The following is a 144,179-nucleotide window of genomic DNA, read 5'->3' on the forward strand; positions in this document are numbered from 1 at the left end:
CAAGTTGTTGTGACCGGCGTTTGTTCGTTCTAATTTGGAATACGCTGCTTTTATATGGAGGCCAAGTCACAAAATCACGTTAACAGGATTGGACGGGTCCAAAAAGATTTTCTCAAATATGCTTTACATTCTTTGAATTTTGATGAACCAATTCCATCTTATGAATCTCGCCTGCTTTTGATAAATTTAAAAACTTTGGAAGCCAGACGAACGGTTCTCTCGCTTTCTTTTGTTCATAATATTATCAGTGGCGTTATTGACTGCTCTTTTCTTTTGGAGAAAATTAATTTTAACATACCTCAGCCTAATCTTCTAGCTTTCTACCTTTTTATGGCGTTAATTGTAGAACTGATTATTCGCGTAATGCTCCTCTTGTGCGAGCCCTAATTGAATTTAATTTCATCTCGAGTTCTATCCAATTTGATTTTTCACTTTCGAAAACTATTTTTTCTAAGATTCTAAATACTATGTTCTAGGCTTTTAGTCTTAGTTTTTATTTTTCATTGTTAATTGTTATTAGTCTGTAAGAAACTTTTGTTCATAGACTAACTAAATAAACAAATAAATAAATAAATATATACCACCGAACTTTATGATTTTTTCAGACAACAATACATGCTATATACGTAAGCATTCGTTGAAATTTGAAGCCTCTAGCTCGTAAATTAGGGCAGTAATTACGAAAAGCTTCTTATCTGAACAATCAGTTGTGGGGATACTATATATACGACCGATCTCATTAACTTTCTCAGACAACAATATGTTCAATATACGAGAGTATATGGTGAAGTTTGAAGCTTCAATCTGATAAACTGAGGAAGATATGAAAAAAATCCTCTTTTTCTGAAAAATCGGTTGTATGGAGGATACATGCTACAGTGGCCCGATCCGGCCGGTTAGGACAAATGTCTAATCGGAACCCAAATACACCCGCTCACCAAATTTTATCAAGATATCTCAAAAAATTGAGGAACTAGTTTGCATACAAACAGACAGACGGACAGACGAATATGGCTAAATCAACTCAGCTCTTCATCCTGATTATTTCGGTATTCTTAATGGTGGGTCTATCTATTTTCTTTTAAGGGCTTACAATTTTGAGATTTGTGAATGTCCCCTATTTCCCCCCGTAGATCCGCGCCTGCCTGGATCTCTATGATTTTTTCACACAACAATATATACTATATACGTAAGCAATTATTGAAATTTGAAGCTTATAGCTGTTAAAATGGGGTAGAAATTGCGAAATGTTTCTTGTCTGAACAATCGGTTGTATTAGATATGTACTATATATACCACAGGTCTCTATGATTTTTTCAGACAACAACATATGCTATACACGTAAGCATTTGGTGAAATTTGAACATATCTAACCGATTTTTAAGATAAATATAAAATAAACAAGTAAGGAAGGCTAAGTTCGGGTATAACCGAACATTACATACTCAGTTGAGAGCTATGGAGACAAAATAAGGGAAAATCACCTCGTAGTAAAATGGACCTAGGGTAACCCTGGAATGTGTTTGTATGACATGTGTATCAAATGGAAAGTATTAAAGACTATTTTAAGAGGGAGTGGGCCATAGTTCTATAGATGGACGCCATTTAGGGATATCGCCATATCGGTGGACCAGGGCTGACTCTAGAATTTGTTTGTTCGATATGGGTATCAAATGAAAGTGTAAATGAGTATTTTGAAAGGGAGTGGGCCTAAGTTCTATAGGTGGACGCGGTTTCGAGATATCGCCATGAAGGTGGACCAGGGGTGACTCTAGAATTTGTTTGTACGATATGGGTATCAAATGAAAGGTGTTAATGAGTATTTTAAAAGGGAGTGGGCCTTAGTTCTATAGGTGGATGCCTTTTCGCAATATCGTTATAAAGGTAGGCCAGGGTTGACTCTAGAATGCTTTTGTACAATATGGGTGTCAAACGAAAGATGTTAATAAGTATTTTAAAAGGGAATGGGCTTTAGTTCTATTTGTGGACGCCTTTTCGGGATATCGCCATAAACGTGGACCAGGGGTGACTCTAGAATGCGTTTGTACGATATGGATATCAAATGAAAGGTGTTAATGAGTATTTTAAAATGGAGGGGCCTTAGTTCTATGGGTGGACGCCTTTTCGAGATATCGCCATAAAGGTGGACCAGTGTTGACTCTAGAATGCGTTTGTACCATATGGGTATCAAACGAAAGGTGTTAATGAATATTTTAAAAGGGAGTGGGCCTCGCAATATCGTTATAAAGGTGGACTAGGGTTGACTCTAGAATGCTTTTGAACAATATGGGTATCAAACGAAAGGTGTTAATAAGTATTTTTAAAGGGAATGGGCCTTAGTTCTATGTGTGGACGCCTTTTCGGGATATCGCCATAAAGGTCGACCAGGGCTGACTCTAGAATTTGTTTGTATGATATGGGTATCAAATGAAAGGTGTTAATAAGTATTTTAAAAGGGAGTTGGCCTCAGTTCTATAGGTGGACGCCTTTTCGACATATCGCCATAAAGGTGGACCAGGGATGACTCTAGAATTTGTTTGTACTATATGGGTATCAAACGAAAGGCGATAATGAGTATTTTAAAAGGGAGTGGGCCTTAGTTCTATAGGGGGACGCCTTTTCGAGATATCGCCATAAAGGTGGACCAGGGGTGACTCTGTAATGTGTTTGTACGATATGGGTATCAAATAAAAGGTATTAATGAGGGTTTTAAAAGGGAGTGGTGGTAGTTGTATATGTGAAGGCGTTTTCGAGATATCGACCACAATGTGGACCAGGGTGACCCAGAACATCATCCGTCGGGTACCGCTAATTTATTTATATATGTAATACCACGAACAGTTATCCTTCCAAGATTCCAAGTGCTTTTGATTTCGCCCTGCAAAACTTTTTCAATTTCTTCTATTTAATATGGTAGGTGTCAAACCCATTTTACAAAGTTTTTTTTCTAAAGTTATATTTCGCGTCAATAGACCAAACCAATAACCATGTTTCATCCCTTTTTTCGTATTTGGTATATTATTATGGCATTTTTTTCATTTTTAGTAATTTTCGATATCGAAAAAGTGGGCGTGGTCATAGTCCGATTTCTGCCATTTTTTTACACCAATATAAAGTGAGCTCAGATAAGTACGAGAACTGTGTTTAGTAGAGATATATCGATTTTTGCTCAAGTTATCGTGTTAAAGGCCGCGCGGAAGGACAGACGGTAGACTGTGTATAAAAACTGGGCGTGGCTTCAACCGCCCTTTTTCACAGAAACAGTTATCGTCCTAGAATCTAAGCCTCTACCAAATTTCACAAGGATTGGTAATGTTTTGTTCGACATATGGCATTAAAAGTATCCTAGACAAATTAAATGAAAAAGGGCGGAGCCACACCCATTTTTATAATTTCTTTTATTTTTGTATTTTGTTGTACCATGTCATTACTGGAGTTGAATGTTGACATAATTTACTTATATACTGTAAAGATATTAACTTTTCTTTTGAAATTTGACTTTAAAAATTTTTTGTTTTTAAAGTGGGCGTGGTCGTTCTCCGATTTTGCTAATTTTTATTAAGCATACATATAGTAATAAGAGTAACGTTCCTGCAAATTTCATCATGATATCTTCAACGACTGCCAAATTACAGCTTGCAAAACTTCTAAGTTACCTTCTTTTAAAATTGGGCGGTGCCACGTCCGTTGTCCAAAATTTTACTAGTTTTCTATTCTGCGTCATAAGTTCAACTCACCTACCAAGCTGCATCGCTTTATCCGTATTTGGTAATGAATTATCGCACTTTTTCGATTTTTCGAAATTTTCGATATCGAAAAAGTGGGCGTGGTTATAGTCCGATATCGTTCATTTTAAATAGCGATCTGAGATGAGTACCCAGAAACCTACATACCAAATTTCATCAAGATACCTCAAAATTTACTCAAGTTATCGTGTTAACGGGCGGACGGACGGACGGACGGACATGGCTCAATCGAATTTTTTTTTCGATACTGATGATTTTGATGTATGGAAGTCTATATCTATCTCGATTCCTTTATACCTGTACAACCAACCGTTATCCAATGAAAGTTAATATACTCTGTGAGCTCTGCTCAACTGAGTATAAAAATAGGTAGATACTTTGTGTGAGGATGCAAAGCTTCACGTTTTTTGTGGTCTGCATGTAAAAACTTTGACTACGAATCACGCACTTCAACAACATATGACGTAAACGTACCTATTTGATGAAATATGATGAATTTTGAAGCTTCTAGCCGTAAAAAAGGGGCAAAAATGACAGTTTATTTGGGGTATATGATATATATACAACCGATCTCTATGATTTTTTCAGACAACAATATGTTCTATATACGTAAGCATTTGGTGAAATTTGAAGCTTTTAGCTGTTAAAATGGGGCAGAAATTGCGCAAAGTTTCTTATCTGAACAATCGGTTGTATGAGATATATACTATATATACCACCGATCTGTATGATTTTTGCAGACAACAATATATGCTATAAACGTAAGCATTTGGTGAAATTTGAAGCTTCTAGCTGTTAAAATGGGGCTGAAATTGAAAAATATATATATATATTGTAACAAATTTGCTGCAAATCCTCTTATTTGCCCTTTTGCTCTGTTCGAATCACTAAACTGTTGAATAAATAACTCCAATATTGAAGAATGGAAAAATGGCCTTTATTAAAGTACTTCACAATCACACGTATACTTTGCTACTCGCTGGCTTAATAACCAAACTGATTGATAACTCGAATGAAACTCTACTATTGGCCGCCAAATCGCGTGCTTAATCAAACTGATTGATAGCTCAACTCAAACTGAATTACTTCTTACTCGCTTGGGCCACTTTTATAGTTTACGCTGCATACATCTAGGCTCTTCTATTTCCAGAAGTTACTAGTTAGTTTCGGCTACAAAATCGCCAGCCACAACTACGTGCACAAATTATTGCTCTCTCTTGTGACAACTCAGATAAGATATATGCATGTGTTTGTGCACTGCCGCTCCGATGCTCGTATACGTACATATGTGTAGACGCAATTATTTATTCGTTTATGTAGATACATAATGATTGAATTATTGATGTGAATGTTTGTAGTTTACAGTCTCTCGCGCATACATAGGCGTATAAGTAAATGCATCTGTGTGTGACTTATTTCGGCTGCCTTATATATGTGTATACATGATTTGATTATTGACGTAAATACTGCTTATCGTGGCCTTAGCATCGCCTTAGTGATGGGATAACTTAGCGATGCTAATATCCGTGACACTGCCCTCCACCTAAGTCTGATCGTCCCGGTCAGACAAATCTCTCGATCTAAACGTTGCCAGCCTTTCCAAATGGACCACTTTCATTTTGGTTCGTGGTTTACCGATGGTTTGTATGCGGTACACTACATCGTTGATCCGTTTTACAACTTTGTATGGGCCTTCCCAATTACACTGCAATTTCGGGGACAAACCTTTTTTACGTTGTGTGTTGTATAACAGCACCAAATCTCCTTCCTGAAAACCTTCTGAATTAATTTCTTTATCATATCTGGCTTTCATCTTGTCACTCATAATCTTTGTTCGTTGCCTTATCAGATCATGTATTTCTCTTAGCTCTTCTTCCAAATCACTAGTGGATTTCCTGACATTTCTCTCCGCATTGGCATCTATCCCAAACTTCAAATCAGCTGGCAGTCTAAGGTCATTGCCAAAAATTGCTTTTGCAGGGGTTTGGCCCGTTGTCTCATGCACTGCTGATCGGTAAGCCATCAAGAATAATGGAATGCGGGTATCCCATTCTTTATGGTACTTGTCTACTACTTTCCTTAAGTGCTCCTCCAATGTTCTATTGAATCGTTCTACCATACCATCGGATTAAGGATGCAATGCAGTTGTCCGTGTTTTTCGGATGCCCAATGACTTACACATTTCCTGGAACACAGCTGATTCGAAATTCCTGCCTTGGTCAGAATGTAACTCCATTGGTACACCATACCTTGCAACCCATTCGTTTTTAACCACTTCTGCTACTGTTTCTGCTTCTTGGTTTGGGATTGTGTATACCTCTGGCCATTTACTGAAATAATCTATAACCACCAGTACGTATTTGTTTCCGCGATTGCTAGTAGGAAATGGACCTGCGACATCCATGGCGATCCTTTCAAGTGGCGCACCTGAGTTATATTGCTTCATCTGGCCATGACTTCGTGTTCTGGGCCCTTTCGCTCTGCTGCAAACCTCGCAGTTCGCAATCCACTCAGTGACCGACTGACGGCAACCAACCCAATAGAATCTCTGTTTAATCTTCTCGAGCGTCTTCGTGATTCCAAGATGACCTCCGCTTGGACCATTATGCAGCTCGCTGAGGACGTCAGGAATCCTCTTTCTGGGAACAACTATCAGTTTATTCTTGTATTTACCATCCTCACTCTCCCTTACTCGATGAAGGCAACCGGATATCAATTCTAAACTGTTCCACTGTGCCCAATATAACTTCGCAATGGGACTCTCTGCTGACATCTCTTTTCTGTTTGGTCTTTCATTTCGTTCGAGCCCATGCATAACACGTGACAGTTCTGCATCTTCTAGCTGGCACTTTCTTAGCTGTTCCTTGTCCCATTCATCTGTACATGTTATATTCATTAGCCGGATATCTATAATGTCTTCTTTAGCCTCGGCTTTTGAACAGTGCTTGCATTCCAAACTACATGGTCTTCGTGACATTACATCAGCATTTCCATGGGTACTACCTTTTCGATGCTCAATGGAAAAGTCGTAGCTTTGTAGTCGCTCGATCCACCGTGCCAGTTGTCCTTCCGGCTTACGGAACTGCAGAAGCCATTTCAACGCTGCGTGATCTGTCCTGGCACGGAATCGTTGGCCGTAGAGGTATTTGTGAAAATGTTTAATGCACTCTACCAATGCCAACAGCTCTCTCCGTGTAACGCAATAGTTCCTCTCTGGTTTCCAATTGAACGGCTGTAATATGCAACTACCTTCTCTTGTCCATCGACCAGTTGTGATAAAACGCCTCCTATAGCATATCCGCTCGCATCTGTATCTAGAATAAACGTTGCTCCTGGAATCGGGTATGCCAACATTGAGGCAGTGCATAACCGCTCTTTCAATGTTTGGAAAGCTACTTCTTGCTCCTTCTTCCATTCAAAAGCTTTATTTTTCCTTGTTAGCTCGTGGAGACTATGGGCTAAGCTGGCAAAATTTGGTACAAATCGGCGGTAATATGTGCACAGCCCAAGGAAACTTCTCAATTCATGCAGATTCTGTGGTCTTGGCCAATCCTTTACTGCCTCTATCTTTTCATTTGCTGTACAGACACCTTCTGTCGTTACCTTGTGGCCCAAATAATTTACTTCCTTTTTAAACAGCGTACACTTTTTGGGACTTAACTTCAGACCAGCGCCAGCTATTCTCTGGAAAACTTCCTCCAAGTTTTTAAGATGTTCATCAAAACTCTTGCCCAATACGATGATGTCGTCCAGGTACACCAAGCATGTTTTCCAATGTAGTCCTTTCAGTACGTGGTCCATGAGTCTCTCAAAAGTAGCTGGTGAATTACAAAGTCCAAAAGGCATCACTGTAAATTGCCAAAGACCATCACCGACACTGAAGGCTGTTTTCTCTTTATCTTCATCCTTCACCTCAATTTGCCAGTAGCCGCTTTTCAAATCCAGTGTGGAAAACCATTTCGTACCAGATAGCGAGTCCAGAGTGTCGTCAATTCTTGGCAACGGGAAGCTATCCTTTTTCGTAACGTCATTCAACTTTCGGTAGTCCACGCAAAACCTCATTTTTCCATCCTTCTTCTTTACAAGTACTACCGGTGAGCTCCATGGACTAGCTGATGGTTCGATGACGCCGCTGTCACTCATTTCTTGTATGATTTGACTCACAACTTCCCGCTTTGCCAGTGGAACACTACGTGGAGCTTGACGGATCGGCCTCGCATCTCCAGTGTCAATTTGATGTTTCACAGCATTGGTGCGGCCTGGTTTGGAACCATCCTGGTCAAATATGTTCGCGTATTTTATGATCAGTTGTTTTGCCTTACTCTGATAGGCTTCCTCTAGCCCATGCGTCCATGCCGTGATATCATTTGAAAGATCAGTATTACTAGATGAAACGTGTTCCTGGAGCTGTTCACAGTTAATAACAACTTCGGCCTCTTGGCATCTTCCCAAAATAGCTCCTTTGGTCAAATTGAATGGTGACTTGAACTCGTTGAGTACTCTTACCGGAATGCGTCCATCTTGTTTTTTCATAGCCAGGGTTTTTCCTACAAGTATGTTCAGTGCTGATTTATTTGCTGCTTCGACAACCCACAATTTGTGTGTCCCACAATCTCCATCAACCTTTGCTCAGATGACTGCTTCTGCTTTTGGTGGTGTTTGCTGACTCTCTTCCACCAGCACTCGTTTACTGCTGTAGTCTCTCTCGTAGCCGAAATTGAGTGGCACATCCATGTTCTTATATCGCATTGTCTTGCTTTGCATATCGATTTTGATGCCTTGGTTGATTAAGAAGTCCACTCCAATTATGATTTCATCAGCAATACCTGCCACTATAAAATTGTGTAGTACCGTGACGTTCCCAAATGCTACTTCACATTCTACTTCTCCAATTACCTGGGTGTCTTCTCCAGTGGCTGTACGCAATATTGCTCCATGCAATGGTCTTATCTTCTTGTTGACTAAATCCGCTCGAATGATGGAATGAGATGCACCCGTATCTACAGTCAGTAAACGTTCCTTTCCATCCACATGGCCTCCGACAGTAATATTGCTCGACCTTCTTCCAATTTGTGAGATAGAGATTATGGGGCATTCAATTGAGCGAGTCAGCTGTCGCCCCTTGCTGCTGACTCGCTTTAGTTTAACGATTGATTTGTCTTGGAGATTTGCTCATCTCCTTCTGCTCTGCGTTTACGACCACCCACATTGTTGGAACTGTTAGGGTTGGTGTTGCAATAACGCGCAATATGTCCTGGCTTTCCACACTTAAAGCATTTGACTGCATCATTATTCTTCTGCTGCGTACCCTTCAATGCTTCCAAAATTGCGTCTACCCAGTTTGGCTTTTCCACTTCCACGCGATGAGCTTTGTACGCTGGCTTACTCAAAAGTGAGGTTGTTTCCTGAGTCAGTGCATGCGATACAGTTTCAGCAAACGTTAGCTTTGGATTCGCATATGTAGCCCGCTTCGTTTCCACATCTCGTATGCCATTTATGAAGCTCTGGATTTTTACCCTATCAGTGTATTCCACGGGTGCGTCCGCATTTGCAAGATGAGCCAATCTTTCAATATCTGAAGCAAACTCCTGCAATGTCTCATTTGCTTTTTGGTAGCAGTTTTTCAACTCAATTTGGAATATCTGTTTCCTATGCTCGCTTTCGTAACGTCTCTCTAAAGCGCTCATCAATGTTTCGTATTGGTTCCGCTCGTACTCTGGGATGGTCTGTAAAATTTCCGCGGCAGGCCCTTTCAGTGCCACGAACAGAGCTGCAACTTTATCTTCAACATTCCATTGGTTCACTGCTGAGGTCTCCTTAAACTGTAGCTTTATGACCTGGAAAGGAACAGAACCGCCAAAGGATGGTGTTTTTACATTTGGATTACTAGTTGAAACTGCTGGGCGATTTAGTTGCAACTGCTCGATACGTCCTCTCAAAGCATCCACCTCGGCCTCGATTTTTTCTTCAAACTGTAAAATTTTTGTATCTTGCGCCTCCAACTTCGAGGAAATACGTCCTTCTTGCTCTTCCAGTTGAGCAGAGATCTGCGATGATATCTGTGCTGAAATTTGAGCCGACATTTCGGATATCCGTGCCTCTTGTGCTTCCATCTTCAATGTAATCTGTGTCGACATTTCTGACAAACGCGTTTCTTGTGACTCCATCTGTGATGACATATACGTTTTCTGTTCTTCCAGTTGAGTTTCCATCTTGGATGTTATACGGGTTTCCTGCGATTCCAGTTGTGAAGAAATTTGTGTCGACATTTCTGAAATACGTGTTTCTTGTGCTTAAATTTTCGATGTTACTGTCGACATTTGTGCAGATATTGCTGCCAATATCACGTTCAAGTTTGTGCTGGTAACCGTTTGCGATGTTTCGTTTTTCTCTTAAATTTTTGTTGTCTCCTCGCCATCAAGATGAAAGACATACTCTTCCACATCAATTCCTTCTGCTTCCATTGCCTCTCGTAGCCGTGCCTGAAGTTCAAGTTTAACGCCGCTTGTATTCAATCCACGGGTCTCCAACTCCTCCTTTAGTTGCTGGATCTTCAATTCACTGAACTTTGCCATGTCCTTGTTGTCCTTTGGAATTTATTCAACAATTCCTCTTCTGACACCAATTGTAACGAATTTGCTGCAAATCCTCTTATTTGCCCTTTTGCTCTGTTCGAATCACTAAACTGTTGAATAAATAACTCCAATATTTAAGAATGGAAAAATGGCCTTTATTAAAGTACTTCACAATCACACGTACTTTGCTACTCGCTGGCTTAATAACCAAACTGATTGATAACTCAAATGAAACTCTACTATTGGCCGCCAGATCGCGTGCTGAATCAAACTGATTGATAGCTCAACTTAAACTGAATTACTTCTTACTCGCTTGCGCCACTTTTACAGTTTACGCTGCATACAGCTAGGCTCTTCTATTTCCAGAAGTTACTAGTTAGTTTCGGCCACAAAATCGCCAGCCACAACTACGTGCACAAATTATTGCTCTCTCTTGTGACAACTCAGATAAGATATATGCATGTGTTTGTGCATTGCCGCTCCGATGCTCGTATACGTACATATGTGTAGACGCAATTATTTATTCGTTTATGTAGATACATAATGATTGAATTATTGATGTGAGTGTTTGTAGTTTACAGTCTCTCGCGCATACATACGCGTATAAGTAAATGCATCTGTGTGTGACTTATTTCGGCTGCCTTATATATGTGTATACATGATTTGATTATTGACGTAAATACTGCTTATCGTGGCCTTAGCATCGCCTTAGTGATGGGATAACTTAGTGATGCTAATATCTGTGACAATATATACTATATATATATACTATATATACCATCATATATGTATTATATATATCACCGAACTCTATGATTTTTTGACACAACAATATATACTATAAACGTAAGCAATCGGTGAAATTTGGAGCTTATAGCTGTTAAAATGGGGTAGAAATTGCGAAAAGTTTCTTATCTGAACAATCTGTTGTGTTAGATATATAATATATATACCACCGGTCTCTATCATTTTTTCAGACAACAAAATATGTTATATACGTAAGCGTTTGGTGAAATTTGAACATATCTAAACGATTTTTAAGATAAATATAAAATAAACAAGTAAGGAAAGCTAAGCTCGTGTGGAACCGAACATTACATACTCAGCTGAGAGCTTTGGAGACAAAATAAGGGAAAATCACCATTTAGCAAAATGGACCTAGGGTAACCCTGTATGACATGTGTATCAAATGAAAGGTGTTAATGATTATAGTGGGCCTTAGTTCTATAAGTGGACGCCTTTTCGAGATATCGCAATTAGGGTGGACCAGGGTTGACTCTAGAATGTGTTTGTACGATATGGGTATCAAATTAAAAGTATTAATTATGGTTTTAAAGGGGAGTAGCCCTTAGTTGTATATGTGAAGGCGTTTTCGAGATATCGACCAAAATGTGGACCAGGGTGACCCAGAACATCTTCTGTCGTGTACCGCTAATTTATTTATATATATATATCATACCACGAACAGTATTCCTGCCAAGATTCCAAGGGCTTTTGATTTCGCCCCGCAGAACTTTTTCATTTTCTTCTACTTAATATGGTAGGTGTCACACCCATTTAACAAAGTTTTTTCTAAAGTTATATTTTGCGTCAATAAACCAATCCAATTACCATGTTTCATCTCTTGTTTCATATTTAATACAGAATTATGGCATTTTTTTCATTTTTCGAAATTTTCGATACCGGAAAAGTAGGTGTGGTCATAGTCGGATTTCGGCCATATTTTATACCAAGATAAAGTGATTTCAGATAAGTGCGTGAACTAAGTTTAGTTAAGATATATCGTTTTTTGCGCAATTTTCTATTTTGCGTCACAAGGTCAACGCACCTACCAACTTTCATAGCTTTATCTGACTTTGGTAATGGATTATCGCACTTTTTCGGTTTTTCGATATTTTCGATATCGAAAAAGTGGGCATGGTTGTAGTCCGATTTCGTTCATTTTAAATAGCGGTCTGAGATGAGCGTCCGTGCATCTGCATATCAAATTTCATCAAGATACCTCAAAATTTACTCAAGTTATCGTGTTTACAGGCGGATGGACAGACGGACGGACGGACATGGCTAAATGAATTTCTTTTTTCACCCAGATCATTTTGATATATAGAATTCTATATCTATCTCGATTAGTTTATGCCGTTACGGATTACCGTTATGCGAACAAAGTTAATATACTCTGTGAGCTCTGCTCAGCTGAGTATAAAAATAGGTAGGTACTTTGCGTGAGGATTCAATGCTTAACGTTTTTTGTGGTCTGCGTGTAAAAAATATGAGTACGTATCACGTATTTCAACAATATATGACGTAAACGTACCTATTTGATGAAATCTGATGAACTTTGAAGCTTCTAGCCGTAAAAAATGGGCAAAAATGACAGTTTATATGGGGTATATGATATATATACCACCGATCTCTATGATTTTTTCAGACAACAATATATGCTATACACTTAAGCATTTCGTTAAATTTGAAGCTTCTAGCTGTTAAAATGGGGCTGAAATTGCAAAAAAAATTTATATATATACTATATATACCATCATATATATACTATATATATCACCGATCTCTATGATTTTGTAACACAACAATATATACTAAATACGTAAGCAATCGGTGAAATTTGAAGCATATAACTGTTAAAATGGGGTAGAAATTGCGAAAAGTTTCTTATCTGAACAATCAGTTGTATGAGATATATACTATATATACCACCGATCTCTATGATTTTTTCAGACAACAATATATGCTATACACGTAAGCATTCGGTGAAATTTTAAGCTTCTAGCTGTTGAAATGCGGCTAAAATTGCGAAAAAAAAAAATATATATATATATACTATATTTACCACCGATCTTTATGATTTTTTCAGACAACAATATATGCTATATGCGTAAGCCTTCGTTGAAATTTGAAGCCTCCAGCTCTTTAAATAGGGCAGTAATTACGAAAAGTTTCTTATCTGAACAATCGGTTGTGGGGATATATACTATATATTCGACCGATCTCATCAATTTTTTCAGACGACAATATGTGCAATATACGAAAGTATATGGTGAAGTTTGAAGCTTCAATCTGATAAATTTAGGAAGATATGACAAAAATTCTCTTTTTCTGAAAAATCGGTTGTATGGAGGATATATGCTATAGTGGTCCGATCCAGCCGATCCGGGCTTTCCATCGCTTCAGCTTAGCATTGTAGTTGCGATTGCTGAGGGAGAAAGTTAGTGGTTGGTGGTCGGTGAATATACGTATTTTCTTGGCACCATACAAGTAATTTCGCAGATTGTCTAACTCCCAAACGATGGGGAGCATCTCTTTTTCGTTTGTAGCGTACCCTTCCTCTGTGGTTGTTAAGCTTCTTGATATAAACGCAATTGGCTTGTTTTTACCATCATAGTCCTGCGAAAATACCGCGCCAATAGCGTAGTCTGAGGCATCTGTTGTTAAGTTAAAGGTTTTTTCGAAGTTGGGAAGTGTTAAGACTTCTGAGGTTGTCAACATTTCCTTGAGGTCATCGAATGCCTTAAGGGCGTCCCTATTTAGTGATATTGGCACTTTTTTGGACTGCGTAGCCTTAACTTATGCGTGTTCGCCCCTTGTGAGGTTAGTGAGCGGTTTCGCAATTTTGGCGTAGTCCCGAATAAATTTCCTATAGTAAGAAGGTAAACCTAAAAAACTGTTGAGCTCTTTTAGATTTGAGGGTGGCAACAGATTTCTTATCGAATTTATTTTCTTAGGATCTGGCAGGATTCCTTCGGAGGTTATAATATAACCCAGAAATTCAACGCTTCTTTTTAAAAACTGTGTTTTTTTGAGGTTAACTTTGAGTCCCGCGTCTAGTAGTCTAAAAAGAGTTGTTTCGATGTCCTCCAAATGGGTGGCCTAGTCCTTGCTGAAGATAATTATATCGCCGATATATACAAAACTAATTCGACCTATAAATTCTTTGAGGACATCGTCTATCATTCTTTGGAAGATAGAGGGCGCATTCTTTTGCTCGAAAGGAAGTCGCAGGAATTCTGGCAGAGTCAGACGGAAAAAGCTTGTTAAAATGTATGCAGATAGGCCAAATTTAGGGCAAGACAATGCCTTCCGGGTCTTCCAGTAAATTATATAAAATTTTTGGTAAAAATGTTCAGGCACAGGCCTAATGTGATAATTGACACAGTGGGTCTAATGTGAGAACTCCTCCCCCTCCTAAGTTCGGAACGTCCCTGATCCGACGGCTTCTTTTAATTATATTAGTTCAATTTTTCTTAGCCTATTAAATGTATGCTATAATTTTAGTTTTCAAATCTTAATATATAATTTCATTTTTAGTTCATTTGTACGTTTTTTTTTTTAATTTAGAAATTCGCATAGTAATATTTTTTTAACAAACAGTTTTGTTTAAAAATGCTTTCTTGTTTTTAAATATATACGTTTACGATGAAGATTCTATCTCGTTTTATAAATTTATACAAAATATAGTATTTTAAACAAAATTTTAGGGCGTTCACATTCTTGAAATAGTATGCTTTTCCAAACAAATTAAAAAAAAATGTATACTTCAAGATTATTTATTTTGGTTTTAAGTTATAAAAATATAGTGCATTTCTTTGCATTGTTTGTATATTTGTTGATGTTCATCAAAAATAGTGTATGTTGTTGTTGTTGTTGTTGTTGTAGCGATAAGGTTGCTCCCCGAAGGCTTTGGGGAGTGTTATCGATGTGATGGTCCTTTGCCGGATACAGATCCGGCACGCTCCGGTACCACAGCACCATTAAGGTGCTAGCCCGACCATCTCGAGAACGATTTATGTGGCCACATTAAACCTTCAGGCCAACCCCTCCCTCCACACCCCCAAGTTCCATGAGGAGCTTGCGCTCGCCGGAGCCTCGTCTGTTAGTGAAACAGGATTCGCCGCGGATAGGTGAGGTTGACAATGGGGTTTGGAGAAGCTATATATTGCGTTGGCAACCTGGAGGGTTGTGCTACACAGCCCCTTGAATCCGGTATTTTAGTCGCCTCTTACGACAGACATACCTTACGTCAGACATACCGCGGGTATATTCTGACCCCCTAACCCGCCGGGAAAAAATAGTGTATCGTATTGATTTATGAAGAATTTTTTATATATCAACTTTGTAGTATAATCTTAGTAAGATTTTTGGATTACAAATGATATAGATATTGAATAAGATATAACATCATTTTTTACAAAAAATTAAGTTCTTCTAAAAAAATTTTTTAAAGTTGATTAAACATTACATTCTAATTTAGATGATTCAAAATCAATCAATTTAACGATAACTCTTTCTTCTTTGTAATGTTGTATTTTTTGTTTTACATGGCATTGTATTTGTAATTTTCTGTAGTAGTTATATTTATCGTTATGAAGTATTTATTTTAAAAATGTTAAAGTCGTTGGTAGGAGTAGCTCGAATGCTTCAGAGAAAAAAAATTAAATATACTTTCCTGGAAGACATTTTAAACGTTAACAAGTAAGGAAGGCTATGTTCGGGTGTAACCGAACATTACATACTCAGCTGAGAGCTTTGCAGACAAAATAAGGGAAAATCACCATTTAGCAAAATTAACCTAGGGTTACTCTGGAATGTGTTTGTATGACATGGGTTTCAAATGGAAGGTATTAAAGAGTATTTTGAAAGGGAGTGGGCCATAGTTCTACAGGTGGATGCCATTTCAGGATATCGCCATAAAGGTGGACCAGGGGTGACTCTAGAATGTGTGTTGTACGATATGGGTATCAAATGAAAGGTGTTAAGGAATATTTAAAACGTAGTCGGCCTTAGTTCTATAGGTGGACGCCTTTTTGAGACATCGCCATAAAGGTGGACCAGGGGTGACTTCAGAATGTGTGTTGTACGATATGGGTATCAAGTGAAAGTTGTTAATCAGTATTTTAAAAGGGAGTGGGCCTAAGTGCTATAGGTGTGCGCCCTTTCGAGATACCGCCATAAAGGTGGACCAGGGCATATCCGAGATATCCATCAAAATGTGGACCATGGTGACCCAGAACATCATCTGTCGGGTACCGCTAATTTATTTATATAGGTATGTAATACCACGAACAGTAGGTATTCCTGCCAAGATTCCAAGGGCGTTTGTGATCGCCCTGCAGAACTTTTTCATTTTCTTCTACTTAATATGGTAGGTGTCACACCCATTTTACAAAGTTTTTTCTAAAGTTATATTTTGCGTCAATAAACCAATCCAATTACCATGTTTCATCCCTTTTTTCATATTTGATATAGAATTATGGCATTTTTTTCATTTTTCGTAATTTTCGATATCGAAAAAGTGGGCGAGGTTATAGTAAGATTTCGGCCATTTTTTATACCGAGATAAAGTGAGTTCAGGTAAGTACGTGAACTAAGTTTAGTAAAGATATATCGATTTTTGCTCAAGTTATCATGTTAACGGCCGAGCGGAAGGACAGACCGACGACTGTGTATAAAAACTGACCGTGGCTTCAACTGATTTCGCCCATTTTCACAAAAACAGCCAACGTCATAAAATCTATGCCCTTACCAAATTTCACAAGGATTGGTAACTTTTTGTTCGACTTATGGCATTAAAAGTATTCTAGACGAATTAAATGAAAAAGGACCCATTTTGAAATTTTCTTTTATTTTTGTGTTTTGTTGCACCATATCATTACTGGAGTTCAATGTGGACATAATTTACTTATATACTGTAAAGGTATTAAATTTTTTGTTAAAATTTTACTTTTAAAAAAAAATTAGGTTAAAAGTGGGCGTGTTCATAATCCGAGTTTGCTAATTTTTATTTAGCATACTAATTTTCTATTCTACCATGTTTCATCCCTTTATCCGTCTTTGGTAATCAATTATCGCACTTTTTCGGGTTTTCGAAATTTACGATATCGAAAAAGTGGGCGTGGTTATTGTCCGATTATGTTCATTTTAAATAGCGATCTGAGATGAGTGCCCAGGAATCTACATACCAAATTTTATCAAGATACCTCAAAATTTACTTAAGTTTTCGTATTTACGGACGGATGGACGGACGGACATGCCTTAATGAATTTCTTTTTTCGCCCAGATCATTTTGATATATAGAAGTCTATATCTATCTCGATTAGTTTATGCCGTTATTTTATTTAATTTATTTCCTAAACGCTTATTTCCACGAACATATACCTTTTCTCCTTCCTTAAATGTTCTTTGCTTGGTTTTTGATTTTTTTAAAATATTTTCTTGTGCAGAAATCAGTGTTTTTTTAATATCGTTTAGATGATCTTTTGGAAAATTATTCAGAATATCTATTGGTTTAGCATTCACCGTCGAATGTTTTGAGTTATTATATTTATGTGTCGCAAGTAAGATTAATTCTTTAATATCAGTTAGGCTTTTTATGCTCCGTGCGATTTCAGTCAGCGTTATTGTACTCTCTCTATTTGACCGTTACTATGTAACGCTGGTATGAAGAATTGGTCTATTTGAAAATGATTTTTTAGTAAACTAGATATTGCATTCGATTGGAAAGATTTTTCGTCATTTAAATAATTATCTTGGTTTTTCTGAATTTATTAAGTAACATTAGTAGTGCACTTTTAACATGAATTGTTGATCTTGGTTCGATCGGAATTGTCATTGTGAGGTTAGGTTATGTTGAACTGGCCGGTCCATGAGGACCTCACATAGACTGATTGAGTCCGTAGTGTTACCAGAAGTTTGTTTTAACGACCAAACTGAAAAACCCTATCAAAAACCGGGACCTATGTCATAAAATAACTCCGCCCTCTTGGCAAATACTAGAAGCTTCCTAGGACTTAAGCCACTTGCTGCTTCTAGATCTGACAGCTGTATCACTCCTAATAGCTGGAGTCTTAACCAGGCAAGTGTAGGGCACGAGCACAGAACGTGCTCGATCGTTTCCTCCTCCAACCCGCACTTCCTACATCTGCTATCACTGACCAAACCTAATTTAAAGGCATGTGACGCCAGAAGGCAGTGTCCAGTCAGAATATCCATCATGAGTCTACAGTCCTCTCTTTTTAATGATAGAAGCAACTATTTTAGTCTAAGGTTGTAAGACCTACACATAATATTCGACACTTTACAGCCCCGCGCTTGAACCCACGCCTTTCCCGCTTGGTCGATCATGTGCACCTCTCGCCTTCGCTTAATCTCGCCCAATCAATTGGGACGTCTACGGAGCAAGCTTCAAGGGATGCGCCCTGCGCTAGTTCGTCCGCTTTATCATTCCCATCTATTCCCATATGCCCTGGGACCCAATATAGATGTATGCTTTTCCCTGTTCCGATTATCTCCAGAGACTGTTTACACTCTAACACGCATTTAGATGCTGTGCTATGCGAGATTATTGCTGCTTGACTGTCAATATAAAAGTTAACACGGTTGCAGCTTAAGCTATTCTCTTCCAGGGTTTCTACTGCTTTTGTTCAAGGGAGCAGGAGACCTTGGGCTCGTCCGCCGAAATAAATGAAGATTGAAAAAAATTGAGAATTAGATTCACGTTATAAAAATATTTTATTTAATTAATTAAATATACAAAAATTTGATTAACTACAATATGAAATTGTAATGTGTATGTGTATATGTACATGTATATATGTGTATATTAATAATTTTATTTTCAACTTACGGAAATCGTGGTGGCTGCAGACTGCTGTTCCTTGGATGATCGCAAAAGAAGTGAAAGAGCCTTCTTTTGCATAAAATCCTCTAACTCGCGAAACGGTAAAATCGAACGATTATTGTAGTTAACTGTTTGACAAAAGTAGTCAAACAGTTGCTGTTAACATAAGGTTAACAGACTGCATACTAAGGCTGGCGAAAACATTTATGTTCCTAGAGCTGCCGCAAATATTTATGTTTTGGCTCGTAGGCATAAACATGCCGGCCCCCTTGCGATAAGCAATTTCCTAGCAGGACAACAGCCAGCCACCAAGATCCAAGTTTACGAGTTTTCCAATGGTATACTGTTGGAAAGAAATTCAAAAAGGAAAGAAAATGTATGGACGTGTATTAAAAATTTCAGATGCACTGGTTTATTACGAAATTCAATTGGTTAGCGTATAAAATGTATAAAATTTGATGTAGTATAAATTCAACACTTAATATGTATATAAATTCAAAAGTTGAATGTTTGAAAAATGAAAGAAAAAAAAAAGAATGTCGACGTATATGTTTTTAGCAGGCGCCAGATAGCACGAACCCAAAGACGGTGTCTTGGGCTAGTAGCGGACCAAGAGTGCCTGCTGGGATGGTGCCCCTGTATATTTTAAGGAACACGTCTGCTTCTAGTACTAGGCATACCGGGGCAGGACTATGAAACCGCGCATCGGCAAGCTTTAGGTTAGGCGGTGAGCGCTTGGAAAAGTTCCGCAGAACTATAGCATGCGTTGTTACCGTACTCGCATGCCCGTAGTTCCCTCGTAATTTGATAAAGCAACCTTTTTGCTTATTTGTCGCTGTCGTAGGTAGGTTTAAATCTTTTACAAGGCCGTCCGCGATAATTGAGGTACTGGCGCTTGGATCAATCAGCGCACGAACTAAATGTAATCGCCCTCCGGATTCGACCTTGACGACTGCAGTCGGTGTAATCGCCTTGGTGTACTGTATGCTCATTAACGCAGCAGGTTCCTGAACACCAGATCGAAAATTGTTGCGAACCAGAGGCTGGAAAGCGTAAGGTTCCACTCTCCTCCGGGGTTTGTTTTGCTTTTGGCGATGTGCTTGGGCATTTTGTTGTCGACGGTACGGCTTAATCGCTCGTGACGCATCTTGTTGCCTTTTTTCGTGATGCAACAACGGTCTAAATCGGCGGTCGGTCATACCGCTGCTTCGTGCGGTTGGGAGTGCATCTAACTCCCTTTCCTCGTTGGTGTCTCTGCGGGAAGCACTAGTTCCCTCCAACTCTACAGGCGCATTATTTTCAGCTTCGACCACTGATGCTTCTAACGAAATGATATCGTCATCGTCGTCGTCTTCCTGGCGTGAATACCTTGATGGTTTGTGCGTTGTTCTTCGCGAGTCGGCAGAGGTGTCAATATGGAGAAGAGTGTGGTGGTCGTCGTTGCATCGACGACATCTTCCCTCATTTGAGAAACTTTCTGTTCGATTAGTGCCTGCCAGGCAATTTGTGCAATAGCGGTGTATGAGCACCGCACGTAGACGATCTTCCGGTTTTTTGGCCCGAAAGATTGGACAAAGCCGAATCGGATGATATCGGCCGCAGAATTTGCACTTGAGGCTGTATTGTCCTCCGAACTCAATGCGTTTGCGCATAGCAGAATAACGGATCATGTTGTGCTGTAATGACATTTTTCCCCGTTGAGGTAACAATGGTATAATGGAAAATGTCATGTATATATGCTGGCGAGCAATAATTCTACCGATTACCTCGATTAGAAACTGAGGTGGTTTAAGCCGCTTTAATAATAGCGGCTGCGACTTGTGGCTAAAGTGATTATTCTGGGTGGCAAGTATGTATTTTTACCCAGAAACCAAAATTTTATAGCTCATTATACTCGAGCATATACATATGTATGTTGCTTTATTGAATATGCGATCCAAAAAGAAAAGTAAAAGATTTCGTACGACCATTACGACAATTAAATCTTCAGCATTAACACTTGACATATTTTGGAGCGATTTTTGTTAATCTGAAGCATTTAGTATCCTCCCCTCTTTAATTTTTCATTAAATTTGCCTTTATACGGACTAAAATAGTAAATTTTACAACGTTTTCATACATTTCATATCGATTCCGGTATCTTGCAGTCAGCCCACACAACTAGTTGCAGGTTGTGAACGCTGCATTATCACACCTGTCGATAACTTTGGTGCACTTATCGAATTGAAAAAAATGCATTCACCACGCACCACTACTTTCATGATGTCCGGGAATAAAAGAAGAACAAAATCAAAACAAAGTGCCGGTAAGTGGTAGATTTGTATGCAAGAAAAACAGGGTGCTGGAAAATGTACCCAAGTGCAATGGCCCAAGTTCAGAAATGCGATAATTTCTGAGTTTTAATGTTATTTTAATAATAGGCCGCGTGTTATGCTTATTTAAATATTGGCAAAATCAGAATGAGCATTATAGTGGGTCGGTGCCTTTGAACAAAAAATTCCTAGAAAAAAAAATTTTGAAGGAACGTGAAAATATTTTTCACAGATGGGTTTTTATTTTGGATGTGCGCTAAACAAGGTGTATAATCCGCCGAAAGCTGCTATGGGTTGGAGTGTGTTGTGCCAAAAAAAAAAAAAAAAAATCATTTTTTTCTTTTTTGAATCTTTCGATTAAATTTCAATGAATGCACAAATTACATAAATCAAAAGATACGCAAACGGGGAAAGGTTATATGGAAAAAAAAATTAATTTTATGGGCAACTCCAATACCATTGTTAATTTGGATTACAGCATTATAATAAAACAAAATGTTTGTATTTTTCGGGTAAAATGAACGAGATGCGATGAGAAAAAAAATGTTTTGAACAACGCAAATGCGAACGAATGTCGAGGTGATAGTGTTAAGTAAAAGGAAAGAATTTTTTTTTTTGTTAAAATTTGCCTAACAGCTACTTTGCTGATTAGGTTTCCTAGATCTAGTTTCCCTTGAAGTAGATTCCTCATTTTCAATGGTATCTGTTGGTAGTAGTACCAACTTCACTAACGGTCGTGTAACCTGACCATATTCTGTAATAAGGTCTACGACGCGAACTCGGTTATCGGAACCGGGATATAAATTGATCACTCTGCCCATTCTCCATTCGTTAGGTGGCAAATTATCCTCTTTGATGCCCACAAGATCTCCGACCTTTATGTTAGTTTGAGGTTGCTTCCACTTATTCCGTTTGTGTAGTTCAGCTAAATACTCGGATTTCCATCTTCGGCAAAATTTATGGTGTATAGTTTTCAGTTTCTGCCATCGATTAACAATCGAAGCAGGATTCTCGTTCGTATCTAATTCTGGTGGGGATAATAGATGTCCTCCTACTAAAAAATGACCCGGGGTAAGAGGTTCTAAGTCAGAAGATTGGTTAGAAGCAGGGCTCAAAGGTCGCGAATTGAGACACGACTCTATTCGACATAGAAGCGTGTTAAACTCCTCAAATGTATATTTCCCCACTAATGCAATCTTTTTGAAGTGTGACTTAAAGCTTCTAACGCCCGCTTCCCAGAGGCCGCCCATATGCGGCGCAGATGGCGGTATGAAATGCCATTCAAGTAATTGATGTGCATACTTTGATAAAGTTCTATCACGCGCATCAGCGATAAAGACCTTAAGTTCTTTTTTAAGAGCCCTTGAGGCTCCGACAAAATTCGTTCCGTTGTCTGAATAGATATTTTTTGGACATCCTCGTCTAGCAATGAACCTCTCAAAGGCTGCTAAAAAGGATGCGGTACTTAAGTCATTTGTGGCTTCTAAATGAATAGCTTTGGTAGCAAAGCAAACAAATAGACAAACGTAACCTTTCGAAATGCAGCAACCACGGCCGCGATAACTTTTAATATCAAATGGTCCTGTAAAGTCAACCCCTGTATTGGTAAACGCTCGCGAGAAGGTAGTTCGCTCCTTCGGCAATGCACCCATAAGTTGGTTTTGCGATCGTTTCCGATAGATCGTGCAGATCTTACAATTATGAATGACAGACCTAATCATTGTTTTCACTCTAGGGATCCAATATTGCGTTCTGATAAGTCGCAACATTAGTTGGTTTTCACCATGAAGTGATATGTCATGGATAAATTGAACTATCAGACGTGAAAACCTACAATTATACGGGAGAATAATTGGAAAACGTTCGTTGAAAGGTAAATCTTCAGATGCCTCATTACGCCCTTTATCCGCAAAATATTATCTTCGTGAATAAATGGATTGAGAGAAAGTATTTCACTCTTTGAATCTATTACTTCCCTGCTTCGAGTTTATTGATTTCCGAACTAAAGTGTTGCCTCTGTGCAATGATTATTAATCGAGTAATCGTTAATTTAATTTCGCCTGCTGCAACTGAGCAAGACGTTGGTTTAAATGAGGCTTTTGTTTTTGGATTTGTTCTCTGAGAAAACCTAAAAATATATGAAATCGCTCTCAAAGCTCTGGGTAGGCTAGAAAATCTTTCAAGAATATCACTAACATTGCCTGTGGTTGTAGTATGTACTTTGAACCTTTTTTCCTCGCTATTAGTAGTATAGTCTGTATTTTTTGGCGGCCATTTTTCTTTACCTTCTTGAAGCCAAGAAGGACCCTGCCACCACAAGGAATTGTTAAGCAACTCGTGTGCTAATACACCCCTACTAGCTAAGTCTGCTGGGTTAGTTGCGGAATCTACATGAGACCAACTTGAATTTCCTACTTTATCTAGGATTTTTGTAATGCGATGGGCCACAAAGGTAGACCATGAGCATGGGGGTTTGCGTATCCATGCGAGAACTATCGTAGAATCGGTCCAAAGATGCAATTTCAAGTTACCGAAATTAAGATTATTGATAACCGATTCAATAATTTCTGCGAGTAGAACGGCCCCACAAAGCTCCAAGCGTGGCAGAGAAATAGTTTTAACTGGAGCAACTCTGGTTTTCGCTAAAAGTAAGTTGACGTGTATCCCGTCTTCCCTTTCCACGCGTAGATATACAGCAGCAGCATATGCTTTCTCCGATGCATCGCAAAATCCATGAATCTCGACTTTGTCCTTTGGTGAAAATAGCACCCATCGTGGAATCCTCATTTGCTCGATTGCAATGTGATTTTGCGCGAAAATGTTTCATTGATCCTGTGTGGCTGGTGAAACTGGTTCATCCCAATTAGTACCCTCTAACCAGATGTTTTGCATCAAAATTTTAGCAACTATAATAATTGGTGCCAGCCACCCTAATGGATCGAAAAGCTTGGCAATAGCCGAAAGTATTTCTCTCTTACTTAGAATTTGGTTAGTTTCAATAGATTTGACTTTAAAATAGAAATGATCCGCATGAGCATTCCATCAAATACCAAGTGCTTTGGCACTGCTCGTATCTTCGAATTCGAGAAAATCTTCATGCAAAAGGCGCTTTTGGAATTCCGCCTAAAATTTCACTGAAATTCGAAGTCCATTTTCGTAATGGAAAACCAGCTGATTTCAAAACCGTATTAACTTGATCTCGCGCTTTAATTGTCGATTCTATGGAATGACCTCCAGCACGTCATCGACGTACATATAATTTCTCAAAATATTCGATGCGATTGGGTATACGGGTTCCGAGTCATCAGCTAGCTGTAATAAAGTTCTAATTGCTAAGTAAGGAGCACAATTAACTCCGAAAGTCACAGTCTTCAATTCATAAAGACTGATAGGTTCATTCGGACTAGAACGAAAAACTATTCTCTGATATTTGGTATGGTCGCTATTGACCAGAATCTGGCGATACATCTTCTCAATATCGCTGTTGAAGACATATTTAAAAAGTCGCCAACGTAATAACAGCATAGTTAAATCAGACTGAAGCACCGGCCCTGGAAGGAGAACGTCGTTAAGGCTTTTGCCATTTGCTGTTGCAGACGAGGCATTAAAAACCACCCTAACCTTTGTTGTTGTACTTTCCTCTTTGATTACCGCATGATGAGGCAAGTAATAATTGTCAGTAGCATTAGCTGATTGCATTCCAGGTAATTTGGACATGTGGCCCATGGATTCATATTCCATGACCACCCTATTATATTCCTGTCGTAACTCGGGCCTTTTTGCTAGTCGTGATTCGTTTGAATAAAATTGTGAACAGGCTTTTCCTAAAGAAGGGCCTAAATTAATGTTATTTGGGAAATCTGATCGGAAAGGAAGTGAAACGATATATCTTCCCTGATCATGATTATTTGTGGGTAAACGTCTCCTCCCAAAACAAGATCAACTTGCTCGTTGATGAAGAACCGCTTATCCGCCAAGATGAGGTCTGGAAAAGCTTGTTGTGTCAACGCCGAAATTTGGCATGTTGGCAAGTTCCCAGTTACTTGTGGCAAAACAAGAACCATAGCCTCGATAGCAATCAGTGGGTCGACAGGTGACCGCAGTTGGATCATGCACGCTCCCTTTACCTGCGCAGAAACCGTATTATTGATGCCCGAAACTTGAGCATGCATTTTACATGTTGGCAGGTTTATTCTGCGTCTGAGCCTCTCCGTAATGAAGGAACACTCTGATCCTGAATCTATAAGTGCTCTGGCAGAAAAGTTTGTACCATTGTACGCTTGTATTAGCATGATGGGATTTTACATTGCTAGCAGATGGTTTGTTACTGCTAGTGGAGTCGCGCGTTTGTTGGGCTTGTGTAGAAGTGGACTGTATATTATCCGAAGGTTTCTGTTCTGCTAGACGGTTTCGACCGTTGATTCTGTAAATGCAATAAAGAATTATGTCGACAGTGGCAAGTGCCGCAATTGTACGGGCTAGTACATCTCGACACCGAATGTCCCGAAGAGAGGCAGCAGCCATTGGATTTAATAAAACTAATCCTTTTGCTAACCTCTAACCTTTTGAAATTGGGACATCTATGAAGTTTGTGCTCTTTTGATTTGCACAACTTGCACGCATTATTGGCAACACTAGATTGATGTGCGCCAAGCTTCTTTTGTGAAGGTTCGGGGGAGGATTTATGTGTACTATTCGATTTCTGAACCTTTGGTTTGGCTCCTCGGAGACCTGAAACGCTTTCCAAAGTCTGAAATCTATTAGTGAGGAACTTGTCCATGTCCTCCCACTTAGATATGTCCGTCTTATTTTCGACCGACTGCTCCCAAAGCGATAGTGTTAGTTCAGGTAATTTTGTTGAACATAAGTAGGTGATAATTGCATCCCAGTTAGTAATGTCAATTTTGTGACATTTAAGGGCGGATATACAATTGTTGATATCCCTCTGCAATTTTTTAATATACTCTGACTCTATTGAATCTAAATTGAAAAGAATTTTCAATTGGGAGTTAATAAGAATTCTCTTATTCTCATACCTATCGCTAAGGTTTTTCCAAGCAGTGTCAAAACCTTCATTGGTCAACGGACATTTTTCAACAATTTCCCTTGCTTCACCTTGTGTCTTTTGCGTAAGGTAATATAGTTTTTGAACTCCGTCAAGTGATTCATTGCTTTTATAAATGGCCGTGAACATATCACGAAAAGTTGGCCATGAAATATAATCGCCCTTGAAAGTTATGGTATCGCAAGGAGGCAGACGGAGATTATGATGCTTGTGAACGATATTCTCTTTCCCCTTGTTTTTCGTTTCCTCTTCAAGCGATTCGCATAAACTATGTATTTTTGACATAGTTCTAATATAAGTTGCATAGCACATTTTATGCTTTTTGCGAATTGATGAAACCGCTTTTTGGTCAATGGTTTAATCTGCCAACAATCCGTCAAATGCTTCTTTCACTTTTTCATACATTGCCTTAAAATCGGCTTGCTGAATTTTCAGCGCATGGATTGTATGATTTTTTGCAAGAAGTTCATTAAAATCTTCGTCGAAATCTACTACTGAATCAGTAAGTCTGGTAAAGTTTTCCATTTTGTTACAAAAAAACGAATGAAAAGCTTATAATGAGATGAAATTAAGCAAAGGTTATGAAAAACGTATATATTTGACGGGTTTACTAATTGCCACCACAGATGTAACACGCAAAAAAAATATTTCCAGCCAGAAAAATATTTTATTGTTACTTAAAAAAACAAGAAAAAAAACAACGGTATTTATTTTGAAATTTGGTAAAGTTGTCCTTTCAAGATTAGTTGCGGACCAGTCGAGGGGTGGTTTTGTGATAGTTTATACTGCTGTGCTAGGAATTTGTTGGTTCTAGAACCCAGATTTTATTTTGCCTGTACAGCCCTAAGCTGTGTCGGATATTCCTTACCAGGGTAGGGGGAAATAACCGATAGCAAAGAGCTTTTATGTTCGAGGTCGCTATTTGTATATATATATATATATATATGTAAATGAAAAATTTCCTTGTACAGCCCTAAGCTGTGTCGAATATTTCTAACCAGAGTATGGGAAAATAAACGATAGCAAAAAGCTTTTTTGTACAAGATAGGTTTTAATAGCACAAATTTTTACAATAACTACCACAACCAGAAACAGTGTAATACTAACAAACCAAAAAGAACCGTATTTAACGAAAATTTTGTAAAGTGGGTCTTTCGAGACCAGTTGCGCATCAGTTGGAGTAGTTTAGTGAAAGCTTTGTATTGTTGTGCAAAAATTTCGTGGTTATAGAAACCAGTTTCTTTGTTGCCTGTACAACCCTAAGCTGTGTCGGATATTCCTTACCAGGGTAGGGGGAAATAACCGATAGCAAAGAGCTTTGATGTACGAGGTCTATATATATATAAGTGAAATTTTCCTTGTACAACCCTAGGCTGTGTCGAATATTTCTTACCAGAGTATGGGGAAATAATCGATAGCAAAAGGCTTTTTGTACAAGATAGATTTTAAACGCACAGAATTTCACAATAGCTAACACAACCGGACACCCTGTAATGATGCCCAACGTATGTTTGTATAAATATATGACCGCCCGTACTAATAGCACATATATATGTATATACAATGTAATCAGCTATGTAAAATGCTCGCCAGCCAAATAATTGAAATAATTTAAATACAAGTATAGTGATTTTGCAAAAAAATAAAACTTTATAAAAGGGAGAAATCAAACAGAAAGTGAACAATTATAAAATGAAAAATTTCACTATATGCGCGGGCCAAGTGTTAAAAAGTTAGGTTAAGTGAAAATGGTGCAATGGAAAAAATGAAAAATTCTTTACACCTTTGAAAATTTTACTTTTAAACACTTTACTTTGAAAACTTATCAAAAAAATGTTCAAGGATCACTGGAAATGAAACTTTTAACACTTATTTTGGCATTCCCGCGCACTTTTTAGAAAAAATGTAAAATTAAGCAAAACGTATATATGTACATACATATGTAGATATGTATATACGTGTATCACAAACAAAAATCAACCCTTATCACTTTAATTAATTTACGCAATCAGTATCACTCCTTTAATGAAATTTAAATTGAATTAACTTTTATTATTTTTTTTAAAAAGGTAACCAATAATTTTGAAGTGCACTGAAATTTTTTTTTTTTTACACGTACCTTTTCAATAAAAACTGTAGATTTATATTGTAAATCGCTGGATGGCTGCTTGCAATATTATTTGCTGAATTTTTCCAATAAATTATTTTGGTACGCTGGACCGCCAATAATTTTTGATATTCTGCTGGATCACGAAATTTAATGCTGGACCACCGATTAAAGTTGGATGAAATTATATCCCTACAAAGTTGAAAATGTTTGGTCACTGGAAAATAAATTTATTTCTCATTTAACGGCTCCGAAGGACCATGTTCGAGGGAGCAGGAGACCTTGGGCTCGTCCGCCGAAATAAATGAAGATTGAAAAAAATTGAGAATTAGATTCACGTTATAAAAATATTTTATTTAATTAATTAAATATACAAAAATTTGATTAACTACAATATGAAATTGTAATGTGTATGTGTATATGTACATGTATATATGTGTATATTAATAATTTTATTTTCAACTTACGGAAATCGTGGTGGCTGCAGACTGCTGTTCCTTGGATGATCGCAAAAGAAGTGAAAGAGCCTTCTTTTGCATAAAATCCTCTAACTCGCGAAACGGTAAAATCGAACGATTATTGTAGTTAACTGTTTGAAAAAAGTAGTCAAACAGTTGCTGTTAACATAAGGTTAACAGAATGCATACTAAGGCTGGCGAAAACATTTATGTTCCTAGAGCTGCCGCAAATATTTATGTTTTGGCTCGTAGGCATAAACAGCTTTGGTTATGGCTAATATTTCCGCTTGGAAAATGCTACAGTAATTTGGCAGCCTGTAGGATCTGCTTATTTCCGGATCAGCGCAGTATACCGCAGACCCTACTCCTTCCACTATTTTGGAAACATCGGTGTACACATGTCTCGCCTAGTCCGCCATTTGCGCACCATTGCGCCAACCGTCCACCTCTAGTGTGGCCTTAAGATCTCCCTCTAAGCGCAGATAGGAAATCAGGTAGCCTGTTCGTCTTGTGATTGATGACGCTATACTATTATGGACATATGGTCGGCGCTCAAGCTGCTCCGAAGCACCGAGCCTGGTTGCGGTCGTTAATGCTTTGTTTTTTGCTACCAGATCTACAGGTGGAATGTGCAGAATGGCATACAGTGCAGCCGTCGGGGTTGTTTTCAGGGCTCCCGTAATGCTAAGCATCGATAGTCTGCATAACCCCTCTAATTTTTTGAGGTATGTTTTTTGTGTGGCTTTCCACCAAACAAGAACTCCATAGTATCGAATAGGGCTTATAATCGCTGTAAAAACCCAATGAGAAAGAGAGGGCGATAGGCCCCACGTACACCCCAGCATTCTTTTACATACATAGAGTGCCGTTGAGGGCCTCTTGACCCTCCCCTCCTAACCTAGGCCTGGTCCAATTTGGGACCTTGTACATCTTTGGGAGGGGTAATACAGCACTCACCTGTTGTCCCGAGATTTCTGCTGCGGCAATGAGGTGGTGGCAGATTCTGCTCCGATTTTATGCGGGAGGTTAGGATATGTCCAAGCAGCTCCGTTTTCACTGCATTAACATTGAAACTTAAGACGTTTCCGGGTGTGCGTCAACAGCCAAACGCCTTTACTTACGCCAAACTGGGCTTGCCGCTTACGTACTGATATCGGGTGAATGGTTCCTAATGCCTTTCGAGCGTCTGAGAAAAAATAGCAATGTGGTTTCATATGGGTGGTAAAATAGAGTGTATTTAGCTTACAGCTTCACTATTCACAAGTTTCGATTATTTATGTAGCGATAATGGTTTATAAAATCAACGGGAGCTGTGTATCGTAAAATATTATGTTTAGCACGATTTACAAACCGCGGATAATACAATATCGATAATGGCAAGAATATAATAGAATTTTATGAATTTATATCACCAAAAAGCAAGATATTAGGTTTTGATTTTCCATAGAAAGATAATAACTTTGTGGAAACTTTGATGTAAAGCAAAAGCTGATAATTTTCACACAAAAAATTAAGAACATTTAATCTCTTTGCATAAGATGACAACAACGATAATAAAATTTCAATACCCAAAAGGTGGTGGTTTTTTGACTATGTAGTTGCGGCGAATTCCATCTGGTGGATTTGCGCGGTGGAGGCTGCCACACGTCCATGAAGAGACCCAATAGGGAATTTAAAGGTAAATACAATGCATTGATTCTAGGGGATAACTCGATACAATACAATTCTATAATTGAATACAGTACAAGGTACGGGGTATATATAAATTCATAGATATTCGATACAATACAATTCAATAATAGAATATAATACAAGATACGGGGTATATATATAAATTCATGGATATACGTATGTGCAAGGGGGATGAAAAAACCTCTTGGGCTTCGAAATCTCTGTGGTAAGTTCCCAAGGGGTTTTTTGCGCTCGCTGAAAAAAGAAGTGAAAGAGTGTCTTTCTTATAAAACGCGTTCACCCCTCAATTCCGTCGAAAAGCGGTTTTGAGGGGTGATTGAACGAAAGTAAGTTAAATTGGAAAGTCGCGCACCAACACATACACATACGCCTGCACGGATATATATAGCCGTTGGTGTTAGTGCGCGAAAGTAGATAGAAGCAAACACAGATAGTTTACATTAGGCTGGGTCACTATTGGCCGTGCTCATTCTTGGGTTTTGCTTGATGGCTTAAACATGCCGGCCCCTTGCTAGAAGCAACATTGGTAGATTCCTGCGGCCATCTTCCCTGATCAACTTAATACTAACTAATATATAAATGAACAAAGTTCAAGAATGTCCCAATAAGGGCAGCAGCATGGCGGTCTTTTGCTTGACACAGTAATTAGTATTTCGGTTCCATCCGTAAATCGTGAATCTGTAGTAAAGAAAAAATAAACGTTAGGAAATAGTACGGGGTTGAGTTAAATTTTTTGCACCTCTTCTCACACGAATGGCACGTGAAGCTAGTTCGAATGTTGAGGAAGATTTAGGAGCGGCATGCCCCAGGCAAGAGCCAGCCAAAAATACTGCTCTGCGCTAAAAAAGGGCCAAACGTAAAGGGCAATGTGCCCGGCAGTATCAGCTCCGGTTATATATCGGCTCCCAACACGAGTCGAACCGGACTTGACACAAAAAATGTTGGATCGGCGAGCTGCGTATGGGTATACGGTGTCGCGACCGAGGGGTCGACATTCGCGCTTGGACTCACACGGGCGTAGTTGGGAACGATCCTAGCGTGAATCGTGAGCCTACGGTTCTGCCCATGTTTACCCTTATTCGCAAGAGGCACCCTTGTTGCGATCCGTAGTTTTCCTCGTCGAGGTGTAACTTTCGAGCCAGGTCGCGTGAAATTATCGAAGTTGTGGCGCACGCGTCGATGAGTGCGCGGATCAGGTGCAACCGCGCCTCGATTTTGATCACGGCAGTTGGCGATATTGATGGAAAGGGCCGAAGTGCTACGATCTCCCGCGTGATTTTCCCCGTTCTGAAGGCAGCTGGCAGTCGTCGAGAGTGTCGTTCAAGCTGGCCCTGCGAACCTATTCTCTCCAACTCGTATCCTTGAGGGGGGCGGAAAGTCCGGGATTCCGCTCCTCGTGCGTGTTGACGCCAGTTCGGGCTGCGGAAAGTTCGTGATTCCGCTATTCCCTTGTGACGATCTGAGCCGCGCTTCCTCGCTCTTTGATGACGTTGGTGTGTAGTTGATGGGCGGAGAGCCCGTGATTCCGCTCCATCTTTGTGGCGTTCGCGTGCGAGTGGGGGCCGAAACTTCCTTGGTTCCACCTTCCTACTGGTGGCCGGACGGAAAGGCCGTGATTCCGCTCCGGCTTTGTCCAACTCTCCTTCTTCTAGCTCGCGTGGCCCGCTGTCAGTTCCTATTTCTGATGCTTGAAGAGACAGAATGTGATCGTCTTCGCTATCCATCTGAACGCTCCATGGCCTGGTATCAACTTCCTGGGGCTCCGGATTGTCGAGGCTCTGGTGCAACGTGGTGTGATGGTCCCCTTGGCACTGGTGACAACGTCCTTTGCTCGTGCAGTCGGCGGTGCGGTGTACTACTGATAGGCAGTTGCCGCAGTACCGTCCGAATGCGGCTTCCCTTTGCCTTTCCTCGGGCGATTTGGCTCGGTAGACCGGGCATAACCGGATCGGGTGTCGTTTGTCGCACAGGTGGCATGGTTTCGGGTACCGCTGTGCCATGCGTTCCGCCCTCCTGCGTAGAGTCGTATACTGGGTCATGCTGGACCTGAAAAGGGGTAATTTTCATTGGTCAGGGTTTAGAATTTGAGGGGATTTCATCATGCTTGAGGAGAGTTGGGTGTCGAGAAGATATTCACAAAAGGTTGGCAACAAGCTACAATTACTTAGGAAGTTAGCTGCACAAGAGCCTTGAATTTGGGCTTTTTTTTTTTTTAACACAAATTCTATATACATCGTGGTTTTTATGTAAATTATCTTTATGTCCACGTGATTTGTTTAAAATGGCAATTACTTCTCTATGACGGTGCGCTTCATGTGCGATCTGACAGATTTGGCTTTAAGTGTAGCCACGCGGTAAGCTTTTGGCCGGTTGTCAGTATTTTGCCGACAGATGGCGCATGGGGATGACTTTTGTGGAACGTATTTGGTTGTGTGGCTAGGTTAGGTTAGGTTAGAATGGCTGCCTCCGCTGTCCGAGCGGAGACTCACGTAGGCCGTTGTGGCCCGTTGTGCTACCACGCGGGGGGCCCCTATTTCCTATTTCCCTACTTTCGAAGAAGAGGAGAGTTTAGACCCCAGTGAGGCTAAACCAGCGCGTTTTCCTAATGAAATGCAAGATATCGTTTGGGTTTGTAGATTCAAGCTCCGCAAGGCACCCAAAAGAGTGTCTGTAGAGGCATTGGTACCTGGTTTTTGACAGTGCGGGACAGTGGCACAGATAGTGCTCAACGCTTTCTATCTCCTCCTCGTCCCTACAGCTGCGGCAGAAGTCATTTGTCTGCAGGCCCATATAGGCACCGTGAGTACCCATGAGACAGTGACCTGTAAGAAGGCCCACTAGTGGGCTTATAGAGATACGGTTTAACAATATAACCGATCGCGATATCTTTTCATTCAGCTTAGGCCAGATTTGCTTGGATATACTACTTGTAGGTTCCCTCGCCTATCTGGCGTTTGCCTGATCCGTGAAAAGAGATCGCAGGTGGTATTTGCAAGTGTTTAGAGGAGGGCTGGCCCAATCAGCGGAGGTTGTTGTTTGCAAGTTGGTGCCTTCCCTAGCTAGCTCATCCGCAGCGCAGTTTCCTGAGATGTCACAGTGGCGAGGAACCCATATTATGCTTAGGTTGCAATTTTCAGCTAGTTTGTTGAGGGTTTCTCTGCACTTCAATGCCACTAGTGACGAGGTGTTACTGCATTGCAGGGATGTTATGGCAGCTTGGCTGTCAGAGAAAATTGAAATAGAATTAGTTACCTGCAGGTTAGCAAGATAGCGGGCTGCTTCCCAGATAGCTATGAGTTCAGCCTGAAAAACACTGCAGTGATCAGGTAGGCGAAAGCTCTCGCTTATCTTGAGCTTCTCCGAGAATATCCCGCTGCCGACTCTGTTGTTTAGTTTAGAGCCATCTGTAAAAACGGAGATTTCGTGTGATCCCTGCTCCACGCCGTTTGCCCACTCGTTCCTCTTTGGGATTCTTGTGGAAAATTTGTTGTCCCAGCAAGGGGGCGAAGTTGTATGGTCCAATTTCAAGAAGGTTTCAGGGACTTGCTTCAGGATCCGGGTGTGACCAAACCTGCAATCCCTCCATGGTTCGATAGCGTTGAGCCTCGCCGCGTTGCAGGAGGCACAGTATCTACCATATAGATCAGTTGGGAGAAGGAATAATATGGTTTCAAGAGCTTTGGTGGGAGTGGAGGGAAGGGCACCGCTGGTGAGCATTGCCGTCATCCTCTGCACTCTCGTACTTTACTCTTGTTAGATTCGATATCGAGTACCGCCCACCATACGGTGACGGCGTAGAAGAGTATGGGTTTCACCACTGCCGTATAGATCCAATGGACTATGCGTGGCTGGAGACCCCACCTTTTTCCAATTGCCGACTTACAAGCGTAGAGAGCCATTGTGGCTTTCCTGGATCGTTCCTCCACATTTCGCTTCCAGTCAAGCTTCCTGTCTAGAATAACTCCGAGATATTTAACCTCGGTAGAGAGTTTGATTTCCTTCCCGTTTAGGGATGGGAGGGTAAATTCCGGTATACTGCGTTTGCGGGTAAAAAGCACCATCTCAGTTTTGTCACTGCTGATGCTGAGTCCGCATGCCATAGACCATGTGTTTGTTAGATTAAGAGCATTTTGCAGGAGTTCACCAAGCACCGGAAGGTGTTTGCCGGTAACGGTCAAGGCTATGTCGTCGGCATATGCAATGACTTGGCATCCGGTGGGCTGTAGTATAGATAACAGAGCGTTCACCGTCAGGTTCCATAGTAGAGGAGAAAGAACGCCCCCCTGGGGGGTTCCTCTGTTGGTATACCTTATTAACGATGAGCTGCCCAGCTCAGAGATAATGATTCTCTTGTTTAGAAGGAGCTCGACGAATTTCACAAGAGACTCTTCCACCACTAAAGGACGTAGAGATTTTGTGACCGCTGCTGGGAGAACGTTGTTGAAGGCTCTTTCTATGTCGAGAAAGATACCCAGCGTAAATTCTTTAAAGGCAAGACCCTTCTCTACCTTAGTAGTGATAGCATGTAGAGCTGTCTCTACGGATTTGCCCTTTGAGTAGGCGTGTTTGTTGTTGGAGATTAGTGCCTTATTTCCCGATCGTCTAATGTAGGCGTCCAGCAATCGTTCTAGAACTTTTAGGAGGAAGGAGGTCAGACTTATTGGTCTCAAATCCTTTGGACTGTTGCCCGATATCCTGCCTCCTTTGGGTATGAATACTACCTTTGCCTTGGTCCATTCCGTGGGGATACAAACCAGGTTGAGGCAAGCCTTGTAGATTTTAGCTAGCAGCGGGCTTATAAGATCGCTTGCAGCTTGCAATTCAGCGGGAAATATTCCATCCGTTCCCGGAGATTTGAAGGGTTTATAGGACTTGATTGCCCAGATTACTCCTTTTTCACTTACAATGTGGTCCAGGGGTTGAAATGGCCCTGGGTTAAATTGCGTGTTTAAGATGTATGGTTGAGATCTGCAGCCCGGAAAGTGAGTTCTGATCAGGGTTTCGAGAATTTCCGTACTAGAAGTGACCCATTCTCCGCTCGTTGTGCGAATGCAGCTTGTAGGTATGGGGTTTTTGGAGAGGACCTTTCGTAGGCGATTGGCCTCTGAGACTTCTTCGATGTCATTAGTGAAGTTCTTCCAGGAGTCCCCTTTGGCCTACTGGATTAACTTCTTAAAAGATTTCAAGGCGTCCCTATAATGGGACCAGATTCCTTTGCGCTTAGCCTTGTTAAAGAGTTTTCTGCTGTTTTTCCTCTGCTCGGAGATTTCTTGGTTCCACCAATAGGGTTTCTTTTTACCCCTCACCTTAATCTCCGGGCAGGCTACTGTGAAGGCAGCGTTACAAGATTTGGTGATAAGATCTACTGCTTCTTCTATTTTTGACGATGAGTCTAGCTCACCGAGAGAAGCAAATGTTGTGTCTAAAGGAGGCGCTTCATCAGTTGTTAGCGGCAGGCTCGGCCTACCGTGAGAAGCGTTCTTTAGGAGAGTAGAGGATAGGACTTTTTTATAAAGGTTCCAGTCCGTACGTCTCCTATTCCTGTAAGCCACCCTAGGCGGTGTACGCAAGAGCAGAGTGAAAATGATATACATATGATCAGAGTAGGAGTTTTCGTTGGAAACTCTCCAATTTTTGACAAGGTCAGAGAATGCCCCAGAAACTAGAGTAACATCTAGAACCTCCTTCCTGTTTGAGGTGATGAAAGTTGGTTTGTCTCCAGAGTTGCATATACTTAGATTGTTACTTATAATAGAATCAAAAAGAGACTCACCCTTACTGTGAATGTCGGTAGAGTCCCAAGCAGTGTGATGTGCATTGGCATCGGCCCCAATTATTATCGGGAACCCTTTACTGTGGGCCTCCCGTACCGCTTTGCAGAGCCGGTCCTGCACAGAAGTTGGGCGATCGTGCGATAGATATGCGGACATCAGCCAGATTGTTTGCCCCTGTAGCTCGAGGCTAATACAGGTAAAGTCCTAAAAAGAGATAGTAAAATAAATACTAGATTTTTCTTTACTAGAATCCAAGATCTGATTCTACCTGTCACGGGCGGTGTCACCAGCCGGTAGTCCTTAGAAAGGAGTCCACAGACTTTGCTGCCAACGACCCTAAGCTCCTGGACTAGAACGACGTCCTCATACGTAGTGCTGAGGCGTAATATTAGGGCAGCCGAGGCTGCCTTAGAATGGTGCAGGTTTAGCTGTAGTACCAGCGTGCCCGTTACGGTTCGTTTGCGGCATCGACGTCCATCCTCTGCTGATCCGCATCGTCGGATGGCTAATTATCATCGGGCATCGGTTGAGGCGTTCCGCCCATATACGGCTACATCTAACTACTAATTTCCGCCCCTAAGTTTACATTTGTATAGTGTAATCAACAAAAAAATTTGTAAAGTGTGATAAATAAATTGTACATTAACCCCACTATAAGAAATCAGGTGTATTTGATCTGGGTGGTAATAGGATATTTTGGAAAAGATCATTTCTTTCAGGTTATAAATTCCCCTTTTTCGCCATCACCTTTTGGGAACATTTTAATAAAATTTGTTCAAATCCGTAAAACACGGCCCAAAAAAGAAGAAGGAAAGGGAAAAAAAATGTGATTGCGTTTTTCCCGATTTTGCGCCGCCTTAGCATCTGGCAACACCATTCGGCAAGTACGTGTGGATTTTTTTGTAAGTGTGAATTGTGTTATTGTAAAAGTGGATTGTGTTACCCTTCAATGAATTTCCTGTAATTGATGAAAAAAACGAGGTACGCATCAATTGTATTTTTTACACATTTTACTAATTTTCATTTTCCTTCTTTTCCTTTCAGGTTGCATATTTGGAAAAAAGGTAAAAACAGCAATCCTTCATCATTTACTTCAAATGGCAAGGTGCAATCAGCAATCAAATTTTATTATCAACTGGGTGCAATTGTGTTAAACAGCAGCATTATTAAATATTTATATACATGTGTGCCATGAGCATGAGGGACAACGTTCAGTAATTGTTTTGTTTAATTTTATTTACTCATTCTATAATTTTTGGCTTTATTTTACTAGAGATATCAAAATCGTCTACCTTTAATCAATAAAAACGTCACTATGCAAAGCCCAACTCAGAGTAAATCTGGTGCATTGTCCTCCACCTCCACCACCAACGGCCACATCTTCCACACGCAATCAAATGCGTCCAGTGAAGTATGATTATGCAGATTCATTTGCTTGCACTTATGTGGTATCCGTTGTAGCTGCTTCAATTGCGGAACTAGCTACCTATCCACTAGATCTGACTAAAACACGGTTACAAATTTAGGGGGAAGCAGCAGTTGATACAAATACAAGCATTACGCCTAAGTATCGTGGTATGATAGCGACAGCGTATGGAATTGTCAGGGAGCAGAGCACTATGAAGCTGTGGCAAGGTGTCTCACCAGCACTTTACCGTCATGTAGTCTATAGTGGCATACGTATATGTAGCTATGATTTCCTACGTCGTAAATTGGGGAGCGATGAGAATGGCCATATTACATTACCATTGTGGGGGTCTGCTCTTTGTGGTGTGTCTGCAGGAGCAGTCTCACAATGGCTAGCTTCACCAGCTGATCTTGTTAAGGTACAAATTCAAATGAAGGGCAAACGCCGGCTAATGGGCGAACCTGCACGTGTTCATGGTGCTGAACATGCCTTTAAAGAAATTATACGTCCTGGTGGTATAGCTGGTTTATGGAAAGGTAGCGTAGCGAATGTACAACGCTCAGCACTTGTTAATCTTGCTGATCTCACAACATATGATACTATAAAGCATATGATAATGGTCAAATTGAGTATGCCTGATTGTCATACGGTACATGTACTTTCATCTATTTGTGCTGGATTTGTGGCTGCGATTATGGGAACACCAGCTGATGTGGTAAAAATAAGAATTATGAATCAACCGACTGGCGATAAGGGCAGGTGAGTGTTTACATGACGCTGTTTATATTTAAGATATGTAAAAATCTTTGCTCAGAATGTAAGCGTAAGTGTAAGTGTAGTGTCATGTGGGAACAATGTACATGGTCATGATCATTTATAGGACTTGGTTGACTCGAGTCAAATGTTGTTGAGTGGCATAGGGATATGATAAGTAGTATGCCGGGTAGTAAAGTAGCACCGATTTGATTACCAATCACAACATGCGGTATTGGGGCTTGTAACTGGATAGCCTCTCGTGCCAGTTGACTGAGCAGCTCTTTACAAAATAATACATTTTGTGCGAATTCCAAAATTTTTTCCAAACACCAGCCTACAATAAAATTAAAAATTATGTCGAGTAGTTACATGTTAAAAAATGCAAACTGAGAATGTAAAATCCTTATTTTTGAAAGGCTCTACACCCTGAACGGCATTAGATAAACGAAAGTAATTTTACTGAGAAAAGAAAAGCTTTTTACTTTTGCTAAAGCATTTTTTTTTTAAGAATTCTTGCTGGGACCTCAGCTATAATGTCGCATACTGCCACGGCGGCCAATTTCGTTTTATAAAATGTTAAGTTCAATTTTAGTAATATTTTTTCAGCCTGATAAAGAGAAAGCAGTTTGAACGCTGTTTTTTTTTTTTGGGGGGGAGAGAGCCTAAGTGCATGTTGTTCTTGTTGGTGTAGCGATAAGGTTGTTCCCAGAAGGCTTTTGAGAGTGTTATCGATGTGGTGGCCCTTTACCAGATACAGATCCGTTACGTTCCGGTACCACAGCACCATTAAGGTGCTAGCCCGACCATCTCGGGAACGATTTATGTGGCCACATTAAACTTTCAGGCCATCCCTCCTCTCCACCCCAAGTTTCATTAGGAGCTTGGGGTCACCAGAGCTTCGTGTTAGTGAAACAGTATTCGCCGCGTATGGGTGAGGTTGACAATGGGGTTTGGAGAAGCTATATGTTGCGCTGGCAACCCGAAGGGTTGCGCTAGACAGCCCCTTGAATCTGGTATTTTAGTAGCCTCTTACGACAGGCATAACCCCCTAACCCGCTGGGGGTCGTAGGTTGTACGTTCGGTTACGGCTCTCTAGATTCCTGATCCTCTTCGCTGGGTGGGAGTAGCACGAGTTTAGTTAGGGGTCTTGTGACCTTTCCTTTTGCCGTCATGAGATCCACTACTCTTACTCGTCCATCGGATCCCGGATGGAGGTTGATAACCCTCTCGAGCCTCCACTCATTGGGTTGCAGGTTGTCTTCTTTTATAACAACAAGATCGTCAAGCTTCATGTTTGCTTTACGTTGGCGCCATTTATTCCTTTTTTGAAGTTCGACGAGGTATTCCGTCTTCCATCGTCGACAAAAGGTGTGGTGTAGGGCCTTTAGTCGCTGCCATCGATGGATAATCGATGCCGGGTTTTCGTCCGCGTCTGGCTCCGGGGGTGCTAATAGGTGTCCCCCTATTAAAAAGTGCCCCGGGGTTAATAGTTCTAGGTCGGCCGGTTGGTTTGAGGAGGGCGTTAAGGGGCGGGAGTTGAGGCAGGATTCTATCCTGCAAAGCAGGGTAAAGAATTCCTCGAAGGTGTATTTAAGGCTGGATGCTACCCTTTTGAAGTGAAATTTAAAACTTTTCACTCCTGCCTCCCACAATCCCCCCATGCGAGGAGCAGAAGCAGTAATAAAATGCCAGTTCAGATTTTGGTATGTAAAGGTTGTTACTACCTCGGCGCGTGAGTCAGCCATGAAGGTTTTGAACTCCGCCCTGAGGGCTCTTGATGCCCCGACAATATTTGTTCCGTTTTCGGGATACATATTCTTCGGGCAGCCTCATCGCGCAACGAATCTGGCAAAAGCCGCCAAGGGGCCGGCAAAATCTACCCCGATGTTAGCGAATGCCCGGGTATAGGTGGTTCGCTCGGTTGGTAGAATGCCCATCAATTGTGTTTGCGCCTGTTTCCTATGCACTGCGCATACCATGCACATGTGAATTTCTGATCTTATCATATTTTTCAAGCGATGTATCCAGTACTGTGTTCGAATAAGGCGCAGCATAAGCTGATTGCCCCCCTGTAACGAGATTTTATGGACAAATCGTGTTATGAGACGAGACAGTCCACTATGATAGGGCAGAATTATGGGGTGGCGTTCGTTATACGAGAGGTCCTTGGACGCCGCGAGCCGCACCGCGACTCTGATTGTCTCGTCCTCATCGAGAAATGGGTGCAAGGATTGTAAATCGCTCTTTGGCTTCATTGACCCTTTTTCTTTGAGTGTTCTGTACTCCTCCGCATAATGGTTTCGTTGAGCATTGACGATCAGTCGACACATCGTCGCTTTGATCTCAATGGGTGAAATCGTCAGTGATGTTTCATTGAAGGAGGTTTTGAGATGAGTCCTTTTGTAAACCGTAGAACGTAGGACGTAACTCTTAAAGCCCGGGAAAAGTCGGAAAACCTGTCTACAATATCTTCGTCTTTACGGTTAACCGAGGTTGTGTGCACTTGTAACATTTTTTCTTCCATGGTTGTGGTTAGCTTATTTCCTGGTTTGGCCATTCTTTGCCATCTTGCTGCAGCCAAGATGGGAATTCCCACCACAAGGAATTGTTCACTATCTCTTGCGCTAATAGCCCTCTACTGGCTAAGTCTGCAGGGTTTGACGCTGAGTCCACGTGACGCCAGTCCGTGTTCCCAACTTTGTCTATTATCTTTGTCACACGGTGGGCCACGAAAGTTGGCCATGAACACGAAGGTTTCCGTAACCAAGCTAAGACAATAGTTGAGTCAGTCCATAATAAGGTTTTATGTTTGCCTAAATTAAGGTTCTTGTTGACAGATTCTAGGGTTTCTGCAAGGAGAACTGCTCCACAAAATTCTAGGCTTGGTAAGGAGATAGTTTTTACGGGCGCGACTCTTTATTTGGCTAATAGCAGGCTTACAAATATTTGCTCATTAATATTGACACGCAAGTAAACGGTGGCTGCGTATGCTTTTTCTGACACGTCACAGAATCCGTGGATCTCCACTGTGGCTGTTGGTGAAAAGTGTACCCAGCGTGGGATCTTAATTTTTTCTATGTGCTGGTAACTTTCAATGAAACTTTGCCACCGATCCAGCGCGACTGGCGACACAGTTTCATCCCATCCTGTTCCCTCTAACCAGATGCCTTGCATCAACATTTTGGCGGTAATCACGAATGGCGCCAGTCACCCTAAGGGGTCAAATAATTTTGCTATCGCCGACAGAATTTTCCGTTTTGTAATGCTAGACTGCTCCTCTATGGGTTTCGTTTTGAAGTAAAAGATATCTGAGTGGGCGTTCCACCTAATGCCAAGCGCTGTAACCATACTATATCCTCGAAGTCTAGGAAATCTTCGTTTAGGAGGTGAGCCTTTGGTAGGCCTTTAAGTGGTTTGTTCGAGTTGGCGGTCCATTTCCTCAGCGAGAATCCTGCTGTCCCCAGGGCTGTAGTTATTTGATCCCTTGCTTAAAAGGTGTCGGTAATAGTGTGGCCTCCTGCTAGCACGTCGTCAACGTACATTGCATTTCGTAGTATATCTGATGCCATAGGGTGGCTGTGCTCCACGTCGTCCGCTACCTGTAGCAGTGTTCGTATTGCAAGGTACGGGGCACAGTTAACTCCGAATGTGACGGTTTTCAACTCATATAGTTGTATGGGCTGCGTACTTTCTATTCGGAATACAATACGTTGATACTTAGTGTGATCAGCGTGCAACAGAATCTGTCTGTACATTTTTTCTATGTCGCTGTTAAAGACATATTTGAAGAAACGCCACCTTAATATGAGAATGGTTAAATCATTCTGTAGAACTGGCCCCGGATGGAGGATGTCGTTGAGGCTGACTCCGTTTGCAGTTGATGATGGCGCACCTTACTTTGGTTGTTGTGCTTTCTTCCTTTTTGACGGCAAGATGTGGTAGAAAATAGGTATAACAGTCTTCAGCGGGGATGTGTGTTGGTACCCGGGACATGTGCCCCAAGGTTTCATACTCTGCTAAGACCCTATTGTATTCTGACTGTAATGGTGGGTCTTTAGCTAAACGCGTTTCCATTCGGAAAAATTGTGAACACGCAATTTTTAATGCGGGACCTAGTTGTTCATATTTTGGAAATTCCTGTTTAAAAGGCAAGGATACAATATATATTCACCCTCATCATTTCGAATCGTTGTGTTCTTATACAATTCTTCACAAAACCTGTCATCATGATTGTACACCTTGTCCTTGGGGGCTTCCTCTGTTTCCCAAAATGATCGTAGCTCTCTGTCTAATTGTACTTCACTGACAAAGTACACATATTTCTCGCTGGGTGAGATTGTTTCGGTTTGGCCGGTCAATATCCAGCCGAACACCGTCTCTTGGGCTAGCAGTGTTCCTAACACGTCTTTCTTTATTCCTCCTAACATCACCTGTGCATAAATGTCGCCTCCTAATATCAGGTCGACTTGCTCATTGACAAAAAAACTTGTATCAGCTAATACTAAGTTCGGGAAGACCTGTATGACCATGGCATCCACCTTGCATGTTGGTAGATTGCCATTTAGTTGCGGCAGCACAAGCGCGGTGGTGGCGATTTTTATTGTCGGATCAATTGGAGACCGTAGTTGTATATGACACGCCTCCTTTACTTGTGCTTGATTGGTGATACCTGACACGTGTGCAGACATCTGCTGAAATGGCAAGTGTATGCGACACTTAAGTCTCTCAGTTATGAAAGTACATTCTGACCCCGAATCTATAAGTGCCCGCGCGAAGAAATTGGTGTTGTTGTAGAATATATTGATGCGGACCGTACCTAGTAAAACCCCTTTACTTGTGTTTGTAAAGCAGGCCTTGAAGTGGTTAGTTCCATTGCTTTGGCTATTTCCAGTGCTTTGGTTATTGGAATAGATGCGTCTATGTTGCGCTTGGGCTGATGGACCAGGGTGGTTATTATTGTTGTTTGCGTTTTGGTTGGTGTTCGTTGCCTGAACATGTAGGAGCGTATTGTGTCTTTGCTGGCAGGTGGTGCAATTGTAGGAGCTTGAACACCTAGACACAGTATGTCCTGAGGATAGGCAGTTAATACACTCTTTTTTGTTTTTAATGAAGGTGATTCTATCGGAAACCGCCAATGTGCGGAACCGTTGGCAATGTTTTAGTTTGTGCTCAGTGGATTTACTCATCTTGCACGCACCTTTCGTTACACACGTTTGAAAAGTACCTAGCTTTCTGTGTGAGTTTTCAGTAGATTGTTTACCATTATGGGTTTTCTGGTTCTTGGGTTCCAAGCTATCCTCAGTTATGCCAGAGACTGCCCCAAGTGTCTGGAAACGGTTCTGTAGGAATTTATCCATTTCTTCCCACTTGGATATTTCGGTTTTATTTTGCACCGTTTGCTCCCATAAGGCTAGTGTGCTTTTTGGTAATTTCCTTGAACACAAATAAGTTATAATCGCATCCCAATTTGACACATCGATTTAATGTTTCTTTAAGGATGCGATACAGTTGTTGATGTGTCGCTGCAACTTTTTAATTGAAGTGCCGCATTCCTTTTCAACCGCCTCTAAGCTGAACAGCGTTTTCAGCTGAGTGTTCACTAGTATGCGTTTGTTTTCGTATCTGTCTACCAGATTTTGCCACGCTATACCGAACCCTTCGTTTGTGAGCGGGCACTTTTGCACTATCTCTTTAGCCTCACCCTGGGTCTTTTGTATCAAGTGGTACAATCTTTCTACAGGGGTGAGTCGCTCATTTAAAATATATATGGCTGAAAAGAGGTCTCTGAAAGTAGGGCAGGATAAGTAACCTCCCTTGAACACATCAGTGTCACACGGGGGTAGGCGGATATTTGTATCCTTTCGTGCTGTTCTTCGGGCTTAGGGTCGGGTTTGTTGAATGTGGCCTGTCGCGTTGATATGTTTGACATGCAACGCAAGTAGACTGCGTAAGCAATTTTGTGCTTTATTTTAACAGCTGATATATTTTTTCCTTCTAGAGTGTCCTCTGCTAATATTTCATCATGGGCTGTTTTTGCTTTCTTCCACTTTGCCTTTAACTCATCTTGCTCGATAGCCAGAGTATACTTGATATGCTCGGAGTCGGGTGTGTTGTTGAAGTCAGCTTTAAACTCTGTGATTTCATCAGCCATCCTGATGTAATTTTCCATCGCTTTCGACATGATATCAGTACTGGGATTAAGGGCAAAGTGGATCTAACTTGTTAATAGGGTAGCTCACGAAGGCATGTTCAGCTTAAGATAGGACGATGTAGCTAGTGGGTATATGCTTAATATAATGGATTACCGCCAAGAAGTAAACACGCAAATTTTTCTCTGTGTATATTGCCTTTAATTTTCTCAGCTAATTGTGCTTTTATGCGAACACTCTTATCACCTAACTCACCGCAGTTTTAGTGTTGTGTATATAAGAAAATAAGGGTAAGTGACTTTGGTTTAATGGTAGTAACGCTGATTTATATCAGAACCTAAAGAATTGGTTCAATGGATTACACTTAAATGTTCAATGGTTATAAAATATTGGCAGTGACTTGCGATAAAGTGCGTTAAAGTTTTGTTGCAAAGAAATTGCCACACTACAGTGAAAAGTGGGGTTATGTTGAATTTGTGCAGCTGGCTGCGATTTTCCTCGAAAATATGCGTTACAGCAAACAAACTACTAAATCAAAAGACTTTATATAAATCTGTGTAACCTAGTTGCCACACAAACGTATAATTGTTTGGTTTTTAATAATAAAATCGCCATATTGGTACGCCGGGAAGTTAAAGTAATTGTAATTTCCCTAATTGTGCAAAAAACAAAAAAATATAACTCAAACCACGTACCTTTGTGCCTTTGTTTGACCGCTCGTGTTTGTTTGCTGGTGTAGTGCTTGACGCTTTTGAAACGCTTAGGTGCTGCTAACGGCTAGCTTTTGAAACGCTTTTGTGCGGTGCTGCTAACGGCTGGCTTTTGAAACGCTTTTTGTGGTGCTGCTAACAGCTGGCTTTTGAAGCGCTTTTGAATGGTTATATTAATGGTTGCTTTTGCTGCTAACGGCTAGCTTTTGAAACGCTTTTGTGTGGTTATGTTAATGGTTGCTTTTGCTGCTAACGGCTAGCTTTTGAAACGCTTTTGTGTAGTTATATTGATTTGCTGTGGTTATCCAGTTGGTCGCTGGTAATTCAATCGTTTCTACAATTATTCCGGCGTAGTAGGACCATGAAAAAACCTCTTGGGGCTTCAATAGCTCTGTGGTAAGTTCCCAAGGGGTTTTTTGCGCTAGTTGGAAAAAAAGAGAAAAAAACGGAAAAGAACACAGCAGATTAAATTCAAGAATTTAACAATTTAATAATTTTCATTTCAAAGCAACACACAATATGTAATTCAAAAGCTAATTCACAATTTAATTAATTATGTACAGGTTAAGTTATGCAAACGAAAAGAAAATCTTACCTATAACAGGCCTGATGCCTGCAGTTGTCACGGATGTTTCCAAAAAAGAAGTGAAAGAGTTTATTTCTTATAAAACGCGTTCACCCCTCAATTCCGTCGAAAAGCGGTTTTGAGGGGTGATTGAACGAAAGTAAGTTAAATTGGAAAGTCGCGCACCAACACATACGCCTGCACGGATATATATAGCCGTTGGTGTTAGTGCGCGAAAGTAGATAGAAGCAAACACAGATAGTAGGCTAGATAGATAGGCTGGGTCACTATTGGCCGTGCTCATTCTTGGGTTTAGCTTGATGGCCTAAACAGGGAGATGGGACGGGTGGCAGCCTACGCCGCGTAAACATCATGGCCCGCCTAGGCGTACTAAGCGCCTAACGTGTGCTGCAGTTCGGCCAGAGCTCGAACTGCTTCTCTGATTAGGATTTTGCCCATTTTGCCTTTGTACGTGGCGGTGCAACGGATGGTGCGATCTGACACGGTCGGTGGGCGCTGGTTACGCCCGGAACGGGGTGTGGGCGCTCCTGCTGCCGGTTGTTGTTGATGAGTGCTGCGTTTTGGTGGTTGGCGGCGGCGCGACTGACGAGGATGGCGCTTCGGCTGCGAGGGTTAGCGACTCCCGGAGTCGCGGTGGAGTAGTGTGTGGTGATGGAGCCCACAGACGTGGGAGCGCTCGCGGGACGTACACACGCTCGTGTGATGGGACAATGCCAGGCAATTGGTACAGTTTTTGTGCGCCCTGGCAATCAAGGCGCGTTGTTGGGGTTCCATGGCCGTAAACAGTGGGCAAGTCGAGAGCTCGTGGTGCTGCATACACAAACGGCATCGTCGATAGTCGGCGACGGCATCGGCATTTCGTGGTGGGATCGTTGGCCTTGTCACTTGCGATGCCAAGGAGCGGCGCGGTGTGGGAACCAGGGGCGCTGGCGATCCATCTGAGGAAGATAGGATAAAATACGTCTTAGTCACTCATGATGTTGGGAGGAGAGTGTTGGTAGGGGTGACGATTATTGGTGTGAATTTTGGGATAGCACAGGCGGTTTGACTGTATAACGTTCTGGGGATGCTACCGAGCCTTGAGGGCCTGATTCATGGTCAGAGGTCGGTAGAAAACACAATTTGGTGATGGGCCTGGTGAGTACGCCATTCTGGGTGCGTATGTCGACTACTCGGATATGGCCGTCTCTTCCTAGATGGGTGTCTTCCACGCGTCCTAGGTGCCATTCGGTAGGGGGTAGGTTGTCTTCCTTGATGACGACTAGATCGCCGATTTTAGGGGGAGGTTGAGCGGTTTGCCATCGATAACGCTTGTGTAACTCCATGAGATAGTCAATCTTCCAGCGCTTGCTGAATTGTTGATGTAAAACTTTCAACCGTTCCCAACGGTTGATCAAATTGAGGTGTTCATAGTTCGGTTCGGGGATGGCGAGAAGGGGTGCGCCTCGGAGAAAGTGGCCAGGTGTGATGGCGGTGAGATCCGATGGGTCCTGGGAAAGCGGGGAGATAGGACGAGAATTGAGTACGGCCTCTATGGGAATTAATAATGTTGAGAATTCTTCAAAGGTGAAGCTGTGTGTTCCGGCGACCTTTTTAGAATGAGTTTTAAAGCTTTTGACAGCAGATTCCCATAATCCGCCAATGTGGGGTGCGCCGGGGGGTATAAATTTCCGTTCGATGCCTTGTGGCCCGTACTTTTGGACAATATCTGTCGAGACTTCGTTGAGGAAGGTGACGAACTCTACTTTGGTAGCTCGCTTAGCACCAATGAATGTTGTGCCATTGTAGCTCATTATTTGTTTCGGGTACCCTCGACGCCCTACAAACCGATCAAAGCAACGATGTGTCGACTGATCGTCAATGCTCAACGAAACCATTATGCGGAGGAGTACAGAACACTCAAAGAAAAAGGGTCAATCAAGCCAAAGAGCGATTTACAATCCTTGCACCCATTTCTCGATGAGGACGAGACAATCAGAGTCGGGGCCCGGCTCGAGGCGTCCAAGGAACTCTCGTATAACGAACGCCACCCCATAATTCTGCCCTATCATAGTGGACTGTCTCGTCTCATCACACGATTTGTCCATAAAATCTCGTTACATGGGGGGAATCAGCTTATGCTGCGCCTGATCCGAACATAGTACTGGATACCTCGCTTAAAAAATATGATACGATCAGAAATTCACAAGTGCAAGGTATGCGCAGTGCATAGGAAACAGGCGCAAACACAATTGATGGGCATGCTACCGACCGAGCGAACCACCTATACCCGGGCATTCACTAACACCGGGGTAGATTTTGCCGGCCCCTTTGAGATAAAGAACTATCAAGGGCGAGGCTGTCGCGTGTCCAAAGGATATGTCTGCCTCTTTGTGTGTTTCTCCACTAAGGCCATCCACTTGGAAGCGACTACCGATCTGATCACCCGGTCATTCTTGGCGGCTTTTGCCAGATTCGTCGCGCGACGAGGCTGCCCGAAGAATGTGTATTCCGACAACGGAACCAATTTTGTCGGGGCATCCAGAGCCCTCAGGGCGGAGTTCAAAACCTTCATGGCTGACTCACGCACCGAGGTAGTAACAACCTATACATACCAACATCTGAACGGGCATTTTATCCCTGCGTCTGCTCCTCACATGGGGGGATTGTGGGAAGCGGGAGTGAAAAGTTTTAAATTTCACTTCAAAAGGGTAGCATCCAACCTTAAATACACCTTTGAGGAATTCTGTACCCTGCTTTGCAGGATAGAATCCTGCCTCAACTCCCGCCCTCTAACGCCCTCTTCAAATCAACCGTCCGACCTAGAACCATTAACCCCGGGGCACTTTTTAATAGGGGGACACCTATTAGCACCCCCGGAGCCAGACGCGGACGAAAACCCCGCATCGATTATCAATCGATGGCAGCGACTAAAGGCGCTACACCACACCTTTTGTCGACGATGGAAGACGGAATACCTCGTCGAACTTCAAAAAAGGAATAAATGGCGCCAACCTAAAGCAAACATGAAGCTTGACGATCTAGTTGTCATAAAAGAAGACAACCTGCAACCCAATGAGTGGAGGCTCGGGAGGGGGTTAACCTCCATCCGGGATCGGATGGACGAGTACGAGTAGTGGATCTCATGACGGCAAAGGGATAGGTCACAAGACCCCTCACTAAACTAGTGCTACTCCCATCCAGCGAAGAGGATCAGGGATCTAGAGAGCCGTAACCGAACCCACGACCCAGGCCCGAAACATACAACCTACGATCAAACACCCCCCCCCCCCCCCCCCCCCCCTTCCTTGTCAAAGATATACCAACCTGTTGTGGTGCATACAACTCTGTACAAAAAAAAAATGTTAATTTGTCTTACAAAATTTTTAATAAGACATACCGAAACTTTAATTGATCACCACATTTCGCGTTATGTGTTACCTTTTATCGAACATTTTATTACTAACCTCCTATATATGACACTACCTTGAGAAGACATGACGGAAACTCTTTCCAATCTACACATGTTTTCTGTGTCTTTCTAAATATCCCACTAAATATCCCACAATTATAATCGGCGAGGTGAATCTTTTTGTGTTTGTGATATTTATGCTTTTGAAACACCAAAGGTCAACGCTTGGTTAAATGGTGTTCAGTGCGTATACAAGCATAGTATACCGCTATCCAAAACTTATGATACTGAGGATAAGGTGTTACACATCATCTCCCCCAGCGCTAAGAGTCCCTAAAGTTTGCCTTGCCCTCACTATGACGTGTACTTATCGGTAACTCCATTCACTAGCAAACGCCGTCTCATTCAAACAGCAAAAATGCAGAAATAGGAAGCGCAGATAAAAACATCGTCAATAACAATAAAAAATAGCAAAAATTAACGTAGACAAATTTATTTCTTTATACTCCCACATGGTTATCAAAGATATAGTCAAGGGATCTAACAAGGGTATATAAATTGAGGTCGCAATGTTAAATATACATTTATTTTTCTCACTCCTACATAAGTGACTTAAACTACTATTGTTGTAGTTACTTACTTGGCTTTGGTAAACTTGTCTTGGTCCTCCTCCGATTGACTGTGATCCTGCATGCAATTGTCGTTGTTGTTGAGGCTGTGAAGCGTTTCACGCTTAAGACCTGAAAAACATGTAAAGTTTAAGGTAAATGTCGTTATATATTTAATTATTAACACAACTTCAGAATACTACGCCGGTGTTTGGAACTTAAGATCTGAAGCAGTGGGCAGAACACCAGCGCTATTCTGACAAATTAACTTTGTTTTACCTACAGAGGTGGTTACAGGAACAGCTGGAATATTGTTTGTTGTATCCTCAAAAATTTCAAATTAGGCTGCCAATTTTATTCTCTTTGTTGCCAATTTCTTGGTAAAGGCGATTCAAGTTTTCTGTTAATTGACGTACAACTGAGCTTAGCTGCTGTCGCGTTGGCGTTGAGGAGGCTAAGTTATTATTGCCACCCAATACTACCATCTTGCCAAACTACCGTAGCAGTACTATATACCAGTAGCGCCTCAGTGACTAATTCATCACCATCTCTCGGCACAAAATCGGGCAACGTTAATGTAGGCGAACGTTTAACAGGCGCCTTACTTTTTCGCTTTAGCAGTCGACGTTTACTATGTTTTGGACTGTGATGTGGCGATGAGCTTGAACAAGTTGTGGTGCTGACACCATCCTCATGCAGCTCATCATTGAAGCAATCATCAACTTCATCATCATCTTCATCATCTGTGACCTATTCTGGTTCTGCGGTTGATTTAAACATTTTTCGATTTAGCAAATTTGATGCACTGTGTTCGGTTAGCGGTTCATGTGATGTCGTGGTTTTATCTTCGCTATTAGAGCTACTTAGTTTATCTGGTTTTAGTGTGGACCTCTTGGGTTTTATTGTTTTTGAATCGGCATCAATGAAGCTGAATTTCTTTTTAGTTTTTCCCGTGTCTGTTTATTTATTTTTTGCTGTAGATATTTCCAAATAAAACAAGTAACAACTTCGATTACATTGGCAATTATTAGAATTTTCATTACAAATCAAATTTTGTACGAATCATGATCAAAATCAAAAAACTAAAAAGTTAATTTTTACATATTATTACAATTGAAATGCACTGATTAAATAAATTTTTTGAACAACTTTCCATTTAAAATGCTGTAGCATATTCTCACGTCTTAGTTCGAAAAAATATCATTGCAAATTTCCTAAATTGCACCTTTATGCGGTTGTCAAATTTGATTCATGAAATGAATGAGAACACTTTAATATACATTATGCAACTATAATTAGATGATTAACAATTTTTTCGATTATTATTTTCTACGCAGCCCCTCCCCCACCCTTTTGTACATAGTCCAGTGTTTCATTTCGCATTTCACTTTGATAAAAAAAAAAAACAAAAAAAAATTAAAACTAGTTATATTGATAAATCACTGTATTGATGTTGGGCTTATTTTACTGCTTCCTGGCTCACGTGTACGTAGCAATCTTTTGAGCCAACTCGTTCGAGACTCATTAGCCATATTTTCATGATTTTGAAGTTGAAAGTTGGATAAAGTGAAAATATGTTGCATTTCAAGTGCTCTTTTAAATGAGTACTGTTTTGTTGCTAGATACATTTTTTGTAAAAATTCAGGCATTTGTTTTTGTGTTACCCATGATTTAATATTTTGAGGTATTGGCAAACCTGGATCATCGTAATATGTTAGTATATAGTGTACCCCCGGTTCCCTAAATGTCTCATAAGGTTTAATTACCATCAAACTCCAATAATCGTTAACTCTCACTTTATTCGAGTACATTGGATATTTAGGATGTTTGATTCCACGACTACAAACCATCATTAAATTACGTTTCTCATCAGTCATATAACGACTATAATAAACATAATCACGATTATAGAAAAGCCTTGGCCATTGCATTTCCCAATAAATGAGATGAGAGTTCGCTCCTACTGCACTTAACATAATACCTCTTATTGGTGGTTCAAATTGTTTATGATATGAGCGTAGTATTCGTTGCAACCCATTTGAACCGTAAACACGGTGATAAAAGGTGAATAATTGTTGTATTCTACGTGAACGTTGCGCTACTATCGATTCAAAGTGGTATGACCAAGAGCGTAGAGGCACATTTGACCTTAGCTTAATGTTTAATAAAATACGCCTAAACATTTTTATGTTTGTTTTTTTCGTCAACCTGATATTTTGTTCACGTTTGCTGCCAGCATGTAAGGATTCAAATGGGTTTTATTCCTCTTTTTCTTGGTATTTTTCAATTTAATACTACTCCATGCACTTTCCCGCCCTCGCCGTTAATGTATTGCTCGACGTCATTTCAGCTATACCACATTTCCCCTAAATGCCAGTCGTCAAATGAAATATTTTGAAAACAAACTTGATGTATTGCACCATACAGGCTTACACAATATTTACCAAACCATTTCTAAATATACAATTCTTGCATGCGGTTATTGCTTTGTATATTTACGTCCAGTTAAAAAAAATGTAATGTTAAATAAAAACACACATTAAAAAAGAACGCAAAATTGAAAAATCAGCTGTTATGAAAGTTCCTTTTGAATCATAAACGCGTATAACACGATCTGATGTGTTTATTAAAAATGCATCGCCCCTTCGAGCAAACTCTATACTTTTAACTGCCGTTGCGCTAGAAGATCCCACAATAATACGAAAGTTCGCCACAATTTCCAACGTTTCAGCATTTAAAACCAAAATTTTTCCTTTCGCATTGCCAGTATTATGTTTACCACGACGATCAAAGGACGCTACAATATTAAGATCACCATCCGACTCTCTCACTAACGCATAGCATCAGCATAACGCATTGGACTGGTGATGAAAAGCGATATTTGTGTTCACAGTCTCCCGTAAGCACATCCCAAATACAAAAATTATTATCTGTTGAAGCGGATGGGAGTTTATGTCCATTGCGTGTCCAACTCAAACTGTACACAGGATGCACATGAGCTGAAATTATTTTCACTATGCCTCGCGTTAAAAAGTCCCAAACTACTATGCGTCCATCATTGCAACCGACTGCCAATAGTGTGCTATATTCATTGAACGCACAAGTTACAGCTAGCGATATGCAATCTAAAGAGCCATCAAACTCCTCCGGATAGTTCTGACCCAAGAATTCCAATAATTCTAAATTCATTTTATAAATTTAAAGCGTATGTGAGTATTTGGTATTGCTGTGGACCTCGTTTTTTCTTTCTCAATGACAGGAAATTCATTGAAGGGTAATACAATACACTTACAATAACACAATGTACACTACAAAATCCATATGGTGTTGCCAGATGCTAAGGCGGCGCAAAATCGGGAAAAACGCAATCACATTTTTTCCCCCTTTCCTTCTTCCCTTTTGGGCCGTGTTTTACGGATTTTAACAAAGGTTATTAAAATGCTCCCACTCGGGGGGATGATGACTTAACCCCTTTTGAGGCGATAAAAGGGAAATTTATAACCTGAAAGAAATGATCTTCTCCAAAATATCCTACTACCACCCAGATCAAATACACCTGATTTCTTATAGTGGGTTAATGTACAATGTATTTATCACACTTTACAATAGTTTTTTGCTGATTACACTATACAAATATAAACTTAGGGGCGGAAATGTATAGTCAGATGTAGGGGTGTATATGGGCGGAACGCCTCAACCGACCAAGCGCCTCCCGAATGCCCCCCAATATCTTTCGCACCACCTGGGTGCAATCAGTCATCGCCTGAAAGAACTCAAAGGCCACGGGACAACGCGATAGATCCAGTGGAGTTGGATCCCGAAGAAAAATCCCCCAATCCGAGAAAGCCGGCACCAGAACCTTGCCTGGGCACGTGCGCTGACTCCGACCGTCAGGTGTCCCTGCCCCTCGTGCAGGCTCCGTAACTCCCTTCCTCCGTCCAACTCGCGGTACTGGCTTCACAATCTAGAGTAAACAAATGAAAAATAAGAGAATTTCAATCAATGGTTATCTTAGATTAAGGAATAAATAAAACTTACCTCTGTTTTCTTTGGCACGTTCGGCATCCTCGATTGCTGCTTTAAAATGATTAATTAGCCACACAACCAAATACGTTCCACAAAAGTCATCCCCGTGCGCCCTCTGTCGGCAAGATACTGACAGCCGGCCAAAGGCTTATCGCGTGGCTACACTTAAAGCCAAATCTGTCAGATCGCACACGAAGCGCACCGTCATGGAGAAGTAATTGCCCTTTTAAACCAATCGCGTGGACATAAGGATAATTTACATAAAAACCACTTTGTATATCGAATTTGTGTTTAAAAAAAAAAAACACAAAATCAAGGCTCTTATGCAGCTAACTGCCTAAGTAATTGTAGCTTGTTGCCTACCTCTTGTGAATATCTTCTCAACACCCAACTCCCCTGAAGCATGATGAAATCCCTCAACTTCTAAACCCTGACCAATGACAATTACCTCTTTTCAGGTCCAGTATGACCCGGTATACGACTCTACGCAGGAGGGCGGAACGCATGGCCCAGCGGTACCCGAAACCATGCCACCTGTGCGACAAGCGACACCCGATCCGGTTATGCCCGGTCAAATCGCCCGAGGAAAGGCAAAGGGAAGCCGCATTAGGACGATACTGCGGCAACTGCCTATCAGTAGCACACCGCACCGCCGACTGCACGAGCAAAGGACGTTGTCACCAGTGCCAAGGGGACCATCACACCACGTTGCACCAGGGCTTCGACAATCCGGAGCCCAAGGAAGTTGATACCAGGCCATGGAGCGTTCAGATGGATAGCGAAGACGAGCACATTCTGTCTCTTCAAGCATCAGAAATAGGAACTGACAGCGGGCCACGCGAGCTAGAAGAAGGAGAGTTGGACGAAGCCGGATCGGAATCACGGCCTTTCCGCCCGGCCACCAGTAGGAAGGTGGAACCAAGGAAGTTTCGGCCCCCACACGAACGCCGCAAAGATGGAGCGGAATCACGGACTTTCCGCCCATCAATTACACACTAACGTCATCAAAGAGCGAGGAAGCGGGGCTCAGATCGTCACAAGGGAGTAGCGGAATCACGGACTTTCCGCAACGCTAAGATTAGTATTAGTGCTCGAACCAAAAACAATAGCAGACTTCATTAAAGCATTAGTAGTTCTGCTATGCCGAGTAGATTGAGCATGCGAGAAATCGTCGGCAGCGGCGGCGGTGACTGGGGAATATGTGAGAGAAGACATATTTCCGTTGTTGTTTTCTCTGGCATCAGCAGCACGCTGAGAACTATGGTTATCGTCATCTGTGTTTTGATTTTGATTTTCATTTATGCAAACAATTTCCGCATCAACATCTATTGTGAGAGCCGATTTTTTTGAGCCGGGCTCCCTTCTAAATGTTTTTGTGTTTGATGTCAGATTATTAGGCAACGGTCGATTTCCACTAGAGGAAGAGTTATCATTGTTGTTGTTGGTGAATAATGGTGAGTGAGAGCTGGGACTGCAGGCAGGTGCATCGATTTTAGTTTTGAACGGCTCATTATGTCGTTAGGTTGAGAAAATTTGTTGTTTTTCGAGCTATTGTTATTTGCTTTGCTATTGCTTGTCGAGTTGTTGTTGGTAGTAGATGAAGACTCGACACACGGCAAATATATATTTGAAATTGTTTGAACGAATTCGCGTATACTATTTAAGTTTGTAATGGTCTCATTTAACTTGGCATGAGTAAAAGGCGATAGCCGATTTATGCACATTTAAAGAAGACATTCATATTACTATTTAATAGATTCGCACAACTAGTATTTATCTTAGCACATTTAAGATGTAGATATAGAAACACACACACCGCAGCTGATTTTGTCATCAGTCAAACACTTCGTCTAGCATTTAAGGCAGAAAGACATAGCAGCAGTGCTAATACATTATTAATACATTAAAAGAAATTAGGGGGACTCATTTATCTTTATAAATGCCTTATAAAGTGGGTAAACGTATAAGTTTATCTAGTGCGTAAACCTGCTGTCAAATTTTGTATGAAAAATCATTTACACAATTTGTATAAATTTACGCGCACATTCCATGAGGTAAACGCGGTAGTTTCAAAGGAATACCACCTTGCAGATATTACAGCAGGCATTTTCATCAGAAATCTCCAACATCAGCAAGTCATTTACAAGAATATCTTAGTAGAGACGTTTTAGTTTTGATTTTTCACTTAATCTTGGCATTTTTTAATTTGTATAACAATCAAACAATTTGTTTGCCAATAATACAGCTGATCGAAAATTAAGTTTATCAAGAGTATTACTAGGTGCGTTCATATAACAGCGCTTGTAAATGGATATAATTTTACACCTTATAAGTTTATATGCTTTAATGAGTCCCCCTATTATCTTCACAGCGCGAGGAGAAAACACGTGTGCACCCGACGACTGTTAACAGCATTTATAAAATACAGCACTACACTTCATGTCATTTGCAAAGCAGCTCTGAATGTACAAAAAAATTAAAATTTTTTGAAGAAAATATATAGTTGTTCTGTTGCCGAGCACAATTTGCCATTTGCAATTATGGATCATTTAAATATGCTTATGAAAAATAGCATAACCGATTCTAAAATTGTGAACAAATTTTGCTTCAATAGAATTAAAGCACAGAAAATAATAACTCAAATAACAGGGCCAGAAAATTATAAATCCATAATTGCGTTTTGTCAGAAGAATTATTACTCTCTAATAATAGATGAAACGACTGATATATGTATATCAAAATATAGAAATGCAGTCTGAAGATATTCGCATAGATTTAATTATTACCAAATTTAAAATTTTATAAAAGAATCTTATTTAGACTCCAGCCCTAGTTGGATGTTAAATATTGATTCAGACGAAAATCACTTAACCCCAGGTGAAGTTTGCTGCGGTGTTAATGTGGATATTATTCTACGAAACACCCTTTTCGAAAAAGATGACGTACACATATTTAAGAGCTGTGCTAAATAATTTTGTAGCACTTTATTAAAGAAATTTAAATGATAAAACTTTGTTGTAGGCTGCAAAGCTTTCACCAGAAAATAGAGGTGACAAAATAGTATTGTGCCTTTAGCTATGGACTTGTTTCCGAAATCTGAATTTGATAAGGCATATTGTCGATTCCACATTCATCCACAAAGGTAGAAAGGATGCTTTCTATACACAATTTAATTAAAACTAAGTATAGAAATAGGCTTCATATAAACACAGTTTCGGATTTAATAAAAACTAAAGACTTGATGAAATCAGCTAACAGTAGTTGTTATAATATAGATACGAAAAAAAGCTTTTTGTCAGCTGAGGTATTTAAAGAACTCAAAGAAGGATAACTGTTAATATAGTGATTGAAACATGAATTATTATTATAGATGTAGGCGACAATTTGTAAAATTTTATACCTGAATCTAAATCTTTTGTACCTAAAATGTTTTTATGAAATCTGTGGCAATTTGAAAAAACAACCCAATTCGAGTTAGGATAATGGCGATACATAGACTTTTAACTGAAAAGCTAGCCACAATTCACGATTGTAACTTTCTATATGTTTTAGCAGCCATTCGGCGCTAGGGCTATAAGTAAGTAACACAGGGTGATCTGTAACGGATTTCTGTTATGAAGCCAGTATATCACTTTTATCCTAACTCGAATTAGGTTGTTTTTTTCAAATTGCCCCAGAAATGTTTTTGCATTCAATGCAGCTGTTAGTTTTTTAAGCTATTGCATAGATTTTATCGCGGGCTTGGCGACTAAATCAAAAAAAAACGTAACGGATATTTGTCAAAAAAGGTTCGAAAAGGTTCGAAAAAGGTTCGGTGTTAGCAACAGGCCAAATACATAAAATTGGATCTCTATCATAAAGTTAAAGTTAAAGTTAAAATTAAAGTTAAGGTTAAAGTTAAAGTTAAATTTAAAGTTAAACTTAAAGTTAAAGTTAAAATTAAAGTTAAAGTTAAAGTTACAGTTAAAGTTAAAGTTAAAGTTAAAGTTAAAGTTAAAGTTAAAGTTAAAGTTAAAGATAAAGTTTAAGTTATAGTTAAAGTTAAAGTTAAAGTTAAAGTTAAAGTTAAAGTTAAAGTTAAAGTTAAAGTTAAAGTTAATGTTAAAGTTAAAGTTTAAGTTTAAGTTAAAGTTAAAGTAAAAGTTATAGTTGAAGTTGAAGTTAAAGTTAATGTTAAAGTTAAAGTTAAAGTGAATGTTAAAGTTAAAGTGAAAGTTAAATTTGATAATATGCAATAGCTTTACCGCGGCAGTCCCCGAATGACACACGTCTTTTTTTAAATATTAATTTTATGTTCCTTACTGGTACTCAATGAAGAAATGTTTTTATATATGTACATAATTGTACGCTTGAATCGATAAACTTCTTTTATTATTTTTACTGGAAAAGTAAATACTTCTTCATAAATAATATTTCCCTGTTATACTACCTTTATTTTGTGTTAGAAAGTTTACTGACTAAAAACAGTTTTTGGATAAAGAAGTGGAATATAACTCTGGTTTGGTTCAAATTCGCATCCGAAAACTTTTGGTACATTTTTGGATGATTTGGTACATTTTTTTTCCTCGTTTGGTACAAAATGATAAAAATGCATTTATCATCCCTGATTCAAAGTCCTCCAGCGCGGAGTAATATGGTTCATCATTCATGGCGTTGACCCGTTGTACCTTGTTCACTGGTGCTTGCGTGGACGTATTGGCACCTTGTCTTTTAGGGGCACTGTATTGTCACTGCTGCTGAGCAGGACTATATATTGGCTTGCCGCTGAAATGAATTTGAAGGGATGGAACTATTTCCCTGTTGAAGTCTTTGCTGTTGAGGGCCACGGCTTGATTGGCCAGAGGTATTCTTTTGGAAAGTAGAGGTTCTTCTAAAGCAAGTGCTTCCAGGATCCACATCCATTGGAGTGAGGCTTTGGTTCCGAAAATTGTTCTTCCTTTAAGTCGTATTCTTAAACTGGGAAAGGGGCTCTGATTGGTGTTTTTGTGGCAATCTACCCGTTGCATAAGTCTGTGCAAACTCATAACTTTGTCGGTTATATTGCAGCTCTTGTGCTACTGCGAGTGCGCTGGGTAAGTCTGGTGGACTAGCTGCAAATGTGTCGCATAATGGGCGTCTTAAGCCAGAAATAAATACTCTCAATGCATTTTCCCTAGCTTTTTCGGTAAACGCACTAGTGAGCTCCTTGTTGTTACTATGGGTAATTTTGTTTACTATTAGGGTAAGCTGCCTATCAACTCCATCGTAATACTCATTAATAGACATTTGACCCTGTCTCAAAGTATTGAGCTGGCTTCCTAAAATATGTAGCGGCCTTTTATCTGCGTACAGCTGATCTACCCTAGCAATTATAGCCTTGAAATTTAAAGGGGTATTAAAAGCGCTCAGATTTTCTTTTGCCGAACACGTTATTTTATTTCTTAAAATCCCCATCGCGATATAATACGGCTCTAAACCTTCACTATAATAGCTCAATGCAAATTTAGCTGCTTCTCTCCGAGCCGGATATTCCGACATTTTACCCTTAAATTCTGGAAGGGACTTGATTAAATTAATATCAGTATGAGTATTTTGTACTCCTTCTAAAATTGTTACGGGCCTATGAGTTTAAATTTTTTGAGGAAGAATGCTTTGAATTGTTTGAGTTAACTCAGCAATTTGCCTTTAAAAGTTTCTTTAACTACTCCTACCGCGGAATCTACTATATGCTTTACAGTTCCTTCATCCATTTTTAATAACTTGGATTCAAATTAATACAGTCTTTTAAATCGAAACTATGTATAAGTGGGTGAAAAAATTTCAGTTTATTATCTAAAGCTTAAATTCCTAGGTGATATTTTAAACTTCAATAACTAACTCCTTTTCTTGTCGTATTCTTGTCCTAGATGGCTCAGATGACAAGACTTACTGCTGCTCTAGATTCCACATGTGATGATCCTTGTCGAGTGATGATTTTTTTACTTCGTTGTAATTTACAAAAACGTAATTTTTATTTTTTTAATACGCAATTCAGTATTATTTTTATTATTATCATAATTACTTCAACCATGACTTTAAATATTTAACGAATGCTGTTTCTTCTTTTAAAATTTTTGCAATTTTTATTACGAAAGTTATTTAATTTTCGCGATTTTTCTATGTATCGAAATTTTTTATATATGTATGTATATGTTCACAAATAATGATGATTTTTTAAATATTTTTTTCTTTAATGTCACTTAATTGTTATCCTTTTTACAAGGATATTTTCCAAAAAATTTTAGTTTCACAGCAATTTTTTATAAGGATATATATGTATTTAGCACTGTCCTATTCGTATCTTTATTACAAGGTTTGCACGATCTGCATCCTCTTTACAAGGGTGAATCAAAAGAGTTTTTGTATTATCACTTTAATCCTGTTTATAAGGACTCATTTTGCACTGCACTATCGTCGTTTTTATTTTTTATTTTTTTTTATAACTGGCACTTTAATCCTTTTTATAAGGATATTATTTCGCACTGCACTATCCTTTTTAAAAGGATCTCTTTATTTTTATCCTTTTTATAAGGACACGCTTCAATTTTAGGTTCATGAACATTAGTTTGGCGCCAGTTAAGCAGGTCCTTGCGCAATATTTAAAATAAAACACAACACTTTAAATTACGGCTTTACTTCATACGCTTGATTGCGTCTTCGAATTAAAACTAACTACTTGACTTAATCCTACTGCCTTAAATACCTTTCTTCACGCTAGAAAGCCCATGGGAAAGGGGTTGCGGTTGTAGGTGCATATTATTCTTACCGCTAGCCTGTGCCTGTGCCATATTTCTTAACAACATACGTTTACCCTAATTTGTTGCTACGCTTTGCTCTAATGCAGAGCCGGCCACACAAATAAAAAAACAATTGCATAAGTGTGTGTAAAAATTGAGTGACAACTCCCCACAGTGTGCTAAAAGAAAATATGGACTGTGAAGTTCGAAATTAAAAATGACCTTGGTTATTTCATTTCAAGCTAATCCTAACAATACTTACTTATATTCATATAACTAAGAACGCGGAGGTCGAGCTAGCCAGATAAAACTTTTTTATAAAATAAGGTATGGTGTTTCTTCAATGCAAAATTTACTTAAAAAATCACTTTTTCATCAAGAATAAACTATAAAACAAAGTAAATATAAAGATAGAAATACATATTTTCAAAACATAAACTTATTCAATAAAAAAAATGTATAAAAAATTAATAAAACTAAGTAGAACGTATAAAAAGTTACTTATATTAAATTGTCATTATTTATTAATAATTAATTAATTATTATTAATTATTAATATTGAAATTGTCAATATTAATATGTATGTTCAAAGGAACTTAATAATACTAACTAAAACGTATTAAAAGTCGCTTTAATCTTGCAGCATATTGTTTTTATTATGTGCCCAAAAAGTAGCATGGACTTTTCCTTTTGCATTCACTGTTGATTTTAGTGAGTGACCAGCGAAAGCAAACGATCGTGACCGCACATCGTTAGTGTCTGTGTGAAAATACGAACTCAAATTGCACAATGTGCAACTTTTGGCCGGCTCTGCTCTAATGCTTTGGTGATGGTTATGAGCTTAACTCCTGTTACGTTCCATCACGCAGCATTAGCAGTTGTTGGGAGTACCGTGCTGCTGGCGCAAGACATGGTAGTGGTTGCTAGGGGGTGATCAACCCACGCTTACAACGAGTTTTGCAGCTACGCTATTGCTAGGTCAGAAGTAACACGCAAGTTAATGTTGCTTGGCCAAACTTGTGCAAGCAAACAGGTTATGCGCTGTCGCTGTTGATATGTGGGTGGTGCTAAGGAAAGCGTTTGTTGTCATCTCTTAGCTGTGAAGGTAGCAATCATGCCATACTTAGCGCCTGTTACATTCCTCGCATGATAAGCGCAAACAATTTTTTAGTTATTGATAAGATAACTAAAGCGAAGCAAGAAATTGGTGTTGCTTAGATGTGACCAGGAGCCAAGCTTACTCCTGTTATATGTAATTATAAAATAAATTATATAAAATTGTCGGTAAATATGTTCAGGCAGAGTGGGCCTAATGTGATAACTGACACAGTGGGTCTAATATGATAACTTATATACATACAGTCTACGTCTCGTAACTTGAGGCTTCTTCTATTTGAAATAACTCACTACAAACTTTTACCTACACATAATTTATTCCCACGACTCGTTTACGCTTAAACTGCATTTTCCATATTCTATTCCGCTTTTTCTTACTATGCATTTCCCACAACTAATGCTATTTGCGCTGAGCTTTCGCTTCTCACCGAGCTGAATATATGTATCTACGCAGTTCATATTTTGTACACTTAGTATGTAAGTATGTACTAATGTAAATATGTAGTTTAGGTAGCTCATAAGAATTAATTAGAATGATCTATATATATAAAAATGAATTTGTGTGCGTTAGGTCGCTCAAAACTGAAAAACGGCTACACCTATTTCAATAATTTTTTTTCTATTACTTTCGATCTGATTCAGATATCATTTACGACAAAAAAATTGATTTAAAAAACTTCAATAAAAAATGTTTTAGCTATTACTCAAAAACGGTTTGACCGATTTAAAAAATTGTTTCTTCCCTTTAATTCGATCGAACTGACTGTTTATTTACAGCAAGAAAAAATTTGGAAAATCTTCAATTTATCAATATTTTAGCTAATAGTATGAGTTTGGTTGTTATTATTCATGCGGCTTTGGTTGTTTTACACACCAGTATATGAGTGAGAGTGGATGGAAATAATTTTGTCAGATGTCGCCCTAAATAAATTTCTTTTATATAACCCTTTCGTATATGCAACATAAATTAAAATTTTTCCAATGCCAAATTTTGAGATTTCCCCAAGACTTTTGTAGTCTATATATATAAAAATTAATTTGTGTGCGTTAGGTCGTTCAAAACTGAAGAACGGCTACACCGATTTCAATAATTTTTTTTTATCTTCTTCAAATTGGAAAATCTTCAATTTATCAATATTTTAGCTAATAGTACGAGGTTGGTTGTTATTATTCATGCGTCTTTGGTTGTTTTACGCACCAGTATATGAATCAGGGTGGATGGAAATAATTTTGTCAGATTTCGCCCTAAATAAATTTCTTTTATATAACTCTTTCGTATATGCAACATAAATTAAAATTGTTCCAATGCCAAACTTTGAGAATTCTATAAGACTTTTGTAATCTACATATATAAAAATGAATTTGTGTGCGCCAGGTCGTTCAAAACTGAAAAACGGCTACACCGATTTCAATAATTATACTCAGTTGAGCAGAGCTTACAGAGTATATTAAGTTTGATTAGATAACGGTTGGTTGTACATATATAAAGGAATCGAGATAGATATAGACTTCCATATATCAAAATAAACAGGATCGAAAAAAAATTGATTGAGCCATGTCCGTCCGTCCGTCCGTTAACACGATAACTTGAGTAAATTTTGAGGTATCTTGATGAAATTTGGTATGTAGGTTCCTGAGCGCTCATCTCAGATCGCTATTTAAAATGAACGATATCGGACTATAACCGCGCCCACTTTTTTGATATCGAAAATTTCGAAAAACCGAAAAAGTGCGATAATTCATTACAAAAGACAGAAAAAGCGACGAAACTTGGTAGGTGAGTTGAAATTATGACGCAGAATAGAAAATTAGTAAAATTTTGGACAATGGGCGTGGCACCGCCCACTTTTAAAAAAAGGTAATTTAAAATTTTGCAAGCTGTAATTTGGCAGTCGTTGAAGATATTATGATGAAATTTGGCAGGGACGTTACTCCTATTACTATATTTATGCTTACTAAAAATTAGCAAAATCGGAGAAGGTCCACGCCCACTTTAAAAAAAAAAAATTTTTTAAAGTAAAATTTTAACAAAAAATTTAATATCTTTACAGAATATAAGTAAATTATGTCAACATTCAACTCCAATAATGATATGGTGCAACAAAGTACAAAAAAAAAAGAAAATTTCAAAATGGGCGTGGCTCCGCCCTTTTTCATTTAATTTGTCTAGGATACTTTTAACGCAATAAGTCGAACAAAAATTAACCAATCCTTTTGAAATTTGGTAGGGGCATAGATTTTATGACGTTAACTGTTTTCTGTGAACATGGGTGAAATCGGTTGATGCCACGCCCAGTTTTTATACACAGTCGTCCGCGTGTCCTTCCGCATGGCCGTTAACACGATAACTTGAGCAAAAATCAACATATCTTTAATGAAGTTAGTTCACGTGCTTACTTGAACTCACTTTATCTTGGTATGAAAAACGCCCATTTTTTCGATATCGAAAATTACGAAAAATGAACAAAATACCATAATTCTATACCAAATACGAAAAAAGGGATGAAACATGGTAAGGTAATTGGATTGTTTTATTGACGCGAAATATAACTTTAGAAAAAACTTTATAAAATGGTTGTGACACCTACCATATTAAGTAGAAGAAAACAGATGATGTTCTGGGTCACCCCGGTCCACATTTTGGTCGATACCTGGAAAACGCCTTCACATATACAACTACCACCACTCCCTTTTAAAACTCTCATTAATACCTTTAATTTGATACCCATATCATACAAACTCATTCTAGAGTCACCCCTGGTCCACCTTTATGGCGATATCTCGAAAAGGCGTCCACATATAGAACTAAGCCCCACGCCCTTTTAAAATACTCATTAACACCTTTCTTTTGATACCCATATTGTACAAACAAATTCTAGGGTCACCCCTGTTCCACCATTATGGCGATATCTCGAAACGGCGTCCACCTATGGAACTAAGGATTACTCCCTTTTAAAATACTCATTAACACCTTTCTTTTGATACTCATATTGTACAAACAAATTCTAGGGTCACCCCTGGTCCACCTTTATGGCGATATCTCGAAAATGCGACCACCTATACAACAACCACCACTCCCTTTTAAAACCCTCATTAATACCTTTAATTTGATACCCATATCGTACAAACACATTCTAGAGTCACCCCTGGTCCACCTTTATGGCGATATTTCGAAACGGCGTCCACCTATAGAACTAAGGCCCACTCCCTTTTAAAATACTCATTAACACCATTCGTTTGATGCCCATATTGTACAAACAAATTCTAGGGTCACCTCTGGTTCACCTTTATGGCGATATCTCGAAACTGAGTATGTAATGTTCGGTTACACCCGAACTTAACCTTCCTTACTTGTTTTTTTTTTCTATTATTTTCGATCTGATTCAGGGATCAATTACGACAAAAAATTAATTATAAAACTTCAATTAAAAAATATTTTAGCTATTATTCAAAAACGGGTTGACCGATCTCAATAATTTTTTTTCCTTTATTTCGATTGGACTGCCTATTCATTTACAGCAAAAAAAATTGGAAAATCTTCAATTTGTCAATATTTTAGCTAATAGTGAGAGTGGATGGAAATAATTTTGTCAGTTATCGCCCTAAATAAATTTCTTGTATATAACCCTTTCGTATATGCAACATAAATTAAAATTTTTCCAATGCCAAATTTTGAGATTTCCCCAAGACTTTTGTAGTCTATATATATAAAATTAATTTGTGTGCGTTAGGTCGTTCAAAACTGAAAAACGGCTACACCGATTTCAATATTTTTTTTTTCTATTATTTTCGATCTGATTCAGGGATCATTTACGACAAAAAAATGTATTTAAAAAATTTCAATTAAAAAATATTGAATATGAATCAGAGTGGATGGAAATAATTTTGTCAGATGTCGCCCTAAATAAATTTCTTGTCGTACCAAAACGCTTTTGAGAGTACCAAAACAATTGTTTCGCAGTTGTTGTAAACTATATATATAAATATAAATTTGTGTGCGTTAGGTCGATCAAAACTGAAAAATGGCTACACCGATTTCAATAATTTTTTTCTTCCCCTTATTTCGATCGGGGGGGTTAAGATACTTGGCTTGGATATCATACGTGGTTCCAGGCTCTGGATCAGGGACTGGTATCAGTCTTAGACCGGCCATAGTGACGAATTGTCACACGTGATTGGTTGTCACGTCCTGCACGAGGTGCCCCTGCTTCTACTGATAATGGCGGATCTAGAGAGGACAACTCGATAAAACCCGCACCCCTGAGTCATTGTGCCGAGCTCAGGGGAGGGAGGACCTTGTTAAGGGTCAAGATCGGTACTCAACGGTGACGAACCGGATTGTTAGGGACTTGATTTTGACTATGGATAGGAATTGATGACTTTGGGCTGGTAGGTGCAGTATTCTGCCACCTTAGTAGGTCGGGGTGAAACCCTATCGAAATGGCTGGTAGGCTAATGCTGCACCTGCCCACGTCCCGTTAAAACCGTGGCGGGCCTCAAGGTACGTTCCGGCTCCGTCGCCGTTAAGTTGGTGGTGTAGGTGCGGTTGAAGATTTTCCCGCTTTGCGTCCGGTCTGGCTCTGAACGCATTACTCATAAGGTAATGCGTCAACCCTCGCGTGGCCTCCCTGCGCAGCATAGATAACCACGGGACCGTTGAAGGGCGACTACACAATCGGCTCCGGATAGCGGCCTTGAGGGGGGACTTCTTAGAATGGACACGAAGACGAATAAAAAGGAGGGTAGGAGTGACGGCGAAAGTCGTCATGGTGCGGGGGACGCGACAGGTGCGGAGAGTGCTCCGAAGCAGGTCGCCGCCAGCCGGGAAAGCTCCCGGCGGGTCAAAAGGGCTGATCAGATGGATCAGCGCAGGGGTTTGGTTTCAAACCCCGTAGGTACGGGTAGTTCGGGTAGTGGAGGGGTGTCGAAACCGACACCCAATGTAGGCCCATATGGGGCTGTGACAGGGAAAGGCAGAGGTCCGACGAATGCGACGGAGTAGCCCAGTACTAGTAAGGAAGCCCTGTCGTGAGGAGCTTTCCCAACGGGAGCCCTGGGGTCGAAGCCTGCCGGGAAAGGTAGGCGATCGACGCCGCGTAGGAAAGCTCTGGGTGATCGGCGCTTAGCTGAGAAGATTTTGGAGCGCTACGGCGGAAGGGATGCAGCTCAGATGTCTGAGAAGCATTCCCGGACGCTGGAGTGGGCCAGGAGCGTCGTAGCTTGCGACGACCACACACCGGTGTCGAACGATGCGGGTGAGCAGCAGGGTTTGGGGGCTATGAAGCGGCAAAGGTCGGATGAGCGGAATGCCTCAACGACAAAAAGGGCCCGAGGAGGTGGGGACGCAATTTCGTTTAGCGAAATCGCTAAACGTGCAGGCTCCATCACCCTCGGGGTCCTGGATAGGAGTAGGGAGGATGGTGCCATCTCCCGAGAGGAGTGGCCGTGGGTCGCCAGCGCCATATCAGCGGCCTATATGACCGCTGTTATGGAGAGCCCAGGTACGCGGCCATGCTTCGAATACTCGGGGTGGTATCATGGTTTTAGACTGATTACTTGTGCTGACGAGCGGTCGGCCTGTATCTTTAAGAAAATAATTTCTTTGGTAGGGGAGGTCTGGAGGGGGACCAGACTCGAGGCCGTGGAACGGAGGGATCTCCCCCTTCGACCGAGGGCTCGGGTGTGGTTGCCTGCCGGGCCATCTCTGCCGGAGAAAATACTCGAACTAATGCGTTACTGCAACCCGAACCTTCCGACGCATAACTGGAGGGTCCTCAGAGTAGAGGAGGCTGTTGGGCCACGTCGGCAAGTGCTGATTCTGCTAAACGCAGAGTCCACCGGTCCTCTCTCTGACACGAGGGGGGTTATCTCCTATGGCCTCGAGCGTGTGGTTCTTAAAATCTACCACGCCGATTCCAGGGGGGATGGTTCCTCTCCCACAGAGACTGTTCGGGAGGTGGAGGCGTCCGCAGGGGAGCCAGTACCCATGGTTGTGGATGCTGACTCCGCTAATTTGGACAGCGAAAGCACTGTTGACGTCCCGTCAATAGCGGGATCTGTCATCAGTGCTAGTCGTCTGGCTGATAGGGCCGAGGAGGAGCTCCTGGCCTCCGAGGGCGAATCATCGATGGCGGGATCCGTCATCAGTGTAAGTCGTCTGTTGGGGGAGGAGGAGGATCTCCTAGTCTCCGAGGGCGAAGCCGCCAAGGATGGGGTGCAGAAGAAGAAGAGTGGTGTTGATGGAAATCCGTCAAATCAATCTTCAGCATTCTAAGGCGGCTTCCGCAAACTTGTTGCTCTGTCTTGAGAAAGGCGGAGTGGATATTGTCCTTGTCCAGGAGCCGTGGCTGAGTAGTAACGGCGGAAAAATTTCTGGATTAAGGACGGGAAAATTCAACACCTTGGTGCATGGGGAGGCAGGTAGGCCTAGATCCTGTGTGCTTATTAAAAAGGAATTTAAAGCTTTTATTCTCTCTAATTTCAGCAATGCTGACGTAACCACGGTCTGCCTCGAGCGAGGCAGTAGCGAATTGTGGGTGGTCTCAGCGTATATGCCACATGGGGACGTAACGGGACCACCGCCTGTGATACTGGGCGAAATCACCGCTGAAGCAAGGCGGAGAGGTGTTGGCGTAATCATAGGTGCCGATGCTAATGCACACCATAGCATATGGGGGAGCTCGGATACGAACACCAGAGGTGAGTCTTTATTTACTTTTATTGTAGATGAGGGACTTTGTATATGTAATAGGGGGAATGACCCGACTTTTATTACTGCGGCAAGGGAGGAGGTCTTGGACCTCACCCTGGTTAGCAGAGAACTGGAAGATCGGATATCTGGATGGAGGGTTCTCAACGAGCACTCTTTCTCTGATCACCGATATATTCAGTTCTCGGTGAATGAAGAACGTCCCGGTAAAATATCTTTTAGGAACCCTAAAAGTACCAACTGGGACTTGTATTGTAGGAAGTTGGGAGAGCTATTGCCTGAGGCGCCTATCGCTGGTTCGGACCTGTCCGAATCTGAGATAGACGATCTGGTGGAAAACTTCACCTTGGCAAGCAATAGCGCCTTTCAACAGTCCTGCCCACTGAAAACTTACAGGGGGAAGGGCAAGCCGCCCTGGTGGTCTGATTCCCTTGACGACCTAAGAGCGTCCAGTAGGCGGCTCTTTAATAGAGCCAGGAGGAGTAAACTACCCTCGGACTGGGAGCTCTATAAGGTGAGTCTGGGGATTTATAAATATGAAATAAGGTTAGCCAAGCGGGATTCATGGCGAAGCTTCTGCGAAAACGTAGAGGGCTGCAATGAATCCGCGAGGCTTAGAAAAATACTCTCTAGGAATCCCGCCCCTCGGGGGTATCTGAGAGATGATGGTGGGGACTGGTCGATGAGTAGCGAGGAGTCCCTGAGACTTTTACTGGACAATCATTTTCCCGATGTCCCAGTTGCGCAGGGATCTTCGCTTGCGTGGTCGGCGGTTGCTGGCCATGCAGAAATGCCTGCCATCCCACTACGGGAAAGTCAAATATCCTGGGCTATAAATTCGTTCAAGCCCTATAAGTCACCCGGTCCGGATGGCATCATTCCTGCGCAACTTCAAAGGTCTTTAGGGATTTCCTGCCGCTGGTTGGCCATCATCTACACTAACTGCCTCAGGCTTAACTATATCCCTAGGTCGTGGCACACGGTTAGGGTCATCTTCATTCCGAAGGCCGGCAGGGGCTCTCATGTGTCACCTAAGGATTTCAGGCCAATCAGTCTCTCGTCGTTTCTTCTTAAGACGCTTGAGCGGCTGATTGACCTGTACCTACGAGAAAGGATACCTGGGGGGTTACTGTCGGCTTCACAGCATGCGTACTGCAAAGGCAGATCGACGGAAACGGCTCTCCATTCGATTGTAAAGCAAATAGAGGGGTCTCTAGAACATAAAGAGTATGCTCTGGGTGCCTTTCTAGACATCGAGGGGGCTTTTAACAATGTTCTACCGGGGCAATAGAAAGAGCTCTGGTGGGTTTAGGAGTCGAAGCGGCTCTGGTTGAATTTATTAGCAAACTTCTATGCGGCAGAATTGTCGCAGCGGAGTGGGGAGGAGCCATGATAAGGAGGAAGGTGTGCAGGGGCACGCCACAGGGAGGTGTCCTATCTCCTCTGCTCTGGGTTGTGGTAGTCAACGAGCTTCTTGTGGAGCTGGAAGCCAATGGCTGTCGGGTGGTTGCCTATGCAGATGACCTCGCTATCCTAGTCAGGGGCAAATTTCTGGGCACCCTGCGCGATGTTCTGCAGGGATACCTGGATACTGTGGCTAGGTGGGCTGAATCATGTGGAGTGGCGGTCAACCCGGGAAAAACAGAATTGGTTCTTTTTACAAGGAGATATAAGATACCCGACTTCAGAACTCCTTCGATTGGAGGGGTACCGTTGGTACTTACTGACAGGGTTAAATATTTGGGAATTGTTCTGGACAAGAAGCTGTCCTGGAGGCCCAATGTGGAAGATAGGGCCAGGAAGGCCGCGGTTGCCTTGTACTGCTGCAGGGGGGCTATCGGAAAGAGATGGGGGCTCTCGCCAGGAGTAGTACACTGGCTTTATGAGATGGTGGTTAAACCTATTCTGCTATATGGGGTGCTGGTCTGGTGGAAAGCACTGGACACGGCGAGCACCTCCAAAATGCTAGTGTCAGTGCAACGGACGGCGCTTATCGGCATCAGTGGTGCTATGAGAACAACACCTACCTTGGCACTGAATGTCATGCTGAATACACATCCAGTAGATATTGCGGGAAAGGCAGCCGCGGCCCGGTCGTTGGTCAGGCTTCGTGATATGGGTTATATGCTTTCTGATTTCGGACACTCTAGCCTTCTTACTAGTTTCGACTTTATCCCGGACAGGACGGACTATTGCATGCCGGTGGCCGCTCCCTATACAACCTTCACCCCAGTCATTCCCCCGAGGGAGGAGTGGAGAAGAGGAATTTTCTGGGGCATGGGACCGGTTAACTTGTTCACGGATGGGTCGAAGTTGGACGGAAAGGTTGGCGGGGGGGTCTTTTGTCAAGAGCTAAATGTAAGCCGCAAGTTTAAGTTGGCTGATCACTGCAGTGTATTCCAAGCGGAAGTTGCTGCGATTAAGGATGCGGTGGATGAAATGCTATCCAGCGCTACTACGGTTAGGGAATTTAACATCTACTCTGATAGCCAAGCGGCTATAAAGGCCTTGAGCTCAACTACAGTGCGATCGACGGTGGTCTGGGAGTGCCTGACCACACTTGCGATTGCATCGAATTATTTTACAATTAAGATTATCTGGGTCCGGGGCCATAGTGATATTCCGGGTAACTGTCAAGCGGATCTCTTAGCCTGAATCGGTACAACTGAACCGGATGAAGATGGCTGTAGGGATTTCGGGATTCCGCTAGCCACCTGTGGATTGCTCTTCCATAGCTGGGCCTCGAGTCAGCTCAGCAAACGTTGGGCGGACACTACGTCTTGTAGGATATCAAGATCTTTCTGGCCGAAAGTGGATGGCAGGAGGTCTGCTGAAATAATTGGGTTCACTAAGGCTCACCTATCAATGGTCATTGGGGTTTTGACAGGGCACTGTCCCATGGGTATCCATGCGGTACGTCTCAGTATATTGGAAACTCCATCCTGCTGCAGCTGTATGGAGGATGATGAGGTGGAATCACCAAATCACTTTATGCTTGACTGCCCAGCTTTTGCCAGAACTAGGCGAAAGTATTTTGGTCGTGACTCACTTGGATCTCCCGAGGAGCTATCCAAGGTTGAGATCGGGATCATTCGGAACTTTATCGTTGCTACCCAACGATTCTCTAAGTAGTTATATCTACGTCACCGTTAGTTTAGTTTATTATATGTGGTATCACAACGGACCGTCATGTTGTCCAAGTGAGCTTCCTCTCATCAGGGAAGCTACCACCCAACCTACCTACCTACCTACCTATTTCGATCGGGCTGACTGTTCATTTACAGCAAGAAAAAATTTTGAAAATCTTCAATTTATCAATATTTTAGCTAATAGTACGAGTTTGGTCGTTATTATTCATGCGGCTTTGGTTGTTTTACGCACCAGTATATGAATCAGAGAGGAAGGAAATAATTTTGTCAGATGTCGCCCTAAATAAATTTCTTTTATATAACCCTTTCGTATATGCAACATAAATTAAAATTTTTCCAAATCCAAACTTTGAGAATTCCACTAGACTTTTGTAATCTATATATATATAAATGAATTTGTGTGCGTTAGGTCGTTCAAAACTGAAAAACGGCTACACCGATTTCAATAATTTTTTTTCTATTATTTTCGATCTGATTCAGGGATCATTTACGACAAAAAAATTTATTTAAAAAACTTCAATTAAAAAATACTTTAGCTATTACTCAAAAACGGTTTGACCGATTTCAAAAATTTTTTCTTTCCTTTATTTCGATCGGACTGATTTTTCATTTACAGCAAAAAAAATTGGAAAATCTTCAATTTATCAATATTTTAGCTAATAGTACGAGTTTGGTTGTTATGGTTCATGCGGCTTTGGTTGTTTTACGCACCAGTATATGAATCAGACTGGATGGAAATAATTTTGTCAGATGTCGCTCTAAATAAATTTCTTTTATATAACCCTTTCGTATATGCAACATAAATTTAAATTTTACCCATGCCAACCTTTGAGAATTCTACAAGACTTTTGTAATCTACATATATAAAAATAAATTTGTGTGCGTTAGGTCGTTCAAAACTGGAAAACGGCTTCACCGATTTCAATAATTTTTTTTCTATTATTTTCGGTCTGATTCAGGGACCATTTACGACAAAAAAATTTATTTAAAAAAGTTCAATTAAAAAATACTGAATATGAATCAGAGTGGATGGAAATAATTTTGTCAGATGTCGCCCTAAATAAATTTTTTTTCGTACCAAAACGCTTTTGAGAGTACCAAAACAATTGTTTCGCAGTTGTTGTAAACTATATATATAAATATGAATTTGTGTGCGTTAGATCGTTCAAAACTGAAAAACGGCTACACCGATTTCAATAATTTTTTTCTGTTACTTTCGATCTGATTCAGAGATCATTTACGACAAAAAAATGTATTTAAAAAACTTCAACTAAAAAATATTTTAGCTATTACTCAAAAACGGGTTGACCGATTTCAAAAATTTCCTCTTCCCTTTATTTCGATCGGACTGACTGTTCATTTACAGCAACAAAAAATATGGAAAATCTTCAATTTATCTATATTTTAGCTAATAATACGAGTTTGGTTGTTATTATTCATGCGGCTTTGATTGTTTTACGCACCAGTATATGAATCAGAGTGGATGGAAATAATTTTGTCAGATGGCGCCCTAAATAAATTTATTTTATATATCCCTTTCGTATATGCAACATAAATGAAAATGTTTCCAATGCCAAACTTTGAGAATTCCGCACGACTTTTGTAATCTATATATATATATGAATTTATTTGCGTTAGGTCGTTCAAAACTGAAAAACGGCTACACCGATTTCACTAATTTTGTTTCTATTACTTTCGATCTGATTCAGAGATCATTTACGAAAAAAAAACTTATTTAAAAAACTTCAATTAAAAAATACTTTAGCTATTACTCAAAAACGGTTTGACCGATTTCTAAAATTTTTTTTCCCTTTATTTCGATCGGACTGACTGTTAATTTACAGCAAGAAAAAAATTGGAAAATCTTCAATTTATCAATATTTTAGCTAATAGTACGAGTTTGGTTGTTATGGTTCATGCGGCTTTGGTTGTTTTACGCACCAGTATATGAATCAGAGTGGATTGAAATAATTTTGTCAGATGTGGCCCTAAATAAATTTCATTTATATAACCCTTTCGTATATGCAACATAAATTAAAATTTTTTCCAATGCCAAACTTTTTGAATTCCACAAGACTTTTGTAACCTATATATAAATATGAATTTGTGTGCGTTAGGTCGTTCAAAACTGAAAAACGGCTACACCGATTTCAATAATTTTTTTCTATTATTTTCGGTCTGATTCAGGGATCATTTACGACAAAAAATTTATTTAAAAAACTTCAATTAAAAAATATTTTAGCTATTATTCAAAAACGGTTTGACCGATTTCAAAATTTGTTTTCTTTCCTTTATTTCGATTGGACTGCCTATTCATTTACAGTAAAAAAAAAATTGGAAAATCTTCAATTTATCAATATTTTAGCTAATAGTACGAGTTTGGTTGTTATTATTCAAGCGGCTTTGGTTGTTTTACACATCAGTATATGAATGAGAGTGGATGGAAATAATTTTGCCAGTTGTCGCCCTAAATAAATTTCTTTTATATAATCCTTTCGTATATGCAACATAAATTAAAATTTTTCCAATGCCAAATTTTGAGATTTCCCCAAGACTTTTGTAGTCTATATATATAAAAATTTATTTGTGACCGTTAGGTCATTCAAAACTTAAAAACGGCTACACCGATTTCAATCATTTTTTTCTATTATTTTCGATCTGACTCAGGGATCATTTACGACGAAAAAATTTATTTAAAAAAGTTCAATTAAAAAATATTGAATATGAATCAGAGTGGATGGAAATAATTTTGTCAGATGTCGCCATAAATATATTTCTTTTCGTACCAAAACGCTTTTGAGAGTACCAAAACAATTGTTTCGCAGTTGTTGTAAACTATATATAAAAATATGAATTTGTGTGCGTTAGGTCGTTCAAAACTGAAAAACAGCTACACCGATTTCAATAATTTTCTTTTCTATTACTTTCGATCCCATTCAGAGATCATTTACAACAAAAAAAATTATTTAAAAAACTTCAATTAAGAAATATTTTAGCTATTACTCATAAACGGTTTGACCGATTTCAATAATTTTCTCTTCCCCTTATTTCGATCGGACTGACTGTTCATCTACAGCAAGGAAAAATTTGGAAATTCTTCAATTTATCAATATTTTAGCTAATAGTACGAGCTTGGTTGTTATTATTCATGCGGCTTTGGTTGTTTTACGCACCAGTATATGAATTAGAGTGGATGGAAATAATTTTGTCATATTTCGCCCTAAATAAATTTCTTTTATATAACCCTTTCGTATATGCAACATAAATTAAAAATTTTCCAATGCCAAACTTTGAGAATCCCACAAGACTTTTGTAATCTATATATATAAACTAGCTTTATCAAGCGCGCGTTGTAACGCCCGAGATCGAATGGATGTTGCGTTATTTTTTCTGTTTTGTTTGTTGATAATTTAATTTATTGTTTTGTAAATTGAATTGAATTTTGTTCGCATATTTGGTGAAATTTTCTGTGAAAACATTTTATTCTTGTATCTTATTGTATCTTATTTTATATTATTGTATTGCTTTTACCGCTGATGATTGTTGCTTTGATTACATTCCGAAGAAGCATGACTGGTGAGCCCATTTTCAAAGTTGATATATGCGCAGGCATTCCTTTTGGTTCTAAGGAGTATAGAAATTCATTTGGATAATTCACACTTTTATCTTCATCTGTAACTGTGTCGATCGATTTATATTTCGAATGCCGAAAACCTTCCCGAAATGATGACGGAAGGGACCCAAAATGATCCCGACGGGATCCCGGACGGATCCCGAAAACCACCCAGAAATGAGGCCGGAAGGGACCTCAGATGATCCCAAAAAAGTCCCGAAATGACCCCGACGGGATCCCGGACGGATCCCTAAAACCATCCAGAAATTATGTACGAAAGGTCCCCAAATGATCCCCTAATGGTCCCGAAATGACCCTGATGGGATCCCGGACGGATCCCGAAAACCATCCAGAAATGATGCCGGAAAGGTCCTCAAAATATCCCCTAATAGTCCCGAAATGACCTTGACGGGATCCCCGTCGGATCCCGGAAACAATCCAGAATGGAAAGGTTCCCCAATAGTCCCAGAATGACCCGGAAGGCCTCCCAGGATCCCGAAAACTATCCAGAAATTATGGCGAGTTACATAGAAACATACAGGTAAAGCTAATAAAAGCGTGGCAATAAAAACAATTGAGGGAGGGCGGATGGCAGGAGGAGAAAGAGAGGACCACTGATCGTTTTTCCAAAATTGTTAAGATCTCGATCTGTATGAGCCAGATACCATAAATTATTGATTTACCAGAAAATTTACATTGATTGTAACAATTTATAGATTTTGCACCAGAGCGGGAGAGGAGGGGGGAGGGTGGTTTCACTGCTCATTTTGTAAGCCCTCGACTTATTTGACCCATTGAGTTTGTAATATTGGTGAAGGTCAGTAGACGTTAAGTTATACTGTGTAAAAATTATTAAAAAGTAATTATTCGAAGGAGTCGTGAGACCTCCGCCCCCTTTCCATGTTCGAAAAAAATTTCGCCAGTAGAGTATTGTCTGTGTTCCAAATTTGATCAAAATCCGTGTAGCCGTTCTGGCGTGATTCAGTCACATATACGAAAAAATACAATGATTAAATTATAACTGTTCCTGGGGGGCGGGGACCTCCCCCCTTTTCAAAAAAATTTAGCTAGTAGATCCTTCTAGACTATTGGCTATATGTGTGCCAAATTTCATTCAAATCCGTCCAGCCGTTCTTGCGTGATTGAGTCACAAAGACAAACGTCTGGACAAACATACAAACATACAAACACACAAACATACAAACATCCAAACTTTCCCATTTATAATATAAATATATTAGATGACTGAAGCGATTTGGGATTTCAAAATCAACTAACCATCATCTCTCCTTCCTGTATCTTTCCTAAAAATTTCATGGCAATCTGTCGAGCCGTTCTTCTTTTCACTTCTTTTTATATATATAGATATGAATTTGTGTGCGTTAGGTCGTCCAAAACTGAAAAACGGCTACACCGATTTCAATAATTTTTTTTTCTATTACTTTCGATCTGATTCAGAGATCATTTACGACAAAAAAATTATTTAAAAGACTTCAATTAAAAAAAATTTGAGCTATTACTCAAAAACGGCTTGACCGATTTCAAAAATTTGTCTTCCCTTTATTTCGATCGGACTGACTGTTCATTTACAGCAAGAAAAAATTTTAAAAAACTTCAAATTATCAATATTTTAGCTAATAGTACGAGTTTGGTTGTTATTATTCATGCGGCTTTGGTTGTTTTACGCACCAGTATATGAATCAGAGTGGATGGAAATAATTTTGTCAGCTGTCGCCCTAAATAAATTTCTTTTATATAACCCTTTCGTATATGCAACATAAATTTAAATTTTTCGCATGCCAACCTCTGAGAATTCTACAAGACTTTTGTAATCTATATATATAAAAATGAATTTGTGTGCGTTAGGTCGCTCAAAACTGAAAAACGGCTACACCGATTTCAATAATTTTTATACCTTTCATGAAAATGAAATGGTATATTAATTTCGTCACGAAACCCAAAATTGTAAGTCCTTAAAGAAAAATAGATAGACCCAACATTAAGTATACCGAAATAATCAGGTTGAAGAGCTGAGTTGATTTAGCCATATCCGTCTGTCCGTCTGTCTGTTTGTATGCAAACTAGTCCCTCAATTTTTGAGATATCTTGATAAAATTTGGTGAGCGGGTGTATTTGGGTGTCCGATTAGACATTTGTCGGAACCGGCCGGATCGGACCACTATAGCATATATCCTCCATACAACCGATTTTTCAGAAAAAGAGGACTTTTGTCATATATTACTCAATTTAACAGATTGAAGCTTCAAACTTCACCATATAATTTCTTATATTGCACATATTGTTGCCTGAAAAAATTGATGAGATCGGTCGTATATATAGTATATATCCCCCACAACCGATTGTTCAGATAAGAAACTTTTCGTAATTACTGCCCTATTTTAAGAGCTAGAGGCTTCAAATTTCAACGAATGTTTACGTATATAACATATATTGTTGTCTGTAAAAATCATAAAGATCGGTGGTATATATAGTATATATATGGTGGTATATATAGTATATATATATATTTTCGCAATTTTGGCCCCATTTTAACAGCTATAAATTTCAAATTTCACCGATTGCTTAAGTATATTGTATATATTGTTGTGTCAAAAAATCATAGAGATCGGTGATTTATATAATATATATATGATGGTATATATAGTATATATATAGTATATATATATTTTTTTTTTGCGATTTCGGCCCCATTTTAACAGCTAGAAACTTCAAATTTCACCAAAGCTTACGTGTATAGCATATATTGATGTCTGAAAAAATCATTGAGATCGGTGGTATACATAGTATATATCTCATACAACCGATTGTTCAGATAAGAAACTTTGCGGAATTTCTGCCCCGTTTTAACAGCTAAAAACTTCAAATTTCACCAAATGCTTACGCATATAGCATATATATATTGTCTGAAAAAATCATAGCGATCGGTCGTATATATATTATATACTTCATATAAACTGTCATTTTTGGCCCTTTTTTACGGCTAGAAGTTTCAAAATTCATCAAATTTCATCAAATAGTTACGGTTAGGTCATATATTATTGAAATACGTGATTCGTAGTCATAGTTTTTACATGCAGACCACAAAAAACGTGAAGCTTTGCATCCTCACACAAAGTACCTACCTATTTTTTATTTTATATTTATCTTAAAAATTGTTTAGATATGTTCAAATTTCACCAAATGTTTACATGTATAACATATACTGTTGTCTGAAAAAATCATAGAGACCGGTGGTATATATAGTATATATCTCATACAACCGATTGTTGAGATAAGAAACTTTGCGCAATTTCTTCCACATTTTGACAGCTAGAAGCTTCAAATTTCACCAAATGCTTACGTGTATAGCATATATTGTTGTCTGAAAAAATCATTGAGATCGGTGGTATATATAGTATATATCTCATACAACCGATTGTTCAGATAAGAAACTTTGCGCAGTTTCTGCCCAATTTTAGCAGCTAGAAGCTTCAAATTTCACCAAATGCTTACGTATATAGCATATATTGTTATCTGAAAAAATCATAGAGATCGGCTGCATATATATTATATACCCCATATAAACTGTATTTTTTTGCCCCTTTTTACGGCTAGAAGCCTCAAAATTCATCAAATTTCATCAAATAGTTACGTTTACGTCATATATTGTTGAAATACGTGATTCATAGTCATAGTTTTTACACGTAGACCACAAAAAACCTGAAACTTTGCATCCTCAAACAAAGTACCTACCTATTTTTATACCTTTCATGAAAATGAAATGGTATATTAATTTCGTCAAGAAACCCAAAATTGTAAGTCCTTAAAGGAAAATAGATAGACCCAACATTAAGTATACCGAAATAATCAGGTTGAAGAGCTGAGTTGATTTAGCCATGTCCGTCTGTCTGTTTGTATGCAAACTAGTCCCTCAATTTTTGAGATATCTTGATAAAATTTGGTGAGCGGGTGTATTTGGGTGTCCGATTAGACATTTGTCGGACCCGGCCGGATCGGACAACTATAGCATATATCCTCCATACAACCGATTTTTCAGAAAAAGAGGGGTTTTGTCATATCTTAATATCTCATACAACCGATTGTTGAGATAAGAAACTTTGCGCAATTTCTTCCCCATTTTAACAGCTAAAAGCTTCAAATTTCACCAAATGCTTACGTGTATAGCATATATTGTTGTCTGAAAAAATCATTGAGATCGGTGGTATATATAGTATATATCTCATACAACCGATTGTTCATATAAGAAACTTTGCGCAGTTTCTGCCCCATTTTAGCAGCTAGAAGCTTCAAATTTCACCAAATGCTTACGTATATAGCATATATTGTTATCTGAAAAAACATAGAGATCGGCTGTATATATATTATATACCCCATATAAAATGTATTTTTTTGCCCCTTTTTACGGCTAGAAGCTTCAAAATTCATAAAATTTCATCAAATAATTACGTTTACGTCATATATTGTTGAAATATGTGATTCGTAGTCATAGTTTTTACACGCAGACCACAAAAAACCTGAAACTTTGCATGCTCACACAAAGTACCTACCTATTTTTATACCTTTCATGAAAATGAAATGGTATATTCATTTCGTTACGACACCCAAAATTGTAAGTCCTTAAAGAAAAATAGATAGACCCAACATTAAGTATACCGAAATAATCAGGTTGCAGAGCTGAGTTGATTTAGCCATGTACGTCTGTCCGCCTCTCCGTCTGACCACAAAAAACCTGAAACTTTGCATTCTCACACAAAGTACATACCTATTTTTATAACTTTCATGAAAATGAAATGGTATATTAATTTCGTCACGAAACCCAAAATTGTAAGTCCTTAAAGAAAACTAGATAGACCCAACATTAAATATACCGAAATAATCAGGTTGAAGAACTGAGTTGATTTAGCCATGTCCGTCTGTCCGTCTGTCTGTTTGTATGCAAACTAGTCCCTCAATTTTTGAGATATCTTGATAAAATTTGGTGAGCGGATGTATTTTGGCGTCCGATTAGACATTTGTCGGAACCCGCCGGATCGGACCACTATAGCATATATCCTCCATACAACCGATTTTTCAGAAAAAGAGGATTTTTTTCATATCTTACTCAATTTAACAGATTGAAGCTTCAAACTTCACCATATAATTTCGTATATTTCACATATTGTTGCCTGAAAAAATTTATGAGATCGGTCGTATATATAGTATATATCCCCCACAACCGATTGTTCAGATAAGAAACTTTTCGTAATTACTGCCCTATTTGAAGAGCTAAAGGCTTCAAATTTCATCGAATGCTTACGTATATAGCATATATTGTTGTCCGAAAATATCATAAAGATCGGTGGTATATATAGTATATATATGGTGGTATATATAGTATATATATATAGTATATATATATATATATTTTCGCAATTTTAGCCCCATTTTAACAGCTACAAGCTTCAAATTGCACCAAATGCTTACGTATATGGCATATATTGTTGTCTGAAAAAATCATAGTGATCGGTTGTATATATAGTATATATCTCATTCAACCGATTGTTCAGATAAGAAACTTTTCGCAATTTCTACCGTATTTTAACAGCTATAAGCTTCAAATTTCACCGATTGCTTACGTATATAGCATATATTGTTGTGTCAAAAAATCATAGAGATCGGTGATATATATAATATATAAATGATGGTATATATAGTATATATATATTTTACTTTTCCAAATTTCTGCCCCATTTTAACAGCTAGAAGCTTCAAATTACACCAAATGCTTACGCATATAGCATATATTGTTTTCTGAAAAAATCATAGAGATCGGTGGTATATATATTATATACTTCATATAAACTGTTATTTTTGGCCCTTTTTTACGGCTAGAAGCTTCAAAATTCATCAAATTTCATCAAATAGTTACGTTTAGGTCATACATATATTTTTGAAATACGTGACTCGTAGTCATAGTTTTTACATGCAGACCACAAAAAACGTGAAGCTTTGCATCCTCACACAAAGTACCTACCTATTTTTATACATTTCATGAAAATTAAATGGTATATTAATTTCGTCACGAAACCCAAAATTGTAAGTCCTTAAAGGAAAATAGATAGACCCAACATTAAGTATACCGAAATAATCAGGTTGAAGAGCTGAGTTGATTTAGCCATGTCCGTCTGTCCGTCTGTCCGTCTGTCTGTTTGTATGCAAAATAGTCCCTCAATTTTTGAGATATCTTGATAAAACTTGGTGAGCGGGTGTATTTGGGTGTCCGATTAGACATTTGTCGGAACCGGCTGGATCGGACCACTATAGCATATATCCTCCATACAACCGATTTTTCAGAAAAAGAGGATTTTTGTCATATCTTACTCAATTTAACAGATTGAAGCTTCAAACTTCACCATATAATTTCGTATATTGCACATATTGTTGCCTGAAAAAATTGATGAGATCGGTCGTATATATAGTATATATCCCCCACAACCGATTGTTCAGATAAGAAACTTTTCGTAATTATTGCCCTATTTTAAGAGCTAGAGGCTTCAAATTTCAACGAATGCTTACGTATATAGCATATATTGTTGGCTGAAAAAATCATAAAGATCAGTGGTATATATAGTATATATATGGTGGTATATATAGTATATATATATATATATTTTCGCAATTTTAGCCCTATTTTAATAGCTAGAAGCTTCAAATTTCACCGAATGCTTACGTATATGGCATATATTGTTGTATCAAAAAATCATTGAGATCGGTGATATATATAATATATATATGATGGTATATATAGTATATATATAATATATATATATTTTTTTTGCGATTTCGGCCCCATTTTAACAGCTAGAAGCTTCAAATTTCACCAAATGCTTACGTGTATAGCATGTATTGATGTCTGAAAAAATCATTGAGATCGGTGGTATACATAGTATATATCTCATACAACCGATTGTGCAGATAAGAAACTTTGCGCAATTTCTGCCCCGTTTTAACAGCTAGAAGCTTCAAATTTCACCAAATGCTTACGCATATAGCATATATTGTTGTCTAAAAAAATCATAGAGATCGGTGGTATATATATTATATACTTCATATAAACTGTCATTTTTACGGCTAGAAGCTTCAAAATTCATCGAATTTCATCAAATAGTTACGTTTAGGTCATATATTTTTGAAATACTTGATTCGCAGTCATAGTTTTTACATGCAGACCACAAAAAACGTGAAGCTTTGCATCCTCACACAAAGTACCTACCTATTTTTTATTTTATATTTATCTTAAAAATTGTTTAGATATGTTCAAATTTCACCAAATGTTTACGTGTATAGAATATACTGTTGTCTGAAAAAATCATAGAGACCGGTGGTATATATAGTATATATCTCATACAACCGATTGTTGAGATAAGAAACTTTGCGCAATTTCTTCCCCATTTTAACACTAGAAGCTTCAAATTTCACCAAATGCTTACGTGTATAGCATATATTGTTGTCTGAAAAAATCATTGAGATCGGTGGTATATATAGTATATATCTCATACAACCGATTGTTCAGATAAGAAACTTTGCGCAGTTTCTGCCCCATTTTAGCAGCTAGAAGCTTCAAATTTCACCAGTTGCTTACGTATATAGCATATATTGTTGTCTGAAAAAATCATAGAGATCGGTTGTATATATATTATATACCCCATATAAACTGTATTTTTTTGCCTCTTTTTTACGGCTAGAAGCTTCACAATTCATCAAATAGTTACGTTTATGTCATATATTGTTGAAATAAGTGATTCGTAGTCATAATTTTTATAAACTGTATTTTTTTGCACCTTTTTTACGGCTAGAAGCTTCACAATTCATCAAATAGTTACGTTTATGTCATATATTGTTGAAATACGTGATTCGTAGTCATAATTTTTACACACAGACCACAAAAAACCTGAAACTTTGCATCCTCACACAAAGTACCTACCTATTTTTATATCTTTCATGAAAATGAAATGGTATATTAATTTCGTCACGAAACCCAAAATTGTAAGTCCTTAAAGGAAAATAGATAGATCCAACATTAAGTATACCGAAATAATCAGGTTGAAGAGCTGAGTTGATTTAGCCATGTACGTCTGTCCGCCTCTCCGTCTGACCACAAAAAACCTGAAACTTTGCATCCTCACACAAAGTACCTACCTATTTTTATAACTTTCATGAAAATGAAATGGTATATTAATTTCGTCACGAAACCCAAAATTGTAAGTCCTTAAAGAAAAATAGATAGACCCAACATTAAGTATACCAAAATAATCAGGTTGAAGAGCTGAGTTGATTTAACCATGTCCGTCTGTCCGTCTGTCTGTTTGTATGAAAATTAGTCCCTCAATTTTTGAGATATCTTGATAAAATTTGGTGAGCGGGTGCATTTGGGTGTCCGATTAGACATTTGTCGGAACCGGCCGGATCGGACCACTATAGCATATATCCTCCACACAACCGATTTTTCAGAAAAAGAGGATTTTTGTCATATCTTACTCAATTTAACAGATTGAAGCTTCAAACTTCACCATATAATTTCTTATATTACACATATTGTTGCCTGAAAAAATTGATGAGATCGTTCATATATATAGTATATATCCCCCACAACCGATTGTTCAGATAAGAAACTTTTCGTAATTACTGCCCTATTTTAAGAGCTAGAGGCTTCAAATTTCAAGGAATGCTTACTTATATAGCATATATTTTTGTCTGAAAAAATCATAGAGATCGGTGGTATATATAGTATATATATGGTGGTATATATAGTATATATATATATATTTTCGCAATTTTAGCCCCATTTTAACAGATAGAAGCTTCAAATTTCACCGAATGCTTACGTATATGGCATATATTGTTTTCCGAAAAAATCATAGAGATCGGTTGTATATATAGTATATATCTCATTCAACCGATTGTTCAGATAAGAAACTTTTCGCAATTTCTACCCCATTTTAACAGCTATAAACTTCAAATTTCACAGATTGCGTACGTATATAGTATATATTGTTGTGTCAAAAAATCATAGAGATCGGTGATATATATAATATATATATGATGGTATATATAGTATATATATAGTATATATATAATTTTTTTTGCGATTTCGGCCCCATTTTAACAGCTAGAAGCTTCAAATTTCACCAAATGCTTACGGGTATAGCATATATTGATGTCTGAAAAAATCATTGAGATCGGTGGTATACATAGTATATATATGGTGGTATATATAGTATATATATATATATATATTCGCAAATTTTAGCGCCATTTTAACAGCAAGAAGCTTAAAATTTCACCGATTGCTTTCGTATATAGCAAGTATTGTTGTCTGAAAAAATCATAAAGATCGGTGGTATATATAGTATATATATGGTGGTATATATAGTATATATATATTTCCGCAAATTTTAGCGCCATTTTAACAGCTAGAAGCTTAAAATTTCACCGAATACTTACGCATATAGCATATATTGTTGTCTGAAAAAATCATAGAGATCGGTTGTATATATAGTATATATCTCATACAACCGATTTTTCAGATAAGAAACTTTTTGCAATTTCTACCCCATTTTAACAGCTATAAGCTTCAAATTTCACCGATTGCTTACGTATATAGCATATATTGTTTTCTGAAAAAATCATAGAGATCGGTTGTATATATAGTATATATCTCATACAACCGATTGTTCAGATAAGAAACTTTTCGCAATTTCTACCCCATTTTAACAGCTATTAGCTTCAAATTTTACCGATTGCTTACGTATATAGCATATATTGTTGTCTGAAAAAATCATAGAGATCGCTTGTATATATAGTATATATCTCATTCAACCGATTGTTCAGATAAGAAACTTTTCGCAATTTCTACCCCATTTTAACAGCTAAAAGCTTCAAATTTCACCGATTGCTTACGTATATAGCATATATTGTTGGCTGAAAAAATCATAGAGATCGGTTGTATATATAGTATATATCTCATACAACCGATTGTTCAGATAAGAAACTTTTCGCAATTTCTACCCCATTTTAACAGCTATAAGCTTCAAATTTCACCGATTGCTTACGTATATAGTATGTATTGTTGTGTCAAAAAATCATAGAGATCAGTGATATATATAATATATATATGATGGTATATATAGGTTATATATATAGTATATATATATTTTTTTTGCGATTTCCCCCATTTTAACAGCTAGAAGCTTCAAATTGCACCAAATGCTTACGTTTATAGCATATATTGATGTCTGAAAAAATCACTGAGATCGGTGGTATACATAGTATATATCTCATACAACCGATTGTTCAGATAAGAAACTTTGCGCAATTTTTGCCCCGTTTTAACAGCTATAAGCTTCAAGTTTCACAAAATGCTTACGTATATAGCATATATTGTTGTCTGAAAAAATCATAGAGATCGGTGGTATATATATTATATACTTCATATAAATTGTCATTTTTGCCCCTTTTTTACGGCAAGAAACTTCAAAATTCATCAAATTTCATCAAATAGTTACGTTTACGTCATATATTTTTGAAATACGTTATTCGTAGTCATAGTTTTTACATGCAGACCACAAAAAACGTGAAGCTTTGCATCCTCACACAAAGAACCTACCTATTTTTTATTTTATATTTATCTTAAAACTCGTTTTGGTATGTAGATCTGTTCACTATATATTTCTTATCTTATACATCCGATTATTCGGAGATTACGAACGGAATAAGATTATTGTTCAGCCCCATTCATGAAAGGTATGAAGGCTACGGCACAGCCGAAGACAGTCCCGTCCTTACTTGTTTTCTATTATTTTCGATCTGATTCAGAGATCATTTACGATAAAAAATTTATTTAAAAAACTTCAATTAAAAAATATTTTAGTTATTACTCAAAAACGGTTTGACCGATTTCAAAAATGTTTTCTTCCCTTTATTTCGAGCGGACTGAATGTTCATTTACAGCAAGAAAAAATTTGGAAAATCTTCAAATTACCAATATTTTACCTAATAGTTCGAGTTTGGTTGTTATTATTCATGCGGCTTTGGTTGTTTTACGCACCAGTATATGAATCAGAGTGGTAGGTAATAATTTTGTCAGATTTCGCCTTAAATAAATTTCTTTTATATAACCCTTTCGCATATGCAACATAAATTAAAATTGTTCCAATACCAAACTTTGAGAATTCTACATGACTTTTGTAATATATATATATATAAATTAATTTGTGTGCGTTAGGTCATTCTAAACTGAAAAACGGCTACACCGATTTCAATAATTTTTTTTCTATTATTTTCGATCTGATTCAGGGATCATTTACGACAAAAAATTTTTTTAAAAAACTTCAATTAAAAAATATTTTAGTTATTACTAAAAACGGTTTGACCGATTTCAAAAATTTTTTCTTTCCTTTATTTCGATTTGACTGACTGTTCATTTACTGCAAAAAAAATTGGAAAATCTTCAATTTATGAATATTTTAGCTAATAGTACGAGCTTGGTTGTTATTAATCATGAGGCTTTGGTTGTTTTACACACCAGTATATGAATCGGAGTGGATGGAAATAATTCTGTCAGTTGTCGCCCTAAATAAATTTCTTTTATATAACCCTTTCGTATATGCAACATAAATTTAAATTTTTCGCATGCCAACCTTTGGGAATTCTGCAAGACTTTTGTAATCTACATATATAAAAATGAATTTGTGTGCCTTAGGTCGGACAAAACTGAAAAACGGCTACACCAATTTTAATAATTTTTTATACTATTTTCGATCTGATTCAGGGATCATTTACGACAAAAAATTTATTTAAAAAACTTCAGTTAAAAAATATTTTAGCTATTATTCAAAAACGGTTTGACTGATTTCAAAAATTTCCTCTTCCCTTTATTTCGATTGGACTGACTGTTCATTTACTGGAAAAAAAAAATTGGAAAATCTTCAATTTATCAATATTTTAGTTAATAGTACCAGTTTGGTTGTTATTATTCATGCGGCTTTTGTCAGATTTCGCCCTAAATAAATTTCTTTTATATAACTCTTTCGTATATGCAACATAAATTAAAATTGTTCCAATGCCAAACTTTGAGAATTCTATAAGACTTTTGTAATCTACATATATAAAAATGAATTTGTGTGCGTTAGGTCGGACAAAACTGAAAAACGGCTACACCAATTTCAATCATTTTTTATATTATTTTCGATCTGATTCAGGGATCATTTACGACAAAAAATTTATTTAAAAACTTCAATTAAAAAATATTTTAGCTATTATACAAAAACGGTTTCACCGATTTCAACAATTTTTTCTTTCCTTTATTTCGATCGGACTGACTGTTCATTTACAGCAAAAGAAATTGGAAAATCTTCAATTTATCAATATTTTAGCTAATAGTACGAGTTTGGTTGTTATTATTCATGCGGCTTTGGTTGTTTTACGCACCAGTATATGAATCAGAGTGGATGGAAATAATTTTGTCAGATGCCGCCCTAAATAAATTTCATTTATATAACCCTTTCGTATATGCAACATAAATTAAAATTTTTTCCAATGCCAAACTTTTTGAATTCCACAAGACTTTTGTAATATATATATATAAATATGAATTTGTGTGCGTTAGGTCGTTCAAAACTGAAAAACGGCTACACCGATTTCAATAATTTTTTTTTGTTACTTTCGATTTGATTCAGAGATCATTTAGGACAAAAAAATGTATTTAAAAAACTTCAACTAAAAAATATTTCAGCTATTACTCAAAAACGGTTTGACCGATTTCAAAAATTTCCTCTTTCCTTTATTTCGATCGCACTGACTGTTCATTTACAGCAAGAAAAAATTTGGAAAATCTTCAATTTATCTATATTTTAGCTATTAGTACGAGTTTGGTTGTTATTATTCATGCGGCTTTGGTTGTTTTACGCACCAGTATATGAATCAGAGTGGATGGAAATAATTTTGTCAGATGTCGCCCTAAATAAATTTCTTTTATATAACCCTTTCGTATATGCAACATAAATGAAATTAAATGAAATAATTTTTTTTTCTTTTACTTTCGATCTGATTCAGAGATGATTTACGACAAAAAAATGTATTTAAAGAACTTCAATTAAAAAATATTTTAGCTATTACTCAAAAACGGTTTAACCGATTTCAAAAATTTTTTCTTTCCTTTATTTCGACCGGACTGACTGTCATTTACAGCAACAAAAAATTTGGAAAATCTTCAATTTATCAATATTTTAGCTAATAGTACGAGTTTGGTTGTTATTATTCATGCGGCTTTGGTTGTTTTACGCACCAGAATGTGAATCAGAGTGGATGGAAATAATTTGGTCAGATGTCGCCCTAAATAAATTTCTTTTATATAACCCTTTCGTATATGCAACATAAATTAAAATTTTTCCAATGCCAACCTTTGAGAATTCCACAAGACTTTTGTAGTCCATATATATAAAAAAAATGAATTTGTGTGCGTTAGGTCGTTCAAAACAGAAAAACGGCTACACCGATTTCAATAATTTTTTTTCTATTATTTTCTATCTGATTCAGGGATCATTTACGACAAAAAAATTTATTTAAAAAAGTTCAATTAAAAATACCCCTTTATTATTTGCAACATTTTTTCTAAGAAGTGATATAAATTAAAATTTTTCCCATGCAACCAGTACTGCCGCTCACATATTTTTCTTCGTACCAAAAAAATTGTTTCACAGAATTGAAAGACAAATGGTTATTTACCATTTTTTTATTTTTCAAGATCAAGAAAAATTCATCAAATTTTCATTAACATCTTCATACGTACATATATCATTCATTTTCATGTAGGATGCAAACATAAAAATAACGTACCAACGTATCAAATCTTTTTTAAACTACCAGTTTCAGTACGGTAGGAACGGCCAGGAACGGCAGCTATGGCACACAATTTGTAAAGGTACACACATTTGATACAGGTGTGCGCCTTAACTGTTTTACACCTCCTATTTGCAACATTTTTCTAAGTAGCGATATAAAAAAATTAAGGAAAAGTAATGCAAGGTGTCGCTGTGATATTTTCACCATAAAACTTTTGCCCAAAAATATTAGCCGTGTTTTTTTTACATGCGTATACGTTTACGTCGCTAATTCTTAGGCGACCCATTTAGCGGCAAATAGCCACTTAGCAGACCCATCTCGCGGCAACTAGCTTCAAAACATGTTGTGCCAAAAAGCGGAGACAAAACGTTTGTTGTATGGCTGTGTATGACATATAGCTGAATTGGTTGCGATGAATAGTGGACACACAACATTTGTTGAGGTGATAAATTATTAGTGTAGAGGACATAGACACATATTTCAGTTACATCTGAGTATAATGCGTATTGAAATTTAGTAGTACTAATTTTATGCGCAGCAATTTCAACAGAGGTGAATTTAGAGCTTGACGTTTAGCAGTCGATTGATGTAAAAACACACAGCTATTGTAATCTTATATATAACAAGTAAGGAAGGCTAAGTTCGGGTGTAACCGAACATTACATACTCAGTTGAGAGCTATGGAGACAAAGTAAGGAACCATGTAGGAAAATTAACCTAGGGTAACCCTGGAATGTGTTTGTATGACATGTGTATCAAATGGATGGTATTAAAGAGTATTTTAAGAGGGCCATGATTCTATAGCTGGACGCCATTTAGGGATATCGCCATAAAGGTGGACCAGGGCTGACTCTAGAAATTGTTTGTAGTATATGGGTATCAAATGAAAGGTGTTAATGAGTATTTTAAAAAGGAGTGGGCCTTAGTTCTATAGGTGGACGCCTTTTCGAGATATCTCCATAAAGGTGGACCAGGGGTGACTCTAGAATGCGTTTGTGCAATATGGGTATCAAACTAAAGGTGTTAATGGGTATTTTAAAAGAGGCGGGCCTTAGTTCTATGGGTGGACGCCTTTTCGAGATATCGCCATAAAGGTGGACTAGAGGTGGCTCTAGAATTTGTTTGTACTACATGGGTATCAAATGAAAGGTGTTAATGAGTATTTTAAAAGGGAGTGGGCCATAGTTCTATAGGTGTTCGCCTTTTCGAGATATCGCCATAAAGGTGGACCAGAGGTTACTCTAGAATTTGTTTGTACGATATGGGTATCATGTGAAAGGTTTTAATGAGTATTTTAAAAGGGAGTGGGCCTTAATTCTATAGGTGGACGCCTTCTCGAGATATCGCTAGGTAGACGCCTTTTCGAGATATCGCCATAAAGGTGGACCAGGGGTGACTCTAGAATTTGTTTGTACGATATGGGTATCAAATGAAAGGTGTTAATGAGACCTTTAAAAGGGAGTGGGCCTTAGTTCTATAGGTGGATGCCTTTTCGGGATATCGTTATAAAAGTGGGCCAGGGTTGACTCTAGAATGCGTTGGTGCAATATGGGTATTAAACGAATGGTTATAACGAGTATTTTAAAAGGGAGTGGGTCTTAGTTCTATAGGTGGACGCCTTTTCTAGATATCGCCATAAAGGTGGACCAGGGGTGACTCTATAATGTTTTTGTGCGATATGGGTATCAAATTAAAGGTATTAGTGAGGGTTTTAAAAGGGAGTAGTGGTAGTTGTATATGTGAAGGCGTTTTCGAGATATCGACCAAAATGTCGACCAGGGTGACCTAGACCATCATCTGTCGGGTACCGCTAATTTATTTATATATGTAATACCACGAAGAGTATTCCTGCCAAGATTCCAAGGGCTTTTGATCTCGCCCTGCAGAACTTTTTCATTTTATTTTACTTAATATGGAAGGTTTTTTTACAAAGTTTTTTTCTTAGGTTATATTTTGCGTCAATAAACCAATCCAATTACCATGTTTCATCCCTTTTTTCGTATTTGGTATAGAATTATGGCATTTGTTTCATTTTTCGTAATTTTGGATATCGAAAAAGTGGGCGTGGTCATAGTCGGATTTCGGCCACTTTTTATACCAATACAAAGTGAGTTCAGATAATTACGTGAACTGAGTTTAGTAAAGATATATCGATTTTTGCTCAAGTTATCGTGTAAGCGGCCGAGCGGAAGGACAGACGGTCGACTGTGTATAAAAACTGGGCGTGGCTTCAACCGCTTTCGCCCTTTTTCACAGAAAACCGTTATCGTCCTAGAATCTAAGCCCCTACCAAATTTCACAAGGATTGGTTAATTTTTGTTCGACTTATGGCATTAAAAGTATCCTAGACAAATTAAATGAAAAAGGGGGAGCCACGCCCATTTTGAAAATTTCTTTTATTTTTGTATTATGTGACTCCATATCATTACTGGAGTTGAATGTTGACATAATTTACTTATATACTGTAAAGATATAAACTTTTTTTTTTTTAATTTGACTTTAAAAAAATTTTTTTTTAAGTGGGCGTGGTCGTTCTCCTATTTTTCTAATTTTTATTAAGCATACATATAGAAATAGCAGTAACGTTCCTGCCAAATTTCATCTGATGTCTTCAACGACTGCCAAATTACAGCTTGCAAAACTTCTAAATTACCTTCTTTTAAAAGTGGGCGGTGCCACGCCCATTGTCCAAAATTTTACAAATTTTCTATTCTGCGTCATACGTTCGACTCACCTACCCAGTAATGAATTATCGCACTTTTTGGATTTTTCGAAATTTTCGTTATCGAAAAAGTGGGCGTGGTTATAGTCCGATATCGTTCATTTTAAATAGCAATCAACAAGATACCTCAAATTTTACTCAAGCTATCGTGTTAACGGACGGACGGACGGACGGACATAGCTCAATCAAATTTTTTTTCGGTGCTGATGATTTTTATATATGGAAGTCTATATCTATCTCGATTCCTTTATACCTGTAACCGTTATCCAATCAAAGTTAATATACTCTGTGAGCTCTGCTCAACTGAGTATAAAAAGAAAGGCTAAAATGTGTGTTAGTTGGTAGCCGGTGTTTGAAGAGATGCGCCGGTCGATTTTGTTCAAGCTTTCACATAATTTGCGTATTCCTCACGCGGTGGTTTGCCCAGGCTTGGTTGCGATCGACTCACAGAATCTCGAGATATAGACCAAAGCGTGGACCCGGGTACCCCTAGAATGTGTTTATAGAATATGGATACCAAATGAAAGCTGTCAATGAGTGCCTTGTAGAGTGACTAGGGTGTCGCGATATAGGCCAAAACGTGGGTCCGTGAACGCCTAGACAGTTTACATGCTTTACATTATGGATATCAAATTGAAGCTGTTGATGAGTGCTTTAGTACGGGGTAGTTTTCATACATATTGGTGACTACAGTCTCGAGATATAGACCAAATCTTGGATCAGGGTAACACTACGATGTGTTTTTACATTATGGGTATCAAAATGAAGCTTTTGATGTGTGCTTTAGTACAGAGTAAATTTTATGCCGCTGGATGACTAGGGTATCGAGATATAGGCCAACACGTGGACCCGGATACCCATAGAATGTGCGTGTAATATGGATGTCAAATGAAAGCTGTTGCTGAGAGCTTTAAAGTAATTTTCATTGTGATATTCGGTTTAGTCGCATCAACCTAGCAAAACTGATAAATATGCATGCGATGCCGAAATTAAGACATGAATTAATAATACCCACATACATATTTACTTACGTCCTATTCGATTTGCCTGAAATTTGGTATATAAATTTGCCTATATTAGTATTTACAATCCTTTTTTCCAGGAAGTAGACCAGAGACGGGCTGGGACTGGAATTAGGATTAGGACTGGGACTGAGACTTGGAATGGGACTGGAACAAAATACATACCACCCTCTCGGACTGGCAATAAGGGATGAAGAAAAATGAGAAGAACTTGAGAGAAAAGAAAAGAGAGAAGGAGAGGGAGACTGAGAAATAGATGGAATGCGACGAAGATAGAGATAGATGAAGCGAAAAAAGGGACGGTGGAGCGAATAAAAGGATTAAGAAAAAGTGAAGAGGGGGGAGGGCAGAGTTAGACAGAAAAACTTATTAAAATGTATGCAGATAGACCAAATTTAGGGCAGAACAACGTCTGCCGGGTCTGCTAGTCTATATATATAAAAATGAATTTGTGTGCGTCAGGTCGTTCAAAACTGAAAGACGGCTACACCGATTTCAATAATTTTTTTTTTTATATTAATTTCTATCTGATTCAGAGATCATTTACGACAAAAAAATTTATTTAAAAAACTTCAATTAAAAAATATTTTAGCTATTACTCAAAAACGTTTTGACCGATTTCAATAATTTTCTCTTCCCCTTATTTCGATCGGACTGACTGTTCATTTACAGCAAGAAAAAATTTGGAAAATCTTCAATTTATCAATATTTTAGCTAATAGTACGAGCTTGGTTGTTATTATTTATGCGGCTTTGGTTGTTTTACGCACCAGTATATGAATCGAGTGGATGGAAAATATTTTGTCAGATGTCGCCCTAAATAAATTTCTTTTATATAGCCCTTTCGTATATGCAACATAAATTAAAATTTTTCCAATGCCAAACTTTAAGAATTCCAAAAGACTTTTATAATCTATATATATAAAAAAGAATTTGTGTGCGTTAGGTCGTTCAAAACTGAGAAACGGCTACACCGATTTAGAATAATTTTTTTCTATTATTTTCGATCTGATTCAGGGATCATTTGCGACAAAAAGAATTTATTTAAAAAACTTCAATTAAAAAATATTTAGCTATTACCCAAAAACGGTTTGGCCGATTTCAAAAATTTTTTCTTTCCTTTATTTCGGTCGGACTGACTGTTCATTTACAGCAAAAAATATTTGGAAAATCTTCAATTTATCAATATTTTAGCTAATAGTACGAGTTTGGTTGTTATTATTCATGCGGCTTTGGTTGTTTTACGCACCAGTATATGAATCAGAGTGGATGGAAAAAATTTTGTCAGATGTCGCCCTAAATAAATTTCTTTTAAATAAGCCTTTCGTATATGCAATATAAATTAAAATTTTCCAATACCAACCTTTGAGAATTCCACAAGAATTTTGTAATCTATGTTTAGGCAGGATGCCTAACTTTTCCGCATCTGATTGCGATCCCCCAATGCAACTCTGCAAATCGATACTCGATACTCGACTTAATTTATAACCACCCACACCATCACCGCCACATGCATGTGCATGCATGTACATGCACGTGTATGTGTGCTTTTTGTCAGCACTCATGCATATTCATGTCGGGGTTAATGTGTGGGTGCCTTTCCCCTCCAAAACGGAGGATTTTGCGGGTCAACGGTTGTAGCTTTCTATACAACCGGCCTCTTGGATTTCAACAGCCGTACAACACGCATCTGCCGCCAGCGATCTCTGCCATTTTTCAACAATACTTTCAGATAATATTGTAACCAACCAACTTATATAGTTATCCAATAAACCACATATATTATAACGAGAAATCTCGTCTATTTGCTTATTTTTCTATTCCATACACATATTTCCACTGAGATCGAACCCGGTGCGCCCACCTACCTCCAGGAGCACACGCACCCGGGCCGAACATTTGGTCCTATCTCCCCGAGAAAGGAATATACAGCACCTAAATTACAGTCCACAACATAAGACCATAGCTGACCGCACACACTTCAGAATTCCTAACATAAAAAATTCATCCGGAAAAGTATTTTGCCCACCAACGAAAAGTCTATTATTTCATACCAGCGTACAAAAACACCGAGAGATCAAGCCATCTTGCCACATCAGCTCCATTATACGAATCGCCACAAAAAGCCAGAGTAAGTGCAATATTTCTTGCCACATTTTTTTTGGTTAAAATAATAAATAAAATGCGAAGTGCGAAAAATGCGATTTAAAGTGCCATACGTGATTGTAATTAACCGCGAAAAGTGTGAAAAAACTGTGTAGTGCCAAAAAAAAAAAAAAATAAGTGCAAACGCGGATCATTAACATTGTTAAGATTCCTTGTGACTATCTGGCCTGTCCCCCCACCAGCGGTAAGGCTCTCCGGATACAGCACAAAGAAGAGGTGCACATAACCTCACCTTCACTAAAATTTCACGCCATTCGATTGCGGCAAATTTCAATTTCCTTTTTGCATCGCTATTATTTTTTCACTAGTTTTTCTAATCAATTTTTATTACACAGTTTTTCTTTGTATTTGTTGCACAAATTTTATCACACGTTTTCACACTTTTCGTCGAGTTTTTATATCAACGCGCGCACTTATTTTTTATAATAAAATTGACGATTGAAGTGGCGAGTGGCCCCCTTTACTTCGCACAATACACATTGGTGTTGATTCCCCCTGCTCCCTGTCTTACGGCACAAATAATCTGCAAAGTCAAACAAAAATAAACAAATTAAAAATAATAACTAAAATTTTGCGTAATTTAATAGTTGTTGGTTGGGTGATTCGAACAGGTTCATAAAAATTTATATTCCTCACTCAATTTGTTCACAAATTTTTCATCCATGAACATGTACTCTTACATCAGGTTGGCCGATCGAATAATCGAATTCGAGGCCGATTTTAATGACATAAATGCGGCTCTGCACACAGTACACACTCTTGCAATACAGCAAAAAGAGTTGCAAGCTAAGTGGGAAAAAGCAGAGACCGCCCTCGAGGAGTTACTTGACTCTGACACGCTTGACGCAAAAAAAATTGCAGCGGTCAAGATCAAGCATAAAGCGGCATATGCCGTATTCCTGAGATGCATGTCGAACATGGCTGAAATTCAAACTAAATTGAAGGAGGAAAAAGATAGGGCAGTTCGACCTGAGGGAGAACGCGCACGCGAACATAGTATCCGCCTGCCAGCTTGCGATACTGAGGTATTCATGGGCGACTACTTATCTTGGCCAACGTTTCGTGACCTGTTCACGGCCATCTATAAAAAAAACAGTCGCCTAAGCCCGGTTGAAAAGTTGTTCCACCTTAACCAAAAAACTTAAAGTGAGGCAAAGGGCATTGTCAAGAAATGTCCTTTGACATATGAAGACTTCGAAACAGCCTGGAAAACCCTATGTGAGAGATACGAGAATAAACGGGTTCTCGTAAAATCACAACTACAAATTTTGTTTAATCTAAAAAAGATAGATAGCGAGTGCGGCAGCTCAATCAAAACCTTACAGCGCGACATAAATAATTGTTTAGCATCTTTAAAAACCCATCAGATAGATGTTTCAAATTGGGATGCGATTATTACATATTTATGCTCGACAAAATTACCTGAGAATACGTTGGCTCTATGGGAGCAGAGCATTGACAACAAAACGGACATATCCAAGTGGGATGATATGGACAAATTCTTGTCTAATCGTTTTCAGACACAGTGTATGGTTTTACAGCGAATGCCACTTCTAAAGTCCAAAAATGCGATTTAACCCCGGTAGAAAGGATTCAATTCGTTAAATCCACAAATGGCTGCCTGAACTGTTTATCCCCAAGACACACAGTGACGAGGTGCACCAGTTCATACAACTGTTCCAAATGCCACTCTCGTCACCACACGCTCCTGCATGCGGACACACGTCAGCAACCGGCGGTGCGCAATCCTTTCAAAGATGCGGATAATACTCCGTCAAGTTCGGCACAGGCGCGGAAAAGACAGGAATCGGGACAACCACCTTCCTCTGCGAATCAGAGAGTCAAATCCTGCCATGCCAATTCCAGCACAGTTGTGCTATTAGGAACTGCTCGTCTACACATTCACCATAATGGTACTGACTTCTCTGCGCGGGCATTAATTGATTCTGGGTCTAAATGTTCCTCTATAACTGAAAGACTGAAACGCAGAATCAATTTGCCAGCGAGGAAAATGCATGCCCAGGTTTCAGGCATCACAAATGCGGTGTCAGCTCAGGTGAAAGAAGCATCCAAGATCGAAGTACGTTCACCAGTGGATCCCTGCTTCAGCCTGACTACACCAGTTCTCGTTCTAGCTAAACTCACTGGGAATCTTCCATCCTGCCATACCAACGCAATGACTATGCAGGTATTCCCAGACTTGGTTCTGGCAGACAAGAGGTTCTACGTCAATGAAGACGTAGACCTCATACTTGGCGGAGACATATATCCCCAAATTATAATGAGCGGTATAAAAAAGAATGTGCTAAACACACTTTTAGCCCAAGAGACAGTGTTCGGTTGGATACTAACCGGTCGTATCGAATCACCGAATCCAACGAAGAGCATTATGTCTTGTTACAACGAGGTTGCGTTAGACAACCAACTCAAAGCTTTCTGGGAGGTAGAAAATTTACCAAAAAACAAAATATTAAATGAAGATGAAAGGTACTGCGAACAACTATTTAAAGAAACAACGCAACGAATTGAGAATGGAAGGTACACCGTGTCACTAACATTCAAGCAGGATTACCTTAATAACATTAATTTAGGACCGTCCCTGAAACGCGCATGCTCTTAATTCTTCCGGAATGTGGGGCGACTAATAAAAAACCCAGATTTAGGTAAAGAATATGTTCGAGTGTTGTCAGAATATGAAACGCTCGGACATATGAGAAAATTAAAAAAGAATATCCCATCCGACGATTGGGATCATTACTTCCTGCCCAACACGCCGTTATTAAAGCAGAAAGTACCACTACAAAGGTACGCGTAGTATTTAATGCCTCGAGCCCTACGGCCAACGGTAATAGCTTAAACGATATTCTCCTCCCAGGCCCAGTTCTACAAGCCGATTTACCCATACTAATCCTACGATGGAGACTATACCGTTTCGTCTTCAATAGCGATATCGAAAAGATGTATCGAGAAATTTGGGTGAACGAAAATTACATCAAATTTCAACGCATTGTGTATCGCACTTCCCCGAATGACCCTATTGGTCTCTACGAATTAAAGACGGTTACCTTCGGAGTGAATTGCGCTCCATATCTCGCGATAAGAACGCTCCTACAATTGGCTGACGACGTAGCAAATTCACACCCTACAGCGGCTAGTATACAAAGATAGAGTATGTACGGAGATGATGTTTTATCGAGAGGACACACAATAGCGTCAACCATCAAAGCAAGAAACGAGATTTGCGAAGCCTTACACTCAGCTGGCTTTCCATTACGCAAGTGGGCTTCAAATTGTGCGGAAATTCTAAAGGACATCCCCAAAACGGATTTGCTCAGCGAGGACTTCTTAGCGTTCGAAGAAGTTAGTTCGGTAAAAGCCCTGGGAATACGATGGAACGCTCACTCAGACGTATTTTATTTCAAAGCAGGAACCCTAGAACATGGCGAAAACATCACTAAGCAAGCAGTCCTATCCGCTATAGTAAAACTTTTCGACCCTTTAGGCTGGCTTGCGCCAATGGTCATTGTGGCAAAAATACTCATGCAGAGTATTTGGTTAGAAGGCACCGCTTGGGACGAACCAATATCGACCAGTACGCTGGAAAAATGGAAAACCTTCACAGACCAATACCTTGAGATCGATAAAATAAGGATACCTAGATGGGTCAAATTTTCACCAGGAACCGAAATCGAGATCCTTGGATTTTGTGACGCATCCGAGAAGGTTTATGCAGCAGCCGTTTACATGCGCGTGAAAACGGATAATGACATCTGGACAAACCTGCTTCTAGTCAAAACCCGAGTAGCCCCAGTGAAAACTCTTTCTCTTCCACGATTGGAAATTTGCGGAGCCGTGATGTTAGTGGAAATCACCGAATCAATTTTCAGGAACCTCAAGTTGGGACCAGTGAAATGAAAGTGCACCTTTGGACGGATTCAACTATCGACCTCGCATGGATAAGGAAACCGCCCTGTTCTTGGTCCACTTTCGTCGCATATCGGAACACCAAGATCATCGACATGGTCGGAAATAAGGACTGGTTGCACGTGAACTCAGAGTCCAACCCAGGAGATTTAGGTAGCAGAGGATTACCTGCGTCTGAATTGGTCAACAATTCGTTGTGGTGGCAGGGACCTTCTTGGCTGCAAGAAGACACTTCCCAATGGCTAGCACAAGAAAGTGACTACACCACCTCCGCAGAGGAAAAGAGGGAGTAGACCTGCGCAACAACAACCGTAAATTCTACCAATATTCTTCAACGCTTTTCCGACCTACCTAGGGCTTTACGGGTGTTATCATTCGTTATGAGGTTACACCGAAGAACTCACCCCAAAACAAAAAAATCATTTCTGGTCAAATCACCTTTAATCTCCCCTGATGAGATCAAATCGGTAACTCAACTTGTCATTAAAATCTATCAGAAACAACATTATAGTTCAGAATATAATGATCTAAAGGCCGGAAAACCAATTGCGGGGAAAAGTGCAATACTCTCACTTAATCCCTACTTAGACCAAGATGGCATCATTCGGTTAGGAGGGAGACTCGGGGCGTCACAGGACTTAGCTTTTAATGAACGCCACCAATCCTCCTCACATACAACTGCAGGTTATCCCGCCTGACAGTCCTAATGTTTCATCAACAAAGTCTGCATGGGGAAAACTAACTCATTTTACGTCTGATACGCACCCAGTACTGGATACCTAACATCAAAACCATGATTAGGGCAACCATTCATAATTGCAAAGTTTGCACTATACACCGAAAGCGTGCTCAGACACAACTTATGGGTATTCTCCCCCGCGAACGCACGACATTCAGCCGTGCATTCACGAATACTGGAGTCGACTTCGCCGGACCCTTCGACATCAAAAGTTACCGCGGTAGAGGGTGTCGACTATCCAAAGGCTATGTTTGCCTGTTCGTGTGTTTTTCCACACGAGCAATTCATCTTGAGGCCACTACTGACCTCAGCACACCATCATTTCTTGCGGCATTTGCCCCTTACATATCCAGGCGCAGATGCCCAAAAAATATGTACTCCGACAATGGTACGAACTTTGTCGGAGCGTCACGATCCTTACGATCAGAATTCAAGACTTTCATCTCACATGCGCGAAAGAACGCCGTCTCAAAATACAGCCACCAGTCACTCACTTGGCACTTCATCCCTGCGGGCGCTCCCCATATGGGAGGGCTGTGAGAGGCTGGAGTGAAAAGCTTCAAAAGCCACTTCAAAAGATAGCCTCACCCCACAAATTTACCTTCGAGGAATTCCATACACTCTTGTGCCGCATCGAGGCATGCCTGAACTCGCGGCCGCTTAGCCTGGCATCTAATGACCCAACGGACATAGAGCCACTTACCCCAGGCCATTTCCTCACTGGCAGCCACCTACTGGCTCCGCCAGAGCCGCATGCTTGTGAGAGCCCTGCCTCGATGATCAATCGGTGGCAGAAACTCAAAGCCCTCCATCACACTTTCTGCAAGCGTTGGAAAACCGAATATCTCTCCGAACTCCAAAAACGAGTGAAGTGGAAGCATCCCAGACAAAATACAAAAGTGGGAGATCTCGCTGTCCTCAAAGAGGACAACTTATCTCCCAACGAACGGAGGTTAGGTCGAGTTGTCAACGTACACCCCGGCGAAGATGACCGAGTGCGCGTAGTCGACCTCAAAACCGAGAAGGGTCAAGTCAGACGACCTTTGGTCAAACTGATCCTTCTCCCAACGGAAGAGACGGATTGCGAGAAGGCTGATAGCTCGTCCTAACAATCCCTCCGTCCCTACGTTAAAAAAAAATCAAACCCAGCTCTTGTTCACCCGGAACGTGGCCAACCAACTACCCTAATGCAGACCCCCATCTGCCAAAAATCACTTATTTTTTAATTTTTACGAAATAAAACCTCACCCCGAGCGAGGACACCAGAAACCATACCACTCCCTCGTTATCCCTTAACGAGGACACCATAAAAGCCTACCGCAGAAGGGCGAACCGATTTTCCACAGAACACATGCACTCAGCCAAAGGCACGAGGCCAACTGGAAGTTCGTCTCAAATACTACAAGTTCTAAAATCAAATAAAACCCCTTTTTTTAGGCTTTGCGATTTTCTCACGACACCGTTTTCCTCCGAAAAACTCCCTTTTTGAAGCTTTTCGGAGCAGCCATTTGTGAATCTTACACGCCTTATACCATATTCCATTAGTTTTCAAATTACATTTTTTTCACATTCGGAAAGTGTTATTAAAACTCGGAAAGCATATACGAAGAGTTTTGCTTGGAATAGGTGCAAATCTCCATATGTACATCATACTGAGGAGGTAGTTATGCGGCGCAATTCTATTAAGAATGTCTGGAGCGGCAACAACAACTAAAAAATCAACTAAGTTCGAGTGGGCGGGGTGTGGGTCTCTATAAGGATGATAGCTAGTAAGTCTATCAGTTAGCATCTTCAACGTCAGATACTATTGCATTAAACAAATCGACAATCTCGACACGTTCGAGTATAATGTCAACTGGTTGTTTCTAAAAATACATCAATGCCACCCATTTGAATTGAATTACGATGCGGAGCTCCCATACAAGGACCTAGATTGTCACTATTTTCACCATACAGCCGACAGTTGCAGCAACTACCACTTATACCACCATGGCTGCCAGTAGCATAGATCTGAAGGGCGCTGCTGACATTGCACCGCCATCCGCTCATAACCCATTGCTGGTCACCCTTCACAATGAATTAGTGTTTCAATGCTGCCGCTTGATCGGATTTTCTTGGCACTGCGTTGCTAATAGAAAATAATTTAACTGTGGGGTACTTATCGGGATAGACAAAAACGGAAGCCGGACTCGGAGAGTGCAAATCTAATGGGAAATACAACTTTAGTGAACTAACATTGGGTAGGTTCCAACTGATAGGGACTCGGAAGTATGGGGTATTTATGTTATGTACGTAACTTCGTGAGGCCTCATTATATCAACCGTGCAATGTACACGTTCTTCATCAATGTTTAGCGACTAGCTCGCATTTTGCATTGATTTTCAAATAAAAATTAAATAATACACGAATATTTCATCTGCTAGGATTTATTCATTATTCATAGAAGATGGCTGCATATCCCCTTTCTCTATAGTGGCACGGGTGAAGTAGTTAACCATATAAATTTCAAAAGATCAGAGGATTCATAATACTGCAATATTTGACGACTAAGCTAAGCGCACGATTATATCTTTAGGTGAATAATAATTCGGTAATCTAAACCGCTTAAACGTAGTGGGTTGAAATGTAAAGTACTACAATTTGAATAGTCTAATTTATTTTAAATCTTTATATGCAGCGTTAATTTTCGCCTTACACTATACGAAACACTCATTTTGGTATCATACATTTTTCATCAACGCCGCTTACCTTTTCTTTTCCAAATTTGAGATAGGTGCCCGTTTATAGAGTTCGCCGATGGTCGCCCATTCCTTTTCCCAATGTTACTTGTCCAGTGCATTCAGCACCCGCAGGTTCGCACCTTTTTTCTCGACTACGTGTCTCTACTCCAACACTACATGGCAGTTTCTATTCGGTTTTATACAAAATTTAACTAAATTACCATATTTGAGTGATTGGGTTGCACATTTATACGAACTTTCAACTTCACTTGAACGAGTTGGGTAGAGCGACAATATTGCAACTCAGTTCCTACGATATTGGACGCAATAATGCCAAAGCTCCACTGACCAAACCATTCGAAAATCATTTACCAATGGCGTTGAAGTTTTTGAGCAAGCTCCCTTTCTAATCGCTATCAATTTGACAATTAACTTCTCTTGTCACAGCATCTTCACGAATGCACAAACTTTTCTAACATATTAGTACGCCACATAAAGCGCACAACCACCACCATGATTATATGTCAACTCTAAGGGCCAACCAACATGTTAGATATATCGTCGATTGTTGTTAGCTCTTGTAATAATTGAGCTACTTGCGCTCTGATATTAGAGATTTGGCCGAATAATGGTACACCATATACATCCTCCCTAAAGTGTCGGTTGGTCAGAGCGAACTCCTGTGTTAAACCTCTAACAATTGGTGCAGCGCATGTCATTTCATCAAAAGTAATATCTGCACCAAATTCTTGGCATATACGGCTGAAAGGCCTACTGTTGTTAGCGGAGAGAATATAAGTGTAACCAAGATATGCAGTCGCGTAATGTCCCATACTCAAATTTCGGAAACGTTCAACAATATTTTAACTTAAGTGCGGGTGTTCCAACAACAATGGAATCTGCATTCCACCTTAGACATAATAGCAACCTCCAAAACAACCAAAACATAAGCATCGTACGGTTGTTGTCTTACGCAAACCCATTTTTTTACCGAGCCCACGTCGTATAACACTACTAAAACCACAAATTCCATTCGACCGAGTGGCAGGTCCAATTAGACGCCACCAGGTCTTATATATGCTGCAGGCAGGCATGCCCCAGAAACACGTCCTTAAAATTCCAGAATTTTTTTATTTTTTCACGTTCCTCAAAGAGCCAAATAATAGTGTAAGTGCGCCCACATCAAAGGCACGCGTAGCGACTGCCATAATGTGAGTGAAAATCGGCAAATAAAGTACGGAGGTATTTTAGCACCGAGTGGCACCTTAATAGTAAGGAACTTTTCTGTAATACCAAACGTAATACACCGTGAGCAGCTTGATGCTGTGGTCCACAATTGAATGACAAATTCCGCATGGATTTTTCCCCCGGCAACCCTTTCCCACTCCAGAGCGGTAAGCTCACATCAACAGTATTCTCATCGGGATACATAACGGTTTTGACAAAATGACCGGCCCACTGAATTGACTTATAAACTCGAGATCGGGACACCATTTTGCAGCACTTCGTTTTTTGGGCATATCGCTGCCCAAGGTCGATCCGATTGAAACTGTTACGGCGGCAAGACCACAGATAGGGCGCGCTCGTAATAATGGTGGGGAGAGAAGAAAAGAAAATACACAAACGAATTCGTTATAAAAAAGTGAACAATAATATTTATTAAAATAAATGGAAATGCAAATTCAACGTTAGTCCACTTAATCACAATAAATGGAATTGGTTAGAAAAAGATACACAGCAATGTTTATTGAAATAAAATTAAATGCAAATGCAAAGTTAATCTACTTAATCACAATTCCATGAATTCGTTAGAAAATAAAATGAAAGTTAAAGCAAATGCAAAGATAATCCACTTACTCACATTCAATATTTCCGATGACGGAGGTGCAAAAATTAATTTTAGAATTTTTAATATAATTGAAAGACTTACCTTCGGTGGCTTGGCTGCTGGCGGTTTCTTAGACGTTCGCAAAAGAAGTGAAAGAGGTAAAAAGCCTTTTGTTCGCGGTCACCGCCGAATCCTAGGTTTAACTATTATCCGGCGGGGTAAACCGTTATCGGTATAAACCGATATGTATAAATGAAAGATGTGAGGTAAAAGGACAACGAAAAGAAAAACTTAGGTAATACGAGGGTGCACCGCCATATTTAGGCTTGTGGCCTAAACATGCCGGCCCCCTTGCGGCGAGCAACTTCGAAACGATCGTAACGCCCCAACAACCAAGTCCCAAAGGGCTCGCGAGAACGAATCTCAACTTAAAATTAACGAATCTCAACTTAAATTTAGGCCATGCTGTAAATGCGTATGGAAGAAAAATAGTGTGACCAGGATACATAATTCGACCGACGCCAGACGCTTCTCCGTGGGATTCCTGTGAATAAAGAGATGTTAGTCGAAATAGACATGGGTTGATTTTAGTGCACTTTACTTATTGAATGGACAGATACCCGATTATTGCTGGTGGGCTCCAGACACTACCAACCCGAATATGGTGGCTTGAGTCAGCAGCCCGCCGACGTTCGACGGTGGTGTGCCGCTAACCATTAGGCTGGCGTAGAGGTCGGCACCTAGTGTGAGCCGGACAGGTGTAGACCGGTGGAAAGCTGGATCCGCCAGCTTCATAAATTGGAATGGCGTGGCTACCGATGGATCCAGAGTTGCTGTCGGACTAAGCCGTGAATATCGCGACACCACTGTGGCCTGGGTCGTCACTGCTCCCGTTACCCCATATTTCCCTCGCAGAACAAGCGTGCACTTCACGTGATAGGACGTGCCCGTTCGCTCTAACCCGAGGTCCTTCGAGAGATTCGCATCGATGATTGAATTCGGAGCGCACGGATCGATAAGGGCGCGTACTGCGTGGAGCTTCCCTCCTGCTGCTATCCGAACGACCGCCGTTGGAGCTATGGCTACAAATGCGCGTGTAATGGTTGTTGCTAGAGGCGTCTCCCGGAGGCGTCCTGTTCTGAAGCCGGCTGGCGTTTATACGGGCATTATACGGGGCCGCCCTACCAATTGAGCGCCGTGACGAGCGGGACGGACGCGGTTCCGCGTCGCCACGGTGCCCCCCGGTAGAACGGTGCGATGGGGGAAAGGACGCGTCTCCCCGCCATTCCCGCGTTGTGCGTTTGAAGGCCTTTCATGCCGTAGGAGCGGTCGGAAACGTTGTGGTCCTGAACCGCCCGGTGGAGTCGTGCTAGCATTGAAGTAGGATCTTCCCATCGTTCGACCTCTTCCTCGGCGACGTCCGCTTCCCACCACAGGGTTTGTTCCGTGACGTGGATGGATAGGGCTCCGTCGGAGCTCTCTTCGCCATCGCTCTCGTGGGAGGGTGGTGGAACGTCGTCGAGGTGTGTTGACGTGTGGTGCTGCTCGTTGCACCGATGACAGCGATCTTCGCTGGGACATGTCTTCCGTTGGTGGAATGGCGATAAGCAATTTGTGCAATATCGCAAATCTATGATCGTCTTTAGTCGATCCATGTTCGTCATGCCCCGGTAAATCGGGCAGAGCCTTATGCTGTGCGACTTTTGACATAGCCGGCAGGCGTGTCGTGTTTGTGGGACAATCCAGTCATTCTGGAATATCAAATTGTTAGTAGAACATTCGTAGATGCCCTTAGATTGGGTGGCTTATGAGCCGGTACGAGGAGCTTAAGTGGCTGAGGTCGGGGTTGGCGTACTCGGGATAAAGGGTTGTGTGGTACGAATAATCTTATTAGGTTATTCTGTCGATGTAATGATGGGTTTGTAGTGGTTGAAACCACTGTTATATTTAATATAATTTTATTGAGATACGCCTAAAGGTATCTTTAATTTTGGTAAATATCCTCATCATAATGAAATTCTGATATTGAAAGCAGTCATTTTTTGGTGTTTGCCTAATACAGGCAATATGCGGTAATATACGCTACATTTGTGTAGCAGATGGTATCACGAGTTATCCGTGTATTTTCACGGCTCCTTGTAGTTGCCCTACAAAAATTTGGTCACAAAACTTACCCACGCCGATACCAATGTGGCCATGAATATAACCTATGAATAACTGTAAAATGACTAGTCAAATGACGTCGTGCATATAAATGTGCGACAGATGTAAAGAGGCCTTTACCCGCTGTCTGGGAACACTCTTTGTGTTGATTTGGGCCATGTTGTGTGAGAATCACAAATTGTGGTGTGTTTGTTGATTTCAACACAACCCTGGCGGGAATAGCCTACACTAACGAGTGTGGCAATTTGTAGAGCTGTCAGCTGTTCACTCTTCCAATCGTTGGAGTGAGGCAGCTTTTCGGTGCTGCCCATTGCAATGTAATGATACATAATGGTCATGTCAAGAGAGTATTAAGGGAAAACTCGCGTCGGAGTTCTGACGCGACATAAAATTTATAGGCCTTTCTAAAAGTTTAATTTCTCCCTTGTTTGTAGTATCGAAAGCATATAGGACACTCCTTTATTCTTGCTTGGATTTCAAGCTAAAAGGACTGACGAAACTTTATCGGAACTTCAATACGCAAAGACAATTTCTATCATGAAAGCGAGACCACTACTGAGTGTGACCTGTTTTTGTTTGTGTTTTACATTTTAATCATGCACAGATAAACCGCGAAAATTATTTCGGTCTTGAGTGGTTAACCCCCCTTTTTTTCCAAGCAGGCTGATTTTGATTGTGTTTTTATGCCCAAATTTTCAAACTAAAAACTTTTCTCAAAAAAAAAGAAAGAAGAAAAAAGACGGCCGAATGTCAGGAAAACTATCGAAATACAACCTGGCGCGTGTGTTTTCAGTGAAACCAGGCTGTATCTTCAGGGTTTTCGTTAGTTGATTTTTTGTTCGGTTACTAACACTCCAGTGTGTTGGATCCCGCGGATCCGAGTTGTGATACTCTTTGGATCGCGCGCAATGTGCTTACTGCGTAAGAACCGAAAAAAGCAAACGTCATCGGGTGGCAACCTTGTTTCGTTCATTCAAAATGTCATTCTAACGAATTCATGGAATTGTGATTAAGTAGATTAACTTTGCATTTGCATTTAATTTTATTTCAATAAACATTGCTGTGTATCTTTTTCTAACCAATTCCATTTATTGTGATTAAGTGGACTAACGTTGAATTTGCATTTCCATTTATTTTAATAAATATTATTGTTCACTTTTTTATAACGAATTCGTTTGTGTATTTTCTTTTCTTCTCTCCCCACCATTATTACGAGCGCGCCCTATCTGTGGTCTCGCCGCCGTAACATTTGGTCCATCTCCCCGAAATAAAAGCGAAGCGACCTAATTGTCAAATCGAAGGAATAAAATCGAAGCACAAATAAATCAGAAATTAATCAGCACATGTGGAAAGCCTAAGAGCTTAGATATTATTTATAAAAGGTATCAAATTTACAAATTAAAATCAACCAGAAGAAGCAAGTGAACGAGCAACACATACAGTCCAACTGGTCATCACAACACACATACAGCCATAAAATCATCACACAGCAAGAACGAATCAACTCATCATACGATATCACGTCCATTTATCACATCATCACAGTAACATCACATCTACAGTCCACATAACATCGCATCAACAGTCCATATAACATCACATCAACAGTCCACATAACATCATATCAGATCACATACATTACAAAAACTTGTGTAAGGTAAGTGGTTGATTTTGGTGCACACATTTTTTTTATATACGAACTACCGTATCGAGTGAATTTGTGATATCCATTTGCGAGTCAAAGCAAGTGGAAGTTCATTGTGTTACAACGCACACCTAGCGCCTTTTGATTATCGGCTAAGTCCCCCACCAGTGGTAAGACTTTTCCGACACAACTCAAGGCAGGCAGTCAGTGGATTTTTTTTTCTCCTTTTGCAACAAAATTATCACTGCACTGTGCAGCCACACTCTGTTTCTATAGACAGTCTCTTCGGTTGTGTTGATTTTCGGCAACAATCTACATACACTCTCACTTGGTTGATGAACTTGCAAAGAAATACCACAATATTCACGCAGTCATAATATTCTGCAACCACAGAAAAATCTTTTCAAAAACATTTCACCTTCGTGGGTGGCTTGTAGTCATTTTTGCTTAATTGCGACAATCAATCACAGAATTGTTGCAAATCGCTCATTTGTGAATACACTTAATTCATATTAATTCGAAGGCATTTAATATAGAATATTTTTTCACCGAATTATATACATATAATCAATTGCGTTATCTTTGAACGGAAATCAGTTTGTTAATTAGTTGCGAACTGAAATAATACCATACAGCCAAAAATCAGCACTGCGTTGGGTGGCTAGTGGCTCATCACAATTGGTCACAAACACAATTTTATACTGATCGTTTAATATTACCTAGCTGTATGTTTTCATCGTTTTTTATAATAAATAATTAAAAGTGTAATTTTCCAAATTAAGTTGGATAAACAAATTTATTGTCTTATTTATATTGGGAAAGATACCCTGGTTGGCTACTCGGCGATACTCATCAACGTTCACATAACACCTTTTGTATACACATTAAATCCTCGTCAGGATTTCTATCTGTGTTTCACTTTCACTTGTATACACATTAAATCCTCGGCGGGATTTCTATCTGTGGGTCAAATTTCACCCTTTAAACACATTAAATCCATATAAGGATTTCTATTTGTGTTTCAAATCTCGAGGATTACACATCATATCCACATCGGGATTACATCTGCGTTTTTTAAACTTTTTTTTAGACACACTAAGTTTTCAGAAAATATTTCTATCTGTGTCCAACACACCCTTTAGACACATTAAATATTTGCAGACGAATTCTCTTCTCTGCATTGCACATCACTGTAGACTCATTAAATCCTCGTCAGGATTTCTATCTGTGTTTGATTTCACTTTGTACACACTAGAACCTTTCAGGATTTTTATCTGTGCTGCATATCACTATATACACATTAAATCCTCGTCAGGATTTCTATCTATAACACTGTATACACATTAAATCCTCGTCAGGATTTCTATCTGTGGCTTACATAATCCTCGTGAGGATCTCTATAAGTGGTTCATATCACTGGCCACACATTACACCACGTCAAGATTTACATCTGATTCAAATTTTTTCTTATCACTAAATTCACATAAGATTGCTTTCTGTGTTAACACATACAATCCGATCGGAGTTCAAATCCGTGTATTTTTTAGATTTTACTCACACAGCACAATCACAGCAGGATTGATAGCTGGGCTACGTACAAAAAAAACAAAACACTCTTATAATTTTTGCTGCGGTTGAATATACACCAACGCCACTAACTCTTTTGCTCCAAGCTCGACACCTTCAAAGAAACAAAATATTCAAATTAATAAAATTAATGGAGACTTATATTAGATTGGCTGATTCCATAGTGGAGTTTGAGAAAAATTTCAACTCTGCCCCGGCCGAATCCCGGAATAAACACACCCTTGCCCTACTGCAAGAGGAGCTAAAGGCACTATGGAAGAAGACCAAGTCCACATATGAAAGTCTTCTCAGCAATTCTGAACTGTCCAAAGACGAGCTCAGCTCATTAAGAAAGAAGAATAAAAGTTGCTTTGCATGCTACCTGCAATGCATGTTTGCTGTGGCGGCTGAAGCCGAAGCTATCACCCCACAGCCGGCCAAGGATAAAGCAAAGGATGAAGACTCTTCGCGCCGTGGACATAAAATGCGGCTGCCGCCTTGTGACACCGATGTATTTAAAGGCGACTACCTTTCCTGGCCAGCCTTTAGAGATATGTTCACGGCGATATACATCCACAATACTGATCTAAAAGATGTCGAGAAATTATATTATTTAAAACAAAAAACGCAAGGGGAGGCAAAAGAAATAGTGGGAAGGTGCTCATTAACAAACGAGGGTTTTGCAACCGCCTAGAAAAATCTAAGCGACAGGTACGAAAATAAACGTATCCTCGTCAACACACAACTAAAACTTTTATTTAATCTGACGGCAGTCGAGCAGGAGTGTGGAACATCAATTAAAAAATTGCAACGTGAGATCAACAATTGCATTTCTGCGCTACAATGTCATAATATTGACATCACAAATTGGGATGAAATTATAACTTACTTATGCTCCACAAAACTCCCTGAATCTACACTGGCTCTTTGGGAACAGACCGTAGAACGAAAAACAGATATTCCGAAATGGGAGGATATGGACAAATTCCTGTCCAATCGCTTCCAGACATTAGAGACGGTTTCCGATCTTAGGGGTAATAAAATACAAAAACACCCAAAAGTCAGAGTTAGCATTCTAGGGAAAATTCTATGAAACTTGGGGTTTACCAAGCAAGCGTACCAAAATCGGCATGTAAGATGTGCAACAGTACGGAGCACAAATTACGAAATTGCCAAAAATTCCGTAGGTTGTCTACGTCAGGGAAAATCGAATTTGTAAAAAACAATAGTTACTGTCTGAATTGTCTGTCGGGTGGACACACCGTGACACGATGCACTAGCCAATTTAATTGCAGCACGTGCCATGCAAGGCACAACACCTTGCTCCATCTTCCGACAGCACAACCGAAGACAACTCCTCAAAGGTGGACTCAAAACGCCACCGACAATACACCTTCAACCTCACAGCAGGCTAGGGCAAGGATGGAGTCTGAAAAAAGACAAGATAATGCTAATAACGTCTCTACGTGTCATGCTAACACCACTAATGGGGTGTTATTAGGAACAGCACGTGTTAATATACACCATAATGGAGTGAAATTTTCCGCCAGAGCGCTGATAGACTCTGGCTCCGAATGCTCTTTCATAACTGAAAGACTAAAGAAGCGAATAAACCTTCCGTCCAAACGCCTGCATGTGCAAGTGTCAGGAATAAACAATACACCATCTGCACAGGTAAAGGAATCATGTTCGATTACTTAGGTTCGCTTACAGACCCCTTAGTAAGCATCAATACAGTGGCCCTAGTCCTGCCTCAATTAACAGGGGACCTTCCGACTTGCCAAGTGAGCGCAACGACTCGGCAAGCGTTCCCTGATCTGATTCTGGCGGATAAAGGTTCTTCATTAATGAACCAGTCGATCTCATACTTGGAGGCGACATTTATCCGCAGATAATACTAAACGGTATACGAAAGAACGTTCTAAATACGCTTCTCGCCCAAGAAACCGTCTTCGGTTGGATTTTAACCGGTCGTGCAGATGCACCTCACCCAACCAATACGCGGGTATCCTTTTTCAACGAAATTAGCCTAGACAAGCAACTAACAGCTTTCTGGGAAATTGAAAACATACCAACAAAAAAAGCCCTGAAGGTAGGCAATGCCTATTGCGAGGCACTATATAAGAACACGACGGAAAGGAATTCAGATGGAAGATATACCGTCGCCCTTCCATTTAAACAAGATTTCCCAAAAACGCTCTGTTTGGGCCCATCTCTTAAGAGCGTCTGCTCTCAGTTCTATCGGAACGAGACACGCCTAGCCAAGACACCGGCCCTACAGACGGAATACAATAGGGTACTGACAGAATACGTCACGTTAGGGCACTTGTCTAAGGTGCACACCGTAGTACCACCACAATCATCTGATTGCTACTTCTTGCCGCATCATGCGGTTATTAAAGAAGAGAGTACAACGACTAAAGTGAGAGTCGTGTTCAACGCGTCGTGCCCGACATCCAATGGCACAAGCCTGAACGATGTGCTACACACCGGCCCAGTACTTCAATCCGACTTAACAATACTGCTCCTCCGATGGAGATTCTACAAGTACGTCTTCAACAGCGACATTGAAAAGATGTACAGGCAAATTTGGGTAAAGGAAAATCAAACCCAATACCAAAGAATAGTTTTTCGACTCAAAGCAGAGGACCCTGTCAGCGTGTTTGAGCTCAACACGGTATGTACGTCGATGACGTCCTTGCAGGGGGGCATAGCATCGACGCAGCAATCGCGGCTCGCGATGAAATCACAGCTGCATTAAAGTCAGCAGGATTCCCTCTGCGAAAGTGGACCTCTAATTGCAGTAGGATACTACAGGGCATACCCAAACCTCACAGGCTTACGGAAGACTTTCTGGAGTTCGAGGACGCGAGCATGGTAAAAACCCTAGGAATCCGTTGGAACGCGCATTCCGACTATTTTTATTTCACAGCGAAACCAATCGAAAACCAGGAAATCTTAACAAAGAGGGCGATCCTATCGGCCATCGCCAAACTCTTCGACCCGTTATGCTGGCTTGCTCCAGTTATCATCGTAGCCAAGATATTAATGCAGAACATTTGGCTGGAGGGGACGGATTGGGATGAACCGGTATCCACAATCACTCTAGATCGGTGGCAAACCTTTATGCAGGAGTATCCTGCCATTAACCGGATTCGTATACCTCGGTGGGTGCACTTCACCCCAACCAACGACATCGAAATTCACGGCTTCTGTGACGCGTCCGAAAAAGCCTACGCGGCTACGGTTTACGTGCGAGCTAAGATCAACGATAGGATCTACGTTAGTCTACTTATGGAAAAAACAAGGGTGGCACCAGTGAAAACAATTTCATTACCACGATTGGAGTTATGCGGTGCCGTCTTGTTGGCTGAGACTTTGGAAAATGTGATGGAGAACCTGCACTTAGGCACATTTAACATTCACCTATGGACAGACTCGACCATCGTTCTAGCATGGATTCGAAAACCCCTGTGTTCCTGGTCAACATTTGTAGCTCACAGGGTGACAAAAATCGTGGAGAAGGTAGCAACGAAAGCATGGCATCATGTCGAGTCCGCATCAAATCCAGCGGACTTAGCCAGCAGAGGACTTCCAGCCACGGACCTAGTCGACCACTCTTTGTGGTAGCAGGGACCTTCTTGGCTGCAAGAAGGCAAAGCGAAATGGCCATCTCAAGGCGAACAGGAGTACCACACAAACATCGAAGAAAAACGAGTGCAAGTGCATGTTGCAACGAACATCAACAATAGCGAGGATATTCTTGATCGGTTTTCCGATCTATCAAGGGCGTTGCGGGTAATCTCCTACGTTATAAGATTCGCCAATAGAACCCATCCAAAAACTAAAACGTCCTTTAAAGCAGAGTCGCACCAGATTTCGCCTGACGAAATCAAGGCTACGACTAGCCGCCTCATCAGGATATCCCAAACCAACCACTATGCCGAAGAAATAAGCTCTCTGAGAACTAGGAAACCCATCGCGACCAAAAGCGAGATTCTCTCTCTAGACCCCCCTGTCGACTCACCCGTCTCCTAGTCCAGTTTGTCCACACCATTTCCATACATGGCGGAAACCAACTAATGCTGCGGCTCCTACGCACGCAGTATTGGATACCTCGGGACAAAAACATGATCCGATCCATCATCCACAACTGCAAGGCCTGTACGCTATTCCGCAAACGTTCCCCGACGCAACTCATGGGAATTCTCCCTGCGGAACGCACTACCTTTTCTAGGGCATTTACCAACACCGGGGTGGATTTCGCCGGACCGTTTGACATCAAGTCTTATAGCGGAAGAGGATGCCGCATGTCAAAGGGTTACGTCTGCCTATTCGTCTGTTTTTCGACTAAGGCGTTCCACTTAGAGGCGACTAGCGACCTCAGCACCGCCGCGTTTCTAGCAGCGTTTAGTCGGTTTGTCGCCAGACGAGGATGCCCGAGAAACCTCTACTCCGAAAACGGGACGAACTTTGTCGGTGCGTCGAGGGCTCTCCGCTCGGAGTTCAAGGCATTCCTCGTCGATGCGCGCGACCAAACCCTCTCGAAGTACGCCCACCAAACCCTGACATGGCATTTCATACCAGCAGCTGCTCCTCATATGGGCGGACTGTGGGAAGCGGGAGTCAAGAGTTTCAAAACTCATTTCAAAAAGATCGCATCGGATCATAAATTTACTCTCGAGGAGTTTAGCACCCTACTGTGCAGAATTGAATCCTGTCTCAACTCCCGACCCCTGAGCCCATCCTCAAATGACCCGTCCAACCTGGAGCCACTTACCCCCGGGCACTTCCTAGTCGAGGGCCACCTGCTAGCGCCACCCGAGATCGACGTCAGCGAGAATCGCGCATCACTCGTCAATCGATGGGAAAAACTTAAGGCGCTGCATCAAACCTTCTGAGTATCTCTCCGAATTGCAGAAACGCGTTAAGTGGAAGCATCCACAATCGAATCTCAGACAAGGGGACTTAGTAATCATTAAAGAGGACAATCTGCCTCCCAACGAATGGAGACTAGGTCGGATAGCCAACCTTCACTATGGCCCCGATAACCGAGTTCGAGTCGTCGAACTGGATACGGCAAGGGGAAAGACCACCAGACCAATCACGAAATTGGTCCTACTACCACCCTCCAGTGAGGGTGAGGGAGACTTGTGACTCCCACCCGTTATAACAAACCCCCTTAAATAAAATTAGCCCAGCTCTCGTTCACCCCGAACGAGGCCAACAAACCCCGTAACCCAGCTCTCGTTCACCACGAACGAGGCCAACACAATCCTAATGCAGATCCGTTATCTGCCACAGAACACCGTGGAATCCCTAATTACAACAAATACAAATTACTAAAAGCTCATTATTTTTCTAATAAATCATCGTCGCTGGTCGTCGCTCGCCAAAGGCACGAGGCCAACAAAATTTAGTATACAAAGCATTCAGTTTACGAATCGCTGACAAGTACTGAACTGCATAATTGCTTCGAACGTTTCTTAAATTTATGATGAATTTACTAACTATGCCATGGTCTATTAGTGTTGATGAACACAAGTAATTGTATGAAAAGTACGGACACCTATACACATCCGAAACCTAATTTAAAATTCATCGCTCCACATCAACTGGACCAGCAAAGCGATTCGCGTAAAAATGTCATTAAAAACCAATGGAAATGCCATAACGACATGGATTCAGTGAGTACGTTAACTTATTCACTCCGTATGTTCGGAACCTACGCCCCCATTTAAGAATTGTGGCATCGTTATATATTTGGAATATTATGTGCATGCTTACTTATTTGGAATATTCGGACATCGCGAGGTGATATCAGGCGAACGTGTTCCGAGGATTCTAAGCATTTCAAAGTTTACCCATTCTACTTTCAATCCAACAGCCGCGGAAAGCTCTACAGTCACCTTTAGTATGACTATTGAAACCTACATCCCGACGGTATATGTATATAGAATGTGTTCCTACCAGACTTGAGGCGAAAGGTCAATGTATTCAACATTATTTTCTTTATTATGATTTTATTCTGAATGTAAACCTTAATCGCGCACACAAAAAACAAAACCTCACTCTATGAGACAATAGACCAACTTATAATTTATTTACCACTGCTAACGTCGGTTGACTGGAAGATCGATCAACTCGTGTGCGGATTGACCAGGCTATCTAGATGAGGTTATCCGAAAATAATATCGTTGCTCAGTGTGCAGAGGCAATCTTCCAGCCAGCCCACCGGCTATTTCCAAAGTTTAGCAAAATTCGTATAGAATGTACTCACGCCATTTGACCAGAGGTCGACTTCGGTTCTATTGCCGCGGCAGCAAACGTAACCGCTCACAACACTTCAACATAAGGTGTGGGAAATTACAGTTGAAGACATGCATCAAATGCCGACGAAATTGGCCCTGCAGCAGACTAAAACCTGGTTATGACCACCCGTCCAGGCCTTGTAATACGAGCTCCAAACGGTTGCGAATATCAGCTTTGGTTAAAAGTTATCGAGCCAGGTTACTAAATGAAATATAGACATATGTTCAAAGGTATATTTCGTCAATAAAATTGGATTCCATACTTTTTTTACACACCTCACAAGTACATCCATCTTTACTGTTATTGTCCTTTTTATCGTCCTAATTTTGTTGCGATTCCATATTTTGAAAACGACTACTGCGCCGTAAATCGCTGGGGTCTTGCTCACTGCGGGTTTTATGACGCTTCATATGTTTGTTTGGACTGGCAGCTTAGAGTTTTTAGCGGGTATTTTAAATCTATAGTTTCGATATTCAAACTTAAAACAAACATTAGCGTGTCCTTAATTGTTTGCACAATGCGCTGGATTTGTTCGGTCTGAAATAGGCGACGCACCAAATAGCCCTGCTGTACGTGTGCAGTGAATGAAGCGACTCTGGCATTGGTTGATCCTTATAAGAATTCACTAATGTTTCCACCACCACGGGGCACTATAATATCAGCATGCGCCATAGATGGTGCAATATAATTGGCATCAGATGGTTTCACCATAGTCGAATACTGCTTAAGTACGCCACTGAGATCACGTCCGCGCTGTGAAATGTCTCTCTTCAGACCTCTGGCCAAACGTATGTCTGCATCGGTATCTACAAACACCTTCATATCTAACAGTCTAAGTACTTCGAACCTATGAACAGCTAAAATACCCTCGAATATTATAACATTGGCCTCATACATGGTTTTAGTCCTTGCCTGCCGGAATGTGTTACAAAATTGTAAATGGGCACCTCCACCACTCGGCCCACCTTCAGTTTTTTCAACACCCCAACGAACAATTCTATATAGAATGCATCTGGATGATCAAAATTGTATTCGTTCAATAATGCCTGCTGATGTTGTTTTTCTAATATCTTGTAAAAACAGTCCAGAGAGAGAAGGGTTACCCAAGGTACACTCAAGCTCTCGGTAATTTTTTTGACACTGTTGTTTTGCCCGATGCGCTACCACCACAAACGCCTATTACAAACGGTTTAACTTGGTGGCCGGCACAATTATACCACAGCGGACGTCCAGCTGTATAAATGGTACGATTATTGGCTCTTATGATGCATTCAGCCGGATTGGCAGTGGTCGTTTGACTATTAACTAAGGTCGTGCGTTGACGATGGTTTGGCCGTGTTGGCGTGGTTGTGCGAGCTGGTTTATTATATTATTATTATCCGATTAAATAATACGTCCGGGCACAGTGGTTGGCGAGGCAGCGCAACAATAATCGCCATTACCAATGTCTACATATAGATTGGGATCAATATAGAGTTGTTCTGTTAGATCCGAACGATTTTAAGTGCAGGCTAGGCAACGTAACGCCGGTAGTTTTATATCTTCATCATCATAGCTAATAATTCGAGCTGAAGTGTGCAAAAAAAACAAAAAAATATTTCAGCACATCTGCATCTGCCGGAAAATATAACAGCAGATAATGCCGAATGACGCCAATGTTTTGTTGGCAATCGTTGAAAATGGTGCCAGATATTTAGCCTGCGAACCCAACTAAAGAGAATCAGTGGCAAAAGTATGATAAGCATGCACAATCGTACATCCACAGGCTCGTCTACGTAATAATCGGCCACTGATTTTACGTTTGAAGCTACGAAAACCACCTAGACACAGCAACAGCCCAATTGGTAGATTAACAGGAAGGTGTTCACGATATTACCAAGGTATGGCGCAAAGTTTCGAAAGAAGGAAGGACCCTCCACCATTGCATGCTCGGCAACGCTGGGACAATTCATGCTTGGCACCCTTTTACGCCGGCACAGTTCATATTCTGCTTTGACGAGTTGATGTATAAACCAATAGTAACTGGACCTATGGTGGCTGTTAAGTAACCAGCATTTCGGAAGGCATGCGGCATCGCTAAACCACCAATAGGTACCTAATGAGCCCGTCAGCAGATGAATTAGTGTCTCCGAACCGGTTGTTGGATGTTCCACAACATGATTTTCATAGGGAGTATAATAATAACCAGCATCTTCCGCAACCACACCACCCCTTTTCTGCTAACTCCACCGAGTATTTGCTGCTCGGTTTGGCCGCTGACAACATTGTCGCGAATGACTGTCGGATTGGTGTGACCATTTTCCTCCAAATAATACTCGATTGCGCTTTGCAAATTGTACGGTATTTCTTGAAGCAAATGGTCTAACAGTCTTGCGCGTACACTTTCCACAATGCGCTCCTCAGGCGTTTCATCGGTGAACATTTCTTTTGCATAATCCCAAGAACGATATTTTGCAATGCGTGTCAAATAACTATAAATACCACCCAATCCATTGCCTGCAATAGATGAACTTTATTTTCAACTCCTTATATGTTACACACATTATTATGCATATGCACGACTCATTAGAATTAGCCATAACCTTGACGTTTTTTTCTGTCGTCAACATGGTCAAAATTGTTTTAGCTGTTAGTCTATCTTCAACCAAATCATTTGTACAACAATAAAATATTTCTATTATCGCATTGAAGTCGTCTGTTAATTCGAATGTTTGTAGTAGTGGTGGTCGTGTGCCACATGCTTGTTCCAGTATATCTAAATTATCCTGATCTGATATGGATGTGCTACTTTCATCAATCGATTCACTTTTCGCCGTGTCATTATGGGTTATATTGTTACATTCCTCGTCATTTTTATTTTTTATTTATCTGTAACGCTGAGGGTGTGTGGCGGTACAAGGGCAATGGTTTCATAAATAACTCGTCCAAAACTAAATATATCAGCTTTACAATCAATAATTTCCAAGTCGTCTATTACCTCAGGTGCGCACCATATATTTGTACCCACATAACGCAAATGTGGATGTTTGGTGAAATCAATTATTCCATTTTCATCTAATGGTAAGCTTACACCAAAATCACACAATTTACACATTTCGAAAACGCCTTGTTTCATAATCACCTGAAATGAAATAAAAGAATAAAAGGATAAAAATTAGAAAAATTTATAAAATTATAAAAAAGGAACGATACTAGTATACTTACCCATCATACGTTTTTCTATATAATGAAAATTCATTCAAAATGTCTCTATACTCATTTCCATGAATGAATGACATTTTGAATGAACGAAACAAGGTTGCCACCCGATGACATTTGCTTTTTTCGGTTCTTACGCACCCTACAAGAATACTGACTATCATATGACTATCATCTGATTGTCAGCAATGTCAACCTAACGATCAGCGCCTCATACAAACTTTCTATCACAAACTTAAGGGGACTTGCGCAAATGTGATGTAAACAACTGTGTAAGTGTGAGTTTTTGTCTCCTTCTTATACACCAACATCGCCTACTGATTAAGTATATAGCCGTACTGCTCACTCTCATTCCTTTTCATGGATCAGTGCTAACACTCTAACTATCAAAAAGTGTCATAAATGATAGTTTACTGTAGATATCAGGTTTGACTGTTATACTATCATAAATGACAATTGTTATATTCCGCCAAAAATGAAACAATGCTTTTTGCTTTTTATTTACTTTATTTCATTACGTTTTTAATTTTGTACGTGATAAAAGCATACGCGTTACTTATTTGTATAAAATAAATAGTTTTATAAGAATTCGACTTCCGAATGTTCAATTTAAATTCAGAAAATAACAAAACAACCGAATAGCGCTTTCCTCATGCGGAAACATATTTAAAAATGAATCACCACTAACCACTATTATTTTTCGCGTATCAATTTTTTGAGTGCGCCCCATACATTCCGACAGCTTTTGGTATTTTTAAATATTATTTTCGATTTTTTTTCTTTTAGCATGGAGCTTTGAAATGCTCTCTTTTTCATTTTTTAAACTTATTTTTTGTATGGTTTTCGTCAGTTGAAAATGGCAGAATTTAAAAAATAACAAAACAACCGTCATAATCATTTGATTGTCATATGACAGTCAGTAGTGACAACACGATTAAATCGGATAAACTGTTCTCGCATACATAAAATTCCGTTGAGAATTATGTATCTGTCTCACATGCAATGGTATCTGCTGTATGTTCTTATGTTCTGTACCAGGTGTCCGAAGCTTTCCCAGTTTGAGTCCTTTTTCATGATTATAGGCTGTCGTTGGGAACATGCGGACATGCGTGAGCGATCAAAGGAACATACATAAATTTGAGTATCAATGTTTACATCATCGCAGGATCAGCATTGTCAATCACAAGTGTGAGTGTATTAGTAAAACTATCAGCGTTTCTTGTAGGGCAGTAAGGGGATCCAACACACTCGAGTGTTAGTAACCGAACAAAAAATCAACTAACGAAAACCCTGAAGATACAGCCTGGTTTCACTGAAAACACACGCGCCAGGTTGTATTTCGATAGTTTTCCTGACATTCGGCCGTCTTTTTTCTTCTTTCTTTTTTTTGAGAAAAGTTTTTAGTTTGAAAATTTGGGCAATCCGGCTCGAACGACCAAATGTTACGGCGGCAAGACCACAGATAGGGCGCGTTCGTAATAATGGTGGGGAGAGAAGAAAAGAAAATACACAAACGAATTCGTTATAAAAAAGTGAACAATAATATTTATTAAAATAAATGGAAATGCAAATTCAACGTTAGTCCACTTAATCACAATAAATGGAATTGGTTAGAAAAAGATACACAGCAATGTTTATTGAAATAAAATTAAATGCAAATGCAAAGTTAATCTACTTAATCACAATTCCATGAATTCGTTAGAAAATAAAATGAAATAAAAGCAAATGCAAAGATAATCCACTTACTCACATTCAATATTTCCGATGACGGAGGTGCAAAAATGAATTTTAGAATTTTTAATATAATTGAAAGACTTACCTTCGGTGGCTTGGCTGCTGGCGGTTTCTTAGACGTTCGCAAAAGAAGTGAAAGAGGTAAAAAGCCTTTTGTTCGCGGTCACCGCCGAATCCTAGGCTTAACTATTATCCGGCGGGGTAAACAGTTATCGGTATAAACCGATATGTATAAATGAAAGATGTGAGGTAAAAGGACAACGAAAAGAAAAAGTTAGGTAATACGAGGGTGCACCGCCATATTTAGGCTTGTGGCCTAAACAGAAACTAAAGCTCGTGGTCGCAGTATTTGTAATTCTGCAGCGGCCGATCGTTTTATCAAAACATTAATTTGTGACAGCGCCATCGTTAGGCAGTTCATTCTAGCCCGTTTTATATAGTGCTGTCTTAGTTAATTATGACCAGAGGATTAAACACCTCAATTTTAGTGGAGAATTATAACTCTGTCCTGTTAAATACTGGGGGAGCAACGAGCGCACGTCACAACGTAATAAATTAAAAGACATGCATCCACTAATAGACCAGGTAATTCGTATGCCAGATCTGTAAAAACTTGTGTGAATGCTTGTGGCAAAGAACCTGAAAATAAAAAGGAGCCATTACTACATGAATCAATGGGCATCGGAAAGGTGTGACAACTGACAGCGCGGCCGACGCCGCAGTTGGAGCACCCATTTTTCGATGCCAGTACATACAATTAGCCACGCGCCTTAGTAAAAGAATATACCAACGGGAAAAATCGTTCGATTTTAGTCCCGTTTGCCTCAATTCTGTGGAATTTACACTATATACATAAGTATGTATAACTGTTCGCGAACACTTTTTCTTCGTTTTTTGCTTTGCAGCTGGTGTGCTTATACCAGTGCGCGGACGTTAAATAATGAAAATGTTGGTAGTGATAGATTTTACCAACGTACCAAAAATACTGCCCCAAAATAACCGATTTCGGCATGAAGTCGAAAAATTATTCGCACAACAAAAGGAGTTGACAATAGCGCCAAAAAATTATTTGCGTGCTCATTTACTACACTTACTTAATAAACAAATTTATTTCTTTCTTGAATTTTCGAACAACTTTGTTACAATTTGGTGGGGTTGGTTAGTGTAACTGCCTAATGTTAGTTGGTTGTGCTCAGCAATTACATACGTTTACCAAATGATTGCAGTCTTTGTATTTCAAGGCGAAATTACTGAAATATTGATATATTTTGGTCCTTGGTGATAGAAGTAGTAAAAATGAAAACGGGTCAAAAAGTTGGTCCAACTATCAATTAAGTGAAAAGTCTGTGCACTGGCTGTTCGTTTGCTTATACCAACGTAGGTACATATATTTGCTTATTTTTTTTTAGTGCTGCGCCAAATGACGCACTGGTACCGAAAACCCGCAAAAGAAACAAAAGCGGGATCGGCTTTTTTGACCCATACTGACGCCTCGGACAGTCCGAAAGCATACTTACGCACAAAATAAAGGCAGAAACCTCATTCAAAATTAATTATACCCTCATTCAAAAAAAAAAAAAAAAAAAAAAAAAAAAAAAGAAAATTTTTTTTTTTATTTCTTGAGGTTTTTTTGCCGTCGGTACTGCTTGTTTTTTTTTTTGGCTGGGGGTGGAACTTGTTGTTTTCAACAACAAACATCACAAACCGTCATAATTAAGGCTTCGGTACAAAAACAATCCGAGTCCCGAAATTAAAGAGTCCCGAAATGAAAAGAATAAGTCCCGAAATTGGAAAAAGTCAACTGTTTCTACTGGCTTAGTGAGCTACTGCCTCGGTTTTGTTTTTCAAGGGCAAGCAAATACATATATGTATATATATATTCGCACGCCACAAACTCACCATACCAGCTGACCAATAAATACACGACATATATGTTACATTTAGCATAATGGTACGTGCAGATAGAACGCGTTGCGGAGAACGCATCGCCAATCTGCAAATTTATGTCAGGTGAACGTAAATAACGCATCTCTGCCTGGTAAAAATTGTATTCAATAATATGCTTCGCATATGCACTTAATTTATCTATCCTAACTTACGTTTTGTAATAAAACACCTCCACTTCACCCAACCCACCTCACGACCGCTCGTCCTGGTACATCCATAAAATGCCACAGTCGCCCTTAGAGCGATACGACACGTTAGACGCTGTAACGGAGACCTCGGCCTCTTCGTCCAGCCCAGAAAAACCTCAAACTCCCTCGAGTCTGGAACGGAGACCTCTGCCTCTTCGTCCAACCAAAAAACTGCAAATCTGGAACGGAGACCTCGGCCTCTCCATCCGGCAAAAAAAAAAAAAAACAAAGGATAACAAAAAAAAATGGTGCCATTTTGGAACGGAGACCTCGGCCTCTTCGTCCAGCCTTACTGGCCATCGACTATACAAATATTACGTTATGAATTTCTATGTTTAAGAGTAACGTATAAAACAATGGCAAGAAATATTCACTTCTATCAGTTCATAACCGCTAATTTTTTCATCTTAGCTCAGGTGGCATGCTAAGCAAGTCGGAAAGGATTCCCGGCCATTTGCGTCGCAGACGAACTCATCATCTATTCATTTTTCTCGTTTCAGCGGAGGTCATTGGCGGAAAACGATGTTGCTTATCGCAAGGGGGGCCGGCATGTTTAGACAGGATGCCTAACTTTTCCGCATCTGATTGCGATCCCCCAATGCAACTCTGCAAATCGATACTCGACTTAATTTTTAACCACCCACACCATCACCGCCACATGCATGTGCATGCATGTACATGTACGTGTATGTGTGCTTTTTGTCAGCACTCATGCACATGCATGTCGGGGTTGATGTGTGGGTGCCTTTCCCCTCCAAAACAGAGGATTTTGCGGGTAAACGGTTGTAGCTTTCTATACAACCGGCCTCTTGGATTTCAACAGCCGTACAACACGCATCTGCCGCCTGCGATCTCTGCCGTTTTTCAACAATACTTTCAGGTAATATTGTAACCAACCAACTTACATAGTTATCCAATAAAACACATATATTATAACGAGAAATCTCGTCTATTTGCTTATTTTTCTATTCCATACACATATTCTGACTGAGATCGACCCCGGTGCGCCCACCTACCTCCAGGAGCACACGCACCCCGGCCGAACATCTATATATATATAAATGAATTTGTGGGCGTTAGGTCGTTCAAAACTGAAAAACCGCTACACAGATTTGAATAATTTTTTTTCTATTATTATCGATCTGATTCAGGGATCATTTACGACAAAAAAATTTATTTAAAAAACTTCAATTAAAAAATATTTTAGATATTACTCAAAAACGGTTTGACCGATTTCAAAAATTGTTTCTTTATTTATTTGATCGGACTTACTGTTCGCTTACGGCAAAAAAAAATTTGGAAAATCTTCAATTTATCAATATTTTAGCTAATAGTACGAGTTTGGTTGTTATTATTCATGCGGCTTTGGTTGTATTACGCAGAGTGGTATGCAACATAAATTTAAATTTTTCCAATGCCAACTTTGAGAATTCCACAAGACTTTTGTAATCTATTTATATAAAAATGGATTTGTGTGCGTTAGGTCGTTCAAAACTGAAAAACGGCTACACCGATTTGAATAATTTTTTTTCTATTATTTTCGATCTGATGCAGGAATCATTTGCGACAAAAAAATTTTATTAAAAACTTAAATTAAAAAATATTTAAGCTATTACCCAAAAACGGTTTGACCGATTTCAAACATTTTTTTTTCTTTTATTTCGATCGGACTGGCTGTTCATTTACAATAAAAAAAATTGGAAAATCTTCAATTTATCAATATTTTAGCTAATAGTACGAGTTTGGTTGTTATTATTCATGCGGCTTTGGTTGTTTTACGCACCAGTATATGAATCAAGTGGATGGAAAAAATTTTGTCAGATGTCGCCCTAAAAAAATTTCTTTTATATAACCCTTTCGTATATGCAACACAAATTTAAATTTTTCCAATGCCAACCTTTGAGAATTCCCCAAGAGTTTTGTAATCTATATATATAAAAAGAATTTGTGTGCGTTAGGTCGTTCAAAACTGAAAAACCGCTACACCGATTTGAATAATTTTTTTTCTATTATTTTCGATCTGATTCAGGGATAATTTGCGACAAAAAAATTTATTCAAAAAACATCAATTAAAAAATATTTTAGCTATTACCCAAAAACGGTTTGACCGATTTCAAAAATTTTTTCTTTCCTTTATTTCGATCGGACTGACTGTTCATTTACAGCAAAAAAAAAGGAAAATCTTCAATTTATCAATATTTTAGCTAATAGTACGAGTTTCGTTGTTATTATTCATGCGGCTTTGGTTGTTTTACGCATCAGTATATAAATCAATTGGATGGAAAAAATTTTGTCAGATGTCGGCCTAAAGAAATTTCTTTTATATAACCCTTTCGTATATGCAACACAAATTAAAATTTTTCCAATGCCAACCTTTGAGAATTCCACAAGACTTTTGTAATCTACATATATAAAAAAGAATTTGTGTGCGTTAGGTCGTTCAAAACTGAAAAACCGCTACACCGATTTGAATAATTTTTGTTCTATTATTTTCGATCTGATTCAGGGATCATTTGCGACAAAAAAATTTATTTAAAAAACTTCAATTAAAAAATATTTTAGCTATTACCCAAAAACGGTTTGACCGATTTCAAAAATTTAGTCTTTCCTTTATTTCGATCGGACTGACTGTTCATTTACAGCAAAAAAAAAATTGGAAAATCTTCGACTTATCAATATTTTAGCTAATAGTACGAGTTTGGTTGTTATTATTCATGCGGCTTTGGTTGTTTTAAGCACCAGTATATGAATCAAGTGTGGTTACGCGGTGTAGGCTGTCATCCGTCCCATCTCTCTCCTTTTTTTATACGTAGCTCTATGAATTTATATATAACCCGTATCTTGCATTGTATTCGATTATTGAATTGTATTTTTTATATTGAAGTATCCCTAGAATCAATGCATTGTATCTACCTTTAAAGTTCCCATTGGGTCTCCTCATGGACGTGTGGCAGCCTCCATCGCGCAAAATCCACCAAATTTAATTCGCCGCAAATACAGGATGGCGATATGGCATGATCGCCAACCTGTCAAAAAACCACCACCTTTTATGTATATATGAAAAAAAAAATTATTATTATTGTCATCTGGACAGCACAGTTTTGTAAAATTTCCTTTTTTTCGATAAAAAACCAATATTTTTTCGTGAGAATCTTGCCACTAATTTGTGTAGAAATATCAATTATATGATAAAGGTTATTTTGTGAAATATATGAAACCAAATTAATCAATATTCTCGTTATTGCCGTATTCGCAACCTGAGTTTGCATCGCTTTGCTATAAATTCATAATTCATCAACGCGTGAGAGAGGAAGTCAGGTTTGGCCGCCGCAATTAAAATAAATTGTGTATTAAGTTGCTGGTGATTTAAAACAGGCCAAGCGTACATTATTCAGTTGGTCTGCCCCCACTAAACTAAAGGGTATATTCAGCTGTTGGTGAGCTCAAAACTATGTAATTGCACATTAGCTGACAAACGTCCTCATTATCCGTCGGAGTGCAAACAACATCCGAAAATTGAAATCGGAATAATTAAAGGCTAAGGACCCTGGGTTGACATCTAAAGTCTGAGGTTTCAATGTTATTACGGCAAGGAAGAAGCAATTGATTGGACGCCCACACTCCTCCACAAGAGATCAACGCAGAACCAGCTGTCGTCGAGCCCGCCATCGTAACATCGCCATCATCACCACATCATCACCATCACCGCATTCACAGCAGGAGTACCTGGAAAACAGGTGAGTCGTATACTACCCATCCCAGTGCAACTAATGGTCCTTCATTGCCATTGACGAAACCAGCCTCTTAATAATAAAATTACACATACATAACGTATATCCCCCCGAGTATATTTGGAGGCTCCCGCTAAATACAAAGTTTTCCCGCCAAATACATAATTTTCCCGCCTAAAATTTCATTTTCCCGCCATAAAAGTATATATTCTTACCCCCTATATACATATATATATATATCGCGGTGTATTACAAACCGGCAAATCCCACTCATACTCTTACAAAGTTAACTTGTGTCCCTTGCTGTATAATTGAAATATATATCCCCACTTTTACATTGTTGGCGATACCCAGCAGTAAATTCGGCCACATTTACCTTGCTTAAAATACCCAGCAGTAAATTCTGCAGGTCAGCCCAACTGTCCCAGACTACTCCCAACTAAGTCTAACTGGTCCTAGCCTACTACTCTCTCGACCAATAGAAAAACTTATCCCTTTGGTTTTCCCGCATAAATAAACCCTCGGCAATCTCCAAAAATAACCAAAATAGCCAAAATAAAATTAAGCAAGTCCCTCTTCAGAATGGCTAGCGTGGTCGAAAGTAAATTTATATCCGAAACGGATCTCTTTTCGGACTACTGCGCTCGGTTCGGTACAACCGACATCCAAGATAACACCGAGGCATCCCTAAAAATAAAAGACAAAAATATCGATGTGTTCTGGGAAAGGCTACAGAGCGCATATGACGCTGTCGTAGAGTCAGATGACAACGATCTTCCCGGCGACTTTAAGGCCTCAGCCTTCAATAAATACCGCGACTGCCTTATAGCATATGAAGACACAAAGGCAAGAATAGGCGATCAGCTCCAGCTAAGGGTACTAAGCAATCCCGTCCCCGCTACAACTTACACTCCCCAAGAAAATTCCGGGATGCACCTCAAAGTACCCGCCTGTGACACCGAAGTCTTTTACGGGAGTTATGATCAATGGCCGTCCTTCCGTGACATGTTCACGGCGGTCAATATCAACCACCCCAAACTCTCGAGCGCCCAAAAACTGTACCACCTCAGGTACAAGACCCAAGGAAAAGCCGGCCAGATAGTAAAGCAATTCCCACTGAGTGATGACAACTTTGCTCTGGCGTGGGAAGCCCTAAAATCCCGTTACGAAATAAAAGAGTCCTGGTCGACAATCAAATAAAAGTCCTCATGAACCTCAAGCCCATTCCGACGGAAAACAGCGAAGACATTCAGCGATTGCAATCCTCCGTAAACAACTGTCTCCAGATATTAGCAACCCAACAAGTCTCGACAGATAGTTGGGACCCCATATTAATATATCTGGTAACCTCAAAACTCCCGGAAAATACAGTTGCGCTTTGGGAGCAATCTTTAAGCTCCAGAAGAGACCTACCGAACTGGTCCCAAATGGATCAGTTTCTGACTACTCGCTACGAGATAGTGGAAAGAGTGGATCAATGGCGACCAGCCAAATCCCGATACATTCCACCCTCCACCAATTTCTCAAAGCCTCCCTCAAGTCAAAACAATCCCCAGTTCAGGCAGGCTTAAACCCCTAACCAAAACCGCAACCCCCCAATGGCCCTCGGAAAACAACAGCTCAAGTAGCAACTAGTCAGGACCCTGATATGCTCACTGACCCTAGTCTCAAATGACCACAAGGTGAAAATAAAGGCCCAGGCAATAGTGCTACCGCGGCTTACGAGGCAACTCCCAACAATCAGGCTAAATAACGACCAAATACGTAAATGGCCACACCTCAAGCTAGCAGACCAGAATTCTCAGAATCCCTCCCAAATCGATCTGGTATTAGGCAGCGATCTAATCCCTCAAATCATGCTAAATGGCATAGAAAAGATCTCGCCCACACTGCTAGCACAAAACACAATATTTGGCTGGATAATAAGTGGCCAAACCCCCGAAAAGGTCGGATCACACTCCTCTCAAGCGTGGGAAGTGACGAATGTCCAGCTGAATGAACAGCTAAGATAATTCTGGGAAATCTAAGAAATACCCAGAACGCGAGTGGAAACCCCAGAAGATAAAATATGCGAAGAATTTTATCAAAGCACCACCACTCGCATGGATAACGGTCGATACATGTTCCGGCTCCCATTTAAATCAACATTCCCGAACGATATCGACCTAGGTAAATCCCGTACTGCAGCCCTACGACAGTTCCACGGCATGGAACGTTCCCTCTCAAAAAAGGGCGATCTCAAGCAGCAATACGACCAGGTACTCTGAATATCTGTCCCTAGGCCACATGGAAGAATGCAGTCCCAATGAAATAGAATCCCTGGGTAAATATTGCTCATTCTATCCCCTTCACCATGCAGTCGTAAGGCCAGACAAGAAGACAACAAAAGTCAGAGTTGTATTCAACGCCTCTAAAAAGTCGGGTTCCGGTCACTCCCTCAACGATGTTTTATGTACCGGACCAACCCTCCAACCCGATCTCCGACTTATGTTGCTGAAATGGCGAACATATAAATATGTGTTTAATGGCGACGTCGAGAAAATGTACCGCCAAATCCTCTTGCACCACGATGACCGAGACTACCAACAGATAATATTCCGAACCCCCGAACACGGTCCAATCAAGGACTACAAGTTGAAAACGGTCACCTTCGGGGTTAACTGCGCGCCTTTCCTGGCTATTCGCACTTTACACGAGCTGTCGAAAGACATAGCCGATTCCCATCCACGCGCAGCCCCAATACTAAAATCCGAGACGTATGTTGATGATATTTTATCTGACAGTCATGATCTCCAATCAGCCGAGCAATCCCTAACAGAGACTATAGACGCTCTCAATTCAGCCGGCTTTCCCCTAAAAAAGATCACGGCAAACCATCCCGACATCCTCCAAAAAATATCAAAAACTGATCTACTGGAAACAAACATCCTCGAGTTCGAAAAGACTAGCACCGCCAAGATCCTGTGCATCCAGTGGAACGCCCTAACGGATACATTCTCGTATACCGTCGACTCAAATCCGGCATCCACTGCAGCCACGAAGCGGCAAATTCTCTCCTCCATAGCAAAACTTTTCGATCCCGCAGGGTGGCTAACGCCAATTATGATCCAAGCAAAAATCTTGATGCAAGAGCTATGGCTAGACGGGACTGACTGGGATGAGCCAGTGAAACCCCTCCGTCTCATCAAGTGGGCGCAGTTCGCCGAAAATCTACCAACGATACCGGAGATTCAAATACCGCGCTGGATAAACTACCACCCCGATAAACCAGTTGAGCTCCATGGCTTCTGCGACGCCTCGGAAAAGGCTTATTGCGCGACACTTTACGTAAGAACCACCGTAGGAACTCAAGTCTTCCCTCACCTTTTAGTCTCTAAAGGGAAAGTGGCCCCCCTAAAAACCATAAGTTTGCCACGACTAGAGTTGTGCGGCGCGGTCTTATTAGCCAAGTTAGTCGCAGTTGTCCAATCCCATCTCGGCCTCAATCAGCGAAAATTAACCATGTGGTCTGACTCCGAAATTATTTTAGCCTGGCTTGAGAAACCACCTCATTCCAGGAAAACCTATGTCTCCATTCGAACTGAGCAGATCATCGACCTCATCGGCAATGCCACTTGGCGACATGTACGCAGCAAGGATAATCCCGCAGATATGGGCACCAGAGAATGCACCCCACTCGAGCTAACTAGCTCATCGCTCTGGTGGAATGGGCCAGAGTGGCTTTCCCGACCTCCCGAGGACTGGCCAACACCAACGGCCAGAAATATTATACCCCCCGAACTTCGCCGAGTCGAATCACTGCATGCAGCGGAAGAGTCAGAAGACTTCTTAGAACGGTTCTCCGCCTATCCTCGCGCCCTACGAGTAACAGCGTACGTGTTGAAATTTGTAACTCGGCTTAGAAATGCTGTAGGAGGCAATCGTACCCCTAACGATCCCGCCCTCTCTTACGCCGACGTCATGCGCGCGAAAATCCGTCTGCTGAGCTTGACTCAATTGAGATTCTTCGCTTCCGAAAGAGCCTCCCTCGAAAATTCAAAACCAATCGGAAAGCGAAGTCCCCTACTGGCACTTGACCCCTTCCTGGATACAAACGGGATTCTCCGTGCCAACGGAAGATTAGTAAACGCCGACATGACCTACAATGAGTGTCATCCCATCATTCTCCCCGAAAAGGCTAGATATACTACCCTTTATATAAGGTTTCTACACGCGAGCTTCCTCCATGCGGACCTCCGCCTCCTGCAACAAGCTATGAGGCAGGAATTCTATACCCCCGACTCAAACCTCAGCTGAAAAAATGTATTTTCCAATGTAAAGTCTGCACCATCCATAAGCGACAAACGCAATCCCAAATAATGGCAGCTTTACCCCCCGAACGATGCACTTTCGCGCCCCCTTCACTACTACTGGCGTAGACTTCGCCGGTCCTTTCCAAATAAAAGCTTCGATGCTCCGATCTCCAACACTGGTAAAAGGCTATGTGGCCGTTTTCGTTTGCTTCACCACCAAAGCGATCCATTTGGAATTGTGTTCGGATCTCACCAGTAAGGCTTTTCTCGCTGCCTTCGCCCGGTTTGTAGGGCGTCGAGGGTACCCGAAACAAATGATGAGCGACAACGGCACCACATTCATTGGTGCTAAGCGAGCTACCGAATTAGAGTTCGTCACCTTCCTCAACGAAGTGTCGACAGATATTGTCCAAAGGTATGCGCCACAAGGCATCGATTGGAAATTTATACCCCCCGGCGCACCCCACATGGGCGGATTATGGGAATCTGCCGTCAATAGCTTTAAAACCCATCTTAAAAGGATCGCCGGAACACACAGCTTCACCTTTGAAGAATTCTCGACTCTATTAATTCGTATCGAGGCCGTTCTCAATTCTCGTCCTATCTCCCCGCTTTCTCAGGACCCAGCGGATCTCACCGCCCTCACACCTGGCCATTTTCTCCGAGGCGCACCCCTCCTCGCCATCCCCGAGCCGAACTATGAACACCTCTCTATGATCAACAGTTGGGACCGGTTGAAAATTTTACATCACCAATTCAGCAAACGCTGGAATAATGACTATCTCATGGAGTTACATAAGCGGTATCGATGGCAAACCGCTCAACCTCCCCCTAAAATCGGCGATCTAGTCGTCATTAAGGAAGACAACCTACCCCCTACCGAATGGCGCCTAGGACGCGTGGAAGACACCCATATAGGAAGAGACGGCCATATCCGAGTAGTCGACGTACGCACGCAAAACGGTGTGCTCACCAGGCCTATCACAAAATTGTGTTTCCTGCCACCAGCGGAACTTAATTCAACCTCACATGGTTCCCTATCATCTCCCGACCTAACTACAGTCCACTAAGACTAAAGATTGACACCATCTCAGAATAACACTGAACCATCCCGTATCTCTCACAATCAGTCTCTAACCTGGCGATTCCCCTCAGACGTACCACTAATGTGCATTCATATCCTCTCATTTCACAGATGGATCGTCAGCGCCCTCCGGTTCCCACACCACGTCGCTCGCTGGAATCGCGAGTCGTAGTACCCGCAGCCCCGACACGTCGTATCACCCCCGCGGTGGCTGATTACCGCAAATGTCGTCTCTGTTTGCAGCATCACGCGCTTTTGTTGTGCCCTCTCTTTCAGGCAATGCCCACGCATCAGCGGTTGGTTATAGTCAAGGCACACCAATTCTGTGGCAACTGTTTGGCATTATCGCATCGGACCAACCAATGCACATCTACTGAACGATGCCGGGACTGCGGGGGCTTCCACCACACCATGCTACACGGCGGCACCGGAGGCCGCCAAGCACCCACCGAAGAGGAGTCTCATCCACAACCACGCCGCGGCGTCGCTACACATCACCGTCGTCGCCGTCAACAGCAGCCTGCGAGGTCGCCTCGGCGCGCGCCTACCGCACATCCCACCCTGCGACGCAGCGTCGGGGAGCGTACCATCCGGTGCACCGCGACCGGCTTGCGCACCGCCACATACAAAACGAAGTTGGGAAAAATACTGATCCAGGAAGCAGTACGCGCCTTGCAGGAGCTGAAGCACACATTAGGCGCTTAGTGCGCCTAGGCGGCCCAGGATGATTACGCGGTGTAGGCTGTCATCCGTCCCATTTCTCTCCTTTTTTTATACGTAGCTATATGAATTTATATATAGCCCGTATCTTGCATTGTATTCGATTATTGAATTGTATTCTTTATATTGAAGTATCCCTAGAATCAATGCATTGTAAAGTTCCCATTGGGTCTCCTCATGGACGTGTGGCAGCCTCCATCGCGCAAAATCCACCAAATTTAATTCGCCGCAAATACAGGATGGCGATATGGCATGATCGCCAACCTGTCAAAAAACCACCACCTTTTATGTATATATGAAAAAAAATTATTATTATTGTCATCTGGACAGCACAGTTTTGTAAAATTTCCTTTTTTTTCGATAAACAACCAATATTTTTTCGTGAGAATCTTGCCACTAATTTGTGTAGAAATATCAATTATATGATAAAGGTTATTTTGTGAAATATATGAAACAAAATTAATCAATATTCTCGTTATTGCCGTATTCGCAACCTGAGTTTGCATCGCTTTACTATAAATTCATAATTCATCAACGCGTGAGAAAGGAAGTCAGGTTTGGCTGCCGCAATTAAAATAAATTGTGTATTAAGTTGCTGGTGATTTAAAAAAGGCCAATCGTACGTTATTCAGTTGGTCTGCCCCCACTAAACTAAAGGGTATATTCAGCTGTTGGTGAGCTCGAAACTAATTGCACATTATCTGACAAACGTCCTCATTATCCGTCGGAGTGCAAACAACATCCGAAAATTGAAATCGGAATAATTAAAGGCCCTGGGCTGACCCTGGGTTGACATCTAAAGTCTGAGGTTTCAATGTTATTACGGCAAGGAAGAAGCAATTGATTGGACGCCCACACTCCTCCACAAAAGATCAACGCAGAACCAGCTGTCGTCGAGCCCGCCATCGTAACATCGCCATCACCACCACATCATCACCATCACCGCATTCACAGCAGGAGTACCTGGAAAACAGGTGAGTCGTATAGTACCCATCCCAGTGCAACTAAAGTGGATGGAACAAATTTTGTCAGATGTCGCCCTAAAGAAATTTCTTTTATATAACCCTTTCGTATATGCAACATAAATTAAAATTTTTCCAATGCCAAACTTTGAGAATTCCAAAAGACTTTTGTAATCTATATATATAAAAATGAATTTGTGTGCGTTAGGTCGTTCAAAACTGAAAAACGGCTACACCGATTTGAATAATTTTTTTTCTATTATTTTCGATCTGATTCAGGGATCATTTGCGACAAAAAAATTTATTTAAAAAACTTCAATTAAAAAATATTTTAGCTATAACCCAAAAACGGTTTGACCGATTTCAAAATTTTTTTCTTTCCTTTATTTCGATCGGAATGACTGTTCATTTACACAAAAAAAAAATTGGAAAATCTTCAATTTATCAATATTTTAGCTAATAGTACGAGTTTGGTTGTTATTATTCATGCGGCTTTGGTTGTTTTACGCGCCAGTATATGAATCAGAGTGGATGGAAAAAATTTTGTCAGATGTCACCCTAAATAAATTTCTTTTATATAACCCTTTCGTATATGCAACATAAATTAAAATTTTTCCAATGCCAACCTTTGAGAATTCCATAAGACTTTTGTAATCTATACATATAAAAATGAATTTGTGTGCGTTAGGTCGTTCAAAACTGAAAAACGGCTACACCGATTTGAATATTTTTTTTCTATTATTTTCGATCTGATTCAGTGATCATTTGCGACAAAAAATTTATTTAAAAAACTTCAATTAAAAAATATTTTAGCTATTACCCAAAAACGGGTTGACCGATTTCAAAAATTTTTTCTTTCCTTTATTTCGATCGGACTGACTGTTCATTCACAGCAAAAAAAAATTGGAAAATCTTCAATTTATCAATATTTTAGCTAATAGTATGAGTTTGGTTGTTATTATTCATGCGGCTTTGGTTGTTTTACGCACCAGTATATGAATCAAGTGGATGGAAAAAATTTTGTCAGATGTCGCCCTAAAGAAATTTCTTTTATATAACCCTTTCGTATATGCAACATAAATTAAAATTTTTCCAATGCCAAATTTTGAGAATTCCAAAAGACTTTTGTAATCTATATATATAAAAATGAACTTGTGTGCGTTAGGTCGTTCAAAACTGAAGAACGGCTACACCGATTTCAATAATTTTTTTTCTATTATTTTCGATCTGATTCAGGGATAATATACAACCAAAACATTTATTTAAAAAACCTCAATTAATAAATATTTTAGCTATTACTCAAAAACGGCTTGAGCGATTTCAAAAATTGTTTCTTTCTTTTATTTCGGCCGGACTGACTGTCATTTACAGAAACAAAAAATTTGGAAAATCTTCTATATATCAATATTTTAGCTAATAGTGCGAGTTTGGTTGTTATTATTCATGCGGCTTTGGTTGTTTTACGCACCAGTATATGAATCAGAGTGGATGGAAATAATTTGGTCAGATGTCGCCCTAAATAAATTTCTTTTATATAACCCTTTCGTATATGCAACATAAATTAAAATTTTTCCAATGGCAAACTTTGAGAATTCCACAAGACTTTTGTACCGCTAATTTATTTATATATGTTATACCACGAAGAGTATTACTGCCAAGATTCCAAGGGCTTTTGATCTCGCCCTGCAGAACTTTTTCATTTTCTTTTACTTAATATGGAAGGTTTTTTACAAGGTTTTTTTCTTAGGTTATATTTTGCGTCAATAAACCAATCCAATTACCATGTTTCATCCCTTTTTTCGTATTTGGTATAGAATTATTGCATTTTTTTCATTTTTAGTAATTTTCGATATCGAAAAAGTGGGCGTGGTCATAGTCGGATTTCGTTCATTTTTTATACCAAGATAAAGTGAGTACAGATAAGTACGTGAACTAAGTTCAGTAAAGATATGTCGATTTTTGCTCAAGTTATCGTGTTAACGGCCATGCGGAAGGACAGACGGAAGACTGTGTATAAAAACTGGGCATGGCTTCAAACCGATTTCGCCCATTTTAACAGAAAACAGTTAACGTCATTAAATCTATGCCCCTACCAAATTTCAAAAGGATTGGGAAATTTTTGTTCGACTTATGGCATTAAAAGTATCCTAGACAAACTATATGAAAAAGGGCGGAGCCACGCCCATTTTGAAATTTTCTTTATTTTTTGTATTTTGTTGCACCATATCATTACTAGAGTTGAATGTTGACATTATTTACTTATATACTGTAAAGATATAAAAATTTTTTTTTAATTTTACTTTAAAAATTTTTTTTTTTTTTAAAGTGGGCGTTGTCCTTCTCCAATTTTGCTAATTTTTATTAAGCGTACATATAGTAATAGGAGTAACGTTCCTGCCAAATTTCATCATGATATCTTCAACGAGTGCCAAATTACAGCTTGCAAAATTTTACTAATTTTCTATTCTTCGCCATAAGTTCAACTCACCTACCAAGTTTCATCGCTTTATCTGTCTTTGGTAACGAATTATTGCACGTTTTCCGTTTTTCGAAATTTTCGATATCGAAAAAGTGGGCGTGGTTATAGTCCGATATCGTTCATTTTAAATATCGATCTGAGATGAATACTCAGGAACCTACATACCAAATTTCATCAAGATACCTCAAAATTTACTCAAGTTATCGTGTTAACGGACGGACGGACGGATATGGCTCAATCAAATTTTTTTTCGATCCTGTTGATTTTGATATATGGAAGTCTATATCTATCTCGATTCGTTTATACCTGTACAACCAACCGTTATCCAATCAAACTTAATATACTCTGTGAGCTCTGCTCAACTGAGTATAAAAAACCTGCGGCATTGAATTTTTTCTTAAAAGTTTAATTTTAATTAGTGCGTGTGCGAGCGAGTAATGTAAATCGCGGGCATTTAACTTTTCCGCCGTTAATTTGTGGTTAGTGAAGTGTTTTAGTGCAAAGTAAAATATGCATATATATACATATATTGCAAATAAAAAAGAGAGGAAAAAGAAAAGAAAAAAAACTGTGATAATGAAGACCTATGAAAGGTCTTGCAAAAAATCCTCCACCAAAGCAGAGTAACTAACATAGTGAAAAGTGTGCAATTGTGTTTGTTCTTGCTACGATTCGCAATAAGTCTTGCGATCGTATGGTGTTACAATATAGGGTGTGCAGTGATTTTTTTTTTTTATTGTGAAAAAAAAATGTTTAAGTGGTTTTTTTTTGTCGGTTTTTGCTTCGAAAAGCAAAAACTTAATTGCAATATTTTGAATTAGGGTGAACCGAGCAATCCGAAATTTTATCTCTGTTGTTTTTTTTTGTTTGACAATTTTTTTGTTCTTGTTTTTGTTTATACAATATTACATATTGTTATGTATTTAAATTTTTTACTCGAAAAGTAAAACAAGGAATTGTGCAATGTGCCGTGCATTATATTAGGGTGTCCTTAATTGGCAAATTTTTATTTCCGTAAGTTTTGTTTTTTACTTATTTTATTTTTGTTTTTATGTTTATTTTGATAAAAACGGGTGTATGCAATGGAATTGGCAGCGATTTTGTTTAATTTAAGTAACCTTGCCTTTGCCATTGTACTATCCTTTTTTTCGTTTCTTCGTAACAAAAATAAAAAATTATGTTTATGTGAGCACCCTTAGATATAACTCATTAGGCAAAAAGAACAAAGAAAATATTTATTTGAGGGAAATTTCATTATTTAATATGTGGTTTGCGAACCCACGAACTTTGTTTTGATTGCCTAAGCAGACCCGAAAATTTTTCTTTCATGACTCCATGCAGTCCAATGCACATATCCATTGTTTATATGTTTGTACACATTGTTTTCGGTAGCGACTACCTGATAACCTCAATTGGTAGTGAGTGTGTAAAAAAAACGCATTCAAAAATTTAAGATTTAATAATATAAAGTGTTCATCAATTGTAGCAAAATATTGTTGCCTTTGTAAATGAAAATTACACCACCCATGTGCGCAAGATGTACATGTACATATGTAACATTAGGCTGGATCAAAAAAAAAAGAAAATTTTGTTTCTCCTATGAGTTTTGTTGAAGTTGCTTAGTTTTGGTTAGGAGAAGTTTTGATGTTGTGTGGAGATTTTGTAACTCCAATTGTAGCGTTACTGCTGCTGTCGTGTTTTCGGTCTCCGCGGTATATGGTGGTAGTAATATTAGTTTGGCAAGTGGTCTTGTCACTTTCCCCCTTTCAGTCCTTTTATCCACAAAGCGAACCCGGTTGTCTGAACCAGGGTGTAACTTAATCACACGCCCCAATCTCCATTCGTTGGGAGGAAGATTGTCTTCCCGTATAACCACCATATCTCCGACTTGCATATTTGATTTAGGATGCTTCCATTTTATCCGTTTCTGTAGTTCCGAAAGATATTCTGATTTCCATCTTCTGCAGAAGTTTTGATGCAACGCCTTGAGTTCCTGCCAGCGATTGACAACTGAGGCAGCATTTTCATCAATGCTGATTTCCGCTGGTGCAAATAGATGTGCTCGAATCTGAAAGTGTCCTGGTGTTAGAGGCTCAAGGTCAGATGGTTCATTTGAAGCGGGACTAAGAGCGCGAGAATAGAGACACGACTCAATTCTACATAACAACGTGTTAAATTCCTCAAAAGTGAATTTGTTGTTTAAGGCCACTTTTTTGAAGTGGCTTTTAAAGCTTTTCACTCCCGCTTCCAATAGTCCCCCCATGTGTGGAGCTTCTGCTGGTATGAAATGCCAATTTAATGCCTGATGGGAATATTTTGACAGGGTTTGATTTCTTGCATCGCCAAGAAATTCCTTAAATTCCGCTTTTAATGCGCGTGATGCACCGACAAAGTTTGTTCCATTGTCCGAATAAATGTTTCTTGGACATCCTCGACTAGCTACAAATCTTGAAAGCGCATATAGAAATGAGGAGGTGCTCAAATCACTAGTGGCTTCTAAATGTATAGCCTTAGTAGAAAAGCAAACGAATAGACAAACGTAACCCTTTGAGGTACGACACCCGCGCCCACTGTAACTCTTAATGTCGAAAGGCCCTGCGAAATCTACCCCTTTATTGGTAAATGGACGCGAAAATGTGGTGCGTTCTTGAGGTAAAATTCCCATGAGCTGACTTTGAGATCGTTTTTTGAAGATCATGCAGATCTTACAATTATGAATTACGGATCGTATCATGGTTTTAACTTTTGGTATCCAGTGTTGAGTTCTAATGATGCGCAGCATTAATTGGTTTTCACCATGGAGAGACATTTCATGGACAAACTGAACATACAGACGTGTAAACCTACAATTATACGGAAGTACTATGGGATGGCGTTCAGATTCGGTTGTATCTTTGGATGCACCAAGTCGTCCACCCGTTTTCACTACTTCGTCTTCATCAAGATATGGAGTGAGCGAAAGAATTTCGCTTTTAGATCAAATTGGTGTTTTGGATTGCAAGCTTGAAATTTCTGATCCGTAATATTGCTTCTGAGCAAGTTTTATTAAACGGGTTGTTGTAGCTTTAGTTTCATCTGAGGAAATTAAATAAGATTCAGGTTGACTGTAATGTTTATTTTTAGGATGCGTTCTATGAAAAAACCTGAACATGTATGATATGACTCTTAAAGCCCTAGGAAGATTTGAAAACCTATTGAGTATATCATTAATATTGCTTGAAATTGCGGTTGTATGTACTTGCACGCATTTTTCTTCAATATTTGTGGTAAAGTCCGAATCTTGTGTTGGCCACTTTTCCTTCTCTTCTTGGAGCCAAGAAGGACCCTGCCACCACAGAGAATTGTTGACTAAATCCACGGCTAGTATTCCTCTACTGGCTAAATCTGCTGGATTTGTACCTGAATCCACGTGATACCACGTTGAACTTCCAACTTTGTCGACGATTTTTGTAATTCGATGTGCAACGAAAGTTGACCATGAGCACGGAGGTTTTCGTATCCAAGCTAGCACGATTGTCGAATCTGTCCACAGGTGAATGTTTTGTTGACCTAAATCAAGGTTAGCGCAGATAGATTCGGTTATTTCCGCTAATAATACAGCTCCGCAAAGTTCCAGTCGAGGAAGTGAGATGGTTTTGACTGGAGCTACTCTTGTTTTTGCCAAAAGCAGATTCACAAATATGCCGTCGTTGGATTCCACTCTCAAATACACGGCTGCACCATACGATTTCTCGGAGGCGTCGCAGAATCCATGGATTTCGACCTTTTCTGTAGGAGAAAATTGAATTGAATTGAAAAGGATACCTATCGCGGTATTCGTATTTTGTCGATCTCCTTGTACGTATTGGTAAAATTTTTCCACCTGTCTAATTTTGAAGACGAAACGGTTTCATCCCAGCCAGTACCCTCTAGCCAGATATTTTGCATAATCATTTTCACCACGATAATTGTTGGAGCTAACCACCCTAAAGAGTTTTGCGATAGTAGATAGTATCGCTCTTTTTTTTTGGCTCGGTATTCTCTTCTATAGATTTTGCTGTGAAGTAAAACTGATCGGAATGAGCATTCCACCTAATACCGTGCGCCTTTACACTACTCGAATCTTCAAATACTAAGAAATCTTCGCTCAGTAGATGAGCTTTGGGAATATCGTGTAATATTTCACTGGAATTTGAAGTCCATTTTCGTAATGGAAAACCAGCTGAACTTAAAAACCCGGAAATTTCATCTCTTGCTCTGATCGCAGATGCTGTAGTATGCCCTCCCGAAAGAACGTCGTCGACATACATATTTTTTCTTAGGATATTTGAGCCGATTGGATGAGATTTTTCGGAATCATCAGCCAGTTTAAGTAAAGTCCTTATTGCTAGATAAGGATCACAATTGATACCAAATGTCACTGTTTTGAGCTCATACAGACTGATTTGATCATCTGGACTTGAGCGGAAAACTATTCTTTGGTATCTTGTATGATTATCATCTCCTAGGATTTGCCTATACATCTTCTCAATATCGCCAGCGAAGAATTAATGTTGGTAGATCAGCCTGAAGCACAGCACCAGGAAGAAGAACATCGTTCAGGCTGACACCATTTGAAGAACGCGAAGAAGCATTAAAAACAACTCTAACTTTGGTGGAGATACTTTCGTCTTTTATTACCGCATGATGTGGTAAATAGTAATTATCGACTGCATTGGCCGATTGATTTGAATCTAATTTTGACATATGCCCCATAGTCTCGTATTCTAGTATGACTCTATTGTATTCTTTCTGTAAATCGAGATTTTTTCTAAGTCGGGTTTCATTTTTATAGAATTTGGAGCGCGCTATTCTTAATGATGGACCTAGATTTATCTCTCCTGGGAATTCTGACCTGAACGGAAGCGACACAATGTATCTTCCATCAGAATACCGTTGCGTTGTGCGTTGATACAATTCCTCACAATATGTATCTTCTAATGTGGAGGCTTTAGCTTTCGGTGTGTCTTCGAGCTCCCAAAATGACCTTAGCTGCTTGTCTAAAGCCACCTCATTGTAAAAGGATACCCGATTATGATTGGTTGAACTGGCTGCATCAGCACGACCAGTCAGTATCCAACCAAAGACAGTTTCTTGAGCTAAAAGAGTGCTAAGAATATTTTTTTTGATACCGTCTAATATGATTTGCGGATAAATTTCCCCGCCCAGAACAAGATCAACTGGCTCATTCATTCACGAAGAAACGTTTATCCGCAAGCACGAGATCAGGGAATGCTTGTTGTGTTAATGCACTAACATCGCATGTTGGCAAATTACCTGTCGAATGTGGTAGCACTAGAACTAAAGCGTCAATAGAAATTAGTGGGTCAACTGGGGACCGCAACTGAATGGCTCATGCCTCTTGTACCTGCGCAAAAACTGAATTATTGATGCCGGAAACTTGAGCATGCATCTTTCGAGTTGGCAGGTTGATTCTTCGTCTGAGTCTTTCAGTAATAAAAGAGCATTTAGATCCCGAACCTATGAGAGCTCTGGCCGAAAAATCTGTACCATTATAATGAATGGTGACGCGAGCTGTGCCTAGTAAAACACCATTACTGGTATTAATAAAATTAGATTTTACTGTAGTTTTATTTTGCCTTATTTGTTTTGCAGATTCACTTTGAGATTGAGCTTGCTTTGAAGTGCACCGTTGTTCATCCGATAAATCTGCAGAATTATTTACCTGTGTAGGTTTTGCCTTATTTGTCTGCAAATGCAGCAGGGTATTATGTCTTAAATGGCAGTTGCTGCAATTGTGCGCACTTGTGCATTTTGACACTGAATGCCCCGATGACAGACAGTTTAGGCAGAAGTGATTTCTTTTTATGAAAGCAAGTCTTTAATTCGTATTCAAATTTTTGAACTTTGAACACGCATAAATTTTGTGATCATTGCTTTGGCACATTTTACAAGTGCCTTTAGCTACACTTGCTTGGAAAGCGCCAAGTTTCTTTCGGGGATGTTCAGAGGCCTGCTTTGAGTTTTGTATCTTTTGAGGTTTAGTACTCTTTATACCTCTTAAACCTGAGACTGATTCTAACGTTTGAAAACGATTTGTCAGAAATCGGTCCATATCCGTCCACTTGGAAGTTTCTGTCTTGTTTTCTACGGACTGTTCCCATAGCGAAAGGGTCACATCAGGAAGCTTAATTGAACATAAATATGTAATAATTGGATCCCAATTAGATATGTCAATATGATGACTTACTAACGAGGATATGCAAATATTTATGTCCCTTTGTAATCTTTTGATTGAATTACCGCATTCAGTTTCGACTGATTGAAGGTTGAAAAAAATCTTTAATTGGGTGTTGACTTATATTCTCTTATTTTCATACCTGTCGCACAAATTTTTCCAAGCTATATCAAAACCATCATTCGTCAATTCGCATTTCTTAACGATTTCTCTGGCTTCACCTTGTGTTTTTTGTATGAGATAATATAATTTTTGTACTGGCGACAGGCTTTTATTTAGAATATAAATGGCCGTGAACATGTCACGAAAAGTTGGCCATGACAAATAATCACCTTTGAATATATCTGTATCACAAGGTGCTAAATGCAGTTTGCGTGGCGTGAAGGCAGCATCGTTTTCCTTCACGGCCTTCTCAAGTTTTTCTGCCAAGTCATTTATTTTTGTCATACACCGCACAAAAACAGTATAGCACGACTTATTTTTTTTTCTAATTGCCGTGACATTCTTCTCAGATATATTTTCTGATTGTAATAACGCATCAAAAGCTTCTTTAGCTTTTTCCCACATCGATTTCAACTCCTGCTGCTGAATTTTCAGCGAACTTTGGAGTGTTCGCTAGTGGCTATGCTTAAAAATTCGATGTCGAACTCAATAATTGTGTCAACTAAGCGGTTATATGCTCTCATATTGCAAAAAGTTTAAAAATAGAAACAATGAATTTTTCAAAAATTTTAAGTACACAGAGACAGAATCTGTGGAATTACCCAATTTGCTAATATAAAAATTAACCAACGCTTTCTACCAACAAAGTGAACCCAACAAATTAAATAATATTCTAATAAATTTACAGTAAAATTTCGTGTGTAAAATATTTATTTTGAAAGAAAATAAACTCAAAATTTTAATAATTTTAATGTTGAATAAACAGTGGACTGTATGTAAGATATACATATGTACGTGTTAATGTTAAAGAAAGTGATCGCTCGCCAACCAACTATATTATGTGCTTGTGTGTGTATATATGTATGTAGCACAGTATTTATTTAAATCAAGCACAAGTGAAAAAACTGAGCAAAGTTGGAGGAAAAATGTTCCGTCCACTAAATAAACGCTCAAATTAAATTTTGTTTGTTTTAAAAATGAATTTTATTTTAAAGCTAAGTGATTTTTGTGAAACAAAATTTCTATAATTCAGCTGTGATCAACCAACACCGAAAGTGAGATTAAGTACACAGTGTAGTGTTGTTGTTGTGAGCAATTAATAATAGAAAAGTGCAAGTAACATAAAATGTTAATTGAATTAATTTATCTTCAACCACTTTGCTTGCAACATTTATTGTATTTAATCCACAAACACTGATTTGTACAAATATATGTGTGCGTTGGTTCGACACTGAAAACCCTTAAGCCGTGTCAAATATTCTTACCGTTGGTGACAAGTAATATCTGATGGTCCAAAGGGCTATTTGTACAAATTTAAATTTTAATTTTGTTTCACAAATCACTCGCGCACTTTCACTTTCACTAATTTTATTATAATGTGCTCACTGAAAATAAGCACGTTTTCAAACTGATGAAATCGCTA

General features: G+C 39.6%; 3 pseudogenes; 1 reads left to right on the forward strand and 2 right to left on the reverse strand.

Annotated features, from left to right (window-relative positions):
• Positions 1–37,673: 37,673 nt before the first annotated feature.
• Positions 37,674–38,529, forward strand: LOC137235987 (mitochondrial uncoupling protein 4 pseudogene; annotated as a pseudogene).
• A 13,959-nt stretch (positions 38,530–52,488) lies between these two features.
• On the reverse strand, positions 52,489–53,155 carry LOC137235985 (retinoblastoma-binding protein 5 homolog; annotated as a pseudogene).
• Positions 53,156–55,045: 1,890 nt separating this feature from the next.
• On the reverse strand, positions 55,046–117,542 carry LOC137235986 (uridine-cytidine kinase B-like; annotated as a pseudogene).
• Positions 117,543–144,179: the final 26,637 nt, after the last annotated feature.

The sequence above is a fragment of the Eurosta solidaginis genome, unplaced genomic scaffold (genome assembly GCF_040869045.1).
Source record: "Eurosta solidaginis isolate ZX-2024a unplaced genomic scaffold, ASM4086904v1 ctg00001172.1, whole genome shotgun sequence".
Classification (NCBI taxonomy): Eukaryota; Metazoa; Arthropoda; class Insecta; order Diptera; family Tephritidae; genus Eurosta; species Eurosta solidaginis.